Source organism: Bos mutus, chromosome 22, assembly GCF_027580195.1.
Source record: "Bos mutus isolate GX-2022 chromosome 22, NWIPB_WYAK_1.1, whole genome shotgun sequence".
NCBI classification, from domain to species: domain Eukaryota; kingdom Metazoa; phylum Chordata; class Mammalia; order Artiodactyla; family Bovidae; genus Bos; species Bos mutus.
The window spans coordinates 17,175,027-17,312,663 of record NC_091638.1 but is presented as its reverse complement, the minus strand read 5'-3'; the positions used below and the strand labels follow the sequence as shown (position 1 = coordinate 17,312,663).

Below are 137,637 nucleotides of genomic sequence, written 5' to 3'. Positions count from 1 at the left end.
ATGGAGGCTCTCCCTCAGTGTTTCCAGACAAAATACATCTTGTACCTTCTATTAAAAATCTGTATTTCTTCTGCTGCTCACGCACGGGTTATTGTGCTTTCATCCCTCTTCCTGCTGTGGTCTTAACCATCCAAACTCTGATTCTTTGATACTTGGAGCAACTTTGGCCTGTCTCCTGCCCCTACATTTCTGCCATTATTGTCACCATTGGGGGTGGACATCCTAGCCAGGGTACCTCGCATCTCAAAATCTTTTTCAAGAATTACCCAGACTATTCAGGTCAAATACCCAACTTTCTGATTAGCTACAGTCTCCTAACCTTGCAGCTGCTTTGTGTAAACTTCAGTGCTTTCATTTCTCCATTTTCTGCATCAGTCTGCCCCACTGCAGTCTCTCCTTTTCCCATATCCAGCCTTGATCTGTTGGTGGATCTCTGAGTCGCCTTACCTTGCACTTGCCTTTCAGTCTATAGTCTACCTTCTGTGCCTGCCCTCCTATCTGTTGGTGCCACCACAAATTCAGTCACCTGTCAGTCCTTCTATTGATCCTTTTTTATCCTTTGACAGCTTCATTAGCAACTGTTCTAAAGTTTGATAATTCTTACTCATTCCCTTCACTTTCAGTAGACAGTCTTGCCTCCTGCTTCACTGAAGAACTGGATGCCATCAGGCATGCATGCGTGCGTGCATGTTAAGTTGCTTCAGTCATGTCTGACTCTGTGACCCTATGAATTGTAGCCTGCCAGGCTCCTCTGTCCGTGGGATTCCCCAGGCAAGAGTACTGGAGCAGGTTGCCATCAAGAGCTCCCTAAACCTTGTACTTAAGCCCTGTACTCTACCCCACAAAAGAGTCTTCCTCTCTTCCGTTAGTCATCCTCTCTTTATCTTTAAACTCTTAGCAGCCGTGACCTACAAACACTCAGAACTGTTCCATGTTGAAAAGAGATTCCATAGTCTCCTCTGGATCACATGCTGATCCTTGTCCACTGCTGGTTCACTATACTTCATAGTTCCTGAAAAAATTCCACTGATGTCCCCTTCTTATCCACACTTCTACGGTGATCCTCAGTCACCTGCCGTTCTCTCCCTGAACAGACCTCAATTCGATTCTACTCTCACTCCTCTGGACATGCTTTTATCAAATTCAACAGTGGACTCTTTGTCCCCAAATCTAAGGGACCCGTTTTTAAGTCCCTAAGTCTGGACCTCTCCACTACATTTGACCAGTTGAACTTCCCCTTGAATTCTAAATCCTTGGTTTCCCTAACACCACATTCTCATCATTCTCGTCAAAGTTCTGACTCTTCCTGGATGTCCATTCCTCTGACCATTATACATTAGTGTTTGCCAGCATTTTGCAACTCAGTTCTCTCTTCACACAACACAGCCACCCTGAATAAGCTCGCCTGTGCTTCACTTGTCTCTGTTACCTGCATGCTCAGGTTTCTGGCCCAGATCTTTCTCTTGAGCCCCCAAAGCCATGTCAGTTAGCTGACTACTGGACAGTCCATCAGGATGTCCCACATGTATGTCTCAAATTGATTATCTCATCCCTTGCTATACTGGCAATTTTTCCCTTTCCCCTCAAACAAAAAATTTAACTCTCCTCATTGCCACTTAATCCCTTACCACCACCACCATCACCCCTGTCAGTAAGTATAATTCAGATTCCTAAATGTTAAATTCTTTACCTCTCTCAAAACCACTGCCACCACCTTGCTTCAGGCCAGACTTCTGCTTTCCTTTTTATTAAATTTTCCCCAACTAACTCAGCCCCCATAACACCACAAGAAGAGGGATCTATCTGAAATGCATATCTAATTGTGTCCTTTTTCTGCTTAAAATCCTTCCCTGTTGCTCTTAGGTCTGAACTGCTGTAAACAGTCCCAGCTTTGTCATCATCTGGCCTTTGCTGATCTCTCCAGATGAATCTCTGACCCTCCCTACCTCACACTTTGCAGTTCAGCATTATTAAATTGCTCTTCTCCACAGGTTCAATTCTGTTTCTCATCTCAGCCTTTTTCCCCCAGCTGCCTTCTTTCATGAATGGCTTTCCTGGCTCCTGCCTACTTACCTCCTGTTCATTCTACAGTAAGACCATCCATCCCCTGCTCTACCCACCCCACCTAAAGCCATGTAACGTATCCCTTTACCCACAGTACCCTGCACCAGGCAGATTTCACATTATTGTTACATGTTAATATCCCCAACCAGACCATTAAGACAGAGGCTCTGATTTTCTTTTTCAAGTTCTAAGCAGATAACTGTGTGCTCAAAATGTGTTGAATGAAGGCTCAATTCCCAAATGCAAAAGTTATAGTCAATAGAGCTGCCATCTGGGCCACGTTACTATGTGTAAGACACTGGAACACAATTCACAGGCATTCCCTCATCTGTTCCAAGTTCCCTGAGAGCGCTGTCATCATCCCCATTTACTCAGTGGGGATTTAGAGGTGAAAGGACTTGCCCACAGCAACTCAGGAGGAAACGGTGGAGCCTTGTGTTCCAGCCCATGCAATCAGGAGCTGGCAAAGATGGCCAACTATTCTCTCTCCTGGAAATAACTCCAGTTTTAGTTGTTAACAGACTACATTTCAGTTAGGTGTGTGGTGTGACTCAGTCCTGTGGGATCTCAGGAAGTCTCCTTAAAATGAAATGTGGACCAAAGTGACAAGTCCAAACAAGGCCATGAGGTGTCCTTGAAGATGAAAGCCAGGGTTGAAGACGGTGCTGAGTTCTGTGTCAGTCGTGGTCCAGCTACCTTCATGTAAAGTCTGTTAATACACGGCTATACCTGGTACAAAGGGTCAGGTTGAATCGCACCCCTCTTAATCCCCTGGGGGCCAACTCAGAGAAGGAGAAGCTAGCATGGGTGATATAAAGTGTGTCTTTATTTGAACATCATTCCACCTGCACTGAAGCTCAAATCCAGCAGCAGCAGAAGGGGTCAGGACCAAAATCAGTGTTACCAAATTGGACGATGAACAGCGAGGACACATTCAGACAGAACTTACTAATGGTTGTAGACAACACCAAGCTATCCTAATGACACACAGCACGGGCCCTCTGCTGGTCAGAGCTCAGGGGAGGACTGTGGCTCCCTGTTCCCTTCTCAGGAAACTCCAGTCCCACCTGAAGGCTAGCCCTGAGCCAGGCAGGGGCCTGCGGAAGTTTCTCGTGCCAGGAATATCCCAGCTTCTCCAAAGAGAGGGTTTTTTGGTTTCCCTCAGTTCACACTGGGAGCTGCAGAAGGGTGAGTCCCCTGTGCCCAAGCAGGAACCTCAACAGGCAGCCAGGCAGGAATTTTTCCCCACACAGCCTTCTCTAAAAGCTCCCAACTTCTTGGCTATAACAGGCCTGAAAAAGATCTTGAACCTACCCATGGTACTGATCCCCAAAGAGGAAAGTGCTCACATCCTGAGACCTGGAAGGACTTGAGCAAGCAGTGCTCTGAACCCCCTTGAGGTTGGAGCTGCCTTGGCCTCTCCTGAGAGTCCTGCATCAGGCAGAGGAATCCCTTTCTGGTCCAGGCATGGCGAGGGGAGGAGTGCCTCAGTGGACCGCTCACCCCCAGCTCAGCCTCTTTCAGCTGGGAACAGGCGATCTCCTCTGCTTCCGCCTCCTCCCAAAGGCTTAAGCCAAGTTGCCGGGTATGAGTGAGGTGAAACACAAACGTCCTCGCTGTGGTGGCTTCCTGGCCCCGGAGAGCCATCTAGGTCCTGGCTCGCTGCCGCTTTAGCCTCACCAGGGGCCTTGCTGAAGCACCTCCTTCCTGCTCTGCTCCCACCTCTGCTGAAGCCTCTGGGACAGGACTTTGGTTTGGTACCCACTCCAGCCTCCTTCCCTTCCCTAAGGTACCCTGGTGTTCCTTCAGTCCCACCAACACTCTCCTAACCCCAGGCTCCTGGGTGCATTGCCCACTGCCCCTCAGTCAGGGCAGCAGGGGGCTGGGCGGATGGTGACAGGGAAACCGTCCAACCACTCCAAAGGAAACCACCCCCTTCTCTACCACTAACCCACTCCAGTGGCGCTAACCTGCTGGGCAATCACCTAGATGCAATTCCTTCCCAACAGGGTGGGGCATGGCTGCCTGGGCCCCACCTCTGCCTCTTAGGAGCTAGGTCCCAAGCTTCCTGCCAGCAGCGCACAGGGGTTTGTGGCTCCCGCGGGTGGCAGCGGCTCCCCATTCCCCATTGCCCTCCCCTTCCTTTCTTCCCCAGCACCTGGCCCCCTGCAACTCACCTCTTCCTCTGCCTCCTTACCATTCCTGTGCCTGCCTTGTCTCTGGTCACTCTTTCTGTATTTTGTAATACCTCGTTCAATCTCCTTCTCATAGCTCCATCCCTCCCTCTTCTCCCAATCTGTGTGCCGCCTCCTCTTTCCCCTGTGTCTGTCTTCCCATTTCTAATCACTTGTTCCTGTTCCCTCCTCCTGATGGCTTCCAACATCGGGCTTTGGTTAGGATCTTGAAGGAACTCACTTCTGCCCCCCCCCCACCCAAGCTCCCCCCACCCTCTCACTCAGCGCGGGACCCTGGGGGGAGCAGGAGGAGGGGCACAGTGCAGGGGCCCGAGCATGGGGGAAGGGGGAGGGGGGGGTGTTTGCCCAGGAGGAGGGAATAGAGAGGGCAGGGATCAGGACTGAGCACGTTCCAGGTTTCAGGAATCCTCCCAGAACCGAGCATCTGATTCCAGTTAGGGTCCAGCTGGGGGACTCGGGCAGAGGATTTCTAGGGTCTCTTGGCAGCCCTAACTCTGAGGTCCAGGTCCAGGGAAAATGAACACAGGTTGTGAACACATGGCACTCGCTGCTTTCCTCTCTCCTTCAGCTGAGGCCGACATGACATGGTGACCACGTGCTTCCCCACTGAGCCTGCAGGGGCCTCCCGCTGCCCCTCCACAGTGGGCCAGGCAGCAGGTACCTGAAGACAGAAGTAGGCACACAAGATGAAGCTAACCAGCCACCCAACAGGGGGCTGGAGGGGGCCATCCACACCCCAGGCCAGATGGCTCTACCACCAGGACCCCCAGGCAGTGACGGGAGGTCAGACACACCTGCAGTCTCTATCCTGTGCTCCCAGGGGCAGGGGAGAGAAAGAAGACCCTTCATCTACCCCCAACACACACGCGCGCGCGCACACACACACACACACACATTCACTCATGCCTCGGCTCCAAGCGTGCCCACTGGGTTTGAGACCGTGGGCAAACCACAAGGTGAGAGGTGGGCAGGGAGAAAGAAGAGGTGGGGACAGGGTTACAAGGCCTGGGGATGGGGACAGGGGGTACCCTGTTCAGAGGTGACCTGCAAGTTCAAGTTATGCAGAAAAGTATCAAAGAGGCAAGACAGTCTCTGCCCTTGGCAGAAGGGGTGGGGGGGACAACATGAGATGGGGCAGAGGGGTGAGGCGTCCCCTAATTCCCCACTCATGGGCCCCTCCCCCAACCCCTAACCCTGACAACAGGGCCAAGAAGTCTATGCTGTACAAAACAGGCCAGGGTCAAGGTCCAGTCCCTGGTGAGCCGTCCACGCAGGGAGGAGACGGCCAGCCCCAGGCTGAGCCACTTTCAGCCCCAGCCTGCAGCAGCCACGTGCCACCAAGACAGGAGTCAGCGCAGCCTCCAGAGCGGCCCGTCTTGGCTCAGAGTCCACGCTGACAGGGCCTCAGTCAGCAGCAGACTTGGAGGCCCTGTGCTTTCTCCCTTGGTGCAGCTCGGATTCCTTCAGGAGAGCTAGAAGCAGGCTGGAGCAGAGGGGCCTCGGGGAGGCCGGTGGTGCCTGGAGCTCTGCAAGGAGATGATGGAACCGTTGTTGGCAAAAAAGAAAAAAGGTAGGAAAGAGTCCAGTCTGCCCTGGAGCAGTATCTTGAATAGTTTCTGCAGGAGGTGGGGACCAGAGGAGGCGAGGATGGAGCCAGGCCGCAGCCCCCGACTCGGGGAGCCTGGTGGGGAGCCACAGCTCCTCTTTCCCCAGACTCAGCAGGGCCCCAGCCAGGCTGAGAGGAGGAGGTGGCCAGGGGCTGGGGGCCAGCTCCCTTAGGTCAGCTGAAGGAAGTGCAGACCCCCAGGGTCTGCAGGGCCTCTCCCCTCCCCCAGGCTGCATGTCAGGCCCAACCTCTCTTCAAAGCCCAGAGTTCGCAGGCAGATAGCAGGTGAGGTCAGTCCAAGATCGGGGTCTTCCCTCGGAGCGTGAATGGAGGGATGAGAGGGCAGGAGACAGGACAAGCTGAGGGCAGATCAACTCCTGGGCTGTGATTCCGGCCTTCAGGGTCCCTGTGTGTGAGCAACAGGACACGGGAGGACTCCCCATCCGGAGACATCACCCCCTGGCCGCAACACAGAGCTTACTGTAGAGCCCACAAAATCTAAGAGAAACAGAGAATTGGAGAAAGTCAGAGGCCGCCCGGCACTGGGGCTCCCTCAGCCTCTCTTCAGGGCAGAGCTGGGTGGAGGGGTGAGCTGCACAGGTTCTGAAATGCCACCAGGCCTGATGAGCTGGGAGGCCTTGAGCCAGCTCATTCAACCTGAGCCCCAATTTCCTCATCTGTACAACGGACATAATAGCCTACTTCTTCAGAGTGATTCTGAGGGGTCAAAAGACATAAATGATGCCTGCCGAGGACTCTCAGTTCAATTCAGTCGCTCAGTCGTATCCGACTCTTTGTGACCACATGAACTGCAGCACGCCAGGCTCTGCACATAGTACATGGTGAAAATGCCAGCACGGCAGAGCTTAATTTTGTTCCAGAGGGCTTTGGCTCAGAACTGAGCTGTGAAGCTCACTCACCTTGAGTGCCCAGTGAGGGAAGGAAATCCCCAAATGCTGAAGGAAGGCAAACGGGCTCCCTTATGTCATTTTTAGGGCGCTTTGGGGAAGGAGGAGAGGACCCTGAGTGGGACCCACATGGCCAAACCCCCTCCAAAAGGCCATATGTCTGTCTTTGTACTGCACTTCTGGAAGCGGCCACCAGAGGGCAGGCTCCGACCTCACACGAAGACCATAGAAAGCACCAGGCGTCTGTGACTCCAGAGACAGGAGGCTCAGAGGCTCAGGAGGGCTCTGAAAGGGGGCCTGCCAGCAGGGAAGAACTTGGCCTTCGGACTTGGACCTGGGCTCAAATCCTGGCTCCACCAGTTAGGTGACCTCAGGTAAGTTACTGGACCTCTCCAGACCTCGGCCATCCCACTTATAAAATGGTCACGGTGCCTGCCTAATGGGAAGCTGTGACAAGTGACAGCTCTCACTGAGCTTTCACCACCTGCCCCTTCATAGGCATAATTTTGCTTCATTGCCGGACAGCCCTGTAAGGTGGCACCTTTCTCAACACCGTCGTTTTTGTTTTTTTTTTTTTTTTTTAGTTTTATTGAGATATAGCTGACATACAGCACTGTATAAGTTGGAGGTGTACAGCATAATGATTTGACTTATATACTGTGAAAGTATTAGCAACCAATTTAATTTTTTTCTAATTTACTAAATGCTTAATATATGGTAACCTTCATTTAAAACACATTAAATTTACATAACCTACATTACGTGAAATAGGCTACAAAATCCTCAGTATTTTTTGGCATTCTGAAATTTTTACACAAACCACAGCTGGGGAAGTGCTGATGATTAGACAAAATCTGCTCTTTCTTCTTTCTCTTACTCTAATAGTCACCTCTAAGACATGTTAGACTGGAGGCTGAGTCTTCCCTATCATGGGGAGGGGATCACTCTCCTCAGAGCAGGAAACCTCATGGAGAACAGGGATTGGGACATGAGTCAGTATCACTCAGATTCCTCTAAGATGAGAAACGTCTGACTTGTAGAAGGAAGCTTCTCAGAAGGATGAAATGAAAAGGTTGTTCTGAACCTGGAGGGCCTCCCCTCATCCCTGGTCTCATCTCATGAAGACAATTCTGAGGGGTTCTTCTGGGCAGGTGGGATGAGTTGGGTAGAGTCTGGGGAGTCAAAGCCTAGCACCAGGGCAAGTGTTCCTGTGGTCATCTGGTGTGCCTGCTTGTATCCAGGTCCCATTATACTGAGAAGAGGACGGACACCTCCACAGATCAGGTCTCTGAGTATCCTCAGGGGATAAAAAGGACCTGAGTCTTACTCTCTTTTGTCCACCGTTTTCATTTAGGTACTGCAGGAAACAGGCTCAAAGAGGTAAAGTCATTTCTTAGCTCATCCTACTTCGAACACAAACAATTTGCCATCATGGCCCAGGTGTATTCACACCACAATACTAGACTACCTCCTGGCAAATGAGCTAATAACCATCACTATCATTATGCCCATTTTATAGACGAGAGACTCAGATGAACGTAATTAAAGGTAAGTGCTGAGCATAGATCCAGCATCTGCCAGCAGTTCAAGGAAGGTTGAGACTAAGAAAACGGTGAAATCCGATTTCTCAAGGCAGAAAACAGGCACCCAGACAGGCAGAGTGTCCCCGCCTTCTCCAGGGGCAGTGTGGGCCCCTGGGTCAGAGGCTGGATCTTCCTTTAGAAAACAATCTGGAATTATCATTACAATTTTGAGTGTGCAATTCCACTTCAGGGAAAGACGCTGAGAAAACAGAAAACAAAGACCAGGACGGTCATTCTTGTAATGACCTTCCCAGTAACAGAAAAAAGAAAGAAAAAACAGGGAGCCTCCCTAACAGCCCCTACAAGGAGAATGGTTAAGAACCTACAATTCTGTCATCTTACGTAACACTAAGCATTCCATAAAATGACAAAGGTCTTAAAGATGTGCTCTAGAACTGAGCACCAAGGGCAATCTGAGGAGGGATCTGTTTCCATGATGCCTCTCCTGTATCAACATGACACGACCATGGATTTCATAAAGGGATGTACATAGATACATAGGTAAGCATCTGATAACAGTGGTTAAGCCTCTGGCCTTGGTGGTGTCAATTTCTTCTTTATATTAATGTTACCTGATACATATGGAGGTTTATGTGTACTGTACTAGGTATAAAGCATACTGTACCAAACATCTGTAGGCTCACCATGCAGGAACTTAACTCACCAATAATGTGTACCCATCCACCTGTCCCCCACCTCACATCCTTGCCTCTCTGCTTCCATTCCGACCACAGAGAACCACCATCCTACCTTCTGTATTGATCATTTGGGTTTTTTGGTTTGTTTGTTTTTAAATACAATATTAAACTGTATTTAGTGTAGTGTTACTTAGTTTTTAGCTTTAAAAAATTATCACTCTGTCATCTTCTGGAATTTGAGTCCCCCTGCCTCAATACTGTGTTTCTAGGATGTAGCCATTCATTGTTAAAACTGGCATTCATTCATTTCCACACGTGTAAACAATCCCGTGATGTGACTACATCACCATGTATTTATCCATCCTCCAAGCTGCTTTTAGTTGCTTGCGATTTTGAAACTGCTGCCAAGAGCATTTATGCACATTTCTCCTGGGTTTATACTCATGGTAGGGTTTGCTGGGTCAGGCCCCTGCAAATGTTTAGATTGAGGGATAACCTCAAACTGTCTCCAAGGCAGTCGGCCTCTCTGTAAGGGCTCCTACTTGGGCTTCCCTTGACTCGGAAGGTGTCCCGCCCCACCCGGCAGCCGCCGCCAAGCACGCCCACTCGCCTTTGTTCTCCTGCTTGAGCTCTTCCTGCAGCAGGTCAGTTTGCCGGTTCCCCAGCACGAAGGCAAGGAAGGAGAGGATGAGGGCGTTGAGGATGCCGATGATGGCCAGGATGTACGCCCAGCGCACCGAACAGTCCCCCAGGGAGTACTTCCCAGTCTTGGCCCCGCACATGTCTCGGATCGTCTCGGCGTCCCAGCCGTCGGGGAAGATCATGCAGCCCAACACGAGGCACAGAGCTGAGGGGGCGCCGGGCCGAGCCCACCGCCAGGTCAGGAAGCAAGAGAGAAGGGGTTGATTACTTCCCAGAGCCTGAGGACCACCAAAAGCCCCCCGTAGGCTGGGACCCCGCACCCCGACTCCACCCATCAACCCAGGAGCTTATTAATCTCTCACCGACCTAGAAACTAGACTCTAGGAGGGCCTCATGCCTGGTGAGCAGAAACGCAAGGCCTTTGCCTGCCCCATCAGATCAACAACCCCTCCAGGAAGCCCTCCTGGAGACAGGGGAAAATAGCAAACCAGGGTCACCTCCTTCATCTCCCTTTAGTATCTTGGCACATCGCTCCCTCATCCTCGTCATTCTTTATTTTCTATTTCTGTCATTTACTCAACAAATTTTTATTGAGTGCCATTTTCCAGGCTCAGTAGGCCACCTCCAGGCTGGGATCTCCCCCTCCTGGCAATGAGAGTTTTTGACTGTGTTTGCTGGAGTGACATTGCCCTTTTAGTGTCTGACAGTCTGACAGAGACTGCATCACTGTGTCTGAGACGCAAAGGCTCCCAAAGGCTCAGGTTGGAGCAAGGGGGGCCTTGACCCCATGCCAGGCCCACAGGGTGCTAGACCTGAGTTTAAGATGACAGTGATGACAAGGTGGGGGTGGTAGTCAGTTCTACCCACTGCCTACAAGACACAGCTAGTCCCCAGGGTGGGTAGGGACCCCGGGCTTTGCCATCTCCTTCCTTCAACTACCATATGTGAGAAAGCGTTCACCACAGCACAGACTCCTCCCTGCCTGAGTTCTGCCTCTTCTGGTCTCATCCCCCACCTTCCAATAGGACAGTCCTTCCGCACATCCCCAAGGATGTGTTCCTCACACTGACACAGGGCGCCTCAACAGCACTCTGATCTTACACACACACACACAGGAGCAGGCCTTCATTCCCCTCTCCTGTGCTCGCCTTCTTCAAGACAATTCTCCATACAGCTAGTCCATACAATGTTCAAGGGGAGGCCACCTCTATTTAACGGCTGGGAAACGAGTTTGCGGCAAAGGGGATGGCAAATGCAAAAAGCCTTGAGGCAAGAATGAGCTTGGTGAGTTGAAAGAGTTCCATAGTTTGAAGATGCCCTTGAGAAACCCAAATAGGGAAGAAAACTCAGGGAGCACTCAGGGCTGGAGATATAAATGTGGGAGCTGTAGACATGGAAATTCCCGGGGCTAGACATTATAGAAACTGACGAGAAGACCCAGAACTCAGCCCAGAGGTGCTCTATCATTTATGGGGCAGGACAAGAGGAGGAGCCTCTGGAGAGGGCTTGACCCATTCATCTCCCCATATTCCCCTAGCACTTTCCAAGACCCTCCAGGACCCTGGAGAGAGGAGGAAGGTCAGTTGCCAGGGATGAAGAAGTGGCAGATGGCATCCCCAGGGCGCTCTGAGGGGTCGGGGGAGTGCACTCCCACCTCCCCATTCTTGGTCCTGAATCTCCAGCTTGAGGCAGGGGTGAGGAAAGAGCCTAGGGAGGAGGAAAACCCACCCCATCCCTCTGCCTCCTCTCTCTCGTGTAGTGTTTCCTCTCCCGCCCAGAGCATCCCCGTCTCCATAGAAACACGGCAGTATCCTGCGGGTGGTCCTCCTCCCTCCGCAAGCTCAGCGTTGAGTGAGTTTTTCTTCCCCAGGGCTCTGCGCCTGCACGTTCTCTTGGTCTCCGTGCCTCATCACTTACGTGCCTCTCTAGTCGTGCGTCTCCATTCCTTTCTCTTCTCCACCCTTTTCATCCTTTTTTGCCTCTCTCTTCACATGCCTCCCCCTCTCTCCAGCTAGTCCATACAGTGCTCAAGCCTCGGTCCTGACCCTCTTTTCTCCTTAGATCTCAGCATCTGACATTCATTCAACACCCCCCCTCTTCTGTCTTTTCTCACTTCTCTTCCTTCTCTTTACCTATCCCCTCACCCTTCCCCCTCTCTGACTCTTCATGAATATCTGCTATGTGTCAGGCACTGTGCAGGCTGCTGGGGACACTGGCAGGCATGGTTTCTTGTCCTCAGGAGGAGAGGTGTGTGGAGAGGAATCAAATCAATATACAAATAGAATATTTATACGTGTCAGGGAGTGACTGGAAAGAGACCCAGGATTACAGGGACACTCAGAGAAGGCAGGGGCTAGGACCTCTCCATCTCTCACTCACTCTCTCTGCCTCCTCTGCTCTGCAGTGTTCTAGGTGGTGGCGATGGGGCCCCAGAGACTGCTCTGGGAACAAGAAACACCCAAAAATAATGCAAATGGAGAAAAGTCAATCGGACAGGTTTCCTAAGACCTGGGAAAGACAGGAAGAGACCTCTAGGGACAGTGTAGGCCAGGTAAGTGATCAAGAGGCTCAACAGTCAGTGTAAGAACTAGAGGCAAGGCAGCCTTCAACATCCCCATTTGATGGATGAGAAACCGAGACTGAGGTCTTTGGAGTACAAGTTCAAGTGTCTTTTTGAAGTGATGAGCTGGCTGAATTGGGTAGACACAGGTGCAAGGTGCAGGGTGGGGCAGGTGGGTGCATTGTGGGACATACAGCATCACCCTCGGCCTCGACCCACCACCCACGGTGTCTTACGACACTGTCAGATGTTGCCTTGGGGGCAAAGCTGTCCCTGGTTGAGAACCACTGGTCTAGGGGGAGGCGCTCTCAGATGGGGCGCGACTGTCCAGTCACCCTAGCGTCCACTGACTTCCCAAGCAGCCAGGAGGTGTGAGAAATTTAAGATGAATGAAGTTAAAGTTATTAATAATATGATAATGCTAACAAATAGTATTGAGTGCTTAACTATGTGCTAGGGTACTAAGCTCCTAACATGCATGATCTCATTTAATCCCATAAGAAATCTAGAGGAGGGAAAAATGATCAGCCTCATTTACAGATGAGGAAATTGAGGCACAGAGGAACTAAGTATCATACCCATGTCACACAGCTAGGAAGTGGTGGGCTCTGTATTCAAACCCAGACAGGTCTTCACTTCATGTTTCTCTTTGAGCAGACTCACTTTTTTTTTTCTCTGGCCACACTACACGGTTTGTGGGATCTTAGTTCCCCGACTAGGAATTGAACCCAGGGCCTCGGTGTTGAAAGCACAAAGTCCTAACCACTGGACCACCAGGGAATTCCGTAGACTAACTTTTTAACTGAGGCATTCACTTACAAAGTAAGCTTTATATCAGTATCAAAGAAAGGAAACCAGGATCCTTTGCCATAGACAGAAGGAAACTATAATCACAAGTATGTGTGTGCTCAGTCACGAAATCACGTCCGACTCTCTGCGACCCCATGGTAGAGTGAAACCACACGTTGTTCTCAGGTCTAAGCTGGACACTTTTACCTGTCAGATGCTCTGAGCCACCTCAGAGTACCCTGAAAAGGAAGGAAATTCTGACAGGAGGGATCTTGAGGACACTATGCTAAATTAAATGAGTCAGTCACAAAAGGTCAAATATTGTATGATTCCACTTACAAGAGGATCCGAAAGCAGTCAGATTCCTACACGCAGAACGCTGGGCATCAGAGATGACAGGGGAGGGTGTGGGGAGTTAGCGTTTAATGGGGACAGAGTCTCAGTTCTGCAGGTGAAGAGGGAGCTGTGCAGATAGACGGTACGGATGACTGCACAACGGTGCGGACGTACTTAATGCCACAGAACTGGATACCTAGGAATTGGTAAAATGGTAAATTTTATGTAATGTGTATTTTACCAGAAAAGAGAGAGAGGAAGGAAGGGAGGAACGGGAACACAGAAAATGACATGATGTATTTTCCTCGTGGATGTGTATGTAATGCACACAAAAATATCTTGGAAATACAGAAATTAAGTTTATAACCATGGTGGCCTTTGGGCAAGGAGAGGATGGGAACTTTAACCTGTCTGTAATACTTCAGCTCTTCATGGAGTGAATGTATTCATGTATTGCTGCTAAGTCACTTCAGTCATGTCCGACTCTGTGCAACCCCATAGACGGCAGCCCACCAGGCTCCCCCATCCCTGGGATTCTCCAGGCAAGAACACTGGAGTGGGTTGCCATTTCCTTCTCCAACGCATGAAAGTGAAAAGTGAAAGTGAAGACGCTCAGTCATATCCAACTTTCAGCGACCCCATGGACTGCAGCCTACCAGGCTCCTCCATCCATGAGATTTTCCAGGCAAAAGTACTGAAGTGGGGTCCCATTGCCTTCTCCAAGAAATGGCAGCCCACTCCAGTGTTCTTGCCTGGAGAATCCTAGGGACGGGGGAGCCTGGTGGTTGCCGTCTATGGGATCTCACAGAGTCGGACACGACTGAAGCAACTTAGCAGCATAAAATTAAAAAACATAATTAAAAATCCTGGTTTTTCAGAGAATACACATATATACACACATAAGCTTGCAAGTCTATATAAATATTTCTGGAAGGATACAGAAGCAACTTAATGATGGGCACCTCTGAAACACACGCCGGTGTGGTGGAGCAAAGGAGGGAGACACTATTCTCTGCCCTCCCGTACTGTTGGAAGTGTTTAACGTGTGCACGAATTACTTTGATGATAAAAACGATATTATTATGTTCAGTCCTTTTCCACCTATGTCTGGCCATGATATCCTCTTAAAGGTGTAAGCCTTTAAGAATACTTTAAAAAACTAAAGGAAAGTTGAAAGGAAAAATGATAACTTGGGTTTGGGGAATAAACCCAGAATGAGACTAAAAAAGTGATGAATTAGTAAAAGAAAATAAACAATATTTGTTTTCTTTAAATTGTGTGTGTGCTGTAAATGTGCCTTTATATAAAGCTTTTTAATTATGCATTTTATGCTTAGCTATTTTAGCAGAGTTTCATTATGATAGCATTACACTATCCTCAAGGGACATCCACAGGGCCAGTCACTCCTAGATGGAGGCCTTTGTTTATGCTCAGCTGGCCCCTCCATGCCTGATATATCACAGCTGCTACCCATTACTAGGAGGTCAGATTGGATGTCCCCCAGGGCTTTCTTTTCCTGAGCAGACTCCAAAGAGGTTTGCTATGGACTGAACTGGGTCCCCACAAAAGTGGTATTTTGAAGCCCTAACCTCCAGTGTGAGAGTATTTGTGGAAGAGGCCTTGGGGAGGTAATCAGGGTTGGTTGAGGTCATAAGGGTAGGGCCCCATGATGGGATTAGTGTCCTTATAAGAACAGACACTGGGGCTTCCCTAGTGGTCCAGTGGTGGAGAATCCACCTGCCACGGCAGGGAGCACAGGTTTGATCCCTGGTCTGGGAGGATCCCACATGTCACTGGGCAGCTAAGCCCATGTGCCACAGCTACTGAAGCCTGCGTGTCTACAGCCTGTGCTCCACAAACAGAGAAGCTACCGCAGTGAGTGCCCACGCATCCCAACAGAGTAGCCACCGCTCACCGCAGCCAGAGAAAGCTCACAGCAACCAAGAGCCAGCACAGCCCAAAATAGGTAAATAAAAATAAATAAATCTTTAAAAAGAGATACCAGAGAGTTTGCTCTCTCTCCTCACCTGCCATGTGAGGACACGGCAAGAAGGAAGGAGGTAGCCGTCTGCAGGCCTAGAAGAGGACTCTCAACAGAACCTAGGTCTTGGAATTCTAGTTTCCAGAACTAAGAGAAAATAAGCGCAAGCCACCCAGTCTATGGTATTTTGTTGTTGTAGCTACATGCAACAATTTGGATGCATCTTAGAGTCATAACACCAGGAAGAACTGAATCCCCTTATATAACATTCATACTGATAACCCTGGTCACTTCTGAGGAGGGAACTTAGGGGCTGAGGACAGGACAGGACAGAGACCTCGCACTGCCAACCTGTGGCCCCTTTTGAATTCAGGACCACGTGGATAAGTGACCTACTGAAACCATAAGGTAGGTGGGAGTTGACCACTAATAAGTGACTATTGCCAGAGATTTTTCACTCAATGAAATAATTAAAGCAACAAGCAATCAAAACGCACAAGCCAAATGAAACTCACAGAAATAATGAATTAATCACATACAAAAAAACAAAACCAAAAATCTCTAGACCCCTATTGACTGAGCTTGCCAATTTCTAGGAATGTATCCTAAGAAAATGCTCAAGCATGTGCTCTAAGGTTTAGCTGTGTGGATGTCTATCACGTCATTTGCAAGAAAAGAAGGAAGCGATGAGAAGGAAGGCAGAGGGGGAGATACAATAAAACAAAGAAGGAAAGAAATAAGCAGCTAATTGTCCAACATCACAGGAATATTCTTTCATACCATGGAATACTATTCCCCTATTATATTGAGTAAGATTTAATGATACAGAAATTACTCATGATACGTTAGGTTTCAAAAGAATGTGAAAAATAACATACAATATAATTTCATTTTGGGGATACTTACATAGTTATAGCAATAGTCATATAAATTTACCACACCAGGTCCTATGCTAAGTATCTTACACACATTACTTCATTTAATCCCCACAACACTCTGTGGAATAAGTGCTGTTATTATCTTCTTTTTACAGTTGAGGACATAAAGGCACAAAGAGGTAATCCAACTTATCTAAGGCCACAGAGCTGATAAGTTACAGAACCAGGATTTGGACTCAGCTAGTCTGGCTCCAGAGCCTGCTCATAATCAGTACTCTATACGATGCAGACCAACAGTTAAGATGACTGCTTCTGGGAGGGTGAGATGACATGTGTAATCTTGCTTATCTATATTCTCCAGTGTTCATACAAAGAACAATGATCATTTGAAAAAGCTGTAGGTGAGAGATACGGAGGGGCAGCATAGCGCAGGATACACGGATGGCTGCTCGTGTCCTGTATCCTCTGTGAGTCCCTTCCTCACCTTTAGGAAGGTTTTTCTGGAAAGAACCAGGCCGACTTTGGGGCTGAGAGGAGCCTGGAAAAGGGTCTGTGTTGGCACTGTGACCACAGCTTTCCAAGGGAGTGCTTCCCCAGGCCCGATGGAACCCTCCTCCACCCTGAGACAGAGACTGTCCTCATGTCCTTCACACCAGCTCCGTCATGCCCCCCCAGGGCAGGCGCTTGTGGCACAGGGGAGACGGGGTCTCTTAACAGTCACCCCGACCCGCTGGATCTGAAGAATAGGTCCAATCTTAGCGCTTCTGTCAGCTGGGGAGCTCAAGGGTGGGAATCCTGTGCCGGGGCTCCCCATGGCACCCCCCAGCACCCAGATGATGGAGGCACCCTGACTCCTCCCTTTCCCTCACCCCCACATCCCATCCACTTGCAGGGCTGACTAGCTTGACCTCCAAAACGTATCTCGGGCTGACCTCTTTTCTCTGTCTCCACTGCAGCCATCTGTCGAGGCCGCGTGGTCTCCCTCCCGCGTGACCGCAGTGGCTCCTAACTGGATTCTCTGCTCTCATCCCTGCCCTCTCTTCGTCTGCTCTGCACTCAGCATTCAGAGGAAGCTTTCCAAAGCAGACCGTGCCACTCACTCACCTGCTCAACACCTTCCCAAGTTGCCCTTTACGCTCAGGATAATCCCTGAGGCCTCATCCCAGACTGTGTGGCCCTCAGGCTCCCCCTACTTGCCTCCAAGCCACTCGGCCTCTCGATCCCTACACTCCTGACATACTGCACCTCCTTTCCAACCGTCATCCTAACACTAACCTAACTACCTTTTCTTGTTCAGCCCTACCCCGACTCCCCCGGAGGTCTTGGCACTGACTGCTCCCTTTCCCTGGGACACTTCCTCCAAGCCATTCAGTCCCTGGGTTGTGGTTCCTGATCTCGAGGAGACTACAGTTTAGTCAGGGGACTGTTAGGAACACAAATAATTGTACCTGGTGTCACAGATGCTGTTACAGAGAAATGGGGTACCCGTCACTTTGTGCAGTAATGATAATATTTGGGAACAGTATTTACCACACCACCCCTGGGTCCAGCCTGTACAGAGCCCTCGCGTGGCCTCTGGACAACCCTAGAATCCGCCACCCGCTGCATCTCCCACTGCCCTGGCTCAGCTCTGCCACACTCAGCTCAAGGACTCGGGCAGAAGCCCCCTGCTGCTCTCCCTGCTTCCTGCCTCACTCCTCCAGTCTGGCCCAGGCCCATCCAGGTGGCCCCATCCCTTCCCTGTCCCCTCTGGCTCCTCCAGGAAGCCGTCCTTTCCCGGGGCTGTTCTTCTCAGCTTCTCTGTTGCTAATTTGAGCAGCTGCTCTGGCTCCTCTCTCCAAGCCGCCTTTTCTGGCTCCTCCTCCTCCTTGCATCTGAAAGGTTGGTGTTTCTGGGCTGTCTCCTCTTTTGCTTCCACAGGCTCTCCCCTCGCCCCGGGGCCATTTCACCCACACACAGACTCACATCTGCATCTCCAGCTGAGACCTCTCTCCTCAGGCCAAGGCCTGAAAAGCCAACAGCTGTCAGACCCTCCCTCTGACAAATTCAGCTTTTCCCAGACTGAGCAGATCTCCTACTGGGTCCTTTGGGCATGTCATTCCAAGACACAATCGTTCAGCGAGGGGACCTGGAATCATCTGCAAAGCCTGCCTGTCTTCACCTCGCCCCACCAGACACACAGCTGCTGGGCTCCTAAATAAGATCTCCTCCTTCCCCTCCTCCAGCGCCTTTCACCTGGACCACTGCCATGCCCTCCACCAGGCTCCTGATCTTCCATCAAGTCTCCATCCAGTCCGTTCCCTGCGGCAGCTGCCCAAGTCATCTGGCTAAACCCACATCTGGCCCTGATCATTCCCATGCCTCCATGTAATTGCTCAGAACCTAGGAATAAGACCCCAAATTCCAAGGCCAAACTTTCTAAGCTCCCTGCTTTTCTAGGTGTATCTCCCAGTTCTCAGTTTTCAATCTTTCTTTTTGTTTTTTTAATTGACCACAATTTTACCTAGATTCACTCTAATCTTAACTTCCCTCCAGTCCCAGAAGATGAGAGACCCTTCTTTTTTTTTTTAAGATTTTTTTTGATGTGTTCTATTTTAAAAGTCTTTATTGAAGTAATTATAATATTGCTTCTGTTTTATGTTTTGGTTTTTTCATCACAAGGCATGTAGGATCTTTTCTTCTCCATCAGGGATCCAACCCACACCCCCTGCATTGGAAGACAAAGTCTTAACCATTGGATATGAGCTAGTTACTATTATAGTCTCCATTTTATAGTGGAGGAAACTTAGAGTCAGAAATTGTATAACCTTCCAAAGGACACTTTAGTTGGTAATGCCACACTCAGGATTCAAATTCAGGTTAGCTGACCACTGAATATGCTGCCTCCAAAGGAGAGGGTGGTGGAGCTAGGACTTAAATCAGAGCTCATCATCTGTTTATTCAATAGACACTCTGTGCCAGGCAGACTCCTGATCCAAGGCTCTCATTATGCCATTAAACAGCTCTGGGATTAAAGGTTCATAATGATGGATAAGATGAAATGGAAATGAAAAGAATAAAACAAAAATAAAAGACTGTCAGAATAAGAATAGTTCAGCCCTCAACCTCGTTACACCTCCAGCCCATCCTCTCTACCAACAAGCAGATCTCTGCTTCCCACCCCCACTCAAAACACTCCAAGACCTTTCTAGGTATTATACTACACTCAGGAGCCATACCAGAAGGAACTGGTAATTTGCTTAAGCTGAGAAAAATAGAATTTCACCGTGGAGAAAACACCCATAGACAAAATCAAAAAATAAACTGATGGATAATATTTGCAACTCATATCACCAAGAGCTAACTTTTAACTTATAAAGAGTTCTTACAAATCAAAGGAGGAAAATACCATTAGCTTGGTAGAAAAATATTTATGAACTGACAGTTTATAGAAAAAAGATAGGAACACCTTGGAAATATTGTGGGTTTAGTTCCAGGCCACCACAATAAAGCAAATATCACAATAAAGCGAGTTACACAAACTTATTTTGGGTTTCCCAGCACATATAAAAGTTATGTTGACACTATACTGTAGTCTATTAAGTGCACAATAGCATTATGTCTTAAAAAAAGTACAAACTTAATTTTAAAATCCTTTATAGCTAAAATAAATGCCAAAACAATTACAAAGATCACTGATCACAGATCAACCATAACAAATAAAATAATGAAAAAGTTTGAAATATTGTGAGAATTACCAAAATGTGACAAAGAGACACAAAGGGAGCAAATGCTATCGGGTAAATGGCACCAATCAACTTGCTCAACACAGGGTTGCCACAAAGCTTCAAATTGTTATTAAAAAAAGGAGGGGGGCAATATCTGTGAGGTGTAATAAAGTGAACTGCAGTAAAAGGAGGTTTGCCTGTATATATAAAAGGCACTCAACCTCATTCCTAAAAGAAAGACAAATTACTACCATAATAGAGTACTTTTTGCCCATTGGGTTGTCAAAATATTTGATAACACATTCAGTTGGCAAGAATGTGGGGAAACAGGTACCCTCATACACTGTTGCTATGAGTATATCTTTGTGTAACTTCTGTGGAGGAGCCTATGACTGAATCTGTCAAAATTGTAAACACAGAGACCATTTAATCCAGCAATTCCACTCTAGGTCTTTATTTTATCCTAATACTTACATATGTGTCTTAATTATTTATATACAACATTATCCATTGAAATATTGTTATGGCAAGATGTTGTAAACAATTTAAATATTGATTTCTAAATGATGACGCATCCATACAAAAGTATATTATAGGAATTTTATAGGAATAATATAGGAATATTATAGGAATTCCCTGGCATCCCAATGGTTAAGACTTTGCCTTCCAGTGCAGGGGGTGTCAGTTCAATCCTTGGTCGAGGAGAACTAAGAATCTCCACATGCCTCGTGGCCAAAAAACCAAAAACATAAAACAGAACCAATATTGTAACTAATTCATTAAAGACTTTAAAAATGGTCCACACCAAAGAAATTTTGGGAAAAAAAAGTATATTATGCAGCTCTTAAAGAAAAAGTAACTCTCTATACACTGATTTGGTACAATTTCCAAATGTGTTGTTGAGTTTAAAAAGCAAGACAAACCAACTGTTTAGTATCCTACCATTTGTGGTGGTTTTTAAATATGTCCACAACTTTTAAAATATACTTCTTTTCAAGAGGAGGAGCTGAATTCTCCTCCCCTTGAATGTGGGCTGGATTTAGTAACTCACTTCTAAAAATAGAGTGTGGCAGAAGTGGTCTGTGATGTCTGAGATTAGAACATAAAAGGCAGTTGCTACGACAAAGGAGGCAAGAAGGTACAATGCGAAAAAGATAGTCTCTTCAGCAAGGGGTGTTGGGAAAGCTGGACAGCCACATGTAAATCAATTAAATTAGAACATTCCCTCACACCATATACAAAAATAAACTCAAAGTGGCTTAAAGACCTAAATATAAGACATGACACCATAAAACTCCTAAAAGAGAACATAGGCAAAACATTCTCTGAAATAAAGCATAGCAATATTTTCTTGAATCAGTCTCCCAAGGCAAAAGAAATAAAAGCAAAAATAAGCAAATGGAACATAATCAAATTTAAAAACTTTCGCATACCGAAGAAAACCATCAACAAAATGAAAAGACACCCTACAGAATGGGAGAAAATATTTACAAACTGTGCAACTGACAAGGGGTTAATAACCAAAATACATAAATAGCTCATACAACTCAAAAGAACCAAATAATCCAATTTTTAAATGAGCAAGGCAGAAGACATTTCTCTGAAGAAGACATACAGATGGCCAATAGGCACCTGAAAAGATGCTCAACATCGCTCATTATTAGAGAAATGCAAATAAAAACCACAGTGAGGTTATCACCGCACACTAGTCAGAATGGCTATCCTCGAAAAGTCTACAAATAACAAATGCTGGAGAGGATGTGGAGCACAGAGAACCCTCCTACACTGTTGGTGGGGATGCAAATTATTGCAGCCACAATGGAGAACAGTATGCAGGTTCCCTAAAATACTAAAAATAGAGGCAACATATGATCCAGCTATCCCACCCCTGGGCATATGTCCAGAAAAGACCCAAAAAAAGTGATATATATATACACACACACAGTGGAATATTATTCAGTCATAAAAATAATGAAATACTGTCACCTGCGGAAACATGGACGGACTCAGAGAATCTCATACAAAACAGAAACAGACTCACGACTAGAAAACCAGCTTATTGCTACCAGAGGGGAAAGGAATAAATGAAGAATAAGGGATGCACAGACACAAAATTCTATACATAAAATAGATACACAACAAGGATTTACTATATAACACAGGGAACTATACTCAGTATCTTATAATAACTTATAATGAAATATAATCTGAAAAATATATAACTGAATCACTTTGTTGTATACATGAAACTAACACAATATTAAATATTGTGTAAATCAACTATACTTCAGTCTTTTTAGAAAAAGGCAGTATGATGCCCAAAACAATCTTGAAAAAGGAACGCAGTTGGAGGACTCACACTTGCTGATTGGAAAACTCACTAGAAAGCAACAGTCATCGGGACAGTCTGTTACTGGCATAAGGGTGGACACAGAGATCAACAAAGCAGAAGTGAGAGTCCAGAAATTAACCCACAGTCAGCTGATTTTAGGTGAGGGCGCCAAGACCATTCAACTCAGAAAGAACACTGTTTTCAATAAACACTGCTGGGACAACTGGACAGCCACAAGTAAAAGAACGAAGCTGAACCCTTACCTTACGCCATACACAAAAATTAACTCAAATGGATCAGAGCCCTAAGTGTAAGCATGAAAACTATAAAACTCTTAGAAAAAAACATACAGGTAAATTTTTGTAACCTTGGATTTGGAAACGGATTCTTAGATATGACACCTAAAGCACAAGCAACAACAACAGAATGATAGCTGGACTTTATACAAATTTAAAACTTTAGTGCTACAAAGAACACTATCAAGGTGAAAAGATAGCCACAGAATACTAGAAAATATATGCAAATCATATATCTGATAAGGGACTTACACCAAGAATAAAAACAACTCTTACAACTCAATAGTCAAGAAAAATAACCCAATTTGAAAATGGGTAAAGGGGAAGGGGATGTAGAGGAAAGAAATAGGTGAATGAGAGATTAGGAGGTACAAACGCCCAGCTGCAAAATAAACAAGTTATGGGTATGTGAGGTACAGTGTGGGGAATATAGTCAGTAACTATGTAATATCTTTGTACAGTAACAGAGTAACCAGAGTTATCACGGGGATCATTCTGAAATATATAGAAATACAAATCACTAAGTTGTATGATAGGAACTAACATAGCACAGTAGGTAAATTATACTTAAAAAAAATCAGAAAAAGAAATCAGATGACTTGTGGTTATCAGAGGTGGGGGTGGGGTGAGACAGAATAGGATGAAGGTGGTCAAAAGGTACAGACTTCCAGGGATAAGATAAATAAGTACTACGAATGTAATGTACAGTATTAGAAATATAATTGCCACTGCTGTATATTATATATGAAAGTTGTTGAGAATAAATCCTAAAAACAAACAAAAAACAGTAAATCGTAAGAGTTCTTATCACACAAAAAATATTTTTCTATTTCTTTAATTTTGTATCTACATAATCACTGCAGATGGTGACTGCAGCAAAAAATGAAATTAAAAGACGCTTACTCCTTGGAAGGAAAGTTATGACCAACCTAGATAGTATATTGAAAAGCAGAGATATTACTTTGCCAACAAAGGTCCGTCTAGTCAAGGCTATGGTTTTTCCTGTGGTCATGTGTGGATGTGAGAGTTGGACTGTGAAGAAAGCTGAGTGCTGAAGAATTGATGCTTTTGAACTGTGGTGTTGGAGAAGACTCTTGAGAGTCCCTTGGACTGCAAGGAGATCCAACCAGTCCATCCTAAAGGAGATCAGTCCTGGGTGTTCATTGGAAGGACTGATGCTAAAGCTGAAATTCCAATACTTTGGCCACCTCATGCGAAGAGTTGACTCATTGGAAAAGACCCTGATGCTGGGAGGGACTGGGGGCAGGAGGAGAAGGGGACGACAGAGGATGAGATGGCTGGATGGCATCACCGACTCGATGGACATGAGTTTGAGTGAACTCCGGGAGTTGGTGATGGACATGGAGGGAGGCCTGGCGTGCTACAGTCCCTGGGGTCTCAAAGAGTCGGACACGACTGAGCAAACTGAACTGAACTGAAGCTGATGGATGTTTGCTAAACTTATTGTGATAATTATTCATATGTAAACCAAACTATGCTGTATGTCTGAAACTTATACAGTGCTATGTGTCAATTATATCTCAATAAAACTGACAGGAAAAAAAATGGGCAAAGGACTTGAATAAATGTTTCTCCAAAGAAGATATGCAAATGGCAAACAAGCATGTGAAGATGTTTAATAGTTAGAGAAATGCAAACCAAACCCACAGTGAATTACCAGTTCATACCCACTAGGATGGCTATAATCAAAAAGTCAGATTAAAAAAAAAGATAATAACACAAGTGTTGATGAGGATATGAATAAGAACCCTCACACACTTGCTGGTGGGAATGTAAAATGATACTGCCACTTTGGAAAACAATCTAGCAGCTCTTCAAAATGTTGAAGTTGCCACTTGAGCCAGCAATTCCACTCCCACATATATATCCAAGGGAACTGAAAACATGTTATATCCAAGGGAACCAAAAACATGTATCCACACAAAAACTTGTACACAAATATTCACAGCAACAGTATTCCAAATAGCCAAAAGATAGAAACAACCCAAATGTCCGACAGCTGATAAATGGATAAGCACAATGTGGTATATCCGTACAAGGGAATATTATTCCGCCATAAAAAGGGAGAAATATGGACATATGCTACATCATGAATGAACCTTGAAAACATTGTGCTAAGTGAAAGAGGTCAGTCACAAAGACCACAAATTACATGATTCTATTCACACAAGTGGAGACGGAAATGGCGAGCCACTCCTGTTCTTGCCTGGGAAACCCCACGGACAGAGAAGCCTGGCAGGCTACAGTCCACGAGACTGCAAAAGAATCAGACATGTCTTAGTGACTAAACAACAACAATTTATACAAAATGCCCAGAACAGTCTTACTAGGTAAGACAGTAGGTTAAAGGTTGCTTAGAGGAGGGAGAGGATGGGGATGGTAGGCTTAGGGGGTGACAACCTAAGGGTATAAGCCTTCTTCTTGAGGTGATGTAAATATCTTACAATCAATTGTGGTAATGGTTACACAACTCTGTAAATATACTAAAAACCACTGAATTGTACACTTTATACATGTGAATTTTGTGGCACATGATTTATATCCCAATAAAGTTGTTACCAAAAGAGGGGGATGCGCAATGTATCTTCTTCTTTCTCTCTCTCAGATCACTCATTCTGAGGTCTCCTCCAACCCAAATCAAGCTTCAGCTGACCCCAGTCCTCACTGAGGTCTTGGGTGCAACTTCATGAGAGACCTTGAGCCAGAACTACCCATCTAAGCTGCTCCCAAATTCCTGTGACTCACAGAAACAGAGATAAGAAATGCGTAAGCCACTGGGTTTGGGAGTAATTTTCTCTGCAGCAATAGATAACTAGTATACCGTTGATGAAAAAAAAAAATACATTGTTGGCATTTGCTTGTATATTTATGCAGTTTCTCAGAAAGGATACTCAAGAAATGGTAAAAGTGTTTGCCCCTGGGAAGAGACCTCTGGGAGGATCCCTGAGGGATGAGAGCAGGGAGGACACATATCTGATTGTATGTCATTTTATCTTTTGAATTTTGTTTCATGTGCAATGTATTAACTTTTCCAAAAGGAAAACAAAAGTCAAAGAATTTGAAGCACTTTTTAAAAAGTCAGCAACTACCTGCTGCTTATAAAGTCTAAACTCCTCAGCGTGGTGTACAAGGCATCCACGGGCAGCCCTTGTCCATCTTCCCAGTCTCCACGCTCACCTCCCCTCACACCAAGTGATTGTGGCGCCCGAAGTGCACCAGGCTTTCCCCTCCTCCACACCTTAAATCATACTGTCTCTTGTGCGTGGTTCCCCTTCTCCTTCCTCCACATCCTTTAAGACTCATCTCAAATGCTGAACTTTTCTGGAAGACTTCCCTGGCTGTCCTTAATGTGTCAGAAGTGCGTGCCCCCAAGATACCCTTGCGAGATTCAGTCATTTCATGCGTCATCCTACAGTGTGATGATGTGATTTCTTTCCCAAATCTCCCATTGGACTATGAGCAAGGACTCCTTTTTTTTCCCCCTTGGCAATACCATGGGCTTCCCTGGTAGCTTGGATGGTAAAGAATCCGCCTGCAATGCAGGAGACCCCGGTTCAATTCCTAGGTTGGGAAGATCCCCTGAAGAAGGGATAGGCTACCCACTTTAGTATTCTTGGGCTTCCTTGGTGTCTCAGATGGTAAAGAATCTGCCTGCAGTGCTGGAGACCTGGGTTCGATCCCTGGGTTGGGAAGATCCCCTGGAGGAGGGCATTGCAACTCACCCTAGTATTCTTGCCTGGAGAATCCCCATGGACAGAGGAGCCTAGCGGGCTACAGTCCATGGGGTCACAAAGAGTCCGACACGACTGAGGGACTAAGCACAGCACAGCACAGCACAGCACAAACCACGCAGCATGCAGAACTTTCCTGACCAGAGATGGAACCCGCGCCCCCTGCAGGGGAAGTTCGGAATCTCAACCACTGGACCGCATGGGAAATACCTGGGAAAGAGGACTCACTCAGGCTTCCCTGAGCCTAACACACAGAGGAGGCTGTCAGTAAGAGGACTGGTGTGAGAAAGAAAGGAAGGGTGTAGGGAGAGAGGGAACAAAGCAAAAAATGAAAGAAGGGAGGGAGGGAAGGAAGGTGAAAGCAAGAAAGGAAGGAGAGTTGGTGGAGAAAGAAAAGGAGGGAGGGAAAAAGGGTGGGAGGAAAGAAAGTCCCCAAATGTGCACAGCAGTCTCACTGCATACAACAAAGACTCTCTGGATGAAGAAAGCCCCAAACCAGATGTGAAACACAATCCAAGCAAGTGGGGAAGAATGTGGATACATATTCTAAGCTGTAGTGACATTGCTGTTTGTAGTACAGAGACCCCTGATGATTCAGGACACACATCTTAGGCTGGAAGATGCTCACCTCTGATCACTACCCAACCCCTGGTGTCACCATCAGTCTCCCCAGCTCCCACTCCATCTCACATGCTCTCTTCTCCATGGTGATTCTAGCACCAGTCAGTACCTTGCACATAGTAGGCTCTCAACACTGAGTAATTGTGGTCAGAATCATCTCCCTTCTGTAGACAGAAGAGTCTCACTTTGTGACCATGAACCTGTCTCTTCTCTCTGGAACTCAGTTTTTTCATCTCTACAGTGAGGGTATGGAGCCAGCTGATGAGTAGGACCCTTCCTAGCTAACAGTCCTTGGCTTCTCAAGGCCTCTGATCATCTCAGCAAGTCCAGAGTCTTTCACCTGAGCAGCAAGGACTCCTCACAAGCAGCTCTTCACTCAGACTATGTCACAGAAAGAAGAGTGACCATTCATTGGTTGATCACTGTACGCCAGGAACCACACTCAGCATTTCAGCCCCATGGCTTCATTTCTTTCTTTCCATCACCTCTGAAGTAGGTACAATAAACATCTCCATCTTACAGAAAAGGGAACTGAGAATCGGAGAAGAAACCCCATTTATCCAAGGAACACAACTGGGAGGTGGCAGAGCAGGAATTCTAAGTCCTCCACCACTTCTCCACACTGCCCTCTCCAACCCTGAAGCAGGCTTCCAGCCAGCAACCTCCCCTTGGCTAACCTCACTCAGCCCACAGGTAAGCACTCAGTACATTGACCTTACTGTTGTAATCTGTGTATTCACATCTTGGGTTCCAGTTCAGAGGTAAAAACAGGTTCTAGATCCATTTAGACTCATATGAAGTTTCAGCTCCTTCCTTCTCTAGATGTCTGACCTTTAGACAAGTCATTTTAACAGATGAAGAGCAAATGACATAATGAATGTGAAAATGGCTAGCACCTCGTAAATGGGAAAGACCAGATAAAGCACAGCAGAGAGATTCTGACAAGCCCTGAAAAGCTGACGCCTCACTCCACAAAGAGCCACCTGAGTCTCCCAGTCTTTCCACTTAGCATTCAGCTCTTCTGGCAAATTCATCCTGTCTTTATTCCCATCCTGAATGTTCCTTTATAAATCCTTCATAAATCCTTGGGCTTTCAAGTTAGACAGACAGGGTTACAATTCTGGCTCGACCGCTTACCCACTGTATGACCTTGGACAAATGACTCTCCTTTCTGAGGCTCAGTGTTCGCACCTATGAAATATTCATTAGGGTACCTACTCCATAGGGAGGTTGTGAGGAGTCAATAATAGTGTGCAAGTAAATGTTTAGCATGTGGTCAAGCATATAATAAAGGCTCAGAAATTGTTAACTGTTTTTTCCTGAATAATAACAGTGGTCATAGCTTTGAACTACCTGCTGATTAAAATCTAAAATTTCTGACCCAGTGCTCAGAGCCTCGCAAACTGGAGCTCCATCATTCCTTCCTGGCCTCGTTCCCTGCTGTTCCCCTAAGTGAAGCCCACACTCAAGCCAGATGTGGCTTTCTCCTCTCTGTTTCTCCACCATGATCTTCCCCTCTGTTCAGAATGCTCTCTCAAACCTCACATCTAGCCACACCCAGCCCTATTCAAGCTTCACCTCCCAATAAGCCAGCAGCCTCCTCAACTGCTCTGGGTTTCCACAGCACCTAAGGTTGAGCACATATTAGTGCTCAGACTGTCCAGGGGGAGGTTTCTGTCTGCAATTGTCTAACCTACAGTACCTCTCCTCCAGTGGTCACACTGATTTCCCTGTGTGGGAATTTCTTTCTCCCCTATCAGTTCATGTGTCCCAGGAATGGGCATGTGGCCGAGACCTTAGATAAAGTCTCACTGATTCATGAAGAGGTGGACACTTGACCAAAGCTGAGCCAATCAGAATGAGCCCTGGAACTTTTTCTGCAATCACTGAATAACAAGTGTTCTTTTGTCCACAGGCAGTGCTAAGTTGAAGCAATGTAAATTCAGAGCTGCTGGTAGCCATACTTATCACCTTCAGAAGAGAAGTGAACTTAACAACAAGCCAACATAGAGGAATCAGAAAATGGAGACAGACTTATTTTTTAATGACATTATTTGAGCATCTGGATCCATCCATGCCTGAAGCCAGTGCTCCTGACTATTAATGTATGTGAGCCAAAACCACTACCCTCTTCCAGTTCAGTTCAGTTCAGTTGCTCAGTCATGTCCAACTCTTTGTGACCCCATGGACTGCAGCATGCCAGGCTTCCCTGTCCATCACCAACTCCCGGAGCTTATTCAAACTCATGTCCGTTGAGTCGGTGATGCCATCCAACCATCTCATCCTCTGTTGTCCCCTTCTCCTCCCACCTTCAATCTTTCCCAGCATCAGCGTCTTTTCAAATGAGTCAGTTCTTTGCATCAAGTAGCCAAAGTATTGGAGTTTCAGCTGCAGCATCAGTCCTTCCAATGAATATTCAGGACTGATCTCCTTTAGAATTGACTGGTTGGATCTCCTTGCAGTCCAAGGGACTCTCAAGAGCCTTCTCCAGCACCACAGTTCGAAACCATCAATCCTTTGGTGCTTAGCTTTCTTTATAGTCCAAGTCTCACATCCATACATGACTACTGGAAAAACTATAGCTTTGACTAGACAGATCTTTGTTGACAAAGTAATATCTCTGCTTTTTAATATGCTGTCTAGGTTGGTCATAGCTTTTCTTCCAAGGAACAAGTGTCTTTTAATTTCATGGCTGCAGTCACCATCTGCAGTGACTCTGGAGCCCAAGAAAATAAAGTCTGTCACTGTTTCCATTGTTTCCCCATCTATTTGCCATGAAGCGATGGGATGATCTTAGATTTCTGAATTGAGTTTTAAGCCAACTTTTTCACCCTCCTCTTTCACTTTCATCAAGAGGCTCTTTTGTTCTTTGCTTTCTGCCATAAGGGTGGTGTCATCTGCATATCTACCCCCTTTACCTGATTTTAATTTACTTAAGTCAGCTTGAGTTGGCTTTCTGTCACTTCACTGAGAGAGTGCTGACCAATATAGTGATTCAGCTAGACGGTAAGCTTCCTGTGAGCAGAGATTGTGCTATTCGACCTAGGAGCCTTGCGGTCAGAGTTGATCTCAGTGTTGCAGCACCTAGCAGAAGGATGTTCACTGAGCAGGTGAGAAATACAGAAGGGAATAAATATCTCTTTGTATTTTCCCAATGGTCCAGTGCTCTGCACTCAGAAGACTCTAAAATATTTAAGTAAAGGGACTTCCCTGGCAGTCTAGTGGTTAAGACTCTATGTTCTCAATGCAGGGGGTAGGGGTTTTATCTTTAGGAGGGGAACTAATACCCAACATGCTTCATAATGCAGCCAAAAACAAAAACAAACAAACAACCTGAGTAAATGTTCACTTGAACAAAAACTATACAACAGGCATTCTAATTTTTTTTTTTTTTTTGCTGCATGGCATGCAGGATCTTAGTTCCCCAACCAGGGATTGAACCCATGTTGCTTGCAGTAGAAGCACAGAGTCTTAACCACTGGACTGCCAGAGAAGGCTCTCTACTTCTTATGTGATACAAACAAGGTCCTCTTCTTCTCTGCAGTTTCTCTGAGGATGACTGATTTCTCCCTTTCTAAGTAGAATGATCTTAGTGAAAGAGGTATTCTAGGAACCCCACATGGCTGAAAGACATATTTTAAATCCACTAATCTCACTGATTAGTCCCCCATTGTACAGATGAGAAAACTGAGATTTAAGCTAAAAATGGTTGCTTAACACTGCATGGTGAGTCACAGGCAGAATTAGCTAAGATACACACACACCCCCCAGCACAATGCCATGACGAGTAGTCCAGTGCTCCAGCCCCTGCCCTTTATTAAGCAGAGTGAATCAATCACTTGCCCAGAGCTCAGAAATCTCTAAGTCAGATAGAATGAACTGCTCAACTCTGATAACCACCTTTGGAGTGGGGCAGTAAGACAAGGGAAAGAGCACTGGGCCAGGAGTCAAGCCTAGTTTACTCTATTACCGGCTGTGTGACCTTCACTTCTCCAGGCTCAGTTTCCTCTAAGACAGGAGTGGAAGAAGGCAGGGTTCAAAGAAGCTGATTTCTCAGATCCCTGAAATTCTATATTTACATGGGGTTGTTGGATAGTTCATCAAATCCCCAAGATTAAACCCACATGGATTACAGAGAATTGGAAGAGCAATAGGTCAACAACCCATCTGCAGACTACAAATTAAGGTTCAGGAAATGGGAGTTCCAGTTGAGTTTATATTCTTTCTGGCTCACCTTATAAGAGTAGAATGGAAATCACTTTCTGGGAATTGACAGATACCCCCACACACATCCTACAATTCTCCTTTCTCATTTTCCCCAGAATCTTAAAAGACTTCTGTCTAAGTTGATTGTAGTGAGATGGACTTGAAACAAGCCCACCAGAATGTCCATACTGAATAAATGCTGACTTCTGCAAGGCAGTCCTTTTGAGAGCTTGATTAGTTCTTCCAATGAGCCCATAATTCCTCCAAGCATTTGTAACAGTCCTCCTGAGCAAGCAAACCAGTCTCCTGATTTTGCTTTCACACCTTGACCTTCATCTCCAGTGACCATTCTCAATTTGATCACCTCCTGTGTTTTCTACACTTGGCCATTTCCAAAAACCAGAGACCTCCTTGAAAAGATGGTAGTTTTCCCTCCATGACAATGTTCAAGAGCATATGCCTCACAATCCAAAGACAATTCCTTACAGTGTTTTAAGCAGTGGAATCATCAGCAAGTGACAGAACACCTACAGGAGGTCTCTTTTGAAGGGGCTGACACTTGTTGAATATCCTGAGATACTTATTTTTAAAAACCATCTTAGCTGCATAAGCATCACATTTTCCCTTTTCTTTCTCAACCCTGGAATGCTCTAAGCTTTTTCCTTCACCAAATCTTCATCTGTCTTCCTTCTCCATATCCCTGCCATATCCTGGCCCCATTTTCCCCAGCCAAACTCTCTTCCCTGCCTGCAATGAGGCAAATACCCAAGCTGCTGAATCTTCAAAATCTGTCTTCGATTGAAAGGTAGGCAGGGATGGGGGGAGGGAGTCTCTAATGGATCCTGGAAAACTGTCTCAGCAGTTCCTACTCCCAAAAGGCCCTTCTCTGGTCTTTAGGGCAAGGTGTCTGTCTGAGCCAAACATTTCAGAGAGTCCCCAGAGACTCATTCTCACTAGGCATGGCACCAGAACCCTTTCTGCCTTTGGGGTAGGGGGTGCTGGAGACTTGCCCCCCAGAGACCCATGTTTCCAGGTGTTGTCAACCACCCACATTTCAAACACTAGATAGACACAATAGACAGCCTTCTCCAACCCCCCTCATCTTTTCGCAGCACTTCATAGTTTACAAAATACTTTTTCATGCATATTTGGAATCTTCTCCACTGTTTTACAGATGAGAAAACAGAGCCTCAGAGAAGTAAAGTGAAACATCGAAGTTGATAACATAAGCAAGTTAAAGGTCAAAGTCAGAGCTCTTGATTCCCCATCTCATGCTTTTTTTCAGTGCAACAGAAATCGCTCACATATAGAGTAACTCCTCTTTCAGACAATTATTTCCCCTAAGACAGCCAAAAGAGACTCTCAGAGACCCTCAGAAACTCAGACAAAATGCTTAACACATCAATAAACGCAATCTTCCCACATCCAAGCACACAAACCTATAGACTCAGCTCTAAGCCTCTGCCCTCTGCCCCAACGTGTCTCTCTCATAGAATCCCCTCCCCTGTGGCTACTGAGAGTCAGTGAAGGAGGTGTGTCTTTAGACAGAGGAGCAGAATCTCTCTCTGACTCCTTCAAAAAGGGGTCTCGGAAGAAAAGAGCCCCGTCCTCGGCATCTGTTTCAGGGGTCCCGCCCCCGCCCCTCCCCTACCTGCCAAGAGCTGCATCCAGGCGCAGATCTTGTAGACCGTGGCCGTGTTGCAGAAGAAGAAAAGCGCAAAGCAGGTGATGCAGCCGAGGATCAGCACCATGGAGAGCAGCACGAAGAAGGCGGCCGCCTTGAAGGCGCCGGACGGGATGGTGCTGAAGTCGGTGAACGAGCCGCGGCAGGTGAGCTCTCGGCCCGCCAGCCCGCTGCCCACACAGTAGTGGAAGAGGCCGAAGTAGCCAGGTTTGGGGGTGCTCACGCTGTCGCCCACCCAGTAGGGCTGGATGAAGACCACCACGTTGATGATGGCGAAGCAGATGGTGAAGATGGCCCATAGCACGCCGATGGCCCGCGAGTTCCGCATGTAGTGCTCGTGGTAGAGCTTGGAGGCCTCCTGCGAGGGCAGCATGGTGCCCGGGGGCGGAGCCGGCGGCGGCGGCGGCTGGCGGGGGCCGCCGGCCCGGGACCGACCGCCGGGCTGCCGGGCGGGAGCTGGGGACGCACGCGAGAAGCGGCCCTGAGCCAAGGTACCCGCGAGGGCGGGGCTTGAGGCGGAGCTGAGTGGACCCGGGGGCTGGTTTGAAGGAGCTAGGGGGTCAGGAGAGTACTGGGGAGGTGTCGGGGTAGGGGGAGACTGGCAAAGATCTCCAATTCGGGGACCTAGGAAGAGGCCATGTGAAAGTTGGGGGGCTGGGATGAGGGGGCTGGAATGAGAATATGGGAGCTGGGGGGAGTGCTAGAAAGTGGTTATGGTGGAGTTGGGGAGGGGGCTTGGGGACTAGTATTGGCGGAGTAAGAGGGGATCGTGGGGAGATGGAATGGAGGCTGTGGTCCGGTACTGAAGAATTGGCTGAGGGGTTTTACAGGGAGGTCGGAAGGGAATTTGGGGGTTGGTATTAGGGGTAAAAGGAGGTCTGGTATTGGGTGTCTAAAAGGGGTCTGTGGAGAGGGAGGTGGGCGCTTCCATGAGAAAGTAAGAAGGGGATATACGGGGCAAGTACTAGGGGACTGGGAAGGTGATATGGGGGCTGGGACAGGGAGGGCGAAGTGCAAGAACCAGGATGAGGCTAGAGGAACATCGGGGGACCGGGACTGCAGGGTCTGAACACGGGGCGGGGGGTTGGGAGGGTCCCTCAGAAGACAGGGCTGGATGGAGGCTGAGGGGAGCCTAGGTTTGGCGCGCCAGGGCTAGGGAGAGAGGTTTTCCAGGCCAAGGGGACGACGGACCGGGGCCAGCGGGCAGCCCGGGCCGCGAGTTAGTGGGTAAGGGGCAGGGGGCCGTCGCCGGGGCGCGGGGGAGCGGCCGGGCCCCAGTAGGGCCGGGAGTGGGGGGTGGGGGGCGGCTGCCCCGCGCCCAGGCCGGACGCGCGCGGAAGCTGCGGCCGGGGGGAGGGGGTGCGGGGAGACCAACCTGGGCCCGGTCCGGAGCGGTGGGTCCGGGACTGGCACGGCCTAGGCGCCGCGGCTCTGCGCTCCCAGAGGCGGCTTGCCGGGCCCAGGCGGCGGCCTCTGCGCGGCCTCCATCTTGCTCGGGTTCTCCCCGGGGCGCGCTCCCGCGCCGAGGCGCGAGCTCTCGTGCACCGGCGCGGCCCGACGGAGGCGCGTTCCTGCAGCCGGCGTGCGGGGCGGAGCGGAGCGGAACAGGAAAGGGGAGCTCCGTGTTCTGGCAGTCCAGTCAGGGAGCTGGGTAGGCACGGTCCGGGGGGTCCCCAAGCCCTAGCAGTAAGCTTCCTCCACAGTAAGGCCTTCTAATTTGGGGGACCCCGTTTTCCCAGCCCGAGCTGTGGGTTTGCGGGGCCCACGCAAAGCCCATGGGAACGGGGGAGGGTCCGAGCAGGGTATTAGTTGATAAGAGTTTGAACTGACCCCTGGCTCCCAAGTTAACTCAGGTAAAGCCTATCCCAGTGCCTCGAGTTGCACCGTTACACTCCCAGTCCTTTGGGTCTTGGAGGCGTTGAAAGTTCCCAGAGGCTCCTAGGAAACCGCCAACACCTCTGGGAGAGGGAACCCCCTCGCAAAACTGTTAACAGCCACTTCCGCGGTGGGGATTCGTTGGCCGCCAGTGCATTAGGAGTTAGGCCTGGAGAGCAGGACCCAGGGTGAGTATGGGAACAGGAGACAAGGAGGCTGGGGACGTGTGGTTTGTCTTCCTACACTTTCCCGGTGCCTGGCATGAAGTGGATACATCATGAGCGTGTAGTATGTTAAAGGACAAAGCATCCAAGTCCAGACTCACTGAGAACACGAGGGGGCGTACCAGGGGGGCCAGTGCAGGTCATTTCTTCCCCGCTGTGAAATAGCTTTTGGTTTAGGTTCTGCCAAGGTGGTCTAAGTTGGCATCCAGAAAACTCGCTACTACTTACTGTCTCCCTGATCTTGCACTTGCTCTTTGAACCTCTGTTTCCCCATCTGTAAAGTGGGCAGATTAATCCCCACTTGACAGGTATTGAGGGGTAGTGAAAAAAATGTTAGTACGACCCAAGGACTGGACTATACACAGGGATCAGTCTGATGAAATTAAGGACTATCTACAAAGAAAATACTAATAATCATGTGAGGTTGCCACCTGTCTTTTTTCCCATGGGGAGAGGGAGTGGGTTTTTGTGGGGTTTTTGGTTGTTTGTGTTTTTGGTTTTGGGTTTTTTTTTTTTTTTTTTGCTGAGACGATGTACTTCTTGCTTTCTTGGTATTAAATATATATATATCTTTTTTAAAGAACTGGTGTTGATAGTTAATGGGATTTTTTTTCCTTCAATGTCCAAATTTGGCAAAATAATAGATAGGCCATGTTGTTTCCAAATTAAACAAAAAAAAATTATGTGCAGTCCTCCACAATTTGAGGACCACAGACCCACATGAAATCATTTCACCTGAGACAGTTTGCTCAGTCAGTTTGGTTTCCCCTTCCGTTAGTTCTTTGAAGAGGCATCCAGACTGTCTCCTGAGAACCCTAAGATCCCGGAAGCATTGAACTGGAAGGGGTTGTGGAGAGAGCCTCATTCCATACCTTCTCCCACTTGACAGATGGAGAACAGAGGCCAAGAGGAGGATTGACTTGTACGAAAAGGTGAGTCCTTACTGATCAGTACAATTAAACTGATCAACCTGATTCATTACTTTTTTTAACCTACCCAATAAATATGTGAGAGGCTCCTGCAACGTGCCAGCACAGCACTGTGCTGTGCCCTGGGGAGAAGATCAGGTAAAACAGACGTGGTCGCTGCCATCCTGAAGCATACAGCTTCATGAGGAGATAGAAGGTGCCGGGAGGAGCAGGGAGGGAAGTCATCCTCATAGGGCACCTTGAAGTCTTCTGTGGGTTCTCCTGGTATGGGTACTGTTCTGAACATAAGTTACTGGAGCCAGAAGCTCCATCTTTTCTCCTTATCCTGCCATGAATTATTGCCTTTTTTTTTTTTTTTGCCTATCCTGCTGAGGCAAGTTAGGCACTCCAGCGGGGAGGTGGAGGGGAGGGGGGGAATCACAGAAGTCCACTTACTATTCTCTTTCCAGGCAAGAACTGAGAGTTCTTGCTAAGATAGGGTCGTTTCCAGCCAGTACCCTAGCAAAGGAAGATTTGTGACTTGCTAGATACCCGTATGCCTAAAGTAAATATTCAGTTACAATGAACAGTTATTGAGCACTTAAAACATTCTAGCTCTCCTGATTTTTGCTTTAAAAATATTGCCTCATTTAATCTTCACAATAACCCTATGGGATCATGTTATTGGCTGAATTGTATCCCTCCTCCCTGCCCCCAAATTCATATGTTCAGGTCCTAACTTCCAGTATCTCAGAAGGTGGCTATTTGGAAATATGGCCTTTAAACAGGTGGTTAGGGTAAAGTGAGATGATATGAGTGGGCTCTAATCCAGTATCACAAGTGTCCCTATGAAAAGAGGAATTGAGGACAGAGACTAGATGATGACCATGGGAACACAGAAAGAAAGCAGCTATCTTCTGAGGGGCTTCAGAAGAAACCAGACTTGCTGACACCTTGATCATGGACTTCTAGCCTCCAGAACTGTGAGAAGATGCATTTCTGTTGTTTAAGCCACCCAGCTTGTAGTATTTTATAATGGCAGCCCTAGGAAACTAATACGAATAGGTACTATCTTACAGATGAGGACAGTGAGGTATGCCTGTATTACAGATGAGGACAGAGAAGTTAAATTACTTCCCCAAAGTCACACCTCTAGCAAGTGAAACAGCTGGGATTTATGTCGCACCCACATTCTTAATTACTGTGCCCTATAGATAATTCTGTAGAGCGAGTTAAATTCTTCTCAACCACCCGGGGTTTCCTTTTTATTTCCATATCATTTGTTTACTGACATCAGACCATCTGGATTCAAGTCTCAGTTTTTCATCCCTTGGATCATAGGCTGTAAGGATGTAACCTTTAGGCTGTATATGGTCATGTTCACAGTTTCATGACAAAACCCAAGAGGATAAGCCAATGTGTCCTCAGAGAGAGAGAGAGGTTCTTAATACTTTTAAGTTAAGTGAGTGAAAGTTGCTCAGTCGTGTTTGACTCTTTGCAACCCCATGGACTATACAGTCCCTGGAATTCTCCAGGCTAAAATACTGGAGTGGGTAGCCTTTCCCTTCCCCAGGGGATCTTCCCAACCTAGGGATGGAACCCAGGTGTCCCACATTGCAGATGGATTCTTTACCAGCTGAGCCACAAGGGAAGCCCCAATACTTTTAAGAGCCTATGGCAAAAGTTATGCCTGTCTTTCCATGGTTTTCTTGAATCCCTCTCTTTTCTTTACAATAGTCTGAATTTGGGTGCAGGGAGGAGGGATACAGTTCAGCCGATAACACAATCTCATAGGGTTATTGTGAAGATTAACTGAGGCAACATATTTAAAGCAATGATTAGGGGAGCTAGAATGTCTAATGTCTCTGAAAGAGTCAAAGTAAAGGCCCTCTCTTTCTCTTTCCTCCCTCAAACTCTCACATTAAATCTTGCTCTTTGACTAGAGAAATCATTCATTACTTCAGCCACTCAGCCAATAGGTATCAGTGGCACCTTTTATTTGACAGGATCTTTGCTAGGCAGTGGGGACACAAAGATGAGGAAGACCCAGTCCCTGCCCTGAAAGAACTCTCTATCTTGTCTCTCCTAGGAAGCAGATGGAGTAGAATAAGCATGACAGAAGTTCACTCAGAGATTTTCAGAGCCATGTGCAGGGGCTCACTGGAGCTGGAGTCTTGAATGAGTCACTTCAACTTTTGGAATCTCAGTGGTTTCATGAATGATTAAATAATGTGCTTTATACTTGAAGCAAACTAGAAGTGTAAAGAATTGTTCATTCAATTATAAAATGCTTTCATAGCTGTACTGTGTCTCTCCTAGGAAGTACGTGTTTTCTTCAGGACTCTTGGGTTGCAAATGACAGAGACCCAGTAAAAACTGGCATAAGCAGGAATAGGTTCCAGCATAATCCAGCAGTTCATGTGATGGGAATCATATCTCCCCATGAACCCTGCTTTCCCTTCTGTGGTTAGGTCCATGCCCAGGCAAGATATTCCTAAGCCATGGCAAGATATGTCCGTTGTCTTTGTGATCAGAGAATATGGTCTCTGTGAAACTCAGACTTTGGAATTTGTGGAAGATCCATTTGAGGCCTAGTACATGGTTCATTTTCATTAATGTGCTTGCAAAGAATGTGATTTCCTTGTTAATGGAAGGAAGTTCTTTCTATGTCTGTTAGCTCAAGCCTATTAATTGCATTGTTCACATTTTCTAGATCATTACTCTTTTTTTTCCTGTCTACTTGATCCATTCATTTCTAGAAAAATATGTTACGATTGACTATGAAGGGAGATGAGAAAATTTTATGGATTGATGGTAATGTTCTGTGTCTTACCTGGAGTTTAGCTTACACAGATATATACATTTGTCAAAATTCAGCAAACATGCACTTAAGATTTGTGTGTTTCATTGGATATAAAATTCATTACAAATGAAAAAATTGCAATCAGATAATCAACCTTACTTAATGAAGTCTTTGAAAAGTGACTGAATTTACTTTGAAATGCATACAAAATAAGATGGTGTAATAAATGGATAGAAAGGTGCAGAGGTTGATATGTGAAGAAGCAAATGCAGAGTAAAAGTGTTATTGGTAGAACTAGACGGTAAGCATTTGGATGTATGCTCTAAGATTCTTCTAGCTTGTGGTACATTTGAAATTTTTCATTAAAAAATATTGAGAAGGAAAATCTGCCATTATGATTGATTTGCCAATTTCTCTTTCTGAGTCTATTGATTTTTTTGCGATATGTATTGAGACTAAGTTATTAGATGCATAATAGCTTTCTTTTGACCAGTATTTTCCTTCTGTCTATTCTTTTATCTTTAGTCTTTCTGTCATCATGTTTTTGGAGTGTCTTTTGTAAAAATCGAAAAGCTTCATAAAAAAATCCAATATGAAAGCCTCTGCCTCATAATAGGTAAACATTGATCTGTTTACATTTATCATGATTATTGATCAATTTGAACTTATTTCTACCATCTAATTTTGTGTTTTATCTTTACTATGCTTTTTCTATGTATTTTTTTCTCCTTCCAAGCCTTCTATTTTTTTTTTCAAGGTTTTTTCAACCATTTTTATTTTAATGGTTTCATTTTCTTTTTTCTTGGTTTTGCTTCTTCTGGTTTGGAAGATCTGTAATTCTTACTTTTGTGAGACGTTTCTCAAGAGAATCCTCTTGGTTTTCAATACCAGAACATCATAGAGATTTCTTATCTCTCAACACAATATTTTCTGGCCAATATTTAGATAAGAAAATTTTAAATTTACATCCCTAAAATTCAGCACACTGTTTTAAACAAAACTCAGTGTAGGAAATAGCTTAAGCTATATTCAAACCACTATTGATACAATATCAGAATTAAGTGTTCTTTGTAAATTGTGCCTCCACACCCACAAAAAGAATGTGTATCTCAAGATGTCTTTGGTGCGGAGAGAGAAATCAGTGTATCAAGTTATTGCACATGAGATTGTTGAAGCTGTTTGCTACCAGCAGTAGCGTTTGGTGGTTAGGAAGCAGAGTTTTTCATTTTGCTTTTTGTGTGTAGTAAAATATACATAACAAAGCTTATTCTTTCAATGATTTTTAAGTGTTCACTCAGTGGCATCAAGTACATTGTGCAACCGTCAATGCTTCCATTTCTAGAACTTTTTAATCATCTCAAACTCTGTATCTATTAAACAATAACTCCTTATTTCCTCTGTGTCCCCCAGCCCCTGGTAACCTCTGTTCTACTTTCTGTCTGTTAATTGGCCTATTCTAAGTATCTTGCCTGGAAAATCCCATGGACGGAGGAGCCTGGTAGGCCGCAGTCCATGGGGTCGGTAAGAGTCGGACACGACTGAGCGACTTCACTTTCACTTTTCACTTTCATGCATTGGAGAAGGAAATGGCAACCCACTCCAGTGTTCTTGCCTGGAGAATCCCAGGGATGGGGGAGCCTGGTGGGCTGCCGTCTCTGGGGTCGCACAGAGTCGGACACGACTGAAGTGATGCAGCAGCAGCAGCAGCAAATATCTTACCTAAGTGAAATCATACAATATTTGTCCTTTTGTATCTGACTTATTTCTCTTAGCATAAGGTTTCCAAGGTTCATCCATGTCGAAGTTGTATTCTTTTCTAAGGTTACTGTTTCATTGTATTCTATTTCTAAGGTTACTATATTATCCATTTATCAGTTGATGGGCATTTGTATTGTTTCCACCTTTGGACTATTGGGAATAATGCTGCTGTGAACACTGGTTTTTAAATATCCATTTGAGTCTCTGCTTTCAATTCTTTTGGCTGTATACCTATTAGTGAAATTGCTAGATCATATGGTAATCCTATGTTTATCTTCTTGAGAACCCACCAAACTGTTCCCACAGCAGCTGCACCATTTTACATTCCAAGCAGCAATGCCAAGTGTTCTGATTTCTCCGCATCCTTGCCAACACTTGTTATTTTCTGTTTTGTTTTGTTTTATTATAATTTTCATCCTACTTGGTATGAAGTGGTATCTCATTGTGGTTTTAATTTGCATTTCTCTAATGACTAGAGATGTTAAACATCTTTTCATGTGCTTATTGATGGTTCATACATCTTCTCTGGAGAAATATCTATTCACATTCCTTCCTCATTTTTGGGTTGGGATGATTGTTTGTTGTTGAGTTGTAGGAGTTCTTTATGTTCTCCGAATATGAATCTCTTATCAGATACATGATTTGTAAATATTTTCTCCCATTCAGTGGTTTGTCTTTGCACTCTCTGGATAGTATCCTTTGATACACAAATGTTTTAAATTTCAATGAAGTCTGATTTATCATTTTTTTTTCTTTTATTGCCTGTGCTTTTGTGTTATATCCAAGAAATCATTAACAAATACAATGATGTGAAGCTTTTTCACTGTGTTTTTCCTAACGGTTTTATAGTTTTAGCTCATATGTTTAGATCTTTGATCTATTTGAATTAGTTTTTGTGTATGGCGTAAGGTAAGGGTCAAACTTCCTTGTTTCGCATGTAACTTATTCAGTTGTCCCAGCATCATTTATTGAAAAGACTGTCCTTTCCCCCATTGAGTGGTTTTGGCACCCTTGTTGAAAATCAGTTAGCCTGTATGTGAGGTTTTAATTCTAGACTTTCTAGTCTTTAGTCAATTCTATTCATCTGTATGTCTATCCTTATGGTACTACTATGCTGTTTGAAGGAAATAGCGGTTTTAATCATATAAAATCTTAATACAATAGACTGTTGCTTATGTACAGGTGTTTCACTATATTTTATTTATGTTTTAGGAAATTGTTTGGGTTTGGTGTAGACACATCATGCATTATAATTTTTCCCAGTTAAAATAATGGGAACCACACTCCCTTCTGCTCTGTGCTTCCACATAGAACGTCTGATTTCTGACACAGATTACTAATGTTAAGCAAGAGATTCTTGTATTTTATTTCTGTCCTTTATTTGTAAACAGAAATACTTAACATGATATCTAAAGTAAATTAAGATTTTTATACTCCTTCTATGCCAAAATGGATATTAGAATATTTTAGCTTAGAATCGTATTCTTCCATCTTTGTTGTTGTTGTCTATATATTTTTAGTCCCATCTTCAGTTCCATTCAGTCGCTCCGTTGTGTCTGACTCTGCAACCCCATGAACTGCAGCACACCAGGCCTCCATGTCGATCACCAACTCCCGGAGTTGACCCAAACTCATGTCCATTGAGTCAGTGATGCCATCCAACCATCTCATCCTCTGTCATTCCCTTCTCCTCCCGCCTTCAATCTTTCCCAGCATCAGGGTCTTTTCAAATGAGTCAGTTCTTCTCATCAGGTGACCAAAGTATTGGAGTTTCAGCTTCAGCATCAGTCCTTCCAGTGAATATTCAGGACTGATTTCCCTTAGGATGGACTGGTTGGATCTCCTTGCAGTCCAAGGGACTCTCAAGAGTCTTCTCCAACACCACAGTTCACAAGCATTAATTCTTCGATGCTCAGCTTTCTTTATAGTCCAACTCTCACATTCATACATGACTATTGGAAAAACCATAGCCTTGATTAGACAGACCTTTGTTGGCAAAGTAATGTCTCTGCTGTCTAGGTTGGTCATAACTTTCCTTCAGAGGAGTAAGCATCTTTTAATTTCATGGCTGCAGTCACCATCTGCAGTGATTTTGGAGTCCCAAAAAATAAAGTCAGCCACTGTTTCCACTGTTTTCCCATCTATTTGCCATGTAGTGATGGGACCAGATGCCATGATCTTAGTTTTCTGAATGTTGAGCTTTAAGTCAACTTTTTCACTCTCCTCTTTTACTTTCATCAAGAGGCTCTTTAGTTCTTCTTTACTTTCTGCTGTAAGGGTGGTGTCATCTGCATATCTGAGATTATTGATATTTCTCCCAGCAATCTTGATTCCAGCTTGTGCTTCTTCCAGCCCAGCATTTCTCATGATGTACTCTGCATATAAGTTAAATAAGCTGGGTGACAATATACAGCCTTGATGGACTCCTTTTCCTATTTGGAACCAGTCTGTTGTTCCATGTCCAGTTGTAACTGTTGCTTCCTGACCTACATACAGGTTTCTCAAGAGGTTAAAGCTCCCTTAAGTGTAATTTTTAAAAGTCAGTTTTATTGATAAATTTTTAAATTTTTAATTATTTTATTATTATTAGCCTTGCCATGCAGTATGTGGTATCTTAGTTCCAGGATCAAGAATCAAATCCATGCCCTCTACAGTGGAAGGGTGGAGTCTTAATCGTTGGACCAATAGGAGAGTCTCAGAGGTATATTCAGAAATGATAAAATTCACTCATTTCCGTAATGACAGACACATAAAGTTGTATATCCACAGTTCACCCACTCCCCAAAACTTCCTCTGATATTGGCTCCTCACCATACCTTGAACCTTACGTAACCACTTTTTTTTCTTGTTTTGTTTTTTTTTTAATTTTATTTTATATTGGGCTATAGTTGATGTACAATGTTGTGTTAGTTTCAGGAATACAGCAAAGTAATTCAGTTATACATATACATATATCTATTCTTTTAAAAATTATTTTCCCGTTTAGATTATTATGGAATATTGAGAAGAGTTCCCTGTGCTTTACAATGGGTCCTTGTTGCTTATCTATTTTAAATAAAATAGTGTGCATATTGCAATCCCAAACTCCCTCCGTTGTTTGTTTTCTTTCACTGTGGGTTTTGCTTTTTCAACAATGTCACATAAATGGAATTATGCAGTATGTACCCTTTTCAGCCTTAATTCTTTAAGTTGACATAATGCATTTGCAATTCAACTGTGTTCTTGGATGGATCAGTAGTTTGTTTCTTTTAGTTACTGAGTAGGGATCCGTTGTACAGATGAACCATAGTTTATCTGTTCACCAACTGAGGGCCACTTGGATTGTTTCCACATTTTGATAATTATAAATAAGGCTACTCTAAACATTCATATATAGGCTTTTGTAAGAATATAAGTTCTCACTTCCTAATGTAAATACCTAGAAGTGAGAATGCTGTGTCATCAGTGAGGCACTCAATATGCCAGCAGATATGGAAGAGTCAGCAGTGGCCGCCACAGGACTGGAAAATGTCAGTTTTCATTTCAAATCCAAAGAAGGGCAATACAAAGAATGTTCAAACTCCTGTACAATTGCACTCATTTTACATGCTAGCAAGGTCATATTCAAAATCCTTCAAGTCAGGCTTCAGCAGTATATGAACCAAGAACTTCCAGATGTTCAAACTGGATTTAGAAAAGGCAGAAGAACTGGAGATCAAATTGCCAACATTCATTGGATAAGAGAGAAAGCAAGGGAATTCCAGAAAAATATCTATTTCTGCTTCATTGACTACATGAAAGCCTTTGACTGTATGGATCACAACAAACTGGAAAATTCTTAAAAAGTTGGGAATACCAGATCACCTTACCTGTCTCCTGAGAAACCTATATGCAAGTCAAGAAGTAACAGTTAGAACCAGACATACAACAGTGGACTGGTTCAAATTGGGAAAGGAATACATCAAGGCTGTATATTATTACCCTGCTTATTTAACTTATATGCAGAGTACAACATGTGAAATGCTGGGTTGGATGAATCACTAGCTGGAATCAAGATTGCCAGGAGAAATATCAACAACCTCAGATATGCAGATGATATCAATGGCAGGAAGCAAAGAAGAACCAAAGACTCTAGATGAGGGTGGAAGAGGAGAGTGAAAATGCTGGCTTAAAACTCAACATTCGGGAGAAGGCAATGGCACCCCACTCCAATACTCTTGCCTGGAAAATCCCATGGATGGAGGAGCCTGGTGGGCTGCAGTCCATTGGGTTGCTAGGAGTCAGACACGACTGAGCAAATTCACTTTCACTTTTCACTTTCATGCACTGGAGAAGGAAATGGCAGCCCACTTCAGTGTTCTTGCCTGGAGAATCCCAGGGACGGGGGAGCCTGGTGGGCTGCCATCTATGGGGTCACACAGAGTCAGACACGACTGAAGCGACTTAGCAGCAGCAGCAGCAGCAGAACCTTTATACTGAAAGATGTGTCTTCTATGTTTCTTTGTAGACAATGGATACCATATCTGTATTCTTCACAGTAATTAGTAATTGTGGAAGGTCTTAAAGGACCTTCTGTCTTGCCTGGTAATGTTTGTAATTTGGCCTCTGCTCATTGTCCTTGACCTTGGTTAGAAATTGGACACAAAACACTGAGTTAAGAAGAATGACTTGTTGACATGGAGATGAAAGCTGCTGTCTAGATGATTCTACTGGACTGTGTTGTCATCTTGGGTAAGGTGGGAAACTATATCCAGAGTCCTTCTGTTAGTGATTCTGAGTTACAGTTTTTGAGAAGAGGAAGATGCATGAAGTCTGGCGCTGGAGTGAGGAAACCATGATTCTCAGCTCTTCTGTACCATCAGGAGACAGAGCTGCAGGGCAGCCTGGTGGCCTGAGCTCCAGCACTGCTTTCTCACTTCTGGCTCTGCCTGTGTGGAACAGCCCCAGTCAGACACATGTTTGATGTTAGTTACCTGCTGGGCAGCAGTGTGGACTCTGCTCAGCAGTGTGGACAAGGCCCCTTATCCTGGGTCCTCTTTGGTTTTCAAGTTCACAAAATTCCCTGCATGTTCCTGTGGCTCTTTGAGGTCCATCAGGCTACTTCTTCAGGCTTCCGAAGATCCCTCAGTGATTTTCTCATATCCTGTGACCCTCTTCATGTCCAAGGATTCTCCTAATTACATGATTTCTGTGGGAAACATCTTGTTCTTCTAACAGTGAACGTTTCCTACCTCTACCCATTGCAGATGTAATATGGCAGCCACAGATGCAGGAAACCTACTTCCCTAGTTGCATCATGAGAGGCTGTAATGACCCTGCATTTCTTGTTCCTCAATACTTCCAAGACTGAGATAAGCTCCTGTGAATACATGTAGCAGTTTGTGGCATTTTCTCTTACAGGGGTCTGCTCTCTAAATGATTAGCCCATAATGTTTAATTAGTCCATTTTTATATGTGATTTCCCATTGCTTTATATGTGATCACCCAGGATGTGATTTAAAACAATGTGCATTGAAAATTCAAGTTCAGGAACTTCTCTGGTGGGCCAGTGGCTGAGATTCTGAGCTCCCAATGCAGGGGGCCTGGGTTTGATCTCTAGTCAGGTAACTAGATCCCACATGTCACAATTAAAGATCCTGTGTGCTGAACTAAGACTTGACACAGCCAAATAAATGATTTTTTTTTAAAAAAAAAAACCAAAAACTCAACATTCAACAAGCGAAGATCATGGCATCTGGTCCCATCACTTCATGGCAAATAGAAGGGAGTAATGTGGAAAATGACAGATTTTCTTTTCTCAGGATCCAGTATCACTGCAGACTCTGACTGCAGCCATGTAATTAAAAGACACTTTTCTCCTTGGAAAGAAAGTTATGACAAACCTAGACAGCATATTCAAAAGCAGAGACATCACTTTCCCAACAAAGGTCAAAGCTTTGGGAGATAGTGAAACTCTGGGAGATAGTGAAAGACAGGGAAACCTGGCGTACTGCAGTCCATGGGGTTGCAGAGTCAGACAAGACTTAGCGACTGAACAACTGCAAATAACTAATGATATTGAACATCTCTTCACGTATAGTCAAAGCTATGGTTTTTCCAGTGGTCATGTTCAGATGTGAGAGTTGGACCATAAAGAAGGTCAAGCACCAAAGAATTGATGCTTTCTAATTTTGGTGCTGGAGAAAATTCTTGAGAGTCCTTTAGGCAGCAAGGAGATCAAACCCGTGAATCCTAAAGGAAATCAGTCCTGAATATTCATTGGAAGGACTGATGCTGAAGCTCCAATTCTTTGGCCACCTGATGTGAAGAGCTGACTCATTGGAAAAGACCCTGATGTTGGGAAAGATTGAGGGCAGGAAGAGAAGAGGGTGACAGAACATGAGATGGTTGGATAGCATCACCAATAAAAGGGACATGATTTTGAGCAAACTCTGGGAGATAGTGAAAGACAGGGAAACCTGGCATACTGCAGTCCATGGGGTTGCAAAGAGTCAGACAAGACTTAGCGACTGAACAACAGCAAATGACTAATGATGTTGAACATCTCTTCATGTTCTTACTTGCATCACTGGTGAACTGTCTGTTCAAATATCTTTTTCCTGTTTTTTATTGAACTGTTAGCTATCTCATTTAAAGTATTAAGAGTTCTTTATATATTATGGATACAAATCCTTCATTAGATATGTTTTGTGAATATTTCCTCCTAATCTGTGACTCATCTTTTCATTCTCTTAACAGTATCTTTTGTAAGAGCAAAAGTTCAAAATTTTGATGAAGGCCAAATTATCATTTTTTATTTTATGGATCATTTTTATATAGTATCTTAGAAATTTTTCCTTGATCTAGTTAATAAAATTTTTCCTCTATATTTCCTTTCAGAAGCTTTATGGTTTTATTCTTTACATGCAAGTCTGTAATCCATTTTGAGTTGGTTTTTTTTATTATTTATTTTTGGCTGCACTGGGTCCTCATTGCTGTGCACAGGCTTTCTCTAGTTGCAGAGAGCAGGGGCTACTCTTCACCTTGGTGCTCAGGCTTCTCATTGCCATGGCTTCTCTTGTTGTAGAGTATGGGCTTTAGGTGTGCACACGTCAGTAATTGTGGCATATGAGCTCAGTAGCTGTGGCTTGCTGTCTCTAGAGGGCTGGCTCAGTAGTTGTGTCTCACAGGCTTAGTTGCTCCACGGCATATGGAATTTTCCTGGACCAGGGATCAAACCCATGTGCCCTGCATTGGCAAGCAGATTCTTAACCACTAGACCACCGGGGAGGCCCTCGAGTTAATTTTTGTATATGATGACAGTTTGATTAGACTGTCATCTTTTGCATATGGTTATCCTGTTGTTAAAAGACAAAATTAAAAGATGCTTACTCCTTGGAAGGAAAGTGATGACCAACCTAGACAGCATATTAAAAAGCAGAGACATTAGTTTGTCAACAAAGGTCTGTCTAGTCACGGCTATAGTTTTTCCAGTGGTCGTATATGGATGTGAGAGTTGGACTGTAAAGAAAGCTGAGCACCAAAGAATTGATGCTTTTGAACTGTGGTGTTGGAGAAGATTCTTGAGAGTCCCTTGGACTGCAAGGAGATCCAACCAGTCCATTCTAAAGGAGATCAGTCCTGGGTGTTCATTGCTAGGACTGATGTTGAAGCTGAAACTCCAATACTTTGACCACCTGATGCAAAGAGCTGACTCATTTGAAAAGACCCTTATGCTGGGAGGGATTGGGGCAGGAGGAGAAGGGGACGACAGAGGATGAGATGGTTGGATGGCATCACCAACTCAATGGACATGAGTTTGGGTGGACTACGGGAGTTGGTGATGGACAGGGAGGCCTGGCATGCTGCAGTTCATGGGGTCACAAAGAGTCAGACATGACTGAGCGACTGAAGTGAACTGATCCTATTGTTCTGGCACTGTTTATTGAAAAGACTATCTTTTCTCCTTTGAATAGCCTTTGCACCTTTGTCAAAAATTTGAATCACACTGAGATACCTCTTCACAACCACCAGGGTGGCTGTGATTAAAATTAAAAAGAGGGTGGCTAAAATTAAAAAGAGAGATAATAAGTGTTGATGAGGATGGAAAAATTAGAATCCTCATACATGGGTAGTAATACAAAATGGAAAACAATTTGGAAGTTTCTCAAAATGTTAAACATTGTGGTACTGTATGACCCAGCAATTCCATTCCTCACATAGGAGAACAGTGACTAAGTTACAGCCTTAGATCTTGACACAGGAAGGATATAAGAAACAGAAGTGATTGCTCCTGGGAAATTCTCAAAGACTAGCAAACGCCATAGAAACATATTCCCACACTGCTTCTAACCTGACCATCTGGAGCTTTGTATATCCTAAATACACATCAGTTCAATTCAGTTCAGTCGCTCAGTCATGTCCGACTCTTTGCAACCCCATGAATTGCAGCACACCAGGATCCCTGTCCATCACCAACTCCCGGAGTTCACCCAAACTCATGTCCAAACTATTATATATAAAATGGATGAATAGCAAGATGCTCCTGTATAGCACAGGGAACTATTTCAATATTCTGTGATAAACCATAATGGAAAAGAATATAAAAAAGAAAACTCAATAGTATATATGAAGTAGTTCCATTATTTGTAACTGAATCAATGTAAAGCAGAAATTAACACTAAGATTGTAAGACTGACATGACCCCTACTACTCTGCTCTAGCCTCCTTTACCTGGGTACTCATAGTCTACTAGTTCTCAATCTTAATTGTCTTTCTATTCCAAACAGACTACAAGACCCTTAACAATAGTCTTCCAAGTTGGTGACCTTATAACTGCAACAGTTCCAAGGCCAGAAATCTAAAACAGGGGACATCCTCCTTTGCACCCTCTTAGAGGTCTATCATCAAGGCATTGGTCCAGAATTTGATGTCTCTTTTGCAGTCAACTGGGACACTGGGAAAATATCCTTGAAAGTTTGTCAAATCCTTCCACACTGTCTCGAATGCTCCTGTTGTAGCCTCATGTTCCAGGAAGCAAACTCACTCAGAAGGACGATGCAGATAGTGAAGTGCAGTTTATTACACCAGCGAGCCCAAGGCAGAGTCTCCTCTTAGCCAAGGACCCCGACCAGTTTTTGTGAAAACTTTCTATACCCTAAGTGTACATGTTCAAACCCACCTCCCCAAATTCTCTGAAACTAGTCTGATCAAAGGAAAAGAAAGATACAATCAAAGTTAACCCGTGATTCATATGCCTTAAACCCATGATTCGTATGCCTTAAGCCTAGGTAGTTAACAGTGGACAATTATCAATAGGCCTGTGGTCATACCCCAATAAGCATAATAGAATTTATGGTTTATTTGGTTACACAGATAATTAGTGTATTCTTTTAGGCGATGGAGAGTCTAGATACGAGCCCTGGGGCTCTTCCATCACGGGGTGGGGGGGGTGTCTGGTTTTCCAGTTGGTGTGTCATTTCCATAGATACTGGGCATATAGCTCAAAGTCCACAGTCCGGCCCAAGATGGAGTCCTGCTTTGAAGATGGAGCCTGTTCTGTCTGTTTCCTCCTTCATTCCCCACTCTTGATGCTCTTAATTCATAGTATGAGCATCACTCATAGGGATATATTGCACCCTGGCTCTCCAACCACCAATCTGGGAGAACGACACCAACTTTTGGGTTACAAAGTTCATAATACATTGTAAAATGCAAGGTCCACAGAACAGAACTATCAAGGCAACTATAATAATGGTAAGTTAATTTTCTGCCAATCACCCTTCACCCAAGGATAGTACCAAAGTCCAGAAAGGAATGTTTTTATTTGACATTGTTTTTACCTGGTTTTTTCATGACATCTAAAGCAGCTGATACATTGTCAGATAAATCAGGAATATATACACAACATTCAACCTTAATTATAGCACAGGTCCTTCCTTGAGCAGCTGTGAGCATGTCCAAAACCATTTTAATTTGAATTAAATTAATTCAAATTACTTTTATGAAACTGGTGTTTACATAATATGTAACCCCATGACCCAAGTCTATTGACTGTAGGTCTGGCTTACATCAAGAGAGCAGGGAGAGATTATGATTGTGTCCCAGAAAAGAGCCGAGTGGTTTAAAGTCTCCTTGGCGGAGCGGTGACAGCCACCAGGGAAGTCCACCCATCATAGACAGAGGCATAGCCCCACATACACAACAGTCGGAGGTATTGTGGAAGTTGGCATGTCAATGAGGTCAAGCAGCAGGAGTTGATCATGCGGCTTCATCCTGAAGGGGCTCATCTGGGATTTTCTTTTCCTTCTTCTTAAGGATGGTCTTAGTCTCTTGAGGGTCAGTGGGGTCCCTCTGTGCAGTCCACTCAGCGTTTTCTGGGTCTGCATGTTATGCTCTCTTCACCCTGGTATGATGGATCCAAGGGGCAATATCTGCAACTTTAAGTGCTGTAGGGGCAGTTAGAATAATATAAGGGCCCTTCCACCAAGGGGCTAGCAAATCATGTTTTCAATCTTTGACCCATACTTAGTCACCAAGCTTAAACTTATGAATCTGTTCCCCAAGGGGGAACGGCACTCTTTCTTGTACAAACTTAGTTACCTGATTTATTACCTTACCCAGTTCCATCTGCTGTGAAATCCCATCCCTCCTTACCTGAGGCAAATTTGTTGACACCTGTTTTATTATGGGAGGGGGCCTCCCATACACAATTTCCTAAGGAGAACAGCCTTGGGACTGTGGGGTCATCCTGAGTCTGAGCAGAGCCGTCAGAAGCAAGTCCACCCAGGAGCAGTCAGTCTCTATGATCCATTTGGAGAGTCTCTTTAAGTGTCTGGTTGGTTCATTCCACCATCCCAGAACTCTGGGCCTATATGCAGTGTGCAGTTTCCATGTGATGTTTAAAGTTTTGCTTACTTGTACTAAATCAGCTACAAAAGTCAGGCCATTGTCTGATCCAATGCTGGTAGGAAATCGAAATCTGGGAACTATTTTCCTAAGCAGGCACCGGGCTACTTTTGATGCTCTTTCAGTCCAGGTAGGAAAAGCTTCTACCCATCCTGAGAATGTATATACCATGACCAGCAGGTAACAGTAGTGTTGGTGAGGTTTCATTTCAGTGAAGTCCACTTCCAGGTGTTCAAAGGGCAGTGTGCCTTTTAGCTGAATCCCCAAAGATTTCTGTTTGTGCCAGAGGCAGCATTGACCTGTGAGCAGGCAGTGCAGTTCTGAGATTCTGTCCTGCATAGGGAAGAGAGGCGGGGAACCAAGAAGTATTTTCGAATTAGCTCTTCCAGTTTATCATGGCCTAGGTGGGTTGCTTGGTGTGTTTAGCTTAGCAGAATGGGTGCCAGCTCCTCCAGAATCAATAATTTGCCACTTGGCAATTCCCATCATCCCTTTTCAGTCTTGATAGCCCCTTCTGCTTTGACTTTGGTTTTGGGGTTCAGTGTATTTTGGAGAGTCCAGCGTTAGCTCAGGCAGCTTCACCAATATGAGAGCTTTAATAGGGGCTTCACTTGTCACCCCAAGCCCTCAGCTGCTTGTTTAGCTGTCTTATCAGCCAGTCTGTTTCCCCGAGACCAGGGGGTATCCTCTTTTTGATGTCCTTGGGAGTGTATGACTGCAACCCTTTCTGGTTCCCAGGCAGCATCTAATAGGGCCTTAATTTCTTCCTTATTTAATCTCTTTTTCACTAGCTGTCAAAAGGCCTCTCTCCTTATACAGAGCCCTGTGTACATGTATTGTGGCAAAAGCATACCTAGAATCTGTGTAAATGTTTGTCTTCTTACCTTTTGACAGCTGAGGGTCTGGATTAGAGCATAGTTCAGCCCATCGAGCGGACCAGTGTGATGGCAGAGAGCTAGCCTCAGCGATGGTTTCTTCCATGACTACTGCATATCCCGACAGTCATTGTCCTTGTTTCACCAGGCTGGTGCCACTGGTGTGCAGGACCTAATCTGGGTCCGGGATTGGCTGGTCTCTCAAGTCAGGTCTGCTGGCATATTTCCTTGCAATCATGGGAGGGCCCACCTTCTCCCACAGAAAGGAGGGTGGCCAGATTCAGGGCCTGACAAGGCTCAATAGTAACATGGGCTTTTTCACATAACAGTCCCTGGTATTGAGTAGTCCGGGATGTTGACAGCCATTTATGGGGGTCCCCTCGCAGGAGAGTGTTGACCTCATGTGGGACTTTTATGATCAAATCTTGGCCCAGAGTCAGCTTGGTTGCCTCCCGGACCAGTAAGGCAACTGCCGCAACTGCCCATAAGCATCCCAGCCACCCAGTGGCAATATTGTCCAGCCATTTTGGGAGATAAGCCACGGGTCTGTCCCATGGCCCCATAGTCTGGGACAACGCTCCCATAGCCACCTTGTCCTTTTCAGTCAGGTAAAGAGTAAATAGTTTATATAGGTCTGGCAGGCCCAAGGAGGGTGCTGATGTAATTGTACTGGGTTTGAGTTCTATTACTAGTGGGACTTGTTTTGCAAGCCTGGGGGTGCTGGGGGTGGTTGTCTGCCTCCAAGACATCAGGGAATTGTTGAGTTAGCTCCCTTTCTCGACTGTGTAGCCTGTTCGGTTTCTCTTCTGGGGGATCGAGCAACCTCCATTCATCTTGAGGGGTTACCCAGAGGAAGAGTAAATAGGTGGTTGATCCCACTCGAAGAGTGGGTCTTTTTTGGTGGGGAAAGGTCACTTGTGCCCCCAATTTAGCAAGTCTCTTCCCAACAAAGGTACTGGGCATTCAGGGATGTATAAAAATTCATGATCCACTTGGTGTCCCCCCATCTGACATTTTCGAGATAGTCTTGAGACACAAAGTCTGCATTTATCACCATCTGAGACCCAGCAGCCTCTGGGTCTATTGGCGTATAAAGTCTACAGGCCTCCCACAGTCTTTCGTAGAACTCAGAGGGTGATTCGCTTTCCCTTTGAATCACTTTGGAGAGTTTTGCCATACTCATAGGTTTTCGGGGCCCCCTCTTGAGGCCTTGTAAAATAGCTGCCCAATATCTCTCCAGGTGGCCGCTCCCCTCCTCTGTGTTACAGTCCCAGTTGAGCCTCTCATCGGGGGTGGCGAGTTCTGCCCACCCCTGTGGGTTTGTAGTACCCTCAGGTGCCATTTCTTTTAACCATTTTCTGACCTCAGTTAGGATCCTGTGTCTCTGCCAGTTTAATATATCTGTAGAGGAAAATAATAATAGGCTACAGGGGGCTGATGGTAGTGCCCACGTGCGTCCTGAACCGGAGGCTCTCTGAGAGGCATCTGTAGTGGGGTTCTTTCCGCCTGTTCCTTGGCAGAGCACAGCCTCTGTCTAATTCCTGTGTTTTCTTCCCCCTCTCCATCAATACTCACTGACAGAGGTGGATACAATCTAGGAGGTCCAGCTGAGATGGAATTCTGGGGGCATTGACCAGAGGTCTCCATCGCTGGGATCAGAGCCTGCCGAAACGGCGGCTCTACGAACTCCGGGAGAGCTGGCGGAGGAGCAGCGGCTGCTTCAGGACTTCCCCTGGCCCTGGGTTCGGCATTAAGGTGGCCTCCGGTCCTGATGGAGCACTGGGAGGCAGGTGTGTCATTATCCAGTATGGGGGAGGAGTCAGGTCATCCCCGTCCAAATCCTATAGAATTTCCTTTTTTATCATCAGTCAATTTTTGTGCCATTAATATTTTTCCCTTTTCCTTCTGGAATACAGAACCTTGTCCAAGTAAAAGGAGGGTCTTGAGCTAACCCTAGCCATGAGTCAATATATGGATTTTGATCCGGGTGTCCTGGGTCTCCTGTGACTACTGTAGAGACTGCTTCCACTATTTGTAAGTTCATGGTGTTCTCTGGTGGCCATCCTACTCCCACAGGGGGCCATTCGACCTCACAGAGTATGTGGAGGCAGTTAGGCGTCATCTTCACCCCATAGTCTCCTCCAAATCCCTTCTTTAAAATTTTAATCATGCACTCCAATACAGTTGCCTTAGATTCACTTCCCCCCATCTTGCTTACCTTCTCAGACCTTCTACTTTTCCTTTTCATTCTATGAAGTTCTCAGTACCCTATGTACTTCTGATATTTCCACTCAATGAAACATTTAAATTGCCATTCTGCCTCCTTCCTAATTGGGGTGAGAAGAGCCTTACCTGCTAGATCCCAGAGGGAGAAGGGGGATCGGCGTGTCTTCACCTGCTGGTCAGCACAGCCAAACCAGAACACCACATGGTCCAAGACTGTTTCTCCCTTAACTTTTAAAGTCCGTTATGCCTTGGTGGGCTTGATCAGGTGCGGATGAAAACACAGATGGGTTAAATATCCCACGTCATAGGCCATCTCCAGAAAAGCCAATTCGTACTCACTTATGTATTCCCCTCCTTCTAGCCTGACAATTCCAAGGGGGTGAAGAATTTCACAGCAGATGGGACACGTCCTGGGGGAGGGTAGAATATGAGCACACAAGGACCAAGTTTCTTCTCCTAAAAATCCCCTGGCAATTGCTTAGTAATAATTTTCCCCAAAACTGCATGGACACCACCTCCTAAATGACCTTCACAAATTTCCTTCCTAAGCCCTAACACGCTCGTCGACCCGTGTACCAAGCAATCGCTGCCACCTGTCTATTCTAGGCCCCTGTGGGTCCATGTCCCTTCTAGTCCCTCCCAGGGGGGTGATCAGGCCCCCTCTTTCACCCTGCCAGGTGGGTTCCTCCTCACCTGAGCGCTCAGTTCCCTTGCTGCCGTTCACTACCTGCCAAAGCAAAGAAACCGGGGGTTGAAAGGCTGAATTCTTCCAGAGGGGCGAGGCGCCTTCCCCCCTCTAGGAGATTCAAGCCACAAAGCCTCGGGGTGGCCTCAACTGAGACCTGTCTCCTAAAAGTGAGGAGTTTCCCGGCCAGTGCACCAATTGTAGCCACGCGTTCCAGGAAACAAACTCACTCAGAAGGACGATGCAGATAGTGAAGTGCAGTTTATTACACCGGCGGGCCCAAGACAGTCTCCTCTTAGCCAAGGACCCTGACTAGTTTTTGTGAACACCTTATATACCCTAAGTGTACATCTTCAAACCCACCTCCACAAATCCTCTGAAACTAGTCTGATCAAAGGAAAAGAAAGATACAAAGTTAAGCCATGATTCATATGCCTTAAACCCATGATTCGTATGCCTTAAGCCTAGGTAGTTAACAGTGGACAATTATCAATAGGCCTGTGGTCATACCCCAATAAGCATAATAGAATTTATGATTCTATTTGGTTACACAGATAATTAGTGTATTCTTTTAGGCGATGGAGAGTCTAGATACGAGCCCTGGGGCTCTTCCATGGGTAGGGGGGCGGGCGGGTCTGGTTTTCCAGTTGGTATTTTGTTTACTACCGCACAATTGCACTCATGTCACACGCTAGTAAAGTAATGCTCAAAATTCTCCAAGCCAGGCTTCAGCAATATGTGAACCGTGAACTTCCTGATGTTCAAGCTGGTTTTAGAAAAGGCAGAGGAACCAGAGATCAAATTGCCAACATCCGCTGGATCATCGAAAAAGCAAGCAAGTTCCAGAAAAACATCTATTTCTGCTTTATTGACTATGCCAAAGCCTTTGACTGTGTGGATCACAATAAACTGTGGAAAATTCTTCAAGAAATGGGAATACCAGACCACCTGATCTGCCTCTTGAGAAATTTGTATGCAGGTCAGGAAGCAACAGTTAGAACTGGACGTGGAACAACAGACTGGTTCCAAATAGGAAAAGGAGTTCGTCAAGGCTGTATATTGTCACCCTGTTATTTAACTTATATGCAGAGTACATCATGAGAAACGCTGGACTGGAAGAAGCACAAGCTGGAATCAAGATTTCCCGGAGAAATATCAATAACCTCAGATATGCAGATGACGCCACCCTTATGGCAGAAAGTGAAGAGGAACTCAAAAGCCTCTTGATGAAAGTGAAAGTAGAGAGTGAAAAAGTTGGCTTGAAGCTCAACATTCAGAAAATGAAGATCATGGCATCCGGTCCCACCACTTCATGGGAAATAGATGGGGAAACAGTGGAAACAGTGTCAGACTTTATTTTGGGGGGCTCCAAAATCACTGCAGATGGTGACTGCAGCCATGAAATTAAAAGACGCTTACTCCTTGGAAGGAAAGTTATGACCAACCTAGATAGCATATTCAAAAGCAGAGACATTACTTTGTCAACAAAGGTTCGTCTAGTCAAGGCTATGGTTTTTCCTGTGGTCATGTATGGATGTGAGAGTTGGACTGTGAAGAAGGCTGAGCACTGAAGAATTGATGCTTTTGAACTGTGGTGTTGGAGAAGACTCTTGAGAGTCCCTTGGACTGCAAGGAGATCCAACCAGTCCATTCTGAAGGAGATCAGCCCTGGGATTTCTTTGGAAGGAATGATGCTAAAGCTGAAACTCCAATACTTTGGCCACCTCATGCGAAGAGTTAGAGTTGACTCATTGGAAAAGACTCTGATGCTGGGAGGGATTGGGGGGCAGGAGGAGAAGGGGACGACAGAGGATGAGATGGCTGGATGTCATCACTGACTCGATGGACATGAGTCTGAGTGAACTCTGGGAGTTGGTGAGGGACAGGGATCCTGGCGTGCTGCGATTCATGGGGTCACAAAGAGTCGGACACGACTGAGCAACTGATCTGATCTGATGTCGTTTCCATAGATACTGGGCATATAGCTCAAAGTCCACAGTCCAGCCCAAGATGGAGTCCTGCTTTCAAGATGGAGCCTGTTCTGTCTGTTTCCTCCTTCACTCCCACATTTAACCTTGAAGGATGATCCCTGTCTCGGCCCCTCCCAGGGTTGGTGGGACTCTAAGGGGTTTTCTGGTAAACTGCTACCAGTTAGTTCCTTTAAAAGCCAAAGGGAAACTAAATTTGAAATGAATGGAAAACCATGTCAGATTTTTGTAGATACCTGGAATGCACTCTCTAAACTTCACTTGCTCTGGAGCCTGAAGATGGGCTGCTGGGAAAACTGGCAGAAACCTGAGAAAGGTGAAGATCAGTGTCAGCTTCCCTGGATCTCCATAGTGCCTAGTTGAGGGAGGAAGGCACAATGCTCTTGTGAATTGGTTTTGGGGTACCAGTTGGTTATAAATCCTTTCTTAGGGACAGTTATTGTTTTCTTGTCTGTTTAGTTTTGTGTCCTTAGATCTTGGTTCAGGTTTCTGCCTGCCTGGGGCATGCAGGTGGTCATCACTCTCATTTGCAGGTTGGGGGCCCCAAAACTAGGCTGGACCGAAAAATGTGGGTCAGATATGGTCCTACTGACTGTTGCCAAGGTGCTTGAAAAATGTCACCTGCCATATGAATAAACAAAGGATGTTTGTTGTTCAGTCACTAAGTCATGTCCGACTCTTTGTGACCCCATGGACTGCAGCACACCAGGCCTCCCTGTCCTTCTCTACCTCCCATCCAACAATCTCATCCTCTGTCTTCCCCTTCTGTTCCTGCCTTCAATTTTGCCTAGTATCAGGGTCTTTTCCAGTGAGTCAGTTCTTCGCATCAGGTGGCCAAAGTATTGGAGTTTCAGCTTCAGCATCAGTCCTTCCAATGAATATTCAGGACTGATTCCCTTTAGTATGGACTGGTTTGATCTCCTTGCTGTCCAAGGGACTCTCAAGAATCTTTTCCAACGCCACAGTGCAAAAGCATCAATTCTTCTGCATTCAGCTTTCTTTATAGTCCAACTCTCACATCCATACACGACTACTGGAAAAACCATAGCCCTGACTAAATGGACCTTTGTTGGCAAAATGATGTCTCTGTTTTTGAATATGGTGTCTAGGTTTGTCATAGCTTTTCTTCCAAGGAGAAAGCACCTTTTAATTTCATGGCTGCAGTCACCATCCACAGTGATTTTGGAGCCCTTTCTCTTTTTCTTGGGTTCCAAAGGATGTAGCTGCCATCAAGCCAGCAGCCAACGCAGCCACCCCCGACTGTGTACTCTGAAGTGAGTCAGGATGGAGAAAAGTAGCATACTGGCCCTGCATAGTTAAGGTGCCAATCAGAGGAATGATTTCAATGAACCCACACTCTTGTATCTTCCCATGTATAGAAAAGCACTAAATTCATTAACTTGAGATGTATGGCTTTAATTAACAGATGTTCTGACTACCTGGTTTTTGTTACAAAATTCCTATGTATCCTGGCTCCTCCCTTACCTCTTTGGAGCAGCCCCTCACAGCTAAGAGGCTATTTTTCAGACTTAAGTCCTCAGAAAGTCAACTGAATAAATAATAATTCTCAACTTTTAGGTTGTGCAACTTTTCAGTCAACACCAGCTCTCAAGGGGATTATCTAAGTCTTTGGCTACCTTTGGGAGTGGCTGTGGATCTTGGGAGAGGTAGTGTCTTTTGCACTCTACAGGCATGCCTCTTGCATCCATGGTGTTGTTCAACACTTCCAGGAATACTTACTCTTTTTCCCAAATGAAGCCTAACAAGATATTTGAAAGGATTTTTTTTTTTTTTTTTTTAAGTAGCTGTAGAGTTGGACTGTGAAGAAAGCTGAGCGCTGAAGAATTGATGCTTTTGAACTGTGGTGTTGGAGAAGACTCTTGAGAGTCCCTTGGACTGCAAGGAGATCCAACCAGTCCATTCTGAAGGAGATCAGCCCTGGGATTTCTTTGGAGGGAATGATGCTGAAGCTGAAACTCCAGTATTTTGGCCACCTCATGCGAAGAGTTGACTCACTGGAAAAGACTCTGATGCTGGGAGGGATTGGGGGCAGGAGGAGAAGAGGACGACAGAGGATGAGATGGCTGAATGGCATCACTGACTTGATGGACGTGAGTCTGAGTGAACTCCGGGAGTTGGTGATAGACAGGGAGGCCTGGCGTGCTGCGATTCATGGGGTCGCAAAGAGTCGGACACGACTGAGCAACTGAACTGAACTGATGGTTAAAAGTTGGCCAGATTGGAAGCTCATATGTAGAGTTGGTTAGGAACTTCTTTTTAGGCCCTCTCCCCTAAGGAAACCATGTATCCAGTGGGGAGGAGGGGGGAATTCCAAAAACAGCTCTAAATTTAGAACATAGGAATCTCTTGATTATTTGAACATCTTATCCCTGATACAAGAAGCAAATAAAGTAGTTGGGTGGGTGGGTGAGACTGTGATGTCATTCAGGTTGCAACTCAAGTCTTGGAGGAATTGAAGACAATTGTCCTTTATTTTCAGAGAAGGCGATGGCACCCCACTCCAGTACTCTTGCCTGGAAAATCCCATGGACAGAGGAGCCTGGTGGGCTGCAGTCCATGGGGTCACTAAAAGTCAGACACGACTGAGCAACTTCACTTTCACTTTTCACTTTCGAGCATTGGAGAAGGCAATGGCAACCCACTCCAGTATTCTTGCCTGGAGAATACCAGGGACGGGGGAGCCTGGTGGGCTGCCGTCTATGGGGTCGTACAGAGTCGGACACGACTGAAGCCACTTAACAGCAGCAGCAGCATCAGTCCTTTATATTGCTTCCCCTGTGCTGCTAGTGGTAAAGAACCTGCCTGCAATGCAGAAGACATAATGAGACATGAGTTCAATCCTGGTTTGGGAAGATCCCCTGGAGGAGGGCCTAGCAACCCACTCCAGTATTCTTGCTTAGAGCATCCCATGGACAGAGGAGCTTGGTGGATCACAAAGAGTCAGACACAACTGAAGCAACTTAGCACGCACATCATTTATTTAGAACAAGAACAAAAAACCTTACCCATCCTTTTTAACCAATCCCCAAACCTGCCCTATTCATTGGAGGAACTTACATTCTTTTTCCCTGTCTTTGAGACTTAAATGTTGTAACTGCTCTTCTCTAGGTAATTAAATTTGTAAATTTACCAATCCACAAAATACTGGTGTAACAGATTGCTTGAAATGCAAACTTCAAGGAGGCAATTCTTATCAGAAAGAGAAAAAAAGGGAAAGGCTATTTGGAAGCTACTGCTGCTACTGCTGCTAAGTCACTTCAGTCGTGTCTGACTCTGCGCGACCCCATAGACGGCAGCCCACCAGGCTCCCCTGTCCCTGGGATTCTCCAGGCAAGAACACTGGAGTGGGTTGCCATTTCCTTCTCCAATGCATGAAAGTGAAAAGTGAAAGTGAAGTCGCTCAGTCGTGTCCGACTTTTAGCGACCCCAAGGACTGCAGCCCACCAGGCTCCTCCTTCCATGGGATTTTCCAGGCAAGCGTACTGGAGTGGGGTGCCATTGCCTTCTCCTAGACAAACGAAAAGTCTTGAGAGTTTTTCTCATAAATACTGCTAAAAAATTTAAGGCATCTCAACAGGTCAGCTTATTTCATCTGTTAGAAACATAATTTGAATCTGCAACTGTTTCATGGCTAAAATTTTAAATAGAAGTTTGCTCCTGTTCTGTATGTATATATTTATATGTGTATTACAGATGTGTGATAATTTTTCTACCTTCCGATGGTATTTACAAAATTTGTTTGTAAAGATTTCTATTAAAAAAAAAAAGATTTCTTTTTAATTGGGGCTTCCTTTGTGGCTCAGATGGTAATCAATCTACAATGCAGGAGACCTGGGTTCGCTCCCTGGGTTAGGAAGATCCCCTGGAGAAGGGAATGGCAACCCACTCCAGTATTCTTGCCTGGGGAATTCCATGGACAGGCCCCAGTATATGGAGTTGCAAAGAATAGAACACAACTGAGTGACTTTCACTTCACTTCACTTCTATTTAATTGTCTTAAAGAAATTAAATATTTATATAAATCAAATATATTCTCAGAAATATAGAAACTAATTCAAATATTTCTGAAGGTCACATGATCTAGGGTAATCCTGATGGGGGAAGCTAGTTTAAATTTGCTGGTTTATTTAAAACAGGCATGTATTTAGAGTTATTCGCAATAAATACAACTCAGACATACAACTTTTATTCCACATAGGATTACTAAAAGTCAAATAAGTGCCTGTCACCTGTTAAAGATTTTGTTAGCCAAAAAGATAACCAAAGATGATGGTCAGTTTAATGTTTCACAAAATTTTTGTGAATAATCCAAATATAATTGTTAAAAACAAGAAAATTAAATAGATGTAAGTAAAAGTTTACAAACGAACTTTTTCTTTTCTCTTTTTTTCTTTTTTAACTGTGCAGCTCCACTTACAGGATTTAGTTTCCCAACCAAGGACTGAACCCCAGCCAGGGCAATGAAAGAGTCCTAACCACTGGACTGCCAGGGAATTCCCTACAAATGAACTTTCGACAATAATTATGCTTTATGGTAGGTCTGGCATCTTTGGTGGTTCAATGGTAAAGAATCTTCCAGCCATTGCAGGAGATGTGGGTTTGATCCCTGGGTATGAAAGAGTCCCTGAAGAAGGAAATGGCAACCCACTCCAGTATTCTTGCTTGGGAAGTCCCATGGACAGAGTAGCCTGGAAGGCTATAGTCCATAAGGTCACAAAAAAGTCGGACACGACTTAGCAACTAAACAACAATGGTATGTCTACCTAAAAATAGTTTCCAAAATCTTTTTTGACAACTTGAAACCCTGAAATTATACTGAGATAAGTTAAATGATAGATATTCACTGAATATCTAGATCATTTCCAAATATGATAAAATACTGAAACATTAACTTCTGGGCATAGGTTTATCCACTTTGGCTTCCTTTACAGAGGAACTAAAGATACTTGGTTCTGCTAATAAATGTATTTTGTGCCACAGTGAAAAATTTACTATGAGGAAGAATAAACTTCCAGAAATTGTGAAATGTATTTATAAGTTTACCAGTCCACAAAATACTAATGTAACAGATTGCTTACTTCTTAGTTTTCAATAGGAATTAAGAATGCTAAAACATATGCGTAATTAAAATTACTGGAAATAATATAAGGAACATCTTTATAAAAGAAAAGTAGTATGTGTTTATGGGTGAGGAAAGATACCTTTTAAATAATCTGCCTGGAAAGCAAAGACTTTGTGTCTTACCAAAATAATTTACTGTACTTCATGTTATGTTTATCTTAAGGAAATGCTCAATATTTTTTTTTCAATGAAAAATTTTATTTAGCTCAAATAAAATCAGACATGGAGCCCATTGCTTATTGAACTAAACCAGCACTGTCTTATCAGCTACAAGAGGGTTTTTTCACTTGATTTTTATTTTTCCAATTTGCCTGAAAATCCAATGAAGTTATCAAAATAAAAAGTAACTTCTCTTTATCAAACAGCAAAAAATTCATTATTCTATTCTATAACGTAACTGGAACTTAATACCACCCACCTCTCTTTTGCCAACTGTACAAAATTTTTAACTTATTGTCAAATGCTGTTTTATTTATTGGAGAAGGCAGTGGCACCCCACTCCAGTACTCTTGCCTGGAAAATCCCATGGACGGAGGAGCCTGGTAGGCTGCAGCCATGGGGTCGCTAAACTTTCACTTTTCACTTTCATGCATCAGAGAAGGAAAAGGCAACCCACTCCAGTGTTCTTGCCTGGCGAATCCCAGGGACGGGGGAGCCTGATGGGCTGCCGTCTATGGGGTCGCACAGAGTTGGACATGACTGAAGTGACTTAGCAGTTTTATTTATAATGTGTACTTAGATTACAACATTTTAGTCACTAGAGTTATCATACTTATATTTGACAATTTTTAACAACAGCACTGCAAAATTATTAAAGAATGATAGGCACTAGAGGCCAATTATTTTAGACTATGCTTTTGATGAAGAGAAAGAAGAACTCTAAAATTATATGTAATGCCAAAAAATAAACACTTTCGATATGTTGAGGTTTTCAAGATTATTAGCAGGTTTATTTTTTCTCAAAAGCCTAGTCATATTTTTTTTAATAAATCTTTTTTTTTTCAGGCTGCTTGCCACTCTATTTTTTAATTGAAGGACAATTGCTTTACAGAATTTTGTTGTTTTCTGTCAAACATCAACAAGAAAAGTATGGAATGCTTCACGAATTTGCATATCATCCTTGCACAGGGGCCATGCTAATCTTCTCTGTATCGTTCTAATTTTAGTATATGTGCTGCTAAGGCGCGCACAAAAGCCTAGTCATATTTTTTAAGACAGTTAATCTGCAAATAAAAAACCCTGAATCTTAAAAGACTAAGGATTTAGGGTTTTTACAACTCTGTAACTTTCTGTGCTTGCCTTCAAAGTCTTTACATGTTACTTTGGTTAAATAAATATTTTCAACAAACTTACCCAAAATCAAATTCTAAATTAATTTTTTTTTTTTACCTGGAACCAACTCTAGGATTTTCCAAAGGACCCCTAGAATATTTATTCTCTGTCCGTGTAAAAAGAAAAATGTTAAGCTAATTAGACTTATTTGATATTTTAAATTACAAAGGAAACACTGCCAAGTGATATTTAGCTTATCTTTGTAGGAGTACATTATTAGCCTAAGTGTTCCAGGAATTATAAACTTTCTATAAATCTGATATGCCTTCTATAAAGTTATCAGCCATAATTCTAGTTATTATCTTAAAAATATTGGGTGTCACAGAAATAATCAAATTTCTTTGTTGATTCCACTGTAATGAACTCTCATCAGATCTTCAGTTGTGGGCATTTTACAGTCCTTTGTCATTTACTTTTTTACTTTGTTGCTTTTGCAAAGATGAGATTCCTGGAAAGGACCTTATGGAGTGTTCTGGACCTCTATCATCACTGTCGAATTACAGGGTGTCACAACTTGGATACACAGTATTTCACAACTGAAGAAGGCCCCACCTAACACCTGGCCCTGTGTAAATGTGGAGACCTCAAATTCCAATTGACTACGGAGAGAAGTAGGCAACATTGAGGTAGACTGCTTTCTTCCAAGAAGTCAGATTAAGAACATTTCTTCCCATTTCTCCTTTCTTGCCTTACCATTCTTTTTCGAATTCTTACATGATTCTTCTCTCCACCTTTTGCCTTGCTCTAGCCTGGAACGATAATTCTTCACACATCTCAGGTCATTACAAAGAAGGGTAAACTGACTCTTGGACTGGCTTTGATGCTGGTGAGCTTGTCCTTTCTGGCTGTCATAAACTTCTCCCTGATTTCTAACGCCTCTGTTTCTCTGGAACAAGCTCACTGATTAAACATTTCTGGGGAAGGGGGACGTAGTTACACAAAATATATAAACAAGTCAATGGGTTTAAAGACGCCCCCAGTTTTCTAGCTGGATTGGATCATGGGGACCCTGGCTCAGGAGTACTCTCCAAACCATGACTATTGTTTTGTTTCTAGTAATTATTATTGCCTCCCTAATAATCTGGGGTCTCCCAAAGTTTTAAATGCATGTAGGGAGCCGCTGATCAGCCAACAGATGGTTTCTCTCTGACTGAAAGGACGAAGAGAGAACAGAGGAATGGAATCAGCTCCAAGACATCACCTGACATCATCTCTTGTGACTACTACACTGAGAACAGAAGAGGCAATGGCGACTGAGGGCCATGTTGGTACTGGTGCTTTTTAAACATTTTTATTTATTTAATTTTTGGCTGCCCTGGATCTTCACTGCTACACGTGGCCTTTCTCTAGTTGTAGTGAACCAGGGCTGCACTCGAGCTGTGATGCATGGGCTTCTGATTGCAGTGGCTTCTCTTGTTGCAAAGCACGAGCTCTAGGGCATGTGGGCTCAGTAGTTGTGGCCCATGGGCTTAGCTGCCCTGCCGCACATGAGATCTTCTTGGACCAGGGATCAAACCCACATCTCCCACACTGGCAGGCAGACTCTTAACCACTGAACCAGCAGGGAAGTCCAGTACTTATATTTTTGACCAAACCTTGTGAATGATCAAGACCAAGATCAAACCGCGTGAATGATCAAGAGAATGTTAAAAGGGAGAATGACTTCCCTGGCGGCTCAGATGATGAAGAATCTGCCTGTGGTGCAGGAAACCTGAGATGCATCCCTAGATCAGGAAGATCTCCTGGAGAAGGGAATGGCAACCCACTCCAGTATTCTTGCCTGAAGAATCCCATGGACAGAAGAGTCTGGTGGGCTACAGTCCATGGGGTCACAAAGAGTTGGACACGACTGAGCAACTAACACTGACATAAATTTGTATGACAAATATTGGAACCACTCCTGCCCAGGGTGCCAGAGCAACAAACCAAAACTCAGTAACTTTGGTGTCTCTATTAGTGTTCTGCTTGACCAGAAACATAGTATATCTACTCAGCCAATCCCCAAACACTAAGCCAGCCCTGGGCTCTATACTCACTTCATGGTTTTTCATTCATTTTCTATTTTTCTCTTCCTTGTTCCTTATTGTTTAGTTCAGCCCCATTTTGCAGTTTTTTAGATCCTTGGGCACAAACACTGGTCACTTCATGAAGAATGAGAATATGTTTTAACACTTACATTTTCTTCCTTAATCTTTTTTTTTTTTTTTTTTTTTGACCTGCTGCTCAACTTGTGGGATCTCAGCTCCTAGACTAGGGATTGAACTTGGGCGATGGCAGTGAAAGCATGGAATCCTAACCACTAGGCCACCAGGGAATGCCCCTTAATCATTTGTTTTTTAACAGTACTACTGTGGGCAGGAATCCCTTAGAAGAAATGGAGTAGCCATCAGAGTCAACAAAAGAGTCTGAAATGCAGTACTTGGATGCAATCTCAAAAACAACAGAATGATCCCTGTTCATTTCTGAGGCAAACCATTCAATATCACAGTAATCCAAGCCTATGCCCCGACCAGTAATGCTGAAGAAGCTGAAGTTGAACAGTTCTGTGAAGACCTACAAGACTTTCTAGAACGAACACCCAAAAAAGATGTCCTTTTTCATTATAGGGGATTGGAATGCAAAAGAAGGAGTTAAGAAATACCTGGAGTAACAAGCAAATTTGGCCTTGGAGTACAGAATGAAGCAAGGCAAAGGCTAACAGAGTTTTGCCAAGAGAATGCACTGGTCATAGCAAACACCCTCTTCCACCCACACAAGAAAAGACTCTATACATGGACATAACCAGATGGTCAATACCAAAATCAGATTGATTATATTCTCTGCAGCCAAAGATGGAGAAGCTCTATACAATCAGCAAAAACAAGGATGGGAACTGACTGTGGCACAGATCATGAACTCCTTATTGCCAAATTCTGACTTAAAGAAAGTAGGGAAAACCACTAGACCATTCAGGTATGACCTAAATCAAATCCCTTATGATTATACAGTGGAAGTGACAAATAGATTCCAGGAATTAGATCTGATAGACAGAGTGCCCAAAAAACTATGGATGGAGGTTTGTGACATTGTACAGGAGGCAGGGATAAGACCATCCCCAAGGAAAAGAAATGCAAAAAGGCAAAATGGTTGTCTGAAGAGGCCTTACAAAAGGCTGTGAATAGAAGAGAAGTGAAAGGCAAAGGGGAAAACGAAAGATATACCCATTTGAATGCAGAGTTCCAAAGAATAGCAAGGAGAGATAAGAAAGCCTTCCTCAGTCATCAGTGCAAAGAAATAGAGGAAAACAATAGAATGTGAAAGTCTAGAGATATCTTTAAGAAAACTAGAGATACCAAGGGAACATTTCATGCAAAGAGTGGCACAATAAAGGACAGAAATGGTATGGACCTAACAAAAGCAGAAGATATTAAGAAGAGGTGGCAAGAATACACAGAAGAACTATACAAAAGATCTTCACGACCCAGATAATCATTATGGTGTGATCACCCACCTAGAGCCAGACATCCTGGAATGTGAAGTCAAGTGGGCCTTAGGAAGCATCACTATGAACAAAGCTAGTGGAGGTGATGGAATTCCAGTTGAGCTATTTCAAATCCTAAAAGATGATGCTGTGAAAGTGCTGCACTCAATATACCGGCAAATTTGGAAAACTCAACAGTGGTCACAGGACTGGAAAAGGTCAGTTTTCATTCTGATACCAAAGAAAGGCAATGCCAAAGAGTGCTCAAACCACTGCACAATTGCACTTATTTCACATGCTAGTAAAGTAATGCTCAAAATTCTCCAAGCCAGGCTTCAACAGTATGTGAACTGTGAACTTCCAGATGTTCAAGCTGGTTTTAGAAAAAGCAAAGGAACCAGAGATCAAATTGCCAACATCCATTGGATCATTGAAAAAGCAAGTGAGTTCCAGAAAAACATCTATTTCTGCTTTATTGACTATGCCAAAGCCTTTGACTGTGTGGACCACAACAAACTGTGGAAAAATTCTTAAAGAGATGGGAATACCAGACCAGGGAATACCTGATCTGCCTCTTGAGAAATTTGTATGCAGGTCAGGAAGCAACAGTTAGAACTGGTCATGGAACAATAGACTGGTTCCAAATAGGGAAAGCAATATGTCAAGGCTGTATATAGTCATCCTGCTTATTTAACATGTATGCAGAGTACATCATGAGAAACGCTGGACTGGATGAAGAACAATCTGGAATCAAGATTACCAGGAGAAATATCAATAACCTCAGATATGCAGATGACACCACCCTTATGGCAGAAAGTGAAGAAGAACTAACGAGCCTCTTGATGAAAGAGAGTGAAAAAGCTGGCTTAAAACTCAACATTCAGAAAACTAAGATCATGGTCCCATCGCTTCATGGCAAATAAATGGGGAAACAGTGGCAGACTTTATTTTTCTGGGCTCCAAAATCACTGCACATGGTGACTGCAGCCATGAAATTAAAAAGATTCTTGCTCCTTGGAAGAAAAGCTATGGCCAACCTAGATAGCATATTAAAAAGCAGACATTACTTTGCCAACAAAGGTCCGTCTAGTCAAGACTATGGTTTTTCCAGTAGTCATGTATGGATGTGACAGTTGGACTATAAAGAAAGCTGAGTGTGGAAGAATTGATGTTTTTGAACTGTGGTGTTGGAGAAGACTCTTGAGAGTCCCTTGGACTGCAAGGAGATCCAACCAGTCCATCCTAAAGAAAATCAGTCTAAAATATTCATTGGAAAGACTGATGTTGAAGCTGAAACTCCAATACTTTGGCCCCCTGATGTGAAGCGCTGACTCATTTGAAAAGACCCTGATGCTGGGAAACATTGAAGGCGGGAGGAGAAGGGGACGACAGAGGATGAGATGGTCGGATGGCATCACCAACTCAATGGACATGAATTTGAGTGAACTCCAGGAGTTGGTGATGGACACAGAGGCCTGTCGTGCTGCAGTCCCTGGGGTCTCAAAGAGTCGGACACACAAAGAGTCGGACACGACTGAGCGAACTGAACAGTACTAATCTGTTATAAATACTGAAGTAGTCACAGATTAAATAATGAGATGTGTTTTAAAACAATCCTATTGGATGGGGAAAGATTGACTAAACAGGATAGATAGATAGTATTTGGATTATTGTTGACACAAGCTAATGTATTGGAGAAGGCAATGGCACCCCACTCCAGTGCTCTTGCCTGGAAAATCCCATGGACGGAGGAGCCTGGTAGGCTGCAGTCCATGGGGTCGCGAAGAGTCAGACATGACTGAGCGACTTCACTTTCACTTTTCACTTTCATGCATTGGAGAAGGAAATGGCAACCCACTCCAGTGTTCTTGCCTGGAGAATCCCAGGGACGGGGGAGCCTGGTGGGCTATGGTCTATGGGGTCGCACAGAGTCGGACACGACTGAAGCGACTTAGCAGCAGCAACAGCAGCTAATGTATATGAGGGTTCATTATACTATTCTCTCCATTTCTGTGAATGTTTGAAATGGTCTGTTAAAAAAAGAAAAATAATATGGGGCTTCTTAACAGAATTTCAAGCCAGTCATGATCCGTCCCTCCCCTCCCTTTTCCCTCAGTAAATTGGGTTGACTATTGCAGCATCCTCCTCTCTCGGTAATGGTTCGTTCCACTCTTCCGCGGTCTTTCCGTGGTTCTTTCCTCCTAGTTCCCGCGCTGTCCACCTCCCCCCACGCAGTCCCAATGGTTTAGCCTGGCTTTCCGGAGGAAACCCCGTGGGGCGGAGCAGGAGGTTTCTGCGAGTGGCCGCAGTCCCCTCCCCGGAGACCACTTGGACCGCTCCGCGTCGGGGGGTGGGCGGGTAATCTTGGGGCAGGACGCGAGTCTTGGGCTCCGATTGGTCACTGCCGGAGTAAACATCCGTCTGGGTGGGGCGGGACCGGAAGTGGAAGGCGAAGGCGGCGGCTGAGGCGGCTGTGGAGATTCTGGACTTGTACTTGGTACCTGCAAGTGCCATGTGCCGGGCTGAGCCGCGCTGAGGGGGCCGCGGGGCGCTGAAGGGGACGGGAGGCTGGGCCATGGCTGGCGCTCGGGCCGCCGCTGCTGCCTCGGCGGGGTCCTCGGCTTCTTCGGGCAGCCCACAGCCACAGGAGCCAGGACTCGGGGAGCTGCTGGAGGAGTTCTCCCGGACTCAGTACCGGGCCAAAGACTGCAGTGGGACGGGCGGCTCTAAGGTGAGTACGGAGCAGCAGTGAGCAGAAAGAGAAGGTCCCTGCCTTGGGAAGTAACTGAGGAAAGGCTGAGGTCAGGGGTGAGAGGACGGAAAGAGAGGGAAGTTCCCAGAGTCTGGACTTGGAGAGTAAGGGTCCGGGTTTAAATACCGAAAAGAGGAACTGGGGTCAGAGTGAACCAAGGAAGGACGACATTTTGGTTTGAGACAGAAAGGTTGGAGGTCAGGGATCAGCCCTGAGAGACCAAGTTCAGAGATTAGAGAGGGGGAGCCGAAGGGAGGGGATAATTCTCTTGCATCAGGTATGGGGACAAAAGCCCTCAAGTCTACTTTTTAAAGGCTAGAGGATTTCTGCAAGTCAGATAGAGATTAGAGTGAAGGTGCTGGAGGGCTGGTGCAGAATTGAGCAAAGAGGTAAACCGAGTTGTGTTGCCTCCTTAAACAGTCTCAGCATGACTTAGAATTAAATCCATCCCTTTATTTCCTTCTCCCATAGAGTAGGAAGACAAACCACACTCTATTCCTTTATCAAAAGCAAGTCTTAGTTTCTCTGTTTTTCTACCCTTGGGATTCCCTTCAGTCTCCTTATTGCTAGACCTGGAAAGCTTCCAGTGTGGTCACGCCATTTCCATCTTAGGCACTGCCTGGCAGTCTGATGGGAATCTTACTGACCCTACCATCTTTGATTCCTCACGTTCTTTCGGCAGGTTTAGCATCAGGTTTTCCAGTGAAATTCTCTTCCATGCAGGGCCATGAAACTCTGGTTTGGCTCCAGACCATCAGCATCACCTGGGGTGTTTATTAAAAATAAAGGTTACTTGGTCCCACCCAGTCCTACTGAGTTAGTATTTCTGAGGTTGGGAACCTGGAATTTGTAATTTTTAATAGGCTTCTTAATGATGTTCATGTCCCTTCAAATTTGAGGATTCCTCATTCCTGTGAGTTTTTCCCACCCCATTGATCTTTTGGGTGGTTACAGGGTCAGTGGTTTTCCTGGGCCTCTTTTCATTTTACACACGCATGAAAATCAGTGTTGTAAAAAGTTATGTGTGACTTTCACTCCAGCTGGCGCTAAAGTTTCTGATCTTTTGCAGGCTTGTTGAGATGTTGCGGGTTTTATGTCCTTCTTCTATGGGGCCTTTCCCGAAATTAGCAAAATAAGAGCAGTTTTAAGGGAGCTGTTCCTTCTATTTCATAAGCAAATTGTAAGGAGACACCTTTGTCTGCAGCTTCTACTCATTACACTAATTAGAGCTTCTGGGTACTGTTTTATGACTGGAGAATTGAGAAGCATCTGGAGCCAAAGGAAGATAATGTATTGATGCTGGTTAAAATAACCTAGAGCAAAGGTTCTTAATACTTAGGGCCTGTGGACCCCTTTGAGAATCTCGTGAAAGGTGTAATCCTCTCTTTGGATGCCTAAGAAACACAGTTTCACCACAACATTGAGGGCTTCAGAGTCCCTCCCTGCCCCCACCAAAGTTTATTACATGGGTTCATGAACTGCACGTTGAGGGCCTATGACCTAGCAACAGGTCTCTTCCTTGTATTGCATTATAATTATAGAGGGAAAGGTTATTCCCAGAGATTTCTCCAGGGTGGGACCCGCCTAATTCTGAATCCCAGAATCTTCTTTATGTTCATATCTCCTCCTCTGTGCAGGTTGAACGCATTGAGAAGAGGTGTCTGGAGCTGTTTGGCCGAGACTACTGTTATAGTGTGATCCAGAATGTGAATGGGGATATCTGTGGCCACTACCCACAGCACATTGTGTTCCTGGAGTATGAGAGTTCGGAGAAGGAGAAAGACACGTGAGCATCATGTCACCAAGGCATCCCCTTCTGGGAAGGCCTTGACATCTCATCCCCAGGGTCAGGAAAGTCTGTCATTGGACAAGGCAGACTCGCTTTTCCCAGATGTTAAGCCTTGTTGGCATCCTGATAGCACAGCATAGAAGAAGAAGCTGAAAGTCACAGTCCTGGTCTCCTATTTTACTCCCACCCTATCAGTCATTGTCCTAAGACAGCTGACTCCATGCCCCACCTCCCTAAACCTCAGCGTTTCCTTTTTTTAAGAGTGAGTGGGAGGTATGCTTTGCGGACATGCTTAAGGGTACGTACATGTATAGAGCTTAAAGGTCAAAAGCTTAAAGCTTGAGGTCAGTGTACTTGCTGACTGCATCACTAACTTGGGCAAGTTGTTGAACTGCTTTGGCTCTTAGTTTCCTCATCAGTCTCTATCTCTATTTACAAAAGTGACTAGTGCAATCCCTGCTGATAAATGGGACTATTCCAAGCTTAATGTGTGTGCTCTAAGAGTTAGAAATAAGTGCTGCTGTATATTGAGGACCTACCAAAGCCCGGGTGCTTTTCTGTGAGGTAACAGTTCACCAGGTACTAGTGACACAGAGCACCCAGCACAGGATGCAGCCCGTAGGCAGTAAGTAAACGGTAGCAGTTGTTGGCGGAGAAGGCAGTGGCACCCCACTCCAGTACCTCTTGCTTGGAAAATCCCATGGACGAAGGAGCCTATTAGGCCGCAATCCATGGGGTCGCTAAGAGTCGGACACGAATGAGTGACTTCACTTTCACTTTTCACTTTCATGCATTGGAGAAGGAAATGGCAGCCCACTCCAGTGTTCCTGCCTGGAGAATCCCAGGGACGGGGGAGCCTGGTGGGCTGCCGTCTATGGGGTCGCACAGAATCGGAAACGACTGAAGTGACTTAGCATAGCAGTTGTTGGACACTAATAAGTGATCAGGCTTATTACTTATAAGGCTTATAAGTAATAATAAGTACTTACAAGAGGCTTATAAGGCTCTAGGAAGTGCTTTATGTTGATCTCAAAGTTTGTTCTGCTAGACTTCCTGCTTGCTGTTGATTTTAAGGGAATTCCAGGAGGTGTTGCCAACAATATCTGAAACTCTGGCCCCAGGGAAGCACTGTTATGAGAAAGGCTACAGTAGAGTCATTCTATGGGGTGCAGCAGGCCATCATTGCTCACAGCACTGCTCAGAGCTCACTGGCTAGAGATTCTCAGTCCTAGGTTCCAGAGCCACTGAATCAAAATCATGGCATAACAAGATGGCCCATACATACATAGAGGCTGGAGAAGTGCTGCTGTAGACAAGTTGGGGAGAAGGGTAGATCCTGCCTCGTGTGTGTGTTTGGGGAGACCCTGTGGTGGAGATGCCTTTCAGCTGGAATTGCACAGACAAGTAGAAATGTCCCTTAAATGTCCCTAGTTAGGGACTAGCTTGTATAGGGTCTTGATCATTGGTCCAAGGAATGCAGACTTGCGGGTGTTAGTGGTTCTTGGGCTAGTACCCTCTGAGCACTCATTGAAATCACAGATTCCAGGGGCCCTAAATCAGAATTTCTACATCACAGAGAGCTTCCTAGATGACTCCTTTGCTATAACCTGGAACCACAGGGAGCCAGAGAGGGCTTTCACATAGACAGATTTGCTCATGTGTAAGATGGGAGACATGTAAGTGTGCCTTCTAACCAGGTCGAGGTGGCGTTCCCTGAGAAAAAGGAACTTACTGGGGGAATTAATTGTATGTAGATCATAGCACGTGTATGCCTGCCTCTTCTTTCTATCACTGCCAGGAAGCTTCCACTTTGCCTAGCAGAGTCTCTCTTTCCAGGCCAGGACCACCACAGTATATCGCTAACCCTAGAGGAGTTATAGTCTGTTTTTACTTTTCACTTCTTGCAAGGCCTCAAGGTGATACTAAGTGGGCCATGTCTGTTGAAGAGCAGGGAATATGTGCATGTGTAGGTGAGAAATAGAACTTTTTGCTTTACATGCCTGGATTTGGTGTTACTATGACACTAGTTAGACTGAGTTGCACAGGGTAGAACTGGATTCAGGAAGTGGTTTGGTTCTATTAATCCACCTCCCCAGTTTAGCCCGTCATCTGGGAAGAGAAGCCTGGATGGGGCTGTCTGAATGGCCAAGATGTGTGTTTATCAGCAAGACAAACTGCTGCCATGGGCCACATCTCAGGGATCTAGTTGGAGACCCTGCCAGAGATATGAAATCCTTACCTTTAGGTCTGGTCGGTAACACAGACCAATAAATGAGCAATGATTGTAACAAAGGCCAGAATTAGGGCAGGTATAGGTGAGGCATTGGGAGACAAAGTTAAAATCCTGCACTTGATAATTCCCACTGGTATGTGAGCATAGGGTAGGGGGGTTCCCTCATACCACTGATGTTCAAACATCAGCTGTGTGTTCTACAATTCAACTCAACTCTGACACCATCTACCCAGAGATAGCTTCAGATCTTACAGGTTAAGGGCTCAGTCCCACAAGACAAACATAAATACATAGCCCAGTTTCATTCCTTCGAATAAAAGTATCATGTGTCAGACACAGCCCAGTGCTTAGCATGTTAAGAGAAAGATTCTAAGGCCAAGAAATAATAAAAATAAAAACAGGAACCACTGAGAACAGAAACTGCATTGGTTCTTTGAGTAGGGGACCCAGGACAATAAAGCACCAGCTAGCCTAATGAAAAAAGTGTGCCTTCCTCCACATAAGACTGCCCAGAACCCTGAGGCTGAAAATGCTGGCATGTTCTCTCCTTCGTTTTTGTGGAGCGTTTGTTGAATGGAAGTATTTAGCCTGGGAGACTCAAATGCGGTTTCAAGGCATTTAGAGCTGCTGGTGTGAGCTCAGAGTCAGTTAAAGCAGTGCTGGGACTTCCGAGCTCCCAGTGCAGGGGGCCTGGGTTCAATCCCTGGTCAGGGAACTAGGTTTTGCATGCCATAACTAAAGATTCCCACATACCTCAATTAAGATCTGATGAAGTCAGATAAATAAAAATAACTTTTTTTTTTAACTCAGCAGATAGTGCTGATCTCATCTGTGCAAATGACCTGGGGCCACCAAAAGGTGGGAGGAAGACTAATGTAAGCAGTATTATGTGTATTTTGTTTTATATTCTCTTGGCATCTGAGTTTAATTAGGCAATTATTTTGAACTCAGTTGCCTTTTTATTTCACAGAATGAGGGAAAGGTGGTAGAACTTGGTTTCCAGTGAGCCATGTTTTTTCTAGGGCCTGACTGATTGGCCTGTGCCAGCTTCCCTGGTAACTCAGCTGGTAGAGTCTGCCTGCAATGCAGGAGACCCCAGTTCGATTCCTAGGTTGGAAAGATCCCCTGGAAAAGGGATAGGCTACCCACTCCAGTATTCTTGGGCTTCCCTCATGGCTTAGATGGTAAAGAATCCACCTGCAATGCGGGTGACCTGGGTTCCATCCCTGGGTTGGGAAGATCCCCTGGAGGAAGGCATAGCAGCCCACTCCAGTATTCTTGCCTGGAGACTCTCCATGGACAGGGGAGCCTGGTGGGCTACAGTACATGTGGTCGCAGAGTTGGAGATGACTGAGCAACTAAGCATAGCACTCTGTACGTACTGTGAAGAGGCACTCCAGCCTTCTTCCTTCCTTCAGAAAAGAAAAAAATCTTGGTCGTAAAAATAACATGGGGACTTCCCTTGTGGTCCAGTGGTTAAAACTCTGAGCTTCCACTGCAGGGACCACTCACTCCCTAGTCAGGGAGCTAAGATCCTGCATGCTGCACAGTGCAACCAAAAAAACAGAAAGAAAAAGAGTCTTATGTAGTCACTTATCTATTTGAATTATGGTAAAGATGTAATAAATTTGTGATTTAAAACAAAATGCTTAATAAAAATGGGGAAAAAGTCTTAAATCATACCTTACAGAAACATACACCATGGAAAGTTTAAGTCCTCTTCCTTTATCCTCTTGTTTTCTTTCTACAATCACCAAACTTGGTCCAAGTTATTTTTTTATTATTATTATTTTTTATGCTTCCTGTGCCTCTAACCTGTATCCCTAAATAAGAGGATTTTTCACTGATTATTTCTTCAAATAATTTTTCTCTCCCTCTCTCTCTTCTCTTTCTGAGACTCATATAATGCAAATGTTAGTACATTTGATGTTGTCTTAGGGGTCTCTTAAGCTCCTCTCATTAAACTTTTCTTGCTGTTCTCATTGGGTGATTTTTATTTTACTGTCTTTCAGATTGCTCATCTGTTCTTCTGTATCATCTGATTTGGTATTGATTCCCTCTACTGTATTTTTTCATTTCAGTTATTCTATTATTCGAATCTAATTGATTCTTATTTTTCTTTTTTTTGTTTTTTTTTTTTCCTTCGATTTTTTGGATTGGAGAATAATTACTTTACAGTGTTCTGGTGGTCTTTGCTTTACATCAGTGCAAATCAGTCATAATTATATATGGTGGCGTTAGTGGTAAAAAGCCTGCCTGCCAATGTAGGAGACATAAGAGATGCTGATTTAGTCCTTGGGTGGGAAAGATGCCCTAGAGGAGGAAATGGCAATCTGCTCCAGTATTCTTGCCTAGAGAATCCCATTGACAGGAGCCTGGTGGGCTACAGTCCATGGGGTCACAAAGAGTCAGGCATGACTGCAGTAACTTCGCGCACGTGCATGCACAAACATATGTATATATATCTCCTCTCTCTTGAGCCTATCTTCACCTCTACATTCCACCCTTCTCGGTCGTCACTGAGTCCCAGGCTGGGCTCTCTGTGTTATACAGCAGCTTCCCGCTTGTTATCCATTTTACATGTGATAGTATATATATGTCAGTGCTGCTTTCTCAGTTTGTCCTACACTCTCCTTCCTGCTGTTTCCACCAGATCATTCTCTATGTCTGTGTCTCCATGTCTTCTCTTAAATAGGTTCATCAGAACTGTTTTTCTACACTCCATATATCAGGTTTTTATTTGAAGACCTTGTTGTAACTTCAGTTTCAAATGCTCACTTGATAGTAGTTATTTTATTAGCAACTAGCTTGAGAATATATCTATGAAGGCTACTAAGAAATCAGCAGTGTTTTCAGAAGACTATATTTTTATTAATGCCAACAGAATTTAGATATGCTTAAAAAGGTACCAGTGGTGTTTAGGAGTCACTGAACTTACTCATTCTGAAACAGGTATTTGTGTGCACATGTCATGCAATGACACTAGCAGGACTGGGATGTAGGAGGGATGATGCCCTTGGACTCAGCCTGGAGACTCAACCCTTGTAAGGAAGGAGCTTGACTATCTTCCTTTTCCTCCATTACTCTGCATAGTCGGGAGAGCTTCCCACTGTTGAACTTCCTGCCTCCTGTTTCTCTTGGAACCAGAAGTTCTTACTGGCTGATGTGGAGCCTTTTGTTAAGACTCAGTGGGTGAATCTGTGACAGTAGACCCTTATTTTAAGGGTGTGCTATAGGTGTGACTTGCTTAAACTCATTTCTAAATGTGTTTTTTTGGTGTGTGTTCTAGAAGCTATTTGTGGCCTTGAGAAGCTGGGTGTGTTAACTTCCATGCTTCTCAAGGCCACAAATAGCTTCTTTTTCACCACCTTTGCTCCAGCATTCCCTGCCCTGTTGACATTTTAGACTGTTAGTGTTGGTTGAAATGTTGATAATGTATCAGAGGCTTATAACCATGTGGAATGTGAACTTCATCATATCCTGCCCTCTGAAAGATCACAAAGATGGCCCCGTTATTGCCAGAGGGTCCTCAACATATTTGTCCTACTTTTGGAGTGAAAAACTGAGCACCTTTTGATCTTAAAGGTTTTGAAATCAGGATGATTTCAGTTTTAGTACCTATAATCTAGCTTTTTTTTTTTTCTTTTCTTGAAAAGCTTAAAATGTCTGTGATCTAGAATTTAGGAATCTGAGCGTTTATTCGATTTGAAATGAATATTTACACACACACACCCCTAGCATGGCTTACACAGTACTCATGCACAAGCAGCCTGACCTACCTCTCTTGCCTTGTGTTAGGTTTCAGAGCACTGTGCAGGTGAGCAAATTGCAGGACCTCGTCAATCGCAGCAAGACAGCCAGGTGCAGAGGACGGTTTGTCTGCCCAGTGATCCTGTTCAAGGGCAAGGTAAGACCTCCCCATAGCCTCGCTCTCCCTCCCTTGGAGGTACCTGGCTTAATGCAGAGTGTACAGTTGTCTCAGCAGTGGCCACAGGACTGGAAAAGATCAGTTTTCATTCCAGTCTCAAAGAAAGGCAATGCCAAAGAATGCTCAAACTACCGAACAATTGCACTCATCTCACACGCTAGTAAAGTAATGCTCAAAATTCTCCAAGCCAGGCTTCAACAGTACTTGAACCATGAACTTCCAGATGTTAGAAAAGGCAGAGGAACCAGAGATCAAATTGTCAGCATCCATTGGATCATCAAAAAAGCAAGCGAGTTCCAGAAAAACATCTATTTCTGCTTTATTGACTATGCCAAAGCCTTTGACTGTGTGGACCACAACAAACTGTGGAAAAATTCTTAAAGAGATGGGAATACCAGACCACCTGACCTGCCTCTTGAGAAACCTGTATGCAGGTCAGGAAGCAACAGTTAGAACTGGACATGGAACAACAGACTGGTTCCAAATAGGAAAAGCAGTGCATCAAGGCTGTATATTGTCACCCTGCTTATTTAACTTATATGCAGAGTACATCATGAGAAACACTGGACTGGAAGAAACACAAGCTGGAATCAAGATTACCGGGAGAAATATCAATAACCTCAGATATGCAGATGACACCACCCTTATGGCAGAAAGTGAAGAGGACCTAAAAAACTTCTTGAGGAAAGTGAAAGAGGAGAGTGAAAAAGTTGGCTTAAAGCTCAACATTCAGAAAACAAAGATCATGGCATCTGGTCCCATCACTTCATGGCAAATAGATGGGGAAACAGTGGAAACAGTGTCAGACTTTATTTTTCTGGGCTCCAAAATCACTGCAGATGGTGACTGCAGCCATGAAATTAAAAGACACTGACTCCTTGGAAGGAAAGTTATGACCAACCTAAATAGCATATTATAAAGTAGAGACATTACTTTGCCAACAAAGGTCTGTCTAGTCAAGGCTATGGTTTTTCCAGTGGTCATGTATGGATGTGAGAGTTGGACTATATAGAAAGCTGAGCACAAAAGAATTGATGCTTTTGAACTGTGGTGTTGGAGAAGACTCTTGAGAGTACCTTGAAAAGCAAGGTCCAACCAGTCCATCCTAAGGGAAATCAGTCCTGAATATTCATTGGAAGGACTGATATTGAAGGTGAAACTCCCAGTACTTTGGCCATCTGATGCGAAGAGCTGACTCATTTGAAAAGACCCTGATGCTGGGAGAGATTGAAGGCGGGAGGAGAAGGGGACGACAGAGAATGAGATGATTGGATGGCATCCGACTCAATGGACATGAGTTTGACTAAACTCTGAAAGTTGGTGATGGACACGGAGGCCTGGCATGCTGCAGTCCATGGGGTTGCAAAGAGTCGGACACAACTGAGTGACTGAACTGAACTAAACTGACAGTTGTCTTGTTGCCAGACAAGTTAGGGTGGTTACGGGGTGCCTGGTGTGGTGGGAAGCAGGCCAGAGAATCAGACCAGTTCCAAAACCACTTTTTTCAAGGGTGATTCTAGGTAGGCAAGGGATGGTCATAGCAGAGGACTCCACCCTGTGTCCTGGAGCCCTGCTGCCTAGGTTCTGATCCTGGCTCTGCTGCCTCCTGCCTGTGCAAGACCTCCATTTCCTCCTCTGTCAAATGGGAAAAATAATCGCCTACATCACGAGTTTGTGAATAGATTAGATCAGATAAGTTGTTTGTCCATCCTTTCAGTAGTGTAATTTACCAAGTATTTATTGAATATGTATCATATTCAGGCCTTAAGGTACCTCAGCATATATGATAAACAAAAATTTGCACCTTTATCAAGCTTATATTCCATTGAGTGTTGTTAATTTGGTACCTAAATAGGGTCTCATTTCACCTATTTTTAATAATCCTTTGATGTATTAGATATTCCCATTTTGCAGATGAAATGAAGGCTCAAAGTGGTTAAATAACTTCCCCAAGTTTACTTTACACAACTTGAGAGCTGAGATTTAAACTTACTGCAAAACGCCCTCAAGTTACTACACTGTAGCTTGGTGCCACATAGTGTGGTATCAGAGGAACCCACTAAAGACGGGCAGTGGTGTGGACTGACAGGCATGGCCTCATTAAGTGAGCGGGACTAGGCTACGAGCTTTGGCAGAAGAGTGGGAGGGTATCCCAGGCAGGTAGCTGCCTGGGGCGTACAGTGAGGCAGGCATGAGAAAGGCTGGGAGACGACCTGATGGGAGTGAGGTAGGTGGCGGAGCTGAGGATGGAAGGGGCTGAATGCAGGAGGCTGGATGCTGGCTGAGGTGTTTGCATTTGCCAGACAAGCCTCTGTGACTTCCGGACAGGGAAATACAGAATACAAATATCATTTTGAGAAAGATTAATCTAGAAGAAGCAGACCAATAGCTTGGAGGAGGGGAGGAGAGCAGAAATGTCTGCCCTCTCTTCTGTTCATCTGGTAGGTGCCTGTGTGTGCTGTGGTCCTGGCGCCTCTGGGACTTTAGTCCATTCTCCTAGCATGCAGGCAAGGGCTGGGGCACAGCACTGGGAGAGAGAAATGCTAGCCTGATTCCTCTCCTTTTGTGCCTTCATGTGACAGGAGGAGATAGGAAAGGAGAAGCAGCCACAGACTTTCATAGGGTAGGTCTGTTTCCTCTCCTGTGCCAATCTTTCGTAAATGGAGGAAGGGCAAATGTGACAGGTGAGTCAGGAAGCCACAGACTTCATAGGGTTGGTCTGTTCTAGGGGAAAGTATGTCTGCAAGTAAAGTTCCAGAAATTGATCTTCTTAAAGCTTACTTATTCCCACTAGAAATTATGTAGGAAACACTCAAACCAGTACTTCCCACAGTGTGTTCTATAGAACAGTAGTTTAAGGATATGCTTGTACAAAGCATTCCCTCTCAAATAAGATTGAGAGACATCATACCCTAGATTCACCCTGACCCCCAAGCTCCAGATTCAGGAGGTTCATTGGCAAGTGTACGTCAGTGTAGGAAAGGCTCTAAGAAGTCCTGAAGCAGAGGAATCTGTGTGGTGTTGTCCTTTCTCACTCTGCAGACCTTGAGAAGGGAGTTTCCAGAATGCACTTGGGAAATTGCGGTGAGACTGAGAGAAAGAGCCGCGAGGCAACACATTTCAGAGGAGGGTGAAGAGTTGGAGGTTTTTTTTTTTTTTTTGTCATACCCCAAGGCTTGTGGGACCTTACTTAGTTCCCTAACCAAGGATCAAACCCAGGCCTTGATCGACAGTGAAGGCGTGAGAGCCCTAACTGCTGGACTGCCAGCAAATTCCGTTTGGGGGCAGGGGTGGTATTACTTTGAGGAGGCTTTGATGTTAAGGGCTTTACCATTCATCCTGCTTTCTTCTCCCTTTGCACCTTTTTGTCTGTTGATGTGATCCCATTGTGTTCCCTGTAGCTTCCCCTGACTCAGTCGTGTTCACTGGCTTAATACCTTCTTATGTACATTTTATTCCTATTGTGTTTGATAGGAATAAGTCTGCTATCTCCTCTCTTCTGTAATCCCTGTGAGGACAGAAGCCGTGTCTTATTACTGCTATCCTCCCAGTGTCTAGCAGCTGCCTACCCAGCTGGTGTGGGCAGGCTCTCTAGGAAGACACTGCTGTTGGGTTACACAGTAGTGGGCTCTGTGCTGGGTTGTAGGGGGACAGGTGACTGAGACAGTCCTGTCACCCTGGAGCTCAGTGGGTGGGGAAGGCAGACCTATGAACTTGAGGATCAAGAGATGGGGAAGAACAGGAGAAGGTCTTCTGTTGTGAGGTGGGCATCTTGTCCTCAGGTGGGTCTCCCAGCAGGCCCTAACGAGTTTGGTGACAGCAGTGTTTGCTGCCAACATACCCAGCCAAGCTGAGCCGGGGAATGTATGCTCAGAAGTGCCGACTTCCTGCTTCCTTCCAAACTCAGTCCATTGTGGCTAGGGCAGCTTAGGAACTAAACGTCTGATTTTGTTTCATTTCAGTTAATTTCCATTTTCTGATTGAAGCAATGTACAATTTTTTTCGATTAAATACAATTTTCTTTTGAGGTAGGACTACATTACCCTTTAAACACTGAAAATAAAGCATCCTACTTGTGATGTGCTGTAATTATAAATACATATTGGATTTTGAAGACTTAATCCAAAAAATGTAAAATATTAATAATTTAAAAAGTGATTATATGTTGACATAGTAATATCTTGGGACATATAGGCTTAAATAAGATATATTATTAATTTTTTAATAAAACTCAGTTCAAGCATTTAAGAGTAAGCTGTTCTCACATGCCATTTTCTCCACCATCACTTGTATCTGGTTTTTAGAAAATTAAAATTGGAACAGGTCTTCTTTCTCTCTGTTTCCTCCCTTAATAAATGGGGAGCAGAGATCAGCTGCTTTTATTCTACGTGCCAAAGTTGGTACTAAATTTATAAATCCTACAGAGCCATCTTCCTCATGCAACATTAGAGGCCACCCCTAATTAGGTAAATGGATAGCTTTCAGAGTGTATCCTGCTTTTTCAGTCAAGAGTTAAGCTTGAAGTATGGAAATGGTGGCCTGTGCATTGGAGCCGTGAAACCCAGGAGCAAGGTCAGACATGGACCCGCCCGTGGGGTACGGCTTCCCCCAACTCCAGCACTCAGGACCTTCCTGTGGAGGTTGGTATTTCACTTGGGAAGCCAGCCAGCTTGCCCATCCTCCTCCACCTGATGAGTCCCCTGGGCTGGGTGTGGCTGCCTCTGAGACCAAAAAAACAGGGACAGATCAAGGGGATTTGGGGAAATTGGGGAGCAGAAAGAAGAATCTGAGCCTTGAAAAGAGCTCAGAGCTCAACAGCTCATGAGGGGATATGTGTCTGCCTGAAAAAGATTTAATAGAAATAATAGAAGAGTGAGATTTCGTGCCGCAGCTTGAATGATGGAGGGGGACATGGTAACATGTGCTGGTCAAACTCAAAACAGCCACCACCCCCCCTCACTTGTTTGCTCATGAATCAGACCTCCCCCAATACCATTGGAATCTTGAGGGTCCTCAACCCGAAAATGGACACTCCGTTGCTGCAACTCCTAATTACTGGGCTGGTCTCTTCCAAGTAGAGGATGTTATTTGAGGCTGGAAAGGGATCTGTGGATGGACTTGGAGATATAGGTAAACTCTGGCATGTACATTTTTATCCGGAGACAATTTGTCATCATCATCAGATTTGCAAAATCCTTTTGGACCCAGAGAAAGTGAAACATTCCCCCGTAGAGTGCATCGTGCTCAGGCTAGCAGGACTCTCTGCCCAAGCCCTTCTTTACAGGCTTCCAGGACAGCCCTACCTCAAATGTGTTCTGCCCCCAGCACTGGCAAAGCACCCCCCGGATTGTAGCAGGTTGCTCTTCTATCATTTGCCCCCTGTTCTAAGCTGCCAGTGATGACCTGCCAGTTCCTAGCATGCCTCTTTCCTGTAATAGCAAAACTGTTTCTTTCCCACTGTCTTACAGGTGGAGAAGGAGACGCCCTCTGGCAATATTCTACAATCTTCCAGGGACCCTCCTTATACTGCCAGGCTGCATGACCCATTCAGAAATGTCCCCCCCCACCCCCAGTTTAATCTCCCAGCCACCCTCACTGCCTCCCTCAGCCTGTAGCTAAACCCTGGGGTCACCAGATCCCAGATACCTCTTCCCATTCCCCCACCCCTCTTGGATCTCATCAAACACAGTTTATAAAGATTCAGCCTTAGAATCAGATAGTGAGAGGCTTCCCTGGCGATCTAGTGGTTAAGAATGTGCTGTGCCATGCAGCGGATGTGGGTTCATGCCTTGGTCTGGAAGTTGGAATCCCACACGCTGCAGAGCAACTGAGACCTGACACAGCCAAATAAACTTTTTCTAAAAAATTAGATAATGAAGTTCACACCTATTGCCTGGTTTCTAGAATTCTAGCTCTTGTAATGCTGCTTCAGTGATGAGCAAAGAGTAAAAGCAAAGTTAAGCACAGTTACAGTTACTACATTCCTTTAGTACGTAGGAGAGAGAAGGTAAAATTTCTTTAAAAAAAAAAAAAGCCCCCAAACATTTCTCCCTTAATTGACCCTCCTGCTCCAGGAAGGTTTCCCTTCCCTGCACTAAGCAGTTGCAGTGACAGCACAGACGCTCTGGAGGGATGTGGGCTCGGTCAGATCCCTGCTTATTCCTCACTGTGGGACCTCAGGCCCTACTTCATCTCCCTGCACCCATTGCTCTTTTCATCTGTGAAGCAGCAGCAGTGCCTGCCCCCAGCCACACTTCCCTTAAGGGCTTGTGAAAACCCAGTGGAAAGGTGTGTTTGTGTTTCACTCACATGCTGACATACACATGTGATAATCGCCAGGTCTTAACCCAAGTAAGACCACTTGTATGTGACAACCACTGAGTCTACTCATTACCATTAGTGACACTCTGGTGCCTCTCATTTGGGAGAGAGAACCCCTTGACAGAGGCTGTAGGTTAAAATCTAGGCTTGCTTCAGAGAGACTGCTGTCACAGTGGCCCTGATGCTGAGACTTTGGGCAGTGCTCATGCACCCATTTTGCTGGTCTGGAATGATCAGAAGAGTTCCAGGGCTTCCCCCTACTGTGTGCACTTCAGAAAACCACCTGACTGTTGGTCAGAGGGTACAAACTTCCAGTTGCAAGATGAATAAGGTTTGTGGGTCTAATGTACAGCGTGGTGGTTATAGTTAATAATTCTGTATTATGTACATGAAAGTTGTAGAGAGAGATGGTCTTAAATGTTTCCACCACACAAAGAAATGGTAATTATGTGACCTGATGCAGGTGTTAGCTAACTCTGTGGTGGTAATGGTTTTGCAGTATGTTAGTGGTCTTGCCTGGAGAATCCCAGGGATGGCGGGGCCTGGTGGGCTGCCGTCTATGGGGTTGCACAGAGTCGGACACAACTGAAGTGACTTAGCAGCAGCAGCAGCAGTGATACAAATCAGCATGTTGTGCACCTTAAACTTACACAATGTCATGGGTCAATTATATCTCAAGAAAGCAGGGAAAAGTAGAACCAAAAAACTCCAGAAAACCATCTGACCCTGAAAATGTGGTTTCTCTCCCAGCACATTTGCAGGTCAGCCACACTGGCTGGATGGGGGGAGCTGTATGGACGCACTGGCTACAACTATATTTTCTCAGGTGAGCACTGAGCTGCAGCCTCTGTGACTAAGAACAGGACCCCAGTCATGGAGAACAGTTACCCATGGCCACAGCGGTGGTGGTGATTATGGGGGTGGGCAGCAACCTGGGGTGGGGGGGCAGGGGTGTCTAGAGCCCCTCCTCTCATCACCTGAGAAGATGCTTGTGGTGAGAAGAATGCCAGGCACGTGGGGCATCCGGTCCTGGGAAAGGGAGGAGCATGGTCCTTGGGGTGGAACCAGGGGTAGACTGGTCAAGCAGCCCTTGCATGGAGCCCCTGCCATGCCCCAAGTGCTGACCACAGGTTCCTCCCACAGGGGGTGCAGACGACGCCTGGGCAGATGCAGAAGATCTCACGGAGGAGGACTGTGCTCTTCGGTCAGTGCCAGGCAGTTATGGGTCTGGGCTTGGGTGAGGGGCAGGTATCTGACCAGTGGTGGCCATTTTCTACTGATGGCCGTGACATCATCAGTGGTCCAGGTGAATGGATTGGCTTCCTTCGTCCACATCCCTGAAACAGTTGTTGAAGTCCACCCCATAGCCTCACCCGCAGCTGACTTGATGAACTGCCTGAGCAGTCTGTCTTTATCCGGGCTGCTCACAAGGACCCCAGGGAGAGTGCCCCAGTCCTGGGGTTCCTGGCACTGCAGGCCCAAGACGTGGTGCAGACATCTGTGTATCTTCAAGCCCCATAGTTTCCAGGATGTTGATGTCCAGCCTACCAGGTGATGCCGGACACACCTGGCCTGAGGACTGGTCAACACATCGGAGATGCAGGCACCAGAAGTTCCGCAGCTGTGTGATTAGTGCCGTAAGGGAGTACAACACAGAGGAGTGCTTTAGGTCCCCTGAAAGGGATGGAGGGGGCTGGCTCCCACTCTTCCTACCTCCTTTCTAAATACTTTTTAGAAAATGACAGTAATGGTACTTTGGAAAAGCTCCTTTGCATGGTCTGTGCCGCATGGAAAGTCTTTAACTGGTGTCAGGCATCTCTGGAATGCACATCAGCACCCTAGTCATATCAGCTGCCCAAAATCACAGCACGGAGCTTGAAAAGGCATCTCGCTGTGCCCAGCTTCTGCCTGCTGGTTCCACGAGCAGCAGCTCTGGCTTGCACACAGGAATGTTTGGCTCTTGCCCCGAGATCAGACGACCTCTGCTCCAGCCAGGCCGTCTTCCACACTGCGCACTGTTCTTGGCGAGGCATCTGCTGGGTTCAGCAAAGCAGTGGGCATTAAAAAAATAAATTAACGGTGACTGTTTATTTGTTCTACTTTTGCCTTTATCTGTATGACTGATCAGAAAGCAGCCTGGGGATTAGGAAAATCTCATCTTTCTCTTTGCTTCAGAGGCCTTCTAAGGAGAGGGAATTCACTTGCTAGTATTTCACAATTAGTTGATAAAATAGCTCTAAAAAGTCCATCTCCCAGTGAGAATTCCAATCTGTTACATTTTGAGCAAGTCATATGGCTAAAAGTGGTCATAAATGGGGAAGAGGGAGGAGGGTAGAGAGAGAGAAACTCTAATGGAAGCTCAGAGACTTGATCAGCCACCAGCCCGCTGCTTTTTAGAACTCTGAGATGATCTTGAGTCTTCTGGCTTAATGTCAAGCCGCACCAGAAAGCCCTTTCCTGCCCCTGCTGCATATTGCTTCTCTTTGAAATGTGTCCCAGAGAGCAGGATAATCTCTTGGAAAGTCACCTTCCCTCACCTTCACTGGGACTGCTGTCCCGTCTGGCCCTCCCAGCCTCCCTCTCCTGGAGAAGGGAAACAGAAGTGCTCCTGTAGCACCTAGACTTCCGGGAATGGACACTCAGTGGAGTTTCTCCCTCTGGCTGTCTGTTTCAGAAGTTCCGACACGCATCTCTTTGATAAGGTCAGAGGCTATGACATCAAGCTGCTCCGGTACCTGTCAGTCAAGTACATCTGTGACCTGATGGTGGAGAACAAGAAGGTGAAGTTTGGCATGAAGTGAGTGCAGGGCACCCCCCTCCAAGTGGGTGGAGGCCATGTGTTCACAGGCTCGTGGGCTCGGGGATGGGGCAAAGCAGTCACCAGGGCGCACTGGGTGCCAGGCCTTGAGCATCCTCTCCCTATATCCTCACACAGCCCTCCCTGTGAGGAGGTTCTTGTATCCCCCTCGTGCAGGGGAGAAACAAGCCAGAGAGGTTAAGTCAGTTGCTCAGGGTGGTCCAGTAGGCACCGAGAGAGCCGCCAATGTCTCATGTGTACTCTGCTGTCGCTCCGCCATCTCTGGTGGATTAGCATCTCTTTTAAAGTGGATCCAAAAAAACAGGGTGGATCCAGAAAATCAGTATTCACTCAATTTTTATATCCTGTATGGACCAAGTATTCACAGGACAAAGAAAAATGAGAAAAAATGGAGCCTGGGTTGGGGTGATGAATTTGGGGAATTTTCCCAAAGTGTAGCTTGTTAATTTTTTTTATAATACTGACCTTTAATTATGCCATGTTTGTCTTAGAAAATAAGCCACACTTATAAGTTACAGCTCAGCTGTCTGTAGGTCCCCCTGCCCCTCTGTCATCTGTCAGAGTAGACCTCTGTCTCTCAGATGCTGCTGGGGAGCATCCTCAGCCGATGCTGGAGAAGACAGTGGAGAGGAGAGTCTCCCTCGGGGCCCCTCCTGAATGGTGTCTCTGCTTCCTTCATCTGGGAGGCTTATAAGGATTGTGGTTCTGTGGCTTTAGGTCCCATCACAAGTGCTGTGGTATCAGGGAGAGTCAGCGCTCTCACCTGGTGACTTCGGGTAGGTGGCAGAGAGGTCCCATTCTTAATTGCTCAAAGTAAGCCTGACTGAAGGGCCTCATCCCAACTCAGAGGGGTTTCTGTAGCAGAAGGCTTATCCGAGCTGTGGTGACGCTTGTGGGGAACGGCGTGCGTGGGTTCTGATGCCGTAACACGTTGTGTCCTGTCTTGTAGTGTCACCTCCTCTGAGAAGGTGGACAAAGCCCAGCGCTATGCCGACTTCACTCTCCTCTCCATCCCGTATCCAGGTAGGGGCTCCTTCCAGGGTCCAGTCAGGGGACAGGCTTCCCAGGACTGGGGCTCCGAAGGCCACCTGCAGGCCCTGGCCACTTAGGTGCTCATGTGCCCTGGAGCTCCCCGGGAGCATACACTGTCGCTCAGTGTAGGACAGTGTGGTTCCCGGTCCGTGGCTCTCAGCTCAGGGTAGGACACTGTCCTGGCAGGGGTTTGCCCTGGGAGGGGCCCAGGGATGGAGTCTGGACTCACATGCACCGTGCTGCGCCCTTGAGCGAGTTCCTTCACCATGCCAGTCCCAGGTTTTTTCAAGCATCATGGAAGTCGGTGAGGCTTAGCTCAGGGTCTTGTCGGTTTAGGTGAAGTCAGGTTGATCAGCGTGCTCTGTGCCACTAACTTGCTGTTCTTGGGGTCAGCTGCCAGTCGTGCCCTGCTGGCTGTTACTGTGGTGACGTAAGCACTCTGTCCTCAGTTGCACGTGGTTGGTGGCCTCGCCACGTTGCAGAGCGATGTGGTGAGCACGCAGTTGGCTACATGTGTCTCTGGCACAGACTCTATGCAGTCTGTAGCCAGGGCAGTGTTCTGTGCACTGCATGGGTCCATTGGTAGCATTGTAGCCGTCTAGCAACACCTGCTTGTTCAGGGAGGTATGAGAGCCCTAATCTCAGTGCCAGACTTTGTGAACAGATGGCAAAAAGTGAGCTCGTCCTTAAAACCTCTCTCCTGCTCCGCAACACTAGCCCTGCCTTCAGTCCTGTGCTGGATCTTGTCTCTTCATCTTGGAGCCATGGGGCCAATGGCAAGAGCAGACTGGTGACCCCAGGTTGCTGTTGAGCCATGAGGCCTTCTCTTTAGAAGCTCAGGTTCATCTGGTGCCTGGTGGGCAGAGGGTATCATCATTGTGAGCCGGTGGCACCTGAACTACGACCCCCGGTGGCCTGGCTGTCTCACTTTGGCCTCCATCAGGGACTCTCCTTTCTAATCTCTGCCTGCTCAGCATTTGGTGGTTTATAGGGCTGGGCGTGCATCTCAGCCGCAGCACCATGTCCTTGAACAAGTCCCCTAACCCTTCCGAGGATAAATGAGGATAACACTGTTTATTTCTGGGTGATGTGCCAGGTCCAGCCCTGACAGGTGCTCACTGTCACTGGGCCAAGTGATGGGTGCGTGGGAGGAAAGGCTTGTTTTGGCCAGATGCTGAACCGTTACAGTGATGCCTGGGCTCAGCAACATCAGAGCTGTCAAGAAGATGTCCCACCTGGGGGTCTGCATGAGGGCTTCCATAGTGTAGTTTTCAGTTTGGTTTTCAGACCAGGCTCCCCACTCTCAGGGGATGCTTTGGGGTCTGCAGACTGAAGTACTCTGCCTAATGGGAGAGCTCTGTATTGGCTGAGGACCCAGGTGTCAGCTTTCTGTATTAGTATTCAGGTTCTCAATAGGATTTGGTTTACAAAAATTGTTTTGTGCCAGAACAGTGGCACAATATCCTTTCTGCTGTCATTGGGCAACTTGTTATAAGACTCCTGAAACTAACACCGTTTGACCCAGTTATTCATTAGGCTGTAATCCAGCCAGCCTGGGCCTGCAGATGTTCATCATGTGAGTTTTATTTTTTTGGCCACACAGCATGTTATTTCCCCAAGCAGATTGAACCCGTGCCCCTGCATTGGAAGGCAGAGTCTTAACCACTGGACCACCAAGGGAGGTCCTTCATCACGTCCATTTATACCCAGCCAAACATGGGTAATATTTTCATTAATCAGAATAAGGATTACGTAAATAACGGCACAGCCACCCATAGTATTGTAGAATGAGATATTACACAGTCATAGAAAAATGCTTAAGGTGCTAATAATAAGCACAATACAAAATGAAATAGTAAAATCTCAAGTGTGTGAGAGGAAAAGTGCTTATACAAAGGATAAGAAAGAAATATGCCAAAATGGTAAGATGATACTATCTATCTCTGAATTTTTTTCCCTGTTCTTCCTAGAATATCATGGACTGGATCTGATAGTCGTGTGTGTGTTGAGGGGAGAGTAAGGGGGGGTGGGTAATCAATAAAAATTCAGAAGCCTGGGGTGGAGGAGATGCCATGTGAGGGCACAGGAGAAGCAGCTTTTACTTCCTGTGCTTATGTTCTTGAATTTCTTCACCTGCCTGTATTACTTCATAACAAAATTAACATTAGCCAGACCAAGTCCTAAAATGCACTCTGCTGCCATTTCGGGAGTCTCCGTTGAGCCCTCTGATGAGTTTGAAGCCCAGACAGGAACTGTGGTGGTATCAGTTCTCTGTCAGACTAACTTAGGCTTCGACTGGCCCTTGAAAATGAGAAGTGTTCTGGGAGCGCTTCCCTCAGGCCCCAAAATAGAGGGGGCTGAAAACTCCCCAGCACAAGTCTAATTTGTTTCCTTCTCGAGTGAGTGCCTGCTCTCACTTCACTTTTGGTGCCATCCCTTTGCCTCTCAACAGGCTCAGAAGCCCGTTGAGGTAATGAATGTCAGGCCTTGCCCTGGGTATCAAGGTTGTTTTAATTCCCTCCATTTTTCACAGTCTATTGCTTCTGTATCACACGCTGCTCAGAGCTGGGCCTGGAGCCTGCGGTGTTGATTGGAGTGCTTGAGTCTGAGAAAGCAGAGCACTTCACAGGAGCTCTGAGGAATAATTGGTGTCTCTTCTAAACCTGGGCTGATAAGCTCAGGGCCTCTGTCTGATATTTATATTTCTTCTTTCTCCCAGTGAGGCACCTAGGAATAGGCTGAAGTGTTAGGGCCGAGTATTGTGTCCTGACTTCCCGTCTACAGAGGGGCCTGGGGACTTAGAGTGAAGGAGGGCAGAGGTGGGTGGATAAGAGCCACGTCTCCAGGACACAGGGGCTCAGTCTCTAGACTTTCCCCCACCAGAGGAACCTTTCCTTTGTTCCCAGGAGTGACCTCAGGCTGAGCGTGGCCCGAGGAGCTAGAGAGTCCCATGGGAATGTTGATGGCCTGTGGCTACCTTGACAGAATTCAGGCAGTTGTTCTGTTGTCTTTGGGGACTTCCGCAGTCTTGGACCTGTGGCCAAAGGCTTGTGTCCTTCAGAGTTTGTGTTGGCTCTGGCAGAGGACCTGAGAGGAATGTAGGAAGCTCTCCGCCAACCCCCCGGCCCTGGCCGTCCTGGCCGTGTGGTGAGGGCAGGCCTCGTTCCGCCTGGATCGAGCTGCAGGGCTGCGCTGGGTCTCTTGCTTCGGCTTCAGCAGGAAGGTGGCACCGGTATGCTGTCTCCTGAGGGCCGTCAGTGCTCTGCCAGCTGTTTTCTGTGTATTATTTCATCTCGTCCTTAACCACTTGACAAATGAGAAAGTCAAGGCTGAGAGACGTTCACTTGTTCACGGTCACAGAGCTGAGCTAAAGGCTGAGGTTTGAGGCTGGGAACGTTGGCAGGGCCCTTTTCACTCGTTTTCCCTTGGTTCCTGAGGTCTTACCTTGGTGGTGTTTCTTACAGCGTTTCACTTGTCGAGATGGGCGTGTGTCTGGAGCACCTGTCCTGTTCACTGCCCACGGTCCTTTCCTGCATGTTACAGTGCTCAGTCCTCACTGAAAGCCTGTGGGGCTGCTATAGGCAGACCTCGTTTTACTGCTCTTTGATTTATTACTCTTTACATTTTACATCTTTTATAAATTGGATGTTTGTGGGAACCCTGCATCAAGTCTGTTGGTACCATTTTTCCAACATTTGTTTACTTGATGTCTCTGTGTCCCATTTTGATAGCTTTCATAGTACTTCAAAATTTTTCATCATTACTACACTTGTTATGGTAATGTGTGATCAGCAATCTTTGACTTAACTGTTCCAACTCATTGTAGGCTTAGATTTTGGTCAGCAATTTTAAGGAATAAAGCTTTTTTTTTTGGCCACACCACGTGCCTTGTAGGTTCTTGGTTCCCCAACCAGGTGTTGAACCGGGCCCACAGCAGTACTCTTGAGCCTTAGCCACTGAACCTCCAGGAAATTCCCTCAAGTATTTTTTATATTTAAGATATATTGGTTTTTTAAGACATCATGTAATCTCACATTTAATAAACTGTAATATAGTATAAGCCTGACTTTAATATGTACTGGGAAACCAAAAGATTTGCATGGCTTGCGTTATTGCAGTATTTGCTTTATTGGAGTAGTAGCAGGGTGATCTTATGTGACTGGATAAGTTGCTGAGAACGTGCTGCCAGGGTTCAAATTGTACGTCACGCTTTTGTTCTCTGATTGTTGGCACTTCAGGGGCATATAGAACAGAGGAACCTGAAATGAAAGGAGAGGTGACCAGCAACCAGTGAGCACAGATGGGGAGAGAGAGAGGCGTGCAGGCAGGCGGTACCTCATCAGGAAGGGTCGTGACTAGAAACCGGAGGAGCGCTGGAGGTGCCTGCCCGCCCAGTCCAGTCCCCACTCGTGTCAGCTGGTGGCCACTTTCGTCCTCCAGCGCCCAGGGGCGTCTCAGGACACTGGGCCAGGAAGAGCGGTGGTGTAACTCTGCCCTTCTTTTCCAGGCTGTGAATTTTTCAAGGAATATAAGGATCGGGATTACATGGCTGAAGGGCTCATTTTTAACTGGAAGCAGGTATGAACAGTACCACTTGTCAGCTTGGGTCTTCTGTTCCTTTGTGAAGGGAAACCAGCTAGAAAATTTTGAGGGGAAAACAGCTACCCTTTTCGTTTCTTTTCTCTTCCCTGAATGAGTCTCATTTTTTTCCTCTCCCTCTTCTCATTAGGTATACATGTTTAAACTCTTATCACATACTGTTTTCTCTCCCCCTTTTAGTTTCTCCCTTTCTTTAAAAAAGTTTTCAGGGACGAGGTAGGAGAAATGCTTTGTCTTTGCTCCACCACCTCCTGTGGGAAGAAGGGGCAGCCTTCTGGTCCTCCCCAGTGGGTGGGAGCAGCCCAGGAGCTGCTGGAGGCTGAATCTAATCCATCACCTCCGTCTCAGCAGCAAACACTCAAATGGCCAATTGAAAAACTCCACTTGGCAACAATATCTGGTCCCTTTGATTTTTTAAGCTTTCCCTCTCAGGGTGGCACAGGCATCTGGCTCAGAGAAGGCGAGCACTGTCAGGGGGACACCCTGCCTGCCCATGATAGCCGCAACTTCAGGGCCTCCGCCTGTCACCATAGCGTCTCCTGGTGGCCAGCCTGTGTCTCACAGTGTCTTTCTGTCCCCAGGACTACGTCGATGCCCCTCTGAGCATCCCTGACTTCCTGACTTGCTCTCTGAATATTGACTGGAGCCAGTATCAGGTGAGGGGACCCCTGGTGCCCAACCCACAAGCCCCTCAGGCAGAGGTCTGAAGGCCTGGCTCGCCTCCAACCTCTGACAGCCTAGGAAAGGAGGAGCTGCTAGTCTCTCTGACTCTCCTGATTTGCTCTTGGCCCAGAAAGTCAAAGCTTTCTGAACATGACTCACTGAAAGATTTGCATCCACCAGGGGGTTCTGTTTCCAGAGGAGGACTGCGTGGAGTTTGCTTTTCCGGCTCTGGGACTTAGTGACTTTTTTCATTTTACCTTTTAAATGCATGTTCCATCAGAGGAAGTGCAGCGCTCCCTGACCTAATTTTCTCATAGAGACCTGAAAATTATTTCCATTGTACATCTCTCTTGTTACTGTCTGCCGTGGAAGGGGCGCCAGTCTTACTGGATGAACCCATCTGTCTACCACGTCTGGCCCACACTGTACAAGCCCGTGGCCCATTAACAGTCTCCTTGCCACCTGCCTCAGCCAGGACAGGGAGCCTCATTCTGCCCACTGCCTTCCCCACACCTATTCCCTCTGCCTGGCTGGCCCCCCCTGCCCCAGGCTCCTTTTGTCTGGCTGACACCCTGCCTTCAGGGTTTGGCTTGAGTGTCCATTCTAAGAAGACTTGCCTGATGTGCCTCCTGTCCCCATCCCTGGGAAGTTGGATGCTTGTGTTACATTCCCATTAATCCCTGGGCGTTGTCTTTCTTGGAGTTTTCCACTGAGCTCTAGTTACTGATTTATAATTGAGCTGCTTCCCCATCTTCTGTAGACTGAACACCAGGAGGATGGGGAACCATGGCTTGTGCATCCTAGAACTGAAAATGGCCTGGAGCCAGAAGGCTGAGCCACTGAATACCTAGAAAACATCCTGCTTCCGTCCTCTTTTCATCTGCCCCTGGGTCTGGACAGTTCCCATTCAGCCTTGAGATCTCCCTCTCCCAGAGGCCCAGCACCCTCTGTTACGCAGCTCTGTGTTCCAGTATCACCTTGGACTTTGTTATCCTAGTAGCAGAGGGTCTGTAAAGGCAGAGGCCATGCTTACCCTGTTTTTTTCTTGTACGTGTGCCCCCGGACACAAGGCAGATGCTACATAACTATTGGCATGAGCCAGTTATAGGGGTTTTGGGTCTTCTCTGTGTAGGTGTTTTTGCAAGAGAGGGGACTTAAGAACGAGAGCTGATAGGTTGTTTGTTGTGTCCCAGAAAGGTGGAACAGGCTGAGGAGCCTTGTTCCCTACTGTCAGGCCCCAGTCTGTCCCCAGACAGGTGGCACAGCCAGAGAAAGCGGCAGGCCTCCTTCTGAATCTGTTGTGTGCAGAGCCCTCAAGTAGGCTCCACCCAGCCACCACCGCTCTCTCTGCTGGACCGTTCTTTGCCCTTGTGCATACAGATCTGAGAACCACTTCCTCACCAAATTCCCTATAACTGTACATCAATGCTGTCAACTATGTTGATAGTATTGATGCTGCCAAGGAAGTCTGTCTCTTTGGGAAGGATCCCTTGTGTGTGAGGAGTTGTGTTTAGTGGATAGAGGCCCTGGGTGTGAGCTCCTTCGGCTGTTCTCATGGGGCTCTGTGACCTTGAGCAAGTGACCTCACTTCCCTCTGAAAGCAGAATTGACAGCACCTGTTTCAGAGTTGTGGTGAGGTTCAGATACGATCACTGCATGAAAGTGTCCTGTTAACGGAAATGCCGGACCAACTTAGTGATGATTGCGGGGGAGTCCTGGCTTACTAACTTGGGAGTGAGCACTCATAAAGCCCCGGGCACGAGGGTAGGGGGCAGGGCCTCCCCCAGCTCTGCCTGCTCTCTGGTGTTGCTCAGCCAGTTGGCCTCACTGCGCTTTGCTGTCCTCTTCCTCAGCCAGGTATGAGCTTGGTCCTTTCAGCCCCTGCACTGACTCTTCAGCTCCCAGGCCCGTCCACCCATCACCACTCCCTTCACCCTCTGCCGGGTCACCCAGGCCTGGGGCTCTGGGCCAGGCCTCACTTGGCGATCCACATCTACAGTCTTTCCCAAGTGTCCAGTCATGTGCACACCTGAAAGTCAAGCTGCCCAAAATGGAATTGTCAAAACCCACAGCACCCCCAGGCCTTCCACCATTTACCCAGATGCTCAAACTCAGAATGTTGGGGATGGAGGCTCTTATCCCTCACTTGATGGCTAGTTCCCGTCAGTTCTCTAAGTCTCTGCCCCAGGGATTTTCTCCAGTCCTTCCTGCTTCCGTCTCATGTCACTGGCCTAATACAGGCTACCATCATCTAAGGGCTGAGAGTGGGGCCACACTGAGGGGCAGCCAACTGGAAGTAAGGAACCTAAGCATGTGAACAGGGCCTGGCAGAGAGCAGTACTTAGGTAACAGGCCAAGATTGTCATTGTCACTCCATCCTTCCACATTCCATCTGACTTTTCCTGTTATCCTCAGAAGTCCAAGGACCCTCACATGGCTCGAGCTCATTCTGGTGACTCATTGGCTGTGCCCTCCCTCTCCTCCAGCCACCCTGGCCGTCTTCCCTAGAGAAGATGCTCTGCAACTTTGCACGTGCTGTTCTCTATGCCAGAAACACTGGTTGCTTCCCTTAAACCCTTTTCTCACATGCATGTCACCATCTCTTAAAAGCCTTACCTAATGGTCCCCGAGGATCAGGCTAGGCTCATCTCCCCTTACATGGTTCCACAGCATCTTACAGGGCTTCTTTTAGTCAGCACGCCTGCAGCAGTTCACTTTGCCTTCCGTTCCCTGCAGCCGCGAGAGCTTGGGTTGTTCACTGCTGTGTGTTCACTGCTGTGTCCCAGGGCCAGGCCCACAGTGGTGTTCACTGCAGTGTTCCCAGCGCGCAAGGAGCAGTGCTGCCCTCTGAGTAGCCGAATGGAATCCCCTAGAGCTCTGCTCTTTGATTCTGTGCCCAAAGACCCCTTCCAGTGGCTGCTTCTCCTCACACAGATCCCTGACCATGAACAGGCAGTGAGGGAACTTTCCAAAGGGTACCTCCTAGTCCCTAAGCACTAAGCCTTATAGATGCAGAGCCCTCATTGGACTTGATCTAGGAGAAGAGACAACACATAATTGTCATCTGCGTAGAAAGAGTATTGGCCAGTGGCTACAGAAGAAGACTGTATGTAGATAATGGGGCTGGGCCTTTGAAGGATGAGTAAGAATTTGCCGGCCAGGGGAGACTACTCCAGGCATACAAATGTAAGCCAGATATGTAGTACTTGGCTCTGCACCCGGAGGCTTTTTCACGGCACACATGGGGTGAATCAGAAATGAGTGTAGATTTTCATGCATTTCCAGGGTCCTCTTCACATTCTGTACTCTCCTTAGACATTCGTTTCCTCACTCTCGTATCTGAGGAAATAGACATCACAGTGTAGCGTGTGACTGACCACAGGCCTGGGTCCAGACCCCAGCGCAGCTTAGCTGTGTGACCTCGGGCTTCCGCCAACCCAGTGCTCCCCAGGCTGTGGTTCCTGCCCCCCCCCCCAGGTGCCATGGCCAGTAGCGTCTGCTGCCGCTTCCTGGTCATTCGTGTCCCCTTCAAACAGCTGCTGTGGTTGGGGGGCCCAGCAGGCTCATCCTTGGTGGCCCCCTGCCCTCTCCTGGCTGCCGCAGCCCTCCCCCAACCCGTCCAACCACTCTGCGCATCTGCTGCGAGTCTCCTGCTTCTCCTGCTCTTTCTCCCCTGGGACTCACAATGAGGAGGAAATCTGTGGACAGTGGTGTATCTGACACGTTGAACCAGACAAGCAGAGAGACCCCCAAGCTGCCATGGGTAATAACTTTATTAATGTGGTGCTGTAGCAGCTTTCTCTGGAGCCACTGAAAGTGGGTCAGGACTCTCCAGGGTCTGTGGGAGGGTCAGGTAAATGAGCCTGTTTTAAATTCCTGGGAAAACCATTCCAATTACAGGTGCTGTGTTCACCCTCCCTGTGGGAGCACTCTTGCTGGCATTCACCACGGCCTCTCTGCACAGTCCAGACACTGAGAAGCAGTTGTGTTGAGAGACTGTCCCCAGCTCGGTGGGGCGGGGGCCACAGAACTGGGTCAGGCCCCTCCGTGGAGTTCCAGACTCCAAAGTGGGCTGTTTCTCAGAGTGTCTAGTTTAGCCCTTTTGCTTGGGCTAGAACAGAGGTTCCGATCTCTAAGAAGCTTTTGCTTATTTTTTTATCTCCTACCTCATGGATCTCCTGTTTTAAAAGTTTTGTCTGCCAGACTGCATTTGTTATTCATCGAAAGACAGTATAGTGAGTAGCAGTAAAGAAGCGATTGATGAGAAGGTTGATATTTTCCTTAGTTTCTCTGATACAACGGCAGATGAAGTAGCTCTTGCTGTTTGATGACAATGGCCACAGGCTTGAGGTTCTTTGTTGACTTCTGTTAACTCCCTGGACAGCTGTGCTTGGAGCCCAGGACACACAGGAGGTTAATATCCAGCTGTTGCTAGTGGGTGTGGGGGTGTGGGGGTGTGGGTTGCCCGGGCCTCTGCATGGCTCCCCTTCCTAGCTCTCACTTCGGGTGAGAGCGCACCCGGGTGGGCGGTGGGCCCGTGGGAAAGGGTGCAGGGACATGTGGGGAGTGAAGTCACAGAGAATCTGGGGTACTTTTTGCCCCAAAATAACTTATTGGTCTTTTATTTTTTAAATATTGTATAAATTCCCATTATGAGTTAAATACCTATTCCTGGAATCCTTTTTCTTTTCCAACAGAGTTGGGACCTGGTGCAACAAACACAAAACTACCTGAAACTGCTGCTTTCCATAATTAACAATGACGGTGAGTCCGCCTCGGCCTGCCTCAAGCCAGTGGATGTTCGGGGTGTTCCCAGGTCTTGACAGCACCTGTGTGTGATTATTGGAGCCTTTTGCTCTATGGGAGAAGGATATGGGGATTCGCTCATCATTGGCGGATTTATTCCATGTTCTCAAAACCCTAGAAAACAAAATTATGAACTTCCTACAATCTGAAGCACACACAGGGTGTTCCTACACTGGCTCAGCTGGCCTTTGAGCTTTGAACCTCAGCCTTTTGTGTGGGGCTGCAGTGGCCTCTTCCGGTTCAGAAAGTTGAGAGAAAGTCAGCCTTGGCTTCTTCTTGGTCACACACATGCCCATGGCAGGCCTCTTCTCTGGATGGTGCTCCAGCTGGTTTGACTTTTGGTTGAATAAGCCCATGACGCGCAGTGTCCTGGGGCAGTCTGACTCTGATTGCTCCTTATCAGTTAGGACTTGTGTGAGGTTGCACTTGCTTGAACAATATAACCAAGAAGGCCCAAGAGCAGAGCCAGGAGACAAATAGCGGAAACTGTCTCTCCTTGTCTCATATCCACTGTTTAGTTAGCTCAAAACCGGCAGTCATTTCAGACTTGTCTCCTGCCACCTTAAATCCTCCAGAAGAGAGACACAGTCTCTGTCCCAGAGCTCACACTCATTGTCTCCATTTGGGTCAAGTGCCCATCCTTAAACTGTGGCGGGCTGGGTGGGACATCCCCTGCCTGCCCCTGGAGCTAGACTGTGGTTCTGGGGTAGCCTGGATCTCACCCTAGACCTGGGTGGTAGCACATCCCCTTCTCATCAGCCTGTGTTTGCTTTTCTCCTGGGCCACCTGTCCTGTGTTGCTGCGTAGACGACAGCGGGCTGCTGGTACACTGTATCTCAGGCTGGGACCGGACCCCCCTCTTCATCTCTCTCCTGCGCCTTTCCTTGTGGGCTGTGAGTACACATGGGCTGGGCTGGGGGTCAGGGAGCCTTCAGAGGCCCTTCCAGGGTCTACCCTTGGGGAGCTCTGAGCCTGTCTCCAGAAGCAGAGAGGATTTGGCATGAGGGACCTCAGGTGTCCAGAGCAGAAGTTGTAAAGTTTGACCCTGTTCCTGGGCTGTGGGGCAGCCTGGTTGTTGGGGTTCTATGGGTGTGGTTCAGCCCCTGAGGCCAGGAGGGGGCCTCTCTCTCTGATCTGGACACGTCTCTTCCAGGACGGGCTCATCCACACGTCCCTGAAGCCCGCTGAGATCCTCTACCTCACAGTGGCCTACGACTGGTTCCTCTTTGGGTGAGCCTTCGGGGGACGGACAGCAGGCCGTGGGGTGGGGGCAGTGCCTCAGAACCAAGTGTGTGCGTGGGTGTGGGGGCTCCTGTGACAGGGTTGAAGGTGAAGACAGTCCCACCCCCTTGGGAAGACAGGAGGCGCTGGTCAGGCCCCCCGAGGCTGTGGGGCCGGTGCCATGGGCTCTCCCCGTTCTCCTGCCTGCGCACTACTGGCTTTGACTTCCTTGCCTTCTTGTTTCAGGCACATGTTGGTAGATCGACTCAGCAAGGGAGAGGAGGTGGGTACTGCTCACAGTCGGCGAGCACGTGTCAGGGCTCCGCAAGCTCTGGCTCCTGTACTCCCAAGAGGGACAGGATGACGGTCGGTTTGGCATCCACACTTTGGGGCAGTTCTTTGCCTGGTGTGTGCTGGGGCTGGGCAGCGGGGCAGGAAGAAATCCAGCCCAGCAGCCCCCGCACTGCACCTTAGTCCCCTGCTCTCTCAGGAAGGACACTTACCTGTGACCTTCCTGTGTCAGTCCTCCTCCCCTCTTTCTCTGCCATCCTTTTTATGGCTGACCTTGTTTTCTGCACTCAGCTTTGGAAGCAATTCACAAGTCGTTCCTGTGCCCCTCACCCTTACAGCTGAAACCCAGAAGCTCTTCCCTGTCCTCTGTCCTCATCACACCCACTTGGCGACTTCAAGCCCTAGGGCCGTCCGTGCAGGCAGAGGCCTGCCTGCCCCTCACCACCAGCCCAGGCCAAGTCAGGGGCCCTGGGGCCCCTTCCTGTCTGGGCACTGTCCCTCCTTCCTCCTCTCTGCCCTGTCCATACAGCATCCTTTTTGTAGCCTTCGCCTTGTTACTCTTTTTTCAGCCTGTTTTCCCTACACGCAGACTTAGAGTCAGACTTAAGTGTGAACCCTAGTCATGCCACTTATACCTGGGTGATCTTGGAAAGTGTGATTAACCTTGAGTCTCCTGGTGTCCATCCTGCTGCCTCACAAGGAGAACGAGTCCAGATGCCCAGCGTGGGAGTTGCACGCAGTGCTGTCTCTTTCTCCACACCCCCACCCCCCATTTTCCTGAAGCATCCTCCTCCCTTCCTGAGGCTGCCTCTTTCTGGGATCTTATCTTATGCCTTCTTCTTTTGTTCCTCCCTCTCAGCTGCTCCTCTCCCCTTGCAAATCTCTTCTGAGCACTTATCGCATCTGCCAGAACTGCAGAGCTTATAAGCCTGTTCCTCAGAGGCCTCCGTGAACTCTGTCAGAGGCGGTGACTTTGGCACGGAAAGCTGCACACACAGTCCCTTTGCAGCCTCTCGTTTTGAGACTTGCCAGGTGCTGATGCCCCAGGACCTACTGCCCGCCCACTGCCATGCTGTCCCCCACCCCCCGAGGCAGGCCAGGTTTCACCTCAGAGACTGGGCGGGAGATGCAGCTGAGCCCAGTGGGTTCTGGATTCAAACCCTGGCCATGTCTCAGTATAAACAAGAGGGTCTCCTCAGCCAGGAGGGCGGGCAGAAGGTGGGCTTTTCTCTTAGCCCCCCCTTCTCTCCCTCCCACTTCACACACTCAAGATACCGATACTTTAAAAACATGCAAAAGGCTAGGACCTGTTAAACAGCATTCTGTACCCTTCCTTTGCTTTTGAGATTCTCCGAGCACATTAGCATATTAAAATCTGAAAAGTCTGTAATGAAGACATCTGTTTCATTTTATCTAACAGGGAATTCCCTGGCAGTCCAGTGGTTAGAACTCTGTGTTCAGAACTCCATGCCTTCATTGCTGAGGGCCCAGGTTCAATCCTTGGTCAGGGAACTAAAATCCCACAAGCCAAAAAAAAAAGGAATTTTGTAACCAAGTTTTCAAACTGAACTGACCTTGGCGCTCTCCCTCCTCTTTTTGAGGAGATCTTACCAGGCTCTGGGATACTCTGTAGGTGTTTCTCCCAAGTGAGGGGTGGATGGACCACACCTTTCAGAATCACTGCAGAGACAGAGCATCGTGTGCACTTCGCAGAGGCCCGATGGACATGGGTGCTGGCTGGAAGGAAAGAGCGTTTGCCCACAGAGACGAGGATGTGGCTGTGGGGCCAGAATTCAGGGCCTCCCCTTGCCTTGGCCTGTCTCAGACTTCATACTGACCCTGATCTCTGAGCAGTGCAGTCTGTGGGCCTGAACCACACTGTTTCTGGGTATTTCCCGTACGAAATCTGATTCCTTACCCTTCTGTGGTGTTCCTGCTGTGTCTTGCCTCCAGATCCTCTCTCTCCCAGCTGTCCTTCCCTGTGACCCTCTCTCCATGGTGTTCTCAGGAAAGATTGAGAGGAAGAAGTGGCTGTTATCTTCATCCTTTTCAGTAGCTTGAGAACACATGTGTGGAACTTGAAGATGGTTTGAAACATCCCTGGCTTACCCTCGTGCGTTCTCAGGAAGGAAACATAGTCCTTTCCTTCCTTGCCCAGCCCCGCATGCCTGCCTGAACTGCTACGCCCTCTCTGGCACCCGTTCTGCTTCCACACCAGAATATCTGACAGGGTCCCCAGAGCGGGGCTGCTGTCTGGCAGAGGTGACCAGGGTCACTGGCTGCCCTCTCCTGGGAGTCTAGCCACTTAGATCCTTCTCCCTGGGGAAGACTATCTTCTCATATGTGCTGCTTTTTGGTCTGTTTCTTAGATTTTTTTCTTCTGCTTCAATTTTTTGAAGCATATCATCTCTGAAGAGTTCTCTGCTCTGAAGACACAGAGGTAAGGAGAGACCTGCTCTTGCTGGAAGGCAGGTGCACTGGGAGGGGCCGTGCTAGGGCAGGTGGTCTCGCTTGCTGTCTTCTCCCCACCCTGCCTCCCTGCATGTTGGGCAGGCTGGCCTTCCGTCCCTGCCTTCCCTCTGAGGGCAGATAGGGGTAATTGGAGAGGGCCAGAGGGTGAAATGGCACCCCACTCCAGTACTCTTGCCTGGAAAATCCCATGGACAGAGGAGCCTGGTAGGCTGCAGTCCATGCTAAGGGTCAGACACGACTGAGCGACTTCACTTTCACTTTTCACTTTCATGCATTGGAGAAGGAAATGGCAACCCACTCCAGTGTTCTTGCCTGAAGAATCCCAGGGACGGGAAAGCCTGGTGGGCTGCGGTCTATGGGGTCGCACAGAGTCCGACATGACTGAAGCGACTTAGCAGCAGCAGAGGGTGAAGAGGCTCATCTTGTGACTAGGGGTGCAGGGCACATTGCTAGAGGGAAGGGATGGGGAGACCCCCAAACTGCCCTTGCCACCACCTCCAAGGCCAAAGTTCTCCTCCCTGAGTTGCTACAGAGGTATGTCTGTGCAGCCCCCCACCACAGAGCAGCCTGCTCCCAGTTTGGCACACATAGGGGTCTTGGCCGAGTGATGCTTTAGGGCTCCTGTGAGGATTGGTGTCTGTGCCGTGTTCCCTCACCTTCCAAATCCAGGCCCCTAATGTGTTGAGCCAGACTTGACCTCTGAGGGACCATGCTGACGGGCAGAAAGCAGGCTTTGCTGGCCTCCCTGAAGTGGGCCTTGGCCTTTTGCAACAGGCTAGGTAGGACCTGTCTCCATGAGTTTCCACTGAGTTGGAGCTTCTTTTCCAGGTGGGCAGCATAGTGGGAGACAAAGGATACCCCCAGTCCAATCTGGAGCTCACTGTTCTGGCTTCTGTTTATAGGAGGAAGAGTTTGCCAGCTCGGGATGCAGGCTTCACTGTGGAAGATATCTGCATGCTGAGTGAGTCATGGGCCCCTGCAGACTTCCTCTGTGCATCTTTCTGAGTATGGACCACATAGAGATTGTTTGTTCTAGAAACTTCTCTCTCCATTTGTATGGTGTAGAAGAGGTGGGGAATCGCTCATAGGAGAAGATAATATGCTGACTGATGGTCCTGGCCTCTTTTCAGGGCGGAAGGACCGTGGCAGCACCACCAGCCTTGGCAGTGACTTCTCTCTAGTCATGGAGAGCTCCCCAGGAGCCGCCGGGAGCTTCACCTATGAGACCGTGGAGCTGGTCCCTGCAGGAGCACAGACTCAGGCAGCTTGGTGAGGGCCAGGCTGGAACTGAGCTTGCTAACAGCTGGGAGCCAGGGCTCCAGCTCCAGGGAGCCCCAGGAACAAAGGGGCCCCAACAGTAGGCTTAAGAGCTCAGCTACCTGCCCTGCTGTCTCTACTGGGCCTCAGAGGCCAGCCATCTGGTTGGGGAGGGATGCTGCCATGCTGGCCCAAGAGCATCAAGGGCCAGTGCTCCCTGTGGGACAAAGGAAGAAGCTGCAGGGCTGGGCAGACAGGGTGGGGTGAGGGGAGGGTATTAAAGGGACTTCATGGGGCACTCCCTTGTATTGATTGCCAGGGAGGTGGGGCCAAGCTTAGAAAAAGAAAAAAGTACTGAGTACGAAATGATGGTTGCGGATTGGGAGCTTGTTTGAGGGTCAGCTCCTTTGAGAATCAGATGACTTTTCTCCCTGGACAAAGGGCTCGAGATTTTGTACAACACTTGGAGGGAGGGGCAGTCCTTAAAACTGTTAGTTCAGAATCTGTTGCCCAGCATGTGCACTGAGGCCAGTAGGTCAGTGTGTTTGAACGCAATAGTCCCTCTGTGAAGACCCAGCTCTCGCTGCCTATAGCCAAGCCCAGGGGAGTGGTGAGTGTGCCCACTCCCATGTGGCATTTTTCTGGTGGAAGTAAAAACTGGACCCAGAGACTCAGCTCAGGTGAGCAGAGGGGGGGCCTGAGGTGGCCCTTCACCAGCAGCCCTGTCTTCCCACCACAGGAGGAAGAGCCACTCCTCCTCTCCACAGAGCATGCTCTGGAACCGGCCACAGCCCTCCGAGGACCGCCTGCCTCCCCACCAGGGACTGGTAGAAGCCAAGTCCTCCAGCTCCTCGTCCTCGAACCATTCTGACAACTTTTTCAGGATGGGTAGCAGTCCCCTGGAGGTCCCCAAGCCCAGGTGAGGAGCTCCAAAGTCCTTCCCTCTTGATAAGACTGGAGCTTGGGATTCCAGGGCATGCGGCCTGGTAGGTGGTATATCCAGGAGACCAGAGGGGATCAACAGACTTGCAGGCTCACCCACTGTTTGGAGGTACAGAGTGAAAGCAGGTTCACAGAGCAGTCTGAGAGCCCTCCTTCCTGGAACGCTGGCCGATGTGGACTCGAGAAGGTGGAGCAGTTGTGATGTGATGGGCAGGGAGTCGGGGCTGCCACCACCTGCTGCCTTTGCCAGGTCTCAGCCCCTGAGAATGCCACATTCTGATTAAAGAGATGGAGCTGGATCCTCTGGAGTTGCTTCTGGTTCTCCCATTCCTTGTCTGAATTGGTGGGGCATGGAAGAGAAAGGCCAGTAGGGAGTCAGGCTAGATGTGTGTGGCTGGGGTAAACCTCACAAGACTGTACACCCGGCAGGAGAGCAACTCAGCTAGGACGGACAGGTGGGCCTGGAATGTGCTGCAGAAATCATGTTTCTCTGGTGAGATTAAAGCTGAGCACTGGGCAGGTTTAGGATTGAGGGATGGCCTGGCATTTGGGGAAAGGATTTCCTCACTGACCTCATACCTTCCAAGTCATACAGCCAGGGAAGAAATCCTGTGATTTATTTTTGTTTTCTAAAGCCTTGAGAATGTCTAGTCCTTCTGGAAAGAACAAAGCAGTGTGTGACTGAAGAGGTCCTTAACAAATGCCAGGGAGAAAAGACCTTTAGCAGAAAGATCATAAGTGTTGAAGTCCACTCCAGATTCAAGCCCAGGTCCGTCAGATTTTCCAGAATTTCAGGTCTCCTTGTAGCAGACATGTTACCAAAGAGGAAAACTGAGCCCAAAGGTGGCAAACTTATTATATAAGGAAAGACCTGAAACTTTGGAAAATCTTCCTTCGCCATCCTCTGGTTTTCCCTTTCTGGGCAAAGACAGGCAATGGAGGAAAGTGGGGAAGAGCGCCCTCCCCTCGCAGGCTGAGCGGGTCAGCTCTAGGCGAGTAGGAGCTGCACTGTCCAGAGGGGTCACTTGAAGGTGAGCCCTTCAATTCCGAGCACTGCCATGTCTGCCAGTGCTATAGCTGAGTCTGGTAAGCAAAGGCCACAACCCCTCTGTCCCCACGGGTTGGTGGAGGCAGCTGAGCAGAGGTGGCACCCAGCAGATAAGCCCCCTAGCTGTGCTCGCGCACATCCTTGGTGCCGCCCCATGTCCATGTCAGCTTTCCTCAGGGCTGCTGTGGGGCTGCCGTGGCACCGCGTGACCCTCACTCTTGCGGGCTGGAGCTCCTGTTCACCATCCCTCCTTTTCTGCCTGTGCAACATTGCTGGACAACTGGGAAGGAAACCAGAAGATTCCCCTAGTCTCCTGGGTCCTCCTGGTCTTAAGTGTCCAATTGTTAGGGCTCCCTACTGAGGCAGCACCCCACCACTCACCTTAGCTCTTAATCATTTTCTTCTTCCTGACATTCATTCCAATTTTGTGATCATTTCCCTCTGTCTCCCCGGTGGTTTTCCACCTGCACTGGGCTCAAATGCTATGGCTGGTCCAGGATGGTCAGAAGGCTGAGGAGGATTGGGAGTGTCCTTCTGAACTTGGGACTGTGTGAGCTGGGGCCTGGTGGAGGAGGCTGGAATCACTGAACCAAAATGGGGCACAAGGCCTTGGAGAGGCATGGGGTGGACTGCTGTGTGGTTTCTGATGGCTCTGCTGGGCTGTTCTGGCAGTACTTGCTTGTAGCCAGGCTGGACTGGCTACAGGCTGGCTAGGAGACAGGGTTCCAGATTGGATGCTTGTTTGCCAGGGGTTTTGAAAGACGAGATTCTGATTTAGAGCATTCTAATTATAATTATGTATCTCCATTAACATTAAAATTAATTTAGTCCTTCTTATCTTAAAGTGCCTGAGGGATTCTGTCATTAGCTTTCCTGCTACTCTTAGGAAACAATAACCAATCAGCTTTTTAATGCAGCAGGAGGAACTGTGTGGAAAGCTATGTGTGACAGCCAGAATTCCCCTAATAATATGAATTCTCTGGGTTTCATATGCTGCAGAGTCCTAAATTCTACGAGTGTATCTCTTTTTTTTTTTAATTTTTAATTGGAGGATAATTACAGTGTTGTGTTGGTTTCTCCCATACTACCATGTGTGAATCAGCCATAAGTGTACACTGGGCTGAGCTCTCTGTGTGATACAGCAGCTTGCCACTAGCTACCTATTTTACATATGGTAATGTCTGTGTTTCAGTGTTACTCTCTCAGTTCATCCCACCCTCTCCTCCCCACCCACCCCCCACCATGTCCATATTAGCATATCTCGTTTAAGGTAGGACTGCTGGCAAAGAAAGCAATGGCACCCCACTCCAGGACTGTCGCCTGGAAAATCCCACGGATGGAGGAGCCTGGTGGGCTGCAGTCCATGGGGTCGCTAAGAGTCGGGCGCGACTGAGCAAGTTCACTTTCACTTTTCACTTTCATGCATTGGAGAAGGCAATGGCAACCCACTCCAGTGTTCTTGCCTGGAGAATCCCAGGGACAGGGGAGCCTGGTGGGCTGCTGTCTATGGGGTCGCACAGAGTCGGACGTGACTGAAGCAACTTAGCAGCAGCAGCATCTGGCAAAAAAACTGGGGGAGCTTTGTCCAAAGTTAAGAAATAGGTGTCGGGTTAGAAAGAACGTTCTGTGGGGTGCTGATTCTTAAAGTTCCAACCCCATACCCCTGGCAAGACTGGTGGCCCTTTTGTGTCCTTAGTTGTCACTACAGTAGCTTCTGAGTTGTGTTTCTGGACCACTGTTAAATCTCTCATCATCTGCAGGGCTGGGCTGGGAAGAGGCAGGACGCCTCCCTGAGGCCTGGTCAGTAAGGTGCCCCTCTCCGTATGGTCTTGGTCTCTGCTCCAGGGTCAGACATCTTGGGGGCTGGGGATTTCTAACATTGTACATGCCTGGAGTGGGAGGATGCTATCGCTGAGCCCAGCTGGAGGCCAAGCTGCCTGAAGAACAGATGAACTTGTCTGAGGGACATCCAGCAGCCTGGTTGAATAGCTGAGTGACAACATAGGCACCAACTCTGCTGCCCAGATAGCTGCTCCTCCCCCACCTTTCCCCACCTACTGACTACTTGTTGTTACAAGCCATGTGCTGTGTTCCGGGCTGTGTTTAATGAGGCAGGAAAACCAGGTTGCTTTCTATGACACATAGGGTTCCTGTCCCATGTTTGATGGGTTCTCACTTGGGGCTACGGAGAAGGCAATGGCACCCCACTCCAGTACTCTTGCCTGGCAAATCCCATGGACGGAGGAGCCTGGTGGGCTGCAGTCCATGGGGTCGCTAAGAGTCGGGCGCGACTGATCGACTTCACTTTCACTTTTCACTTTCATGCATTGGAGAAGGAAATGGCAACCCACTCCAGTATTCTTGCCTGGAGAATCCCGGGGACGGGGGAGCCTGGTGGGCTGCCATCTGTCACACAGAGTCGGACACGACTGAAGCGACTTAGCAGCAGCAGCACTTGGGGCTACAGGTCCAGACCAGGGATGAGTGATGAGGAGCGTTAAGGCATTACCAGCTTGAGACTGAGATGGATAAGAGAAAACTTGGAGCCTCAAAAAACTTTTCCTTGGGCTGCTGCATGAATGCAGAGGTCCCTGGTTCACACACACAGACACACAGAGCAATGTTTGAAGTCCAGGCTGGGGGAAACTTGATGATCTTTCAAATCTGATAAATCTTGTCCTAGCTGTCACTGAGGTCGAACACTTCCCTTCTGAGCTCATTTTTTCATCCCATCATTAAAGTAGGAACAGTGATCTTTGTCTTCATAAGTTTGGGTTTAAGTGAGGTGACCTTGGAAGCACTGTCAGCTCGACCATTTTCCAGTTTAAGGATGGCTTGGCCCAATGTCCCCTCCAGTCCTGTAGGTAGATGGGTGGAGGTGGATGCTGTATGTGTACTTGAGTTCAGGTGTAGGGAAGAAGGGCATGGGGCTTATTAAAGCTGCTTGCGTTACCTGTGCACTGGGGCTAACTTGAAGGTTTTCCCTCCTTTCACTTGGCAGGTGCAGTTTCTTCTTCTGGTGACTGTTTCCTGTCATCTTTAGGGTGTCCCCTCTCGCCAGCTAATTTAAATTGGCACTTACCAGCACCTCTGTGCTTTGTACAGCTCCTTGCTCTCAAACCCAGGAACTCAGTGGTTATGTTACTTTGCAACCCTTTCTTTGACAAAAGCCTCAGATAGAAAGGTTCATTTGGAGCCTGTGTACTCAACTCTTGAAAAAGATGCAGAAGATGGTTGGCTGCTTGCTGAGATTACTTTGTGACCCCTGGGATCAAGCGTCCTGTTGCTATTTATGCTGTCTGCTTCATGCCACAGCTGTCCCCTGACTGCTTCAAGCATGGCTCTTGCCTGGTGCTGCTGCCTGCTGGACAGGGCAAGTACAGGGAACGCAGCCTAGAAGACCAGGAGCCCTTGCTGGGAACCTGTCTGTAACCACATTCTACCTGGCTGTCTTTTTCCCATTGGAAATGTGAGTCTCTGATAGCCCTGGGGAGTGGGGTTAGGAACATGGAAACCCCCATGTTCCCTGTTCTAGAAGTCCCTCATCCTCCCCAGCCGCCTCTACTTCACATTACTTTCATTCCCTCAACACTTTGCTGTTTAACGATTGTTTTCCCAAAAACTGGAAAAGAATGTCCATCTTAAACTTGGAGCAATAGATGAGGTTTATGGAGCCAGACTGACCTCAAGAGGGGTTGCACCAACATGAGACCCCAGCATGACCCAGAGAAGACACAGGACCGGCCCCACACTGGCCTGCAGCTTGCTCTTACGTGTAGTCAGCTGTTTGATTTATAAACAGTTAAGGATCACCAAAGATAGAGCATCTGGCCACCGAGCATCTCTGCCTGGGAAGAAGGGAGCCTGCTCTGTCATCGCCAGGGCTTCCGCCAGGCGGCCCATCCTGTCCTCATCCACGCCCTGTTGTCACACACCTTCGGGGTAGGCCAGGAGCAAGGAATATGGCAAGTCGCTGTGTTGCAGGAGATTCCATCATGGCAGCGTTAATGTGGACAGCCATCTGTTTTCCCTGGTCTCAAGGTGATTCTGTTGTATGGCAAATCTGTAATCAAGCTTGGCTCTAAAAAATAAAAATCTCTTCTTGCACTCACTAACTGTGGTGGATCCTTGGGCAAGCGTCTTCCCTTGCCCGGGCTGCCATTTCCCTGCCTCTAAGATAGAGACGGTTTAGGATCAGCAGAGATGTAGCGCTGGCCAGAGCTGCACTCAGTTTGGCCACTGCTTGTGGATAAAGCTGGCCTGGGGACCCAAGGGGACTGTCACCTCAGTCTAGGAGCCCTTGACACTAGCCAGCTGGTGGGCCAAGGTCAGTTCATTTGTCAGTTCCCCACCCCCTATACCACGATTCATGCTTCTGCTCTGTTTCTGGGTCCCTCAGGAACACCTGCTGCTGTTCTTGAATTAAAGGATAAAGGGTCAGGCATCAAAGATGATACACCTCTGGGGACAGGGACCTGGTGTTGCTGATGGAAGGGCCTTGTTTGATGTTTTCCCGGCTCCTCCCCTCCTCCCCCACCCCCACTGGCTGGGCCACTGTCCAGAGACAGCAGAGAAGGCTTGGCTGTGAGTGGGGAGCTGGTGGCAGTGGTACATTCCCAGTGCAGCTTTGCTTTCCCCACACCATGCAAACCTCTATTTGAAAAAGGTCTGATGAAGCTGTCAAGTTGGCTGCCGGATTCATCCCTCCCCTCTGGGCATACAGTGAGTTTGCTGGGTTGATGCTTGTGAATACAAACTTTGGCTCCTGGAAGGCATTGCAGAGGAAGAGGGTGGGGCTCAGGGCACCCGTCACCCTCCTTTTCAATCTAGGTCACCACATCCACCATCCCCAGGAGACTCGTTCTCTCATCTCTTTGATAGGACCTCAGTGACCCTGGGCTCTGCATTGCCCATCCTGCCAGTCTTCATGCCAGGAGAGTAAGGTGATCTTGGCTCCTGGAGCCTTCAGTCTTGCTCCCCTCCTTGTGGTGCTGTTGAGATTTTACTAGTTTTGTCAGGCAGAGCAGGCACGCCCTGATCCCCGGCTTTGGTTGCTTGCTCACCTTTGTCACCATGCTTTGCTCTTGTTCTTTTGCTCCTGTAAATCTTTGCATGAAGTATTGTCCTCACAGCTAATTCTCTCTTATGGTCTTGACTCTTTTTTCTTGGTCATAAGCTGTGCAGCAGTTTTTGCACTTTGGGAGAAAGTGCAAAAGTTGACTCTACAGATGCTCTTCCAGTAGGCCCCTGTGGCCAGGTCCCAGGGCCACCATAGCCCTACCCCGACCCCGACTCTTCCAGGACCTCCCCTGTCAGGCATATGACTGACTACATCATCTCCCCTCTCTCTCCTCTTTGCCCCAGATCAGTGGACCATCCCCTGCCCGGATCCTCTCTCTCCACAGACTTTGGCAGCTGGCAGATGGTAACAGGCTGTGGCAGTATTCAGGAACGGGCTGTCCTGCACACAGACTCCTCTCTCCCTTTCAGCTTCCCGGATGAGCTCCCTAACAATTGTCTGTAAGTGTCTTGCTTGAGAAGACAGGATGCCCCTTCCCCTGCCTGTGTGAGAAGCTGGCAAGCAGTCAAGTGCTGGCCAGGAATGAGGTAGCAGCTGGCCTAAGGGAGCTGGCCTGGGCTCCCTGCCCCTCCTGAATGTCTCCGCTAAGTATACCTCACTGGTCCTGCACCCTGAGGTGTGAAGGGGGCTGATGGGCTGCTCAGGAAGGGTGCTGGAATGTGTTCACTCTCCCCGGCCTCTGAAACCCATCCATGGATGTCTTGGGGCACATCCTTAGGGAAAGCTGGCTGGACTCTAACTATAGAGGATGCTATTTCGGTCCAAGGCTTTGCCTGACATGAGAATCCTTTGAAAGCGGAACAGTGGGGTAGTGAAGGTAGGTGTATGGTGGAGACAGAGCCAGAATGGAGCTGGGTTAGCCCAAGGGCTGTGCTCCCAAGCGGAACCCAGGGTTCCTTGCTGTTCCCTGCCCCCTTTTGTCATCTGCTTTTGCCTTTGGTCAGGAAAGAAAATTGGACGGGAATACTAAAGCCCACGCCTATAAACTCCTCTCCCTCCAAGGCTCCAGTACTGGGCCTCCAACTCAAGCAGTGCATCTACTTGAGCAGCTGCCTCTCAGGCTGCCCTGCCCCCTGCCTGCTCTGCTGTTTCACGGATGTCAGATGGCAGGGAGCCTCCGCTGGCCTGGGGAGCAGGATCTGACTGTGGCTGCCTGACAGCCTTCAACTCCCTGCCCACTACTGCCCCCGACATGGGCTGAATGAACTTCAGGTGCTGGGTGGTCGTCACCACCTTCAGGATCAGCTCATACCCTCCAGTACTGACAGGTTGGAGGCAGGTTGCCTTTGGGAGCTGAGACGGATTCTGCCTAGGGCAGGCAGGGGCCAGACCTTGGGATTCCCGGATGGTCCTCACAAGCCCTGGCCCTGCAGCTCAGGAGTAGCCCAAGGACTTCAAAGGCCTCTAGGGCTTGGCACAGCTTTCTCTATAGCCACTCCCTTAAGCCAGAAATAAGATCTCTTAGAAAAATTAAAGACATAGTTTTCTTCGTGTTTCCGTAGGCTCTTGCTATTGAAGCCAAAGAGCCTAGGAGCTGGAGGAAGCTGACATCTCTGCCCCTGCATAATAGCACCCTCACTTACCTGGCATTATCCACTGAAATGGGCAGCTTCAGCCCTGGATCCTGTAATTAATGCCTTAGGTAGTTCTCTGTGCCCCTAGCCATTCCTCAGGTTCTGGGTGGTTCCCAGAGGAGGGCTAGGTTCTCCATGATCCCATGGCCTCTGAGATTGCAGGGTGGGCATGGGCTCAGGGTTGATAACGGGAGATCACATAGTATGTGGGTTCGGTGCTTTGGCTTTGGTGTCTGAGAGAAATCGAATCCAAATCCCAGCTGTTAGGTTTACAAGTTCTGTCTTGGGGTTGAACCCTTGACTGCTATGAGCCTACTAGCTCCTGTCTTGAGAGGGAATGACACTGTAGTAGCTCTGCCCACCTTGTGTCCTCAAGCGGATCACATATCCTCTCTGGGCTCCAGGTATCTTGTTTCTAAAAGAGGTTGTGATCTTTCCCCTTTCTGCATCCCAAAATAGGGGCAGTGAGAATGCACACATACGGACCTTCAGATAGTCCCTGTGAATATGAACTACTAATCTGAATTTCTCCTGGTTATATGCTCTAAGGGAAAGCTAAAGAGGCACACATGGTCTCCAGCCTATGTGAAAACTAATTAGGAAGTAAAGAAGATCTAGGGCCACGAATCTCCCCCACATGTAAAGAGAGACTTGGGAGTTGTTCATGGTATTGCAGGAGTCCAGGATCAGCCTCATTTCTTTGTGCTGCCGCTACAGTTATTTGACTTTTCTTCGCCCTAGAACCTGCTGCTACTTCTGCTATTGCTGGTATTTCTCTCTCTGTCGCACACGCACACATACACAGCCCCCACTCCCACCAGTCTGCTTTTCCTGGGTCTGCTGTCTCCATACTTAAGCCCTGGACTGTCATTTATCCTCACACTTCCATGGGCTCCCCAGGCCCCAGGTACAAGTCATTTGGGCTTGGGAATTGGGGATATTGCTGCCGCTTCTGACAGATTCACAGGAGGAATTACCCAGGCATTGGTCTCTTAGGGGAAATTTTGGAGGGAGTTGGTGTTCAGGGCTGGTCTTGGTGCTTAGGTGGATAGGAACATGAGGGCTCATCTCATGTAGGTCTGTGACTTTTTCCCTAATTGCATCCCTCCTGCCCCTAGACTTTATAACTTTGAGTCCAGAGGTTGTGTGTGGTTGGTACCTCAGCCCTTTTCTATGAATGACCCTTCAGGTTATCAGATAACCTCATGTGAAATTCACACTTTTTGTTACCCTTCTTGACTTGTGATAAGTGCCTGTAGAGGCCAAGAAAGGAAAAGCAGATAGAATCAGAACGGAAATCCTGCTGGAAAAGCCAGCCCCTTCCTAGACGTTTCCGTGGGGACTGCAGTGACTAAAGGTGAGGGCTCTGGCCTCTCCAGGTAGGAACAGCAGCCTGAGGGAGAGTTTAAGATGGGAACAGGACTGACCATTTCACGGGTGGTTCAGGGGCCTGAACCACAAGGCAGCATGGCCAGGGGCAGGTGCTGGCCTTGTACTGCCGAATGCAGAAGGACAGGCAGTGGGGTGTAAGGATGAGGATGATGGATCCTGCCCCTGGATAATGCATTAATTCTCTCTTTCCCTCCCTCCCCACAGACTTACAGCCCTGAGTGAACGGGAGACCCGGCTACAGGAGGTGCGCTCAGCCTTCTTGGCTGCGTATAGCAGCACAGTGGGGCTCCGCGCAGCAGCCCCCAGTCCCTCTGGTGCCATCGGTGGCCTGCTGGAGCAGTTTGTCCGTGGTGTTGGACTCCGGGGCACCAGCAGCAGCACCCTATGAAGCAGCCAGCTCACAACAGCTTCCTGATCCTCTCTCACCTGAGCAGAATCAAAGCCATGCCCAGCTAAGGGGTGCTTCAAGGTTGGGGGGAAACTTCCCTTCACCATCACGCACATGGCAGCCCCGAAGCTGAGCAGGACCGAGGACGGGGTTCTCCCACCCCCAGCTTCCTGACTGGTGTCTGCCGACCCACTTGTCACTGCCTCCCACCCACCTTAGTCTTTGCCAGGATTCCTGTCAACTCTCAGAACTGTGTAGCGTTTCCCTGGGGCCTTGGGGGAGGCTGAGATTTCACAAAAGACCTCCACTTTCCATTCTTGTCTCCTGGGGAGGAGGGGTCACCTGCACTGAAAATGAGGCAGTTTAACACAGATCACAAAATGAAATCAAAGTCTTTTTGAACAGCTATTTTCTTGCATCATCATTTGGTTGCTGTCTTTGTGGAGTTAATTAGAAGGTTCTCACTTTCCTTTCTTTTGCTAGAAAAGGGGTTTTTATAGGGGGGGTGGAGGTACATAGGAAGCAAGAAGAGATTGGAGACTTGGACATGCCTCTTAATTCATGAGCCATGAAAGTCTCCAGTGAGATAGCAACACATAGCAACAGGCTCTTAAGGTGGGAACAGTGGTCCTCAGGCCTGAATGGGCCCCAGTCACTTGGGGAGCCTGTTTATCCATGCAGATTTCCCGGGCTGCCTGAAAGTTGGACTTGAAGTTGCTGAGATCTTCATTAAGCTGGGAAAAGGGGTGGGCCTATTTTTGGCCATGCCCTGGGATCTTAGTTCCCTGGCTGGAGATTGAACTTGCACCCTTGGCAGTGAAAGCATGGGGATTCCTAACTATTGGACCACAAGGGAATTCCCAAGTAATCTTTATTATTAAAAAGTTCAGCAAACAATCTGCTTTTGGTACAGGTGACCTGCAGGCCCTGCATTCGATGAGGGATTGGTTTCCAGGGCCTCGAAGGCAGTAGGTGATATGGGGAGGGTGAACCTGGCCGACCACCACCCTCATTTACTGTGTGATCTGTGGTGAGCTGCATCCTCGCGGAGTATGTCTTCGTCTCTAACACCATGAAGTCATGTGGGTTCAAAGACATGGACAAAGGTTTTGCACAGTGCACCATTTACTGACCTCTGACTCAACACAGAAGAGATCATTAGTGTAAATGCCCAGAAGAGGGAAATAATACCAATGAACATTTTTTGAGTATTTACTGTGTATAATTCCCTATGTTAAATCCTGTTTGTAGGTTATCTTGATGAAATTTTACAACACCCCAAGTATGTGCTATTATGGCCATTCTTACCAGTGAACTGACTCAGCCAATGAGATGTTGAGTAACTTGCCCAAGGTCACACAGCCAAAGAGAACAAATGTGTATTCCTATTCAGAGACAGGAAAGGCGCGAGTGGCAAGGGGAAGAAGCATTGTTGAGGGAGCAGCTCAGGAAAAGCAATCTACCCCAGTGCCCACTAGGTATCCGGGGCCGGTCAGCATTCTGGACAGCTCTTGTAGGGGCAGGCCTGGCTCTCTCCTCGGGGAGATGCACTGGGAGGACTCTCCCACCTAGTGAGTTGGAGTTCGGATCTGTGTAAGGTTCCTGGCCTACTGGAGGCTGCTCCAATGGAGTGGGGGCCCCCCGCGGGCCAGGCGGGGCTGCATTGCCATCTGGAGCCGCTGTGCGGCCGGCCACAGTGAAGGCGCGAGCAGCCAGAGCGCAAGCAGGGCTGGAGGGAGCGCAGCCTCCGCCACCACCGCCGCGGCGGCACATGGGCCGGCCCCGCCGCCGCTGCCAACCCTTGCAGCCCCCGTCTCGCAGCCTCCCGCAGCTCCGGCCACCCGACCAGCCATGTCTTTCAGCGGAGCCTCCGAGCGCAGCGTCCCGGCCACCAAGATTGAAATTACCGTGTCCTGCCGGTGAGCGGGCCATGCCAGGAAGGGCTTAGGCATTGCCCCAGCACCACCCAGCTCAGGGGCTCAGCACGAGCAGGGGGTAGACCCCAGGAGAAGAAGGATCGGGGCCGGGGAAAATCGCGGGTGCAGACTCAGGGGAGTTGCTAGCGGACGCGGGGAGGGGGTTTCCTTGAATAGCCCCAACCACAAAAGAGGGCTCAACCTAAGGCTTGAAGGGATGGGTCGCGGGGATCCAGTAGGATCTGCGCCCCAGGAGGGTAAAGTTCTGGGGGCTAACCCTCTTTCCTGGGCCCTTGGAGGCAGTCTAGACGCGTCCAGTCCGCAGAGAAACAGCTCTTGGGCTGAGATTTCCGGTGTTGTCCAGGGTGCTGATAACGCGGGCCCCGGCAGGGTGTAGTTACGGGGGAAGGAAGTGTGATTTGAACCCCGTGCCTCCCTAGGTGCCCACCTCTGGGTAGGGTACCAGCAGTGGGCTCCAGAATGATCCACTCGCTGTCCGTCTGTTTGTCTCTTTCTCTAGAAACCTGCTGGACCTCGACACCTTCTCCAAGTCCGACCCCAGTAGGCGGCACCAGGGTCGGGAGGGAGGGAACTTGGGGTCCGAGAGCACCTGAGGTCCGGGGGCGGGGGCGGCGGGCCGACCTGACGTCCTTCCCTCCCCGCCCCCGCTCCCGCCTGCAGTGGTGGTGCTTTACACGCAGAGCCGGGCCAGCCAGGAGTGGCGGGAGGTAAGTCCTGGAACCCTCACCCAGTCCACCGCCGCGCCTGGGAAGCACCTGCCCCCTTTAGCAGGCCCCATGCTGATTGTCCACTCCCCATTCAGTTCGGACGGACCGAGGTGATCGACAACACACTGAACCCAGACTTCGTGCGCAAATTCGTCCTCGACTACTTCTTTGAGGAAAAGCAAAACCTGCGCTTCGATGTGTGAGCCCCGCCCAGAAACCTGGCTTGGACCTCCCCCAACCTGGATCCGCCCCCCAGCGGGCCCCCGACCTGGCTCCACCCCCGGGCCCAGTTCGGTGGCACTTTGAAGGACTCCTCTCTAGGCTTAGCACCGCCCCAAGTCTAGGTTGGCCACTCCCCAGGCCTAGTCCTGCTGACAACCCTTCTCCTTAATTGGCTCCGCCCCTTTCTAAGTCCCACCTCTGAGATGACCCTGCCCCCAGCTGGCCCCGGACTTGACCTTGCCCACGTCTGACTTCCTCTGACCCCGACTCCTGCCCCAAGGAGGTCCAGGTTGAATTCCGGTACAAGACTGCCCCACCCTCCACCCACAATTTTAACCTGGACTCGAAATCGGACCCCTTTTCCAGGCTCTCTCCCACCATCCCCTCCCCATGTTGGTCCCACTCTCTTCCCAGGTACAACGTCGACTCCAAAACCAACATCTCCAAACCGGTGAGTGACCATTCCCTCACGGGCAGGCTGGGCACACAGGCGGCGCTCACTGTGTGTTAAACGACCCTCCTTAGAACCCTCCTACCCCTCAAACCCGACTCGACCTTCTTCTGCCCCGAACCTGCCCTCCCTGCCCTCCTCTCCTGTTCCTGCCTCGGTTTCCCACCTGTGCCTCTTACTCACTGCTACTCTTCCTTCTCGACTGCTGCTGGGACCCTCAGAAGGTGAGGCTGAATGGGGCTGGGCGGGGTCAGTGTGTGTGGTGTGTGAAAGGTGAGGGGTGGGATGGTATCTTGGCAGGGTAGAGGCAGTGGGCTCCAGATGTCAGGACCAAGAACGGCGGCTTGTCTGGGGACCCCGTCCCTCCTCTAAAGCCCTGGCTGGGTGGTTCCACTGCCTCCAGTCGCAGTGGTCAGTGCAGCAGCAGCATCAGGGCTGGGCTGGGACTCTGCACCACCAGTCGCTCCTGTCCTCGCTGACTCTGTATCCCTGTGCAGGATTTCCTGGGCCAAGCGTTCCTGGCCCTGGGAGAGGTGATTGGAGGCCAGGGCAGCCGAGTTGAGCGACCCCTCACGTGAGCTGAACCCGAAGGGGAATGGGGGAGGGGCGGGCCTCCAATTCTCCTAAAGATGCAGCTGACTCTGTATCGTTGGAGGCTGGGACTGGTCAGGTGCCTTCAATGGCTCCCATCACCTCCTGGGAAAATTCAATTTTCAGGGCTTTGCTCAAGTCACTCTCAGCCCTGACATATCTCCTCTCTCTCTCACTCTCTCTCCTCACTCTTTCTGAATCTGATTCAGACTTTAAGGTCCATTTCCAAGTCTTCCTCACTAAATCAAGTTCTCTGGAATTTACATTACATTCACTCACTAAATATTTATTAGCACATTTTGTATGCTATACCCTGGGCTGGGTACCAAGGATTTACCCATTCCACAAACACTACTGGGCATATACTCTATGTGAGCCACTGTTCAAATGGCTTGGGTTGCAGTGGTGAACGAAACAAAGGCTCCTGCCCTCAGGGAACTTATGTAACAGAAGAGGGAGAGAAATAGTACAAAACTGAAATAATAAATAAGTAAATTACATAATGTGCTAGAAGACATGAAGTGCTGTGGAATGAAAGTAGAACAGAATTAGAGTGACCGGAAATGCAGGGTGATGGGTGTTGCAGTTTTCTGCAGAAGGGTTGAGGAGGCCTCATGGAAAGGTAACTTCGGAGCAATAATCTTAAGAAAGTAAGGGAGTGAGCTGTGCTGATACCTGGAGGAGGAATGTTTCAGGAGAGGAAACTGTGCAGAAGTCTAATGTGTTCAAAGAGCAGCACAGAGGCCAGTGTGGGTGGAACTGGGTGAGCAGCGGGGAGAAAGGAGGAGGTGAGCTTGGTGGATTCACGTTTAAGGCCTGGAAGCCACTGTGAGGACTTTAGTTTTTACTCTGAGTTGGGACTCAGTGGAGGGTTCTGAGCAGACAAATGCTCTAACTTGCTTTCAAAGGATGCTGCTGGGTTGAGACTACATCTTGGGTGGGCAAAAGCAGAAGTAATCCATGGTGCCACGAGTGAAGGAGGGGAGAATTAGTTAGATTCTGGATATAAACTGAAGATGGAGAAGCAGATTCCTGACAGACTGAATATGGACGTGAGAGAATAAGAGGAGTCAAGGATGACACCAAGGCCTTTGGCCTGAACAAGTGGAAAGATGGAGTTGCCATAGAGATGATTTTCTTTTTTAGGTGAGGGAGGAGTAAGTTGTGGGAGGAAGTCAATGAGGAGTTCAGTATGACGTACTGAATTTCATAAATTTTTATTAGACAAGTAGATGTGTCAAATAGGCAATAAGAAACATAAATCTTATGTGCTCTTTCAGGACATGAGATTAGATGAGATCACTAAGGGAGTGAGGAGAGAGAGAGAAGACCAAAGACCAAAACTCCATGAGTTGGAGCTAGGAAGGGAGACTGAGAAGGAGCATTAATGAAATGGGGGGATAACCAAGAGTAGGTGGTGCTGTCCTGGAAGCAAAAGACATGCATCAATGACAAGAGAGTGGCTGATCATGTCAAATGCTGCTGCAGTCAAGAAAGGTGAGGACTGGGAACTGGATAGTGGGTTTAGCAGGATGTCAGTCGCTGGTGACTCTGCTTGTCAGAGTTTTGAAGAAGAGGTTTGGATAACAGCCTGGTTAGGGAGGTTTAGAAGAGAATGGAAGAGAGAAATGGGAATTAGGGGTCTTTCAAGGAATTTTCCTGCAAAGAGAAGAAGAGAAAAGGAGGGGTGGCTGGAGAGGGAAGTGAGATCAGGAAGAGGTTTGTAATATTTTAACCTGAAAAAAATTATATCACATTTGTATGCTAATGGAAGTGATCTAGTAGAATCTGAAAATCTGACATCATACAAAGAGGGAAAGAACTTCTCTGGTGGTCCAGTGGTTAAGACTCTATGTTTCCAGTGCAGAGGGTGTGGGTTCGATCCCTGATCGGGGAACTAAGATCCCACATGCCTCATGGCATGATCAAAAAAAGGGGGGGCAGTTGCTGGAGTGATGTCTCTGTACAGGCAAGAGGGAGGGTGTGGAATGTAGCACACAGGGGAGGGATAAATAGGCACATGGTAGTCATTTATAGCAACGGTAGGAAGGCCTCGTGTGGGAGAAGATACTGGAGGCAGGGTAGGTGTGTGGCGGGTCTGTGGACAGTGTCTTCTGGTTGCTTAAGCTTTGTCAGTGAAGTAGGAAACAAGGTCATTGGCTGAGAGTGAGGACGGAGGAGGAGGCTTTTTGGGCTGAGGAGAGAGGAGGAGGAGTGCAAGTGCCATCTCACAGCACTGGAGAGTGAAGGGACTCACTTAATCATACTGTGCATTCACACAGTATGATTAAGGACCTTGAGGTTTGTGGTCACACATCTAAAATGAAACCAGTTAGCACGAGTGTGGGTTTTCCTCTGGCCGTATCCAGTTGCACAGGTGTGGTATGGGTTAGGCAGAGAATAGGATTTAACTCAGGCTGTGGTTCTGCCAAATAAGTAGACAGAAGTGAGAGAAGGGCTAGGGGAAAGGAGTAGGATGGAAGGGAACGATTATTATAGTCCAGAGTGACTGGAATTCACACTGGGTGAGGAGATGGGGGAGAAAATTAAGGAGAGAAAGAACAGTGAGAAGGCAGTAGCATCAGTGACTCGCTTCTGGGTGTGCAGGTGGAGAGTCCCTGCACTCATTACACACTATCTTTTTAAAGCACAGAGAGTCAGAGATCAAAAGAGCCAATGAAATGGTTCAAGTTCTCATATTAAAGATGACAAAAATCACATGGGCAAGTTGGAATCAAAACTTGAACTGAGAATACTCCCAACTTAGCTTCCTCTCTGTCACACTTTGGCTCTTCCAGAGTTTAGGGTTGGCAGGCCCATATCCACAAGGCCTCTGACTGCTTGGAGACCCAAAGCAAGTTGGGGATGGATGTCCAGGCATATGCAAGTGTCTCTTCTTGGATCAGAAGAGGATAAGGCTGCCCTGGTCTTTTAGATCTCACTCTTCACAATCTTCTGAAAGCACAGCATCTTTGACCTAACAAACCAGTCCTTCTGCCCCAGATGTGGGTAGAAATTGCTGTCCCTCATTCAGGACTGTTGCATCACATCACGCTGTACTTGCCTATGGCCTTGACATCCCAGCTGCCCCTGGAAACTCCCTGAAGGCAGGGTCTAGCAGAGCTGGAAGATGCCAACTGGCCAAATTGTACCTAGAACAATGCCTGGCATATAGCAGAGTCTGCTTTGAGAAACAGAACCACCTTCATATCTACCAAGCTTACCAACTGCTTTTTATTCCATGCATTCATTCTCATCTTTTCACAACCCTAAGAGGTAGACAAGATTCCCATTACATAAAGAGAAAACCAAGGGCCCAAGGTAAGGGAAAACAACTTGCCCAGAACTCTAAATCCTGTCTTTCCCATGCTACCATTATGAGATGTCCACACAGGCTAAATTAACCCCTTCCTTCCAGACCAGAGACCCTCCCCAGTCCAAGTCAGGTCCTACCCCACCAGGGATGGAAACACTCGGGACAGTCAGTAAATGACAAATTGAATCCCCTGGCCTACCCAATCCCAGATTGGCCACCCCAATCATTGTTTCCTACTCTCCCCCCTCACAAAGAGGCTTTTTCTGCTTCCAGGGGTGTACCAGGCAAGAAGTGTGGAACCATATTGCTGACTGCAGAGGAGCTTAGCAATTGTCGGGTAATTAAGGGCCACATGCTAGACCCAGGAGGCTCTCTTCTCTCTCCAAACTCCCTTTAGTGGGCTGAGTCTGGGGGCAATTTGAGTGTCAATAGTCCAATGTCATCCACAGGACATTGCCACCATGCAGCTGTGTGCAAACAAGCTGGACAAGAAGGACTTCTTTGGGAAATCAGACCCCTTCCTCGTGTTCTACAGGAGCAACGAGGATGGCACGTGAGTCACTCTCCCACTATTGCTGTGGGCCCATTAGGGCTCTTAGGCTGGGACATCTTAGACTCCATCAGGACCTGAGCCCAGAATTCACTTAAGGCAGCACCCAATATGTGCTTAAACCAAGCATATGAGGCCCTGTCTCTGGGCTCAGTCCTACCCCAAAGGCAGGATCCAGTCCTCTTGTCCTCTCCAGGTTCACCATCTGCCACAAGACAGAGGTTGTGAAAAACACACTGAATCCTGTATGGCAGCCCTTCAGCATCCCTGTGCGGGCTTTGTGCAATGGAGACTATGACAGGTCTGCATCAGTATAAGCCAAGGAGTAAGGGGACAAGGGTGTGAGAGAGGGGTTCTTGGGGCAAAGAATGAAGGTTGAAGTGCCATAATAGCATTGGAGGATCCTGCTCAGTGAGGCAGTTTTGGACATGGATATGGGTGCATGGGAAGGCATATGAATAGCCACATGGATGAATAGGTAGATGGACGGATGGATGGGTGGATGGATGAATGGATGAAAGGGCAAGTGAATAAGTGAATGAGCAGATACATGGATAGACAATCAGACGAATGGATAAACTGGTGAATGAATAGATGGGTATGTGGATGGGTGTACAAGAGGACTGGTGGGTGGGATGGATGAATGGATAGCAGATGAGTGAGTGAGTGGACTGCTGGGTGGATTAGTGGATAGGTAGATGATGGGCAGATTAATGGATGGATGGCTAAATGCTTGAGAGGCAGGATGGGTATATGAGAGATTGGTGGTTGGTTGGAGAGGCAGAGGGGTGACTGAAAAAGCAGGAGGATAAACAGGTGGAATGACAGTACATTAATAGACAGACAGATGAATGGGTGGTAGAGGGAATGGATGGTGAGTGTGTCGTAGATGGACAGGCTGACCATATGAATTCACAAGTGGGCAGCGTGAAGGTAGGTGAGTGGGCCCATAAGTAGATGGTTATGTAGACGAATGGATGATTAGATGGACAAATACCAGATGGCTGCGTGTTTGGTTGGATAGATGCGTGGAGATACAGATGGATGCTTGTATGTATTGGTGAGTCATTGAAGGGCTGGATGTATAGTTATATGGGTGATAGAGTTTAATAAGTAATTGATTGGTAAATTTATATGGGTAAAAGGGTGACTAGATGGATGGTTGAATGAGCTGCCACATAGATCAGTGGCCATATGAGATGACTTAGGCATAGCTGTTAAGAACATGGTCTTTGGAACCAGGATGTCAGAGTTTAAATTTCAGCTCAGCAATTTACTTGCTATGGTCCTTAGTCAAGTTACTGGTTTTGGGGCCTCAGTTTCCTTATTCAAAAGTAATAATAGTATTAATACTTGCTTTATAGAGTGCTTGTTAAATTAGTCGGTGAAAGTGCTGAGAACAACGCCTGGAATACGTGTGTGTACTTAGTTGTGTCTGACTGTGCGATCCTCTGGTCTATAGCCAACCAGGCTCCTCTGTCCATGGGATTTTTCAGACAAGAATACGGGAGTGGGTTGCTGTCTCCTACTCTAAGGGGTCCTCCTGACCCAGGGATCAAATCCACATCTCCTGCATTACATGTGGTCTTTACCTTTTGAGCCATCAGGGAAGCAATGGAATTCCCTGGTGGTACAGTGGTTAGGACTCTGCATTTGCACTGCTGAGGTTCCTGCTGTTCAGTTCCTGGTCAGGGAAACAAGATCCCACAAGCCATGCAGCGTGGCCAAAATATTTTTTAAAAGTCAGTAGTAAAGAATAGTAATAGTACAAATAGCAGCAGCAGTAGTAATAGTGATAGTTCAGTAGGTAGCTGGGTACATTCATGGACTGATGAATGGATAAGACAGATGGGAGGAAGGTTGAGAGAAGGACAAATGGATGGATGGAAGGATGATCTGTATATAGTCAAGATCATCTTGACTATCATGGGTGGGGGTGTCTCAGACTTATCCTACAAACCTAGCCTATGTTTATCTCCAACATTTCAGAACGGTGAAGATTGACGTGTACGACTGGGACCGGGATGGAAGGTAGCACTGCCCTCTCCTAGAATTAAACCAAACAGTTCCCTGAAATATGTAGCACACTAACTAGGAACCCCAGACTAGCCTTGGGAGCCAGAGAGGAAAAGAAGGGAAGAGACAGTGTGCCAGAGAGACAACTAAGGGGACCAGCTGTGTTCAAGGTCCTTCTTTTCCTCTTAGGTTGGTCTCTCTTCTGACCCAAGGCCCAGTGCCTGGCAGACCAAGTAGAGGCAGGGGATAGTGAGGTTAAAAGACTGGTTTCAGGGGTGGCTCCAAGCCAGCAGCAGTCGCTTACCTGCCCCTGGCCTCATTGCAGCCACGACTTCATCGGTGAGTTCACCACCAGCTACCGAGAGCTGAGCAAGGCCCAGAACCAGTTCACAGTGTATGAGGTGAGAGCGCGGGCCCGCCCAGGTTTCCCAGGCCTCCACCCCAGGTGTGCTCGGTCTGTGCTCCCTTCCTCTGTGTCGCACCGTCACCACTACCTTACTTCACTTAGGTACTTAACCCCCGGAAGAAATGTAAGAAGAAGAAATACGTCAACTCGGGAACCGTGAGTACTCCCGAGAGCTCTGGCCCTCTGTAGATCCTTCTGTCTCTGTCCCCAGAATGGGGACACCCAGCATGACCACGCGGTGAGGGTGTGGGAGAGCTATGGTGCAGACTACTTGCACACAGTGATGCTGGATACAAGGTGGCACCATTTCAGTTTTCCTTTTGTTTCGTTTTTTTTTTCTTGTTTTTCCTCTCACCTAAGAAAATTTGTTTGATCTTTTTAATCTTTTGCAGGTTTTTCGGGGGGGGACCCTAAGTTTTATTTCATGATTTAATACACTTTTGGAAATCCAAGTATGTTTCTGATGGCTTCCCCCTTTGCCCTTTCAGAAATCGGACAGGATGGGTCAGGGGCTGGAGTAGAGTGCCTCTTTGCCTTTCTCTAGCCCAGCCACCTTTTCCAAGTAGCAGGGCTGCCTCTTCTGTCCCACAGGTGACGCTGCTCTCCTTTTCTGTGGACTCTGAATTCACTTTTGTCGATTACATCAAGGGAGGGTGAGTCACAGCCAAGCTCCAGACTGAAGTCCAGCAATGAGTTTCTCCCAGTTCTCAGCCTCAGTGTTACTCTTCATTAATGGTCAGGATCCAATGAGATCATGAAAACAAACTTGAAAACACTTGGCAGACTATAAAGTGCAGGGTGCTGTCCACCGTAGTTCTCTCCATAGGGCTGCCTTTCAGCCCTAGCTTCCAGCCCCCCTGGGAAGATGACAGACCAGTGGTCTCCCGTAGCCTTACTGGAGCCCAGACAGAAGATATGGCGAGGCAAGAGGGAGAGGCCAAGAGAGAAGGAAAAGACAAGCAGACTGTAGGGGACATTCTCCTTGGTTTAGTGGATGCAAGCAGACGTCAGTAAGGTACTTTTCTTCTCTCAACCTGATTTTAATGTAAAATGGAGATGTTAATTACTACTTCAGGACTATAGTAAGGGTTAAATTAAATTATGCATATTATGTGATGAGGTAGGCATTTAGGAATGAATGGGGCATGTGGGAACACACTCCCCAAAGTGTGTTCTATGGGCCAGCAGCATCTGCCTCACTTGGGATTTTGTTAGAAATGTAGAATCTCAGGCTCCACCCAGACCATCCAGATCATAATTTACTTTTTAACACAATTCCCAGGTGATTCAGTTGCGTACAAGTGTTTGAGAAATCCTTAGTAAGTATTAGTCCCTCATTTCTCAATCCATCTCTTTCCCCAACAGGACACAGCTGAACTTCACAGTAGCCATTGATTTCACAGCTTCCAATGGTGAGGCATGGATGGGGAACAGGGTGCGGAGGGATTCTAAAGAAGTCATTAGGGATGGGCCTGAATTAAAACCTGGGAATAAGAGTTAACCTATCCAGGAAGCCCAGGCTTGAGGCAAGGCCCAGTCAGGCTAATACTGGGGCAGGAGTGTTGTGGGGGTAATGGTGGGAGAGAGTACAGAAAGGTTTAAGTGGGTAAATGGATCAAAGAAAATCGAAAGGATAAATAGCTCTAGATAGCTTGAGAAGTGGATGAGTAAATGAATGGATTGGAGGGAAGAGAAGTAACTAACAGATGAATACATAAATGGGTGGATAACTGTGTGGGTAGCTAGATGAATAGAGTAGGCAAATGGGTCTGAGTGAGTACAATAGGCTGAAGAGGTGGATGCATGAACTGGAATGTAGCTGGACAGCTGGACAAGTGTTTAAATTGGTGAAATAGATGAGTGGACAGGTGGATGGATCCATATGAGTACAGACAGACAGGTGAATGAATGGGATGGATAGAGAAGGATGAATGAATGAGTAGATGGACAAAAGAATATGGTTATATGGACAGATGGGAAAGAAAGAGAAATGGCAGGTGAGCAAGTAGATAGATGGCAGGCTGGCTGGCTGGATGCACAGGTGGGTGGCTAGCTGGATAAGAGGATGGAGAAGCAGATGGATAGAGATGAAGAGACAGATGGATTTACGGCCAGTGGAAGGGTGAATAGATGTATGAGCAGGTGGATGAACTGGTGGATAGATATAAGGGTTGGTACATGGATAGTTTGAAAATGAACATTTGGATGACTGAGTAAAATAATAAGGAGTACATGGGTAAAGAGGCTTCTCTGGGGGCTCGGTGGTAAAGAATCTGCCTGCCAATACAGGTGACATGGGTTCGATCCCTGGGTTGGGAAGATCCCCTGGAGAAGAGAATGGCAACCCACTCCAGTATTCTTGCCTGGAGAATTCCATGGACAGAGGAGCCTGGCGGGCTACAGTCCACAGGGTCATGAAAGAGTCAGACACGACTTAGAGACAAAACACCAACAGCATGGGTTAAGAGTGGATGAATGGATAGGCAGCACATAGATGCAACAAAGACAGGCAGGCGAATAGGTGGATCATCAGTATGACCATGGGGTGGGGCTCCTGTTTCCCTACAGGGAATCCCCTGCAGCCCACCTCCCTGCACTACATGAGTCCTTATCAGCTCAGCGCCTATGCCATGGCCCTCAAGGCAGTGGGAGAAATCATCCAGGACTATGACAGTGACAAGCTCTTCCCAGCTTATGGCTTTGGCGCCAAGCTCCCTCCAGAGGGACGGATCTCCCACCAGTTCCCCCTGGTACAGTATGGGCCAGATCCTAGACTCCACACTCTGGAATCTGGCCCACCCAAGTTGACAAAATTCTTCTACTTAGGTTTTCTTCTAAGGGTCAAGGACATGCAGAAGAGAAGGATCTAGGGGAGGGTGGCAGAGCAAGGAGGGGAGCTGGGCTGGAGTCTGGAGGGGCGTATGAAAAAGCAGTGGAGAAACGCAAGAGTGAGCAGTCCAGCAGGGTATCTTCCCTGACAGAACAACAATGATGAGGACCCCAACTGCTCGGGCATTGAGGGTGTGTTGGAGAGCTACTTCCAGAGCCTGCGCACAGTGCAGCTCTACGGGCCCACCTACTTCGCCCCTGTCATCAACCAGGTGGCCAGGTAAGGAAACTGGATGGACCTGGGGGAAATTAAGGGGACCAGACAGGGGATTGCGGAGAAGGCGATGGCACTCCACTCCAGTACTCTTGCCTGGAAAATCCAGGACGGAGGAGCCTGGTGGGCTGCAGTCCATGGGGTCGCTGAGAGTCGGACACAACTGAGCGACTTCACTTTCACTTTTCACTTTCATGCATTGGAGAAGGAAATGGCAACCCACTCCAGTGTTCTTGCCTGGAGAATCCCAGGGAGGGGGGAGCATGGTGGGCTGCTGTCTATGGGGTCGCACAGAGTCGGACACGACTGAAGCGACTTAGCAGTAGCAGCAGACAGGGAATTGACTTCCCAAGGATAGTGAATTTAGGCTTTGGGGAGAGGGTGAAAGTTTCAATGTTGGCCAAGCTCTGGTATAAAGAGGTTACATCAGGCCTTATTCTAAAGTAGAAAGAGTGTCAGTGAACTGCCTCAACCCCACTTCCTGGGAACAACAAACCAGGCCTCAAGTTTGGGGAAGAGAGGACCTATACAACAGTGGATAAGGCACAAGCTTTGGCATCAAACCTGGGAGTGACCCCGGGTCCACCACTCACTAACCTCATCTGACCTGAAGCAACTTAACTTCTTTCTAAGCCTCCATTTCATCCATGTAAATGGGTATAATAATGGATAATAAGAGCATCTTCTTTTATAGGGTTATTGGGGATTTAAAACTAGGTAACAATATAATAATACTTAGCACAGTGTCTGGCCCATAGTCAGTGCTCATGGTAGATTAAATCATGGTAGATTAAAATGAGCTCAAATTGTAGATTAACGATGGAAGAGTAACTTCTAAAAACAGAAGAGTAACTCCAAATTTTCAGAATAAAAACACAAAGCAAAGAAAATCCAACTTACATATCAAATGATTTTTTTTTGGATTTTTTTAAACTATATTTCAATACATAAATTTGTATGCATGCTTTAAACAAACTATATTTCAAGAATGAGAGAGTCTAAACAAAAAGTATGACCAGCACCAGCATTTAAGTTTTCTGATTTTTAATGCAAATAAAATAAAATGATTGAACTAAAACCAAATGTATGTCAATGAACTTAAGTTGGATAAATTCACCTAATAAAAGAAAAAGTTTCTCTGATTGGATAAAAAATAATAATTCTACTATATGCTAAGGGCTTCCCCGATAGCTCAGTTGGTAAAGAATCCACCTGAGACCTTGCTCCAATTCTTGGGTCAGGAAGATCCCCTGGAGAAGGGATAGGCTACCCACTCCAGTATTCCTGGACTTCCCTTGTGGCTCAGCTGGTAAAGAATCTGCCCGCAATGTGGGAGACCTGGGTTCGATCCCTGGGTTTGGAAGATCCCCTGGAAAGGGACAGGCTACCCACTCCAGTATTCTGGCCTGGAGAATCCTATGGACTATAGAGTCCATGGGGTTGCAAAGAGTTGGCCACAACTGAGTGACTTTCACATACATGCTGCTGCTGCTGCTGCTGCTGCTAAGTCACTTCAGTCGTGTCCGACTCTGTGCAGCCCCATAGACGGCAGCCCACCAGGCTCCCCCATCCCTGGGATTCTCCAGGCAAGAACACTGGAGTGGGTTGCCATTTCCTTCTCCAATGCATGAAAGTGGAAAAGTGAAAGTGAAGTCGAGCAGTCGTGTCCGACTCTTTGCGACCCCATGGACTGCAGCCTACCAGGCTCCTCCGTCCATGGGATTTTCCAGGCAAGAGTACTGGAGTGGAGTGCCATTGCCTTCTCCATTCACATACATACTATATGCTAAATAGAAGAGACCCATGTAAAACAAAATACCTCAGGAAACTTGAAAGTAAAAAGATGAAACAAACAAACAAAAAAATAATAAAAGTGGAAGAATTTCAGGGAGATATATATATCCAGAGACTCCATTTTCCTCTAATAAAGATTAGTTTATCTTCTAATTCATCATGAGATAATAGTTTCTTTAATTACAAAAGTAATGTAACATTGCTGTTGAAATTTTAAGGATGGAGAAATTAAATAAGAAATGACCCAGAAAATGGCCCATGAGAATGTGAAGATATATACACACACATATATATAATATATATATAGTTAATGATAGTCTTTTCCTTATGTAGCCATAATGGCAGTCAAATTTGATGTAACATTTCACTACTGATCTTTTCACTTAATAATGGAACCTGAGCACATTTTCTTTTGTTATTGTTATTAAACAGACTTAAATATTATCTTGGGCAAATTCACTGATTCACTCATTCATTTACTGATTCAATGAACATTCCATAACGCAAAATGTAGCATGAATGTGGGCTGTAGAGCTAGACTAAGTTAATACACCCACTCTACTGCTTACTAGCTGTGTCACTTTGGGCAAGACTCCTAACCTCTCTGTGTCTGTTTCCTCAACTGTAAATGAGGATAATAGTAGCTACATCATGGGGCTGTTGTGAGGACTAACTTAATATTCATCAAGCACATAGAACAGTGCCTGCCACATGGTAAGTGCTATAGGTGCAAGCTATTACTGTTACTATTATTATCATTATTACTATTCAAAGGGCATCTGCGTGTGCTCAGATATCTGCTGGGGCACTGGAGATTCAGATGAATCAGATCTAGTTTCTGCCCTTGAGATCTCCCGCCTTGGCGCAGGAGACAGAAATATAAATAAATCATTACCTTCTACAGGCCAGAGCTTCCCAAACTTTTCCAGCAAGTCGCCTGTTGGCAAAGGCAAACAACTGCTTCCCCTAGGGGACACTGGGGGCCCGGTTGAAAGCAGCCAACCTGAAAATGTCTTTGAAATCCTCATATTTTATCTTAACAATTCATGCACATTTTACATGCTTCTGACTTTGTGTCCATATTTGCTATAATTTAAGGCGTGGGGAGGTGTGTTTTAAGTATACTTAGAGTCATCTAGCTTTATCCACCAGACCATATAGTGTAATGGGTGCTTCAGGTATCCTGTGACCTTGAGTTCCCCTTGGCATACATGTTGGTACACTCATGGGTGTAAGGACCCAGGAAGGGCGGACAACCCATCTTGGTGGGTGGCATCCAAGAGACCGGAGGCAGCCTAGTTGTGGAGGGACCTGACTTCTTGGCTGGGTGCAGAGGGCGAACTGGACTTTATCAGAGGAAGATGTGCAGAACAGGCCTGGCGGCAGGAACTGCATGTGAAGAGCACAGAGGCATGAAGGGGCAAGCTTGGGAGACAGTGAACAGTACACCTAGATCAGAATGTGCAGCGTGCACAGAGGAGTAGCCAAAGAGCAGGCGGGAATGAAGCCTAGAGGCATCAAGAGCTCAGGTTTTAGGCTTAGTCGGTCAAGTGTGGACTGGGGCCCCAGCTTCACCACCCCTTTGGAATGTTATTCCTCATGCTTGTAAACTTCACTTTGGAATAACAAATGTGCCCACCTTATAGAATGGTAGTGAGGATTCAATCAGATCACGTATGTCAAGTGTGCAGCCATGATTTTGATGACCACAGATGCCTCTTCATTGCCTGCCACCCCAAAGCCAAGTGGGGCACAGTGGCTTCCCCAGCCCATGACCCAGCTCCAGGTCTAAATGGCCTTGGGAGTGCCAGGCTTCTGCAGGGAGCCATGGATGTGCCTCCCAAGTCCCCAAACCCTTCCACACCCCTCAATGTTCCTGCTCACAAATCCCTTTGTGAGGGGGCCCTTACCCATTGCTCTGACCTCCTCTCTCTTCTGTAGACCTACCTGCATCTCCTAGAACACGCTCTCTCTTGGTTTGCACATGCCATTCCTTCTCTCTGGAACATCTTTCCTTTACCCTCCCGTCCTCCCCCCACCCCACCTCTACCTCCACCTCCTCCTGGCTAACTCCTACTCACTTTTCAGGTCTTAGGTTAGATGTCATGTCCTCAAAGCCCTCGCCTCACTGCATCGTCGTGCTGTAAGCATCCATCTCCTCCCAGGACAACATCTGATTCTCTGCTGCAGGCTCAGCACCAAACTTGGTGCCTGACCCACAGCAGGTGTGCAGTGATTATTTGCAGAATGAGTGAGTGACAGGAAACGGTGGCAGCCCAAGCCTATGAAGAGGCTGCAGCCAGAATTCAGGAAAAGAGCAAAGGCTGCTAGGGAGGATCATGGCCCACTCCCACCCTGGGCTCTGGGCAAAATCAGCTGTAGCTGTTTGAATTCTCCACTCTCACTGTGCTTTCCTCTGGGTTTTTTGTATCAAGCTTATATATCAGCATTGTCTGATAGAACTCTCTGCAGTGATGGAGATGTTCTGTATCTTGTGATGTCCTGTATGGTAGCTCCCAGCCACATACAGATAGTGAACACCTGGAGTGTCGCTAGGGTGAACAAGGAACTGAGGTAATTTTATTTAATTTATATAAATTTCCATAGGACCTGGGGACTGCCTTACTGGATAGTACAGCTCCATCCTTTCCAATCCTCACAGGGTTTGAGACTAGAAGTCAAGAGGCCAAGTCTGCCACGGCCTTTGTGCTGTCTGAGCTCTTGTTTCTCTTATGTATAAAATAAGGGGACTGGACTCAATGACTTCTGAACTCATTTCAGATCAAAAAATCTTGGGAGTCAAAGTGAGAGAAGGAAAAAGACTCTGGGAGCAGCTGTTAAGACTGGGTGAGGACCCAGAAGCCTAGGCAATGGGATGTGATGAGCAGAGGGAGAAGGGAGGAGGAGAAATGGGTGAGAGAGGGGAGAAAGAAGGCCTTCAGTCTTTGGTCTTGTATAAACACCAAGATCATTCCAGGGCCAACAGAGTCCCGGGTGATCTGGGCCCCACCCCATTTCAATCACATGGTCCCTGCTGCTCCCCTCACTTTCTGCGCCCCAGACAGGGTAGACTTCCTCCAGTCTCATCACAGGGACTTTGTCCATGCTGTTTCTTCTGTCTGGAATGACCTCCCCTCCCCTTCACTTAGCCTCCTCTCCCTCCTCTTCTCCTTCATCCTCCAACATTGTTTCCTTAAAGAAGTCTTTATTGACCTGGGCCATGTCAAGATCCCTTACAGGACGCTCTCATAGCAGTAGCTTTTTCTCTCCCAACTCTCCTCACAAATGCTATTCTATAGCTATTTCTGTGATTCTTGGTTCAGTGTCCACTCTCAAGAGGACTGGGGGGACTGTTTCTTTCTCACGATGCCTAACACAGTAGCTACCATAGTAAATGCTCTGTGAGTGTCACTGGAGGGATGGTAGGAGGGGCAGGCAGCCAGCTCTGGGGAAGGAGCATGAGCTTCCGAAGCCCCAGTGCTTGTCCTCTGCTTACAGGGCCAGCTGGGGAAGTTTTAGGGATAGACATTCCTTTGGACTCTCTGGGCTTTCAGCTGAATTCTGATTTTAGCCTCTCCCCCAGGGCTGCAGCCAAGATCTCTGATGGTTCTCAGTACTACGTTCTGCTCATCATCACTGATGGGGTCATCTCTGACATGACACAGACAAAGGAGGCCATTGTCAGTGTAAGTCTGAGGAGGGTTTGGCAGGAAGAGGTCACTGTTAATAACTGTCCAGGGGTTGAGATTTTGCCCTACGTGCAAGCTAACAAGTCAGGCTGCCAATTTCATGGATGCTCGCAGTGGACACAAGACTGCTGGATCAAAAGCAAAGGTGTGTGGGACTTCCCTGGTAGTCCAGTGGTTAAGACTCAACACTTCCACTGAAGGGGGCATGAGTTCAATCCCTGGTCGAGGAATTGAGATTCCACATGCCACTATCCCAGCAGTAGCAACAGCTCAACTATCAGCATTGGCTCTGATTCACTAAGTCCACTTCCCAGAAGATAATGTGCCAAGGGCCAGATTACCAGTGGGTTGTATTATAGAACATACACCCTGAGTGTAGAAAACCTGAGCCTTTTATCATGGGCAATAAGCATGCCTGCCCTTCGTTCCAGCATGAGACATTTTATTATACTAGACAGTAAACAAACCTGCCCTTTGCTGTATAGGAAGACCCTGTATCTTTCAAGGCTGTTACATATGCAGACATACTTAAAAAGATAGTCCGGCACAAAGAGAAATCAGTGCCTCTGCTTGTAAGATGTGCCAAAATATTATACACAGAGAGAATTGTCCCCCAACAGTCACTTCCCTTGTTATGGCTGCTCACCCCAACAATTTCCCCTCTTTCCCCTCACAGGCCTCATCACTGCCCATGTCTATCATTATTGTCGGTGTGGGACCAGCCATGTTTGAAGGTGAGTAAGATGAGGGGTTTTGATGAGTGAGACCAAGAACTAGGGAAAACAAAGGAGGATCTGGGAACCCAGGCCTGTCTCATAGAGAAGATAGGATGGATGCCTGTGTCAGACCTTGGCCAAGTCAGACCTTCTCTGAACCATTTCCTCATTATAACTGAGGTTGTTGATACAAATACTTCCCTCCTGGGGTTCCTAGGATGATGGAATGCATGGGAGGGAATAATAATAATAACTCCATTACAATGCCTAATATTTGTAGGACTTTGATACAACCATTAGGTGGTCTCTTGATGACTCCAGAGGGGAGCGAAGAGGCAGAGGGCAGCATGGGTTGTTGTGGGAAAGGTCAATCAGCTGAGGGGTGTCTTTTCTGCAGCTATGGAAGAGCTGGACGGTGATGATGTGCGCGTGTCCTCTCGGGGACGCTATGCCGAGCGCGACATCGTTCAGGTAGACCTGCTGTCATGAGGTCAAAAGGAAGTCATGGTGTCAAAGGCATGGTGGGAAGGAGGGGTTAAGTTAGCAGCCATTCCCCTTTACTGCCTTTTTTTTTTTTTTTTCCCAATTTTTATTTATTTATTGGCTCTGCTGGGTCTTCATTGCTGCATGCGGGGCTTTATCAAATTTATGGGAGTGGAGGCTACTCTCTAGTTGATGTGTGTGAGCTTCTCTTGTTGCGGAGGTTGGGCTCTGTGACCTGTGGCCTCTAGACCGTGGGCTCAGTAGTTGTGACGCAAGGTCTTAGGTGCCTCAAGGCATTGGGATCTTCCTGGACCAGGGATTGAACCTGTGTCCCCTGCATTGGCAGGTGGATTCTTAACCACTGGACCACCAGGGAAGTCCCTTTACTGCCTTCTTAATCATTTACCTTTCTTCCCTTCACTCTTTCGGCCTTCCTACATTCATTCAACAAATTCTTTTTGAGAAACAGGCAGGTTGCTGCAGCCATGGTGGATTCATAGTGTGAGAGATCCCCAAGGCACCTGCCCTCTAGTGGAGGCAGCCAATAATAATGGCACAGTTCATTAGATTGTGCTAAGTGCTCCAGAGGGACAGCAAACGCCACAGTGAGAGTCTGTAACTGGGATCTGATTAGGCAGGATTGTCAGGGAAGGCTGCTGCTGCTGCTGCTAAGTCGCTTGAGTCGTGTCCGACTCTGTGCAACCCCATAGATGGCAGCCCACCAGGCTCCCCCATCCCTGGGATTCTCCAGGCAAGAACACTGGAGTGGGTTGCCATTTCCTTCTCCAGTGCATGAAAGTGAAAAGTGAAAGTGAAGTCACTCAGTCGTGCCCGACTCTTAGAGACCCCATGGACTGCAGCCCACCAGGCTCCTCCATCCATGGGATTTTCCAGGCGACAGTCCTGGAGTGGGGTGCCATTGCTTTCTCCATCAGGGAAGGCTACTACGAGGAAATTACATTGGAACTGAAATCTAAAACAAGGCATAAGCATAACAGGCAGAGAAGCAGCAGGTGGGAAGGCCCTTAGGTTCAAAATAACTGGCCCAATCATGGAGAAGGCAAGAGGCCCAGGTGGCAGGATCACAGCAGTGAGTGGAAGAGGAAGGCAAGGCCCTGCCAGTCATGGTGAAGTTTGGGGCTTTGTTCTAAGATAATTAGAAACCTCTTGAAGGATTTTAGATAGAGAAGTGAGATGGTCAGTCTTGCATTTTGAGACATGCAGAGAGGCTGCAGGAGTGCGGACTGCAGCAGGACAAGGGAGAAGGCAGGGAGATCTGTTAGTGAGGAAGCCTTCGAAGTAGTCCAGGGATTTGGATGGGAATAGGAGCAGTGAGGAGGGAGAGGAGAAACAGGTTCAAAAGACAATTTAAGAAAAAATGTATGAGAATTGAATATTTGATTAAATGGTGATAGGGAGTCAGGGGGGCTTCAAGAATGATTCTTAGTTTCATAGACTGAGCCCCTGGGTGAGTGATAGTCTCACTTGCTGGGAAAGGAAAGGCTGGAGGAGGGGCAGATTTGGCAGAAAAGCCTAGAATTCAGCTGTAAACACACTAGACTTGAGTTATCTAAGAGGAACGAAAGGGGATGTGATATGGGCAACCAAGTTGTGACTCTGGGCCTTAAAGAAAAGAAGGTAGGGATGGATGTATAAATGTAGGAGTTATCAGGGAACAGGGTTGTTTTTTTTTTAATTGAAATACAGTCGATTTCCAATACTGTGTTAATTTCACGTATGCAGAATAGTGATTCAGTGCTTTTAGTTTATACTCCATTTAAAGTTATTACAAGATAAAAGCTACAATACCGTGTTATACAGTTTATCCTTGTTGCTTATTTATTTTGTCTATATTAAGTAGTTTGTACGTCTTAATCCAGGGAACAGTTTGTAAATGTGTTGAAAGTGTATGAAATCACCCAGGAAGAGAATTAAGAAAGAAAAAGCATCAGCTTTAGAGATTAGGCAGACCTAGAGCATTGGGGTTGGTGCAGGGAGGCATCCAGAAAGGTAGAGAAAATCTAGAAGAATGTAATGTGTCAAGAGTGGGAAGTGTTCAGGAAGATTATAGTGAAATGTAATGGAAAGCTCAAGGGGAGTCAGCAAGATGCGTGACAATCATTGCTTGCTGGACTGATTGGAGAACATGGTACTGTTGACTTCGTTAGCAAGAGCAGTTTCAGTAGACTGCATGAAGCCAGGTTAGAGTGGTTTAAGGGTGAATGGAAGGTGGAAAAAAAAGTGGGTGGGGAGAAAGCAAATGTGGAAAGTTCCTCTAGATAAGGTGGGAAAGCAAGTGATGCTTGGAGATGTTAGGGGCCAAAGAGGGAGCCTCCGCCCCGCCACCCTCCCCGGTCCTCTCTCTCCTGGCCACGCACATCTGATCGTGCCTGTCACAGTTCGTCCCATTCCGAGACTATGTCGACCGGTCGGGGAACCAGGTGCTGAGCATGGCCCGACTTGCCAAGGATGTGCTGGCGGAGATCCCAGAGCAGCTACTGTCCTATATGCGCACCAGGGACATCCAGCCTCGCCCGCCACCCCCTGCCACCACCAGCCCAACGCCAGCTCCAGAGCATCCCTGAATAGCCCACGTAACCAACGCCCAGCAGTCTGCCTGCCTGCCCACCCATTGCTTCTGCTCAAAATCAGAGGCACCTGGAACCTTGGACCTCATTGGGAGGGCAACTTGGAGGATCAGTATTGGCTGGTCGAGCCCTCTGCCCCATCACCCACAGAAGGGCCTGGCACTGTCACCACCTCCCTGCCTTCTTGCCAATAATAAAGCTGATCTTTACTTCACTTCTGTCTCATGGGTCTTAGGAAGGGAGGCTGGGATGCCCAGGGTCTGGGACACACCAAGAGAAAGATGGAGCAAGGACAGCTTCAGCTAGGGATCATCCCCATCCTAACACACATCCATCTAACCCTTCTTCAGATATTCTTCAAATACTTTAAGAAAGAAGTGAATCTTTATGTGTGTACATTTTCCTGAGGAGAAAGGCCCATAGCTTTTATCAGATTCTAAAAGGGATTCTTGACCTCAAAAGGGGTCAGCTTTAAGATCAGTTCAGTTCAGTCCCTCAGTCATGTCCGACTCTTTGCAACCCCATGAATTGCAGCACACCAGGCCTCCGAGTCCATCACCAACTCCCGGAGTTCACCCAGACTCACGTCCATCGAGTCAGTGATGCCATCTAGCCATCTCATTTTCTGTCATCCCCTTCTCCTCCTGCCCCCAATCCCTCCCAGCATCAGAGTCTTTTCCAATGGGTCAACTCTTTGCATGAGGTGGCCAAAGTACTGGAGTTTCAGCTTTAGCATCATTCCTTCCAAAGAAATCCCAGGGCTGATCTCCTTCAGAATGGACTGGTTGGATCTCCTTGCAGTCTAAGAGACTCTCAAGAGTCTTCTCCAACACCACAGTTCAAAAGCATCAATTCTTCAGTGCTCAGCCTTCTTCACAGTCCAACTCTCACATCCATACATGACCACAGGAAAAACCATAGCCTTGACTAGACGAACCTTTGTTGACAAAGTAATGTCTCTGCTTTTGAATATGCTATCTAGGTTGGTCATAACTTTCCTTCCAAGGAGTAAGCGTCTTTTAATTTCATGGCTGCAGTCACCATCTGCAGTGATTTTGGAGCCCAGAAAAATAAAGTCTGACACTGATTCCCCATCTATTTCCCATGAAGTGATGGGACCAGATGCCATGATCTTCGTTTTCTGAATGTTGAGCTTTAAGCCAACTTTTTCACTCTCCACTTTCACTTTCATCAAGAGGCTTTTTAGTTCCTCTTCACTTTCTGCCATAAGGGTGGTGTCATCTGCATATCTGAGGTTATTGATATTTCTCCCAGCAATCTTGATTCCAGCTTGTGTTTCTTCCAGTCCAGCGTTTCTCATGATGTACTCTGCATATAAGTTAAATAAACAGGGTGACAATATACAGCCTTGACGAACTCCTTTTCCTATTTGGAACCAGTCTGTTGTTCCATGTCCAGTTCTAACTGTTGCTTCCTGACCTGCATACAGATTTCTCAAGAGGCAGGTCAGGTGGTCTGGTATTCCCATCTCTTTCAGAATTTCCCACAGTTTCTTGTGATCCACACAGTCAAAGGCTTTGG

The 137,637-nt window shown here is 47.1% G+C and overlaps 3 protein-coding genes and 2 non-coding genes across 11 annotated transcripts; 2 read left to right on the top strand and 3 right to left on the bottom strand.

Moving 5' to 3' along the window:
• Positions 1 to 5,459: 5,459 nt before the first annotated feature.
• On the bottom strand, positions 5,460 to 33,227 carry LHFPL4 (LHFPL tetraspan subfamily member 4). Its single transcript, XM_005907078.3, has 3 exons — positions 32,746 to 33,227; positions 9,605 to 9,841; positions 5,460 to 6,363 (listed from the first exon to the last, which is right to left on the bottom strand). Exons 1-3 carry the CDS (start codon positions 33,149 to 33,151, stop codon positions 6,263 to 6,265), a joined length of 744 nt encoding a protein of 247 aa, XP_005907140.1. The 5' UTR covers positions 33,152 to 33,227; the 3' UTR covers positions 5,460 to 6,262.
• Positions 12,904 to 12,976, bottom strand: TRNAE-UUC (transfer RNA glutamic acid (anticodon UUC)). The gene has a single exon. It is a non-coding gene; the product is annotated as a tRNA-Glu (tRNA).
• Positions 33,228 to 63,211: 29,984 nt separating the features above from the next.
• LOC138984815 (U6 spliceosomal RNA) lies at positions 63,212 to 63,318 on the bottom strand. Its single transcript, XR_011462099.1, has one exon. It is a non-coding gene; the product is annotated as a U6 spliceosomal RNA (small nuclear RNA).
• Positions 63,319 to 69,353: 6,035 nt separating this feature from the next.
• On the top strand, positions 69,354 to 113,934 carry MTMR14 (myotubularin related protein 14). 6 transcript variants are annotated; one of them, XM_070360215.1, is made up of 19 exons: positions 69,354 to 69,651; positions 71,310 to 71,458; positions 77,493 to 77,601; positions 84,694 to 84,769; positions 85,087 to 85,147; positions 86,618 to 86,740; positions 87,711 to 87,784; positions 92,301 to 92,371; positions 92,974 to 93,048; positions 97,753 to 97,819; positions 98,669 to 98,754; positions 99,015 to 99,091; positions 99,329 to 99,365; positions 101,743 to 101,813; positions 102,748 to 102,806; positions 102,976 to 103,114; positions 103,842 to 104,021; positions 110,457 to 110,612; positions 113,343 to 113,934. In XM_070360215.1, exons 1-19 carry the CDS (start codon positions 69,496 to 69,498, stop codon positions 113,524 to 113,526), a joined length of 1,950 nt encoding a protein of 649 aa, XP_070216316.1. In that variant the 5' UTR covers positions 69,354 to 69,495; the 3' UTR covers positions 113,527 to 113,934. The 6 variants fall into 6 exon arrangements, with proteins under 6 accessions (XP_070216316.1, XP_070216319.1, XP_070216317.1 ...); XM_070360218.1 differs by having other exon boundaries at positions 110,462 to 110,612; positions 113,343 to 113,483; XM_070360216.1 differs by lacking the exon at positions 92,974 to 93,048.
• A 144-nt stretch (positions 113,935 to 114,078) lies between these two features.
• CPNE9 (copine family member 9) lies at positions 114,079 to 136,223 on the top strand. 2 transcript variants are annotated; one of them, XM_005907073.3, is made up of 21 exons: positions 114,079 to 115,445; positions 115,963 to 116,003; positions 116,124 to 116,170; positions 116,266 to 116,369; positions 116,807 to 116,843; positions 117,065 to 117,067; positions 117,341 to 117,417; positions 121,024 to 121,087; positions 121,200 to 121,303; positions 121,497 to 121,601; positions 123,290 to 123,331; positions 123,642 to 123,717; positions 123,825 to 123,878; positions 124,314 to 124,375; positions 125,088 to 125,134; positions 126,291 to 126,472; positions 126,704 to 126,831; positions 132,203 to 132,305; positions 132,985 to 133,042; positions 133,422 to 133,495; positions 135,907 to 136,223. In XM_005907073.3, the coding sequence occupies exons 1-21, from the start codon at positions 115,378 to 115,380 to the stop codon at positions 136,090 to 136,092; spliced, it is 1,662 nt and encodes a 553-aa protein (XP_005907135.1). In that variant the 5' UTR covers positions 114,079 to 115,377; the 3' UTR covers positions 136,093 to 136,223. The 2 variants fall into 2 exon arrangements, with proteins under 2 accessions (XP_005907135.1, XP_014337426.1); XM_014481940.2 differs by lacking the exon at positions 117,065 to 117,067.
• Positions 136,224 to 137,637: the final 1,414 nt, after the last annotated feature.

Excerpts from the sequence above, each read along its gene's own strand:
- CPNE9 (XM_005907073.3), top strand. The coding sequence starts at position 115,378 with ATGTCTTTCAGCGGAGCCTCCGAGCGCAGCGTCCCGGCCACCAAGATT. Across the intron at positions 123,718-123,824 it reads ACCAGTTCACAGTGTATGAG|GTACTTAACCCCCGGAAGAA; the intron begins GTGAGAGCGCGG and ends TACTTCACTTAG. Across the intron at positions 124,376-125,087 it reads GTCGATTACATCAAGGGAGG|GACACAGCTGAACTTCACAG; the intron begins GTGAGTCACAGC and ends TTTCCCCAACAG.
- LHFPL4 (XM_005907078.3), bottom strand. The coding sequence starts at position 33,151 with ATGCTGCCCTCGCAGGAGGCCTCCAAGCTCTACCACGAGCACTACATG. Across the intron at positions 9,842-32,745 it reads CTGGATGCAGCTCTTGGCAG|CTCTGTGCCTCGTGTTGGGC; the intron begins GTAGGGGAGGGG and ends GCGCCCCCTCAG. Across the intron at positions 6,364-9,604 it reads GCTCAAGCAGGAGAACAAAG|ATTTTGTGGGCTCTACAGTA; the intron begins GCGAGTGGGCGT and ends TGTTTCTCTTAG.
- MTMR14 (XM_070360215.1), top strand. The coding sequence starts at position 69,496 with ATGGCTGGCGCTCGGGCCGCCGCTGCTGCCTCGGCGGGGTCCTCGGCT. Across the intron at positions 85,148-86,617 it reads GAGGAGGACTGTGCTCTTCG|AAGTTCCGACACGCATCTCT; the intron begins GTCAGTGCCAGG and ends TGTCTGTTTCAG. Across the intron at positions 102,807-102,975 it reads GGAAGATATCTGCATGCTGA|GGCGGAAGGACCGTGGCAGC; the intron begins GTGAGTCATGGG and ends GCCTCTTTTCAG.